Below are 144,179 nucleotides of genomic sequence, written 5' to 3' on the forward strand. Positions count from 1 at the left end.
GTGATTGGTGGATTTTGATTGCTGAAAACAGAAAGTTAGGGTGCATGGATGAGTTTGTTGAAAGATGTATTTTGAGTGGCGAAGAAAAAATCATTAAATGGAAGAATGCACTGGATATGCAGGTGCACTGAGAGTTCAGAGTTCAATTGCAACATTGTTGTGTGAACTTGCAAACACCAGAGGTCTTGCAAGAGGTGGTTGCTATGCAAAAAAGCAGAGAGGGCAGAGGGGGGGAAGGGTTTTGATTTGAAAAAAAGTGAGGGAAGAGTTTTGATTGGGTGACATGAGAGATATGTGTGAAGAATTACAGCATTTCTGTGCTTTTGATAGCTGCAGACTCTGGAGTGCATACCTTTTGCTCTGCTGAAGACAAATTGGTGTGTTTCTGAGACTGTTTTGAAACTCAAAGTATTTGCTAAGGTGAGAAAAGATTTCTTTAATTTAGATAGAAAATAGTGTGCTTTAAGGAGAAAATTATGAAGAAAGTTGTGTTTTTCAAATGTTGCTTTGTCTCAAGTGTTTTACAAATAGATTTTGTTTCTTTGAGAAATTGTAATTGGAGAAAATGTGAAGTATTAGTACTGACAGGGTTTTTATGTGCATAGGAGCTGTGGAGTGTTTTCAAATTATGATTTGTAAATCGTTTTTGAGGAAAATGAATGGTTTTAATACTTATGACAAGGACATAATGGTGTATGCTTCTTTATAAGGCAATTGAGTGTCTCTGATGTTATTTTTCCCATTTTAATGTAAGACGTTTCCCTGTGGAGCAAATTGCTTGTAAATATGCTCCCACCTGTGCATGGCAAATTTAGATTTTGAATGTTTGCGTTACATAGGCATGTTAAAGGTGACCGAAACATGATGCAAAGGCAATCAAAAAACGCTTTCATGTGTCTTAAGGACATTTTAAGTCATTTCCCCATGTGGAGTGTTTTTAAATTATGACTTGAAAATCGTTTTTGGGGAAAATTAATGCTTTTAAAATTTATGACAAGGACATAATGGTGTATGCTTCTTTATAAGGCATTTCAGTGTCTCTGATGTTATTTTTGCAATATTAAATTAAAAGACCTTTCTCCGTGGAGCAAATTCCTTGTAAATATGCTCCCACATGTGCATGGTAAATTTAGATTTTGACTGTTTGAGTTACTTAGCCATGTTAAAAGTGACCCAAAAAAGTTGCAAAGGCTTTAAAAAAACATTTTCATGTGTCTTGAGGACATTTTAAGTCATTTCCCCGTGGGCAGTGTTTTCAAATTATGAGTTGAAAATCGTTTTTGAGGTAAAGGAATGTTTTCAAAATTTATGTGAGCCATATGCCCCCAAATTTCTTTTTCAGGGGTGCAGCAGGGTGTTCTTGAGACACCCCTGCACCCTCGAAAAAATTCGTAATTTGCGATGAGCTAATTGCTAATCGCAAATTGCACGTTCATTCCTATGGGCCTCCTGCTCCATGGAAATGAATGGGTAATTTGTAATTAGCAAATAGCTCATCGCAAACTAGGAATGGTAAAGAATCGCTATTTATTCCTTAAAGTTCGCTATTTAGGAAATGTAAAAAACTTTGATGATACATATGGCGGTTCATCTCTAACAAGATAAGAAGCTTAGGGATAGATTTATGATGACTGGCGTATCATCAGGGATGTGCCAGTCATCCAATCGCGGGCCGTGGAGGGAGTTACGGTGGGGCAGGGAGGCGGGGAGGGGGAGGGGCAGGGTGGAGGGACCTAAAAACTGGCATATGGATAATTGCAGGTAAGTACACAATTTAATTATTCAAACGAAATTCGTAGCGCGCACAGCATCCCATTTTGCGATGCAGTGCGCGCTACGAAATTCGTTTGAATAATTAAATTGTGTACTTACCTGCAATTATCCATATGCCAGTTTTTAGGTCCCTCCACCCTGCCCCTCCCCCTTCCCGCCTCCCTGCCCCACCGTAACTTCCTCCACGGCCCGCGGCTGCAGTCATCCTGTGCCGCTGTTCCGCCACCCATGGTGTGCTGCATTTACAATGCGGCGCATCATGGGGTAAAAACAGCATAGATGCGTGACGCATCTGTGCCGTAAAGGTGGCGCATTGCTGGAGTTGTATCGCAAGTGTGATGAAGCTCCAGCAAGGCTCAGGGGTGCCCCTGTCGCAGGGTTTCTGTTCTCACACAGAACTGTGCACAGAGGATTGGAACCTCGGCGAATTAGGGTGCCCCAAAACTCACCTTAGTACCGAAAAACCCCTTAGCAAGCTAGCTACAGTGTCACATTGGATATAACAAACTCTCAATGTTTAGACAATCCAGAATATGAACTTACAGTACCTCAGGATACGTGGAACTCATGAACACTCGGTCGTTATATATTCATTACAAACCAGAACATGGAGTTAAGAAGAACACATGTGTATTTGAAATGTTTATTTACTAATGCCGTCTTCTCAGGCGTAGTATCTTAGATAATACAAGTACACATCTTCGTCGCCATTGTAATAATGTGAGAACGTACGTCTTTAAATGTTTTTTAGTTATCTTTATTCCGGAGCGCCGGGGCTAAGCTGTTGCTCAACGGTCGGCGCCAAGCAAACAATATGGCCGCCTTCCGCTTTCTGTTTCCCCAAATCCTGTTCCTGTGCAGGAACACTAGAACGCTACCACAATTATCAGTAGCAAAATTACCAGCATAGTTACTAGTACATAAAAAGCGAATGGTGACAGTATGTTAACATGCTGTAAATGAATAAGAGTTAGCAACACTTATATCTCACCCTGCCTAATACACATATTATATTATTTGCTAAGAAGGTCTCTTTGGGTTAGTTTAGGGCGTGCCTATACTTTAGTGTCCTAGATTTGAAGGAATCACATCAGCATACACCAGCTCTCTCTTCATGTGAACCGCATCAAGTGTTGTGTATGTGTGTGTTCGGCAAAGCAATATAAAACCCGCCTCATGCCCAGAATTGGCAGAAGCTGCACTTATGTTATGACTATGAAGTCGTGGAGATCAGACCTCATAACAATTCTGTATCGTGTTGTTCTTGAAACTTCAGCACTCGCTGTACAGATATAGTTTAAGAAGCAAAGCAGATAGTAGAGCAATAACATATTATTGTCATGTAAACCATGATGAACTACTAGGTTGAAAGCTAAAGCAACAACTAAGTGTCGTGTGCAGAAGTTGCAAAAAAGGAAAAATGGCGTTTAAACCGGTAATGAGCCCATGTTAACTTAACACGGTGTAAAGATATCCAGGATCTACATGACACCCCTCCATGATCCGGAAACGAACAAAATAAGGTAATAGAAGTGCCATCTCATGAGAGCAGATTGCAACTTTATATGTGCACGGTCCGCAAGGTAAAACATTAAAAACTAGCAAAATTTAATGCTAAGAAAAAATAAAACAGTCAACTAGTTTATCGAGGCTTAAGCCAATAGGCAAGCTAAATAATAAAAACTTGACAAATAAGTCAATGAATTGTTAATGAAATGCTAGTACTCAGCATATCAAACATGAAAAAGGTCTATGACATAATTGTGTATGCAAAATAAGCTGCAACAGCCTCCAATAGGAAGTCACCGTCTTCATCCGAAAAGAGTTCAGCCATCCAATTTAAAAGCGGAAAAGAACATACGTGCTCTCCCAGCACCGGATCCTCTATCACCATCAGAGGACAGCTCGGTGGGTTTTCAAGAAAGCTCTGTTCCAAGAAAGACTGTGTTGCCGCCAGTAAATTCCAGGGACCAATTAGTCCATGCATCAATGCCACAGCCATAATCCTTTCGCCAGGACAAACCAACTCGTGAGCAATGATAGGACTCATCAGCTGATTAAAGTCGACGTCAGGAGAAACCGGTCCGCAGAGACACAAATCAATGGCCCAATCGAAATCACAGGTCAGGCAGTGAAATACAGGCTGGACACAGGTGAAGTAGGAGAATCGAAAAGATAATCCATATGCCGTGCTTAATATCGCCAACGGCATTGTGCCATAATATTCAAGCATGCGATTGCGGAACAGCGTTAGCAGCTGCAGGGCGGGACCTTGCACAGGATGGACATCCATATTTAAAAATGTAAAAAAGCACAAGAGCGTCCGGTGCTAATGCAAGTAAAACTGGGAATCCACCAAACAAAGTGGAAAAAATAGAATGAAAGAAAGCAGGGATGACTCCTAAGATTTTCTCAAATGAAGTCACGAGACCACTGCTAACAACTTTAAAAAAATGCGCCAGGGCCTTTGTGGAGGACGCGTTAAAGATAGTCTGAACCATCTCGCTGAAATGCAAAGGCGAATCAGTATTTAAAAGGGCCTGCACCTCTGTACGGGTGTTCGCTATGTGAAGTACGAAAGTTTCACGGGCCGAACTCAAGGCCACCTCTCTTTGAGACAAAAGAGCCCTTATTCTTGCCATGCCGTTGAAATCTGCTCCCAAGGTTGGTATTTGTGGCCAGATTGAAAATTCCCTATGTTCATGTGTGGGAGGAAATAGAACATTTCTGCAGCAAATAACCCGTTCACTTACTGTTACGATAAAAGGAATACTTTTAATTAACCCAGAACAATCTTCATTATTGAGCATCAAATAACTACCATTTTCCAACAACTTGAACGTGGGGATGATAGCAGGAACTGGCGTGCCTTGCAACACGCAAGCCATATTTGGTCGGTCTTTGTTGCATGAACCGTGTAACTGTATGTGCGTACACATTAGTGAATGATCTGGCGTCTCAGTGCATTCCTCTCCATTCAGATAAACTTCTTGATCATCTTTGAAACATCTGTATGTGTATGGAAGCGACCAGATCTCATGAAGAAAACCACTACCTAAAGGTTCATAACGACCTATTGGTATATATTTCATACAATTTGAAAACTTATATAAAGCAAAAGGCAGCGTTATTAAACCGTGGATAAGGCACGTTGCCAAAGCAGCCAACCTTTTGGATTTATACTGGAAATGTTAAAGGAAGAATTACGGAGTAGGGCCTGTAAATCACTAATGGACAACCGAGTAAAATGACTCCAACCATCATATTCCTCTAACTCCGGGATAGTAGGGGTGTTTAATTTTTTTGAAGTAGCCAATCCAAAGCATTTGGTCTGGGAAATTGTTTCATTCACAAACAACATATGATTTGGGATGAGACATGCACGGTGCAAAGCCTCAGTGCCTTGTACCTGCCAGGTTCGTGAACCCCAAACTGATGTAGATCCTGGATATCTTTACACTGTGTTAAGTTAGCATGGGCTAATTACCGGTTTAAACGCCATTTTTCCTTTTTTGCAACTTCTGCACACGACACTTAGTTGTTGCTTTAGCTTTCAGTCTACCTGCGTCAAGATCTATGCCTGCTTCAAGCAGGTGCAGGGTTTTGACGCAGCTTTGTCCTATCTGATTGTAAATGCGGCACACCATGGGTGGCAGAGCAGCGGGTCACGTTAACTGGTGCATCCCTGGGGATGTGCTAGTTAACATAAATCTGCCCCTTTTATTATTAATTATGTGCAGGGGACACAGAGTCAGTGAGGTTTATCCAAGGTTAAGAAGAGATGAGTCCTGTTCACTGAAAAATTGGACATAGGCTTCACCTCCTGACAGCCGCGGGCCGTGGAGGGAGTTACGGTGGGGCAGGGAGGCGGGGAGGGGGAGGGGCAGGGTGGAGGGACCTAAAAACTGGCATATGGATAATTGCAGGTAAGTACACAATTTAATTATTCAAACGAAATTCGTAGCGCGCACAGCATCGCATTTTGCGATGCAGTGTGCGCTACGAAATTCGTTTGAATAATTAAATTGTGTACTTATCTGCAATTATCCATATGCCAGTTTTTAGGTCCCTCCACCCTGCCCCTCCCCCTTCCCGCCTCCCTGCCCCACCTTAACTTCCTCCACAGCCCGCGGCTGCCTCCTCAGCATCGCTGGACATGGTTAAATAATAGCTGCAAAATGTTACTCTTGTTAAACAATTTTACTATTATAATCTCTGAGATTTGTCTCTTACTCTGCAACATCTCATTGTTGTTATCTTTCTTTAAAGATAAAGACAACATCAACATGAGCGACAATCAGCAATTAATTGATTTCGACCTCATCATTGAACTCGTAATTGAAACATCAGTGGATGTTGATCCTTTGGATGATTTAAATCCTGAGGATGAAGAAGAACGTGATGAGGATGCAGATTTGTCAGAATTGTATGACATAGGATGGGAAGCTGACGTGCTTGAGCCTATGGAACTATAAACATTTATTTTATAAATTTATAATAAATAAAAAGTAAAAATGTAAACCGTTTAATTTAAAAATAAAGACACCTTCAAAAACAGGTTATGTGTAGTGTCTTCAATAAAATATTAAAATATGCTCATAAAATTAGATCAGATTCACATATAAAACAGCACAGGTAAAATGAATATAAATTCCATTTCTTTTCTGCTATTTCTGTATTCTAAATTTGCCATGCACAAAAAAATCTTCTATGTAAAAATGTTAAGTAATGTGTTAAGTTTTTGATGACTGTTATTGATTTACTGTTGGGTAATAGTGGTTAATAACATTTTTTATTATATTTTACCACAGATTGAACTGCAGATAATTTCAAGATTTCAGCATGCCAACCAAAGAAAGAGTGAGAAAGGCTGCAAAACGTCAAAGACAGCAGCTGAATGAAAAAAAGCAGCAGTCCTCTAACAAAAAGATTTGTCAAGTCACCAAGAAAGCACCGTGTAAGAGTACAAAAACATTCATAAGAAATATCTGTGGTAAAAAAAATATTACTACAGAAAATGTTTCAGTCCAGAAAAGGAGAAGCAATTCAAACGGAAAGGAAAGGCCAATGAAAAATGTTACTGCTAGAGTAAGAGATAACTCTATGCATGAAAGTAGAAGGAAACAACAGTTTAGGGACATTTGTAAACGAATGTTCCGCAACAGGATAATTGGCAATTTGTTAAAAAATATTAAGAAAGGTCAACAGAAAGTGGTTTTTTATAAGAGAAAAAAAATAGTTGAGAAAGTTATTGATCAGGCATTTGAAATTAAACGTAAGTTATTTATTTTGACAATCAATAGAATTAGGAAGCTAAACAAGGCAATTTATGATTTCAAAAGAAATAGTAGATGGAAGAGAATAGTTAATCGTAGTAATTTTTGTGAAGTTTTTTCTGGAGAATGGATGCATAGTTCAAGCTCTGAGGCATTTTTTAATGAGGAGAGTTATTTCCAGGATAATGATTTGGTGCATGCAGTTGACACCAGTGGTCGAGCTTATGAAGTGAAAGATGGTTGTCCAGTTGAAAAAGAAAAACTTGTGACAACAGAGATAGAAGAGGTGTTAGGTAATGAGGTTTTAGGGAGGCGTCCTAAGGGTCCTGTGTACACCTGGAAGTGTAGTAGTATTTGCAGTGTACGACAGGATTCCATCAATTTGCTTTGTGATTTTATACGGTCATTTAATAAGAAAAGTTTGAAGCAGAAAATGAAGTTGTTGCAAGAATTAGATCCTTGCAGAGTGAGAGAAGTGATAGGTTTGCATGGTCATTCACTGGCTTGTCTTTCCAGGAGAGTATGCCAGAGTGTTTTTCATCATTTCAGGATGCTAGCAGTGCATCATAATAAAGTGAGGAAATTAGTTAGAATGTTGTATTATGCTAAGAGTCCAGCAATTATGCTTAAACAATTATGCGCTGCTCTTTTGCATGGTTCTGAAATAGATGTGAAGAATATATGTGAAGAAATTGAGTTTTGTAACTTTGGAAGTAAAGAGGAGAATGTTGAAATTGACCAAGAAGAAGAGAGTAATGTGGAAGATAGTGTACAGGTTTCCAGTACAGATAATTTCCAGAGGGAAATTGCGACGTTTGAGGTGAAATGAAGTGAGAGGCCAAATTTCAGTTGTGTGTGTTGTCGACGCACTTATTATAAGAATCAGACTAAGTTAGTGGATTTATATGCAAAAAGTGAAAGGGAAAATAATAGTGAATGGAAGGATTTTACAACATACTTGATGGTAGAAAATTGTTTTGATTTGGGATTGGATCAACGTGTGTGTACTTATTGTTGTAACAAATTAAATCAAAACCAGATGCCTGCTAGAGCAGTTCATAATAATCTGGAATTGGTTGAGATTCCTTCTGAATTGAAGGATTTAAATACTTATGAATCTATTTTGATTCAAAGTATCCATCCCTTTCAGGCTATTGTAAGAATGGAGCCAAAGACAGGGAAATTGCCTCCATCAGATTTACAGAGAGGATTAAAGGGAAGAGTTGTTTATTTGCCTCTAGATTTCAAGAAAAACATTAACACAATTGGAGTAGAAAAAGTGGAAGAGGAACCTCTGGTTATCTTAGTTAATGGGTTCCGACAAAGAATAAGAAAATATGGCAAGATTTAGTAGATGTTAGGAAAGTCAAAAGGGCAACATTGTATTTGAAAAAAAATAATAAATACTATAAAAATGTATATGTTGCAGAAGAGGAAGTAAGTGAGGAAGAGGATAGCGATTTGTGTGGTGGTCAAATTGAGAAAGTAGAACCCTGTACTAGTGAAGAAATATATGAACATTATAGTGTTCATCCTTTGCATTCCAAGGAAGTCATGGGGAATGCTATTGAGTTGTTTCAAATGAAACAAGCCAAAGGGAGTCCCATTAGTGTTTGGGAGGAAAGTTTGGAAGCTCGGTGTTTCCCACAGCTTTTTCCAACAGGTCAGGGAGGAAGATATGATGAGCGACCTCATCAAATTCCTGCTTCTGAATACCGGACTTTGCGATTGTATGCAGGAGATGCTAGGTTTCGACAATGCATTCCTTATTTGTTTCATCTCCTGTTTGAAAGCGATCTGTCTGGACTGTCATATGCAGTGAACCACATCTTGAAAAGTGGTATACACATGCAAAACATCTCGGCAAGTGACTTTATGGATAAAGTCAATGTCCAAGATAGTATTTTGGATTCTCACCTGATTAATCTCATGGCGTGTCAGCGTGGTACTAATGAGTACTGGTACCGTCGTCATGGTGATTTAAAATGTATGCTGAGGAACTTAGGAACTCCCACATGGTTCCTCACTCTGAGCTGTGCTGAGTATGGCTGGGAAGACTTACTTGAATTTCTACGAGAGGCAAATGCTAACGTAGAAAACATCGAATTCAAGACACCCGGAGAACTGTGCTCTTTGGATCCAGTCAATGTATGTAGGTACTTTAATCATAGATTTGAAGGTATGATGTCTTTCATCATGAATAAGAAGAATCCACCTCTTGGAGAGGTGTTGGATTTCTTCTGGAGAAAGGAGTACCAAGCAAGAGGTGCTCCTCATATACATATGTTGCTGTGGATCAAGGATGCACCTAAATTTGGAATGGATCCAGAAGACTCAGTGATGAGTTTCATAGAACAGTATTCTACGTGTGCTGTTCCAAACGCAAAGGAGAAAAAAAGCCTAAGAGAAAAAGTTCTACGTTTCCAAAGCCATCGATGTGGAAAGTACTGTCGTCATAAATTCCGAAACAAAGACAAGTTCTACACCAAATGTCGTTTCGGCTTTCCACGACCGGTGATTTCTAAAGGAAGAGTGAACAGTTTGATGTCTTCGCTGCGACATAATGTGATGAAGAAATCACCTAAAAACACATACAATTTGAAGAGGAACGAAGAGTCTAAGTACATCAACGACTACAACCCGGTGATTTTGTCCATGTGGAATGCTAACATGGATATACAGTTTGTGGCTGATAACTGTATGGCTGTGGCTCGGTATGTGACATCTTACATCACCAAAAAAGAGAAGACAGAATTGAAGGATATGTGGGAGGACATTTCCCATGAAAAGAGCCTCAGCAAGAAGTTGTACAGTTTCAGTCTGAAGATGTTGTCGCATCGAGAAATCGGAGCTTACGAATGTTCTGACCGGTTGTCTTCAGCAAGTCTCTATGCCAAGTCCAGGAGTATCGTTTGGGCGAGTCTTGGTCTTGCTGCAACGCGTAATCGAGTTCTCAAACCTGTGCGGGAAATTGAGTATTTGGCGGAAAAGGAGCCAAACAGTACCGACATTTTGAAGAGCAACATGTTGGATACATATTATCCAAATCGAAGCAGTCACCTCGAGAATGTTTGTCTGTATGAGGTTCTGCAAAATTACATATTCAAGAGGAACATCAAAGAAGATACTGAGAAAGGAGTGTATGCTGTAATAGGAAGTGAGGGATGTCTGGTGAAGCAAAGAAAATGCCACTTGATAAACCATCGAAAATTGAGTGGCGAATCTCCTGATAAAAAGGAGTTTTTCTATTTAGCACTTTTGCAACTTTTTAAGCCTTGGCGTGCAGAAGAGGAACTGCTTGGAGATTTCCTCTGTTATGAAGACTCTTTCAATGCTGCCAAGGAGACCATAGAATGTCCTGCTTTTCCCAAATATGTAGAAATGTTGAATTTGGAAATTGAGCAGGAAGCAACGATTGCAGCGGAGATTGCCAGAGACAGTTCTCAGGACAGTCAGAGTTCTGCTTCATTGAGTCAGGATCCACTAGGAGGACCTGTTATCGAAAATGAAGCTGCCACTGCTATGAATGAAGTGGAAAGAGCAATGGCACATGCTCAGGAGGATGCGGTTAACTTAGAAGAGTTGGAAAGACAACTCAATGTTGAGAGGAGGAAAATATATGACGAAGTTACCATGCAAATTGATCATGGATTAAGTCATGACAAGAAAGAGTGCTCATGTACGTCGTTGAAGCCTGTTCGACTGTACGTGAGTGGAGAAGCGGGAACTGGAAAAAGTTTCCTTATTAAAGCAATTTCATGTTATTTGCAGGAAAGGACAGAGTCATCGATGTCTTGTGTTGTCACCGCTCCAACTGGACTGGCAGCACATAACATTAAAGGGATTACTTTACATCGTTTACTGATGCTGCCAGTGGAGCATGACAACAAATTACAATATCACAAGCTATCGGGAGATGCTTGTTTTGAAGTTTCAAGAGTCTTGAGGAAAATGAAACTTCTTATCATTGACGAAGTAAGCATGGTTTCCAATGTCATGCTTGCCTTTGTGCATTTGAGAATGCAAGAAGTTCTCAAAACAGAGTATGATGTGTTATTTGGTGGCAAACACATAATTGTTTTCGGAGATCTTCTGCAGCTGACACCAGTGAAAGGGCAACCTGTGTTCAAAATGCTCACGCATGAAGATACCAGGAAGTGCCTAGGGAGCATTGGCAACGTCAATATATGGTTAAACTTCAATTATGCTGAACTGCATGAAAATATGCGTCAGGCGAAGGATGAAGTTTACAAGACTATTCTACAAGATGTTAGAATTGGAAAAGTGACCGAGCATGGGAAAGAAGCTTTACATGCACGATTACTGACAAATTTATATCCAGACCAAGATGTTGTGCCTGAGAATATTTTTCAGAAAATTACTGAGAAGAAATCTGGAATATGTTTGATGCCAACTCTTGCAGAATGTGCCAAATTCAACAACAAAATGTTGCATTTAGAAAAGCAAGAGATTGTGAAACTGGAAGCTATTGACAGAGTAGAGCATATGGGATCAACAATTATTTTGTCTGAGAATCTGAAAACAAAATTGGATTCATTAGAGAAGAGTATATCTAAAACTGCAGGTTTTGAAAAGACTCTGAATGTGTGCTTGAACTGCCGTATAATTTTAAGAAGGAATTTACATGTTGAAAGAGGTCTGGTAAATGGATCAATGGGTAATGTTGTTGATTTTGTGAAATACAGAAATAGAGATGGAATTGAATTTTTAAAAATTAAATTTGATGGCAAGTACAGCTAATTGGTCGTTGTTCTGCTAGATTTTTGCTTGTAAAAGACTTATATGTTCGTCGTAAGCAGTTTCCTGTTTGCTTGGCATATGCGGTGACAATCCATAAATCGCAAGGTTTAAGTGTAGACAGTGCATTGGTGAATATTGGCAGTTCTGTGTTCAAGGAGGGTATGGCATATGTGGCATTGTCACGAGTTAGAACTTTATCGGGATTGTACTTGATTGAGTGTGATGTCACAAACATTTGTGCCGATCTAGATTGTGTTAAGGAATACAATAGGTTAAGAAGAGAGTATGCGCCACATTTGCCTCAGTATCCTTTGTTTGAGAAACGTGTGGTAGGCCGGAAACGAAGAAATGTGACCAATATTGGGGAGGTTGTAGCAAAAAGACGAAAAGTCGATGAACCTGAAATTATAAGCAGAAACAAAAAGGATTCTGTTGAAGATGTTGTTGGTTTTCAATTTGAAAACAGTTCTGGTGTCAACTGCTATGCTAATGTAGTGGTTAATGTTTTGTTTTCTCTAGAAAATGTAAAAGAAGAGATTGTGGTCAATTCTGATCAAAGATTTTGCAGTTTGTTAAATTCTGTGTTAGAGAAATGTAGCACTGATAGAACAAACATAGAAAGTGTGTCTGAAATTCGAAATCTGTTAGACAGATGTTCAGGCCAAACACAATTCTCTCAAAATAGTCAGCAAGATTGTCAGGAGGTTTTAATGTATATGCTTGATATATTGCATGATGAAGGTGTAGATGTAGATCACCTGTTTGGGCTTTCTTATCAATGGCAGCATGACTGCGAGAACTGTAGGGTATCAAGTACTACTAGTGTAGACTCAGAAAGATTTATATATTTAACTTTGCCAGACAGTAAATCAGTCTCTTTTAATAAGCTAGTAAAAGGAGCTGATCACAACATGGAGTGTAGCCAATGTAAATCTGAAATGATGTCCACATTATTTATACGAACATATGGCCAGTATGTCATTTTAATGTTCCAACGATGTAGGTCTGATGGAACAAAATTGACAACTTTAATTAAAAATGTTGTGGCTTCACAGTTGTCAATATCAGGAAGGACTTTTGTAACTGTAGCAATTATATATCATGACGGTCCTTCAATAACATCAGGACATTACACAGCTTATTTAAAGTCTAGAAATGGCTGGTCATTCTGCAATGATTCTGTTTTAATTTTCAAAAAAAAATTGCCGTATGACCTTAAAAACTCTTACCTGGTGTTTTTAAAACCAAAATTTTAGGGAAAGAATCTCGGGATGTGGTCTGAGGAATTTCAAGAAGTTCTAATGGCTCCTACACGATTTGGCCTTGAGGATAAGTGTAGTACAGAGACATAACTTCTTACCATAACACTGGACGTCATGGAGAAATACGTGCACTTTGAATGAGTTCAGAAAAACTGTTTCTTTTTATAAGCTAATTGAAGCAGCCAATCAAAACATGGAGTAGAGGGAATGTAAGTCTGCAATGCTGTCTACTGTTTTACATTGCTTTGTGATTAAAAGTGATGTAGAGAATTAAATAATTGTAGTAGTCATAAAGGTAGTGTAAGTCTGCTTCATAGTAAGCAGTATCAGTGTCATAGGAAATGTAGAACATGAGTGAGCAAGAAGGGGAAGATATTACTAGTCCAGGATTGTGAAAATGATCTTGAACATTTTAATTGTGAAAGTTGCGGAAATACAACATGACGGGATTGGCTTACAAGAATTCTAAGAGTTATAAATGGCTCAGACACGATTTGGCCTTGTGGAAACGTGTGGTAGAGAGCGAGAAGTCATTTATTGTATGTAACATGTTTTTGAAAACAATGGAGGTTTTCTTTCAGAAAGTGGCGGGTTGAAAGTAATAACAGCACAACAGAGTGTAAGCTGTTCATAGGACATCCTTCGCCGTCATGGAAAGTAAGTTAACTTTAAGGAGTTCTGAATTCTGATTTGTTATGTTGTATGGGTTTTTTAAACACAATCATTTTGATTGTGTTTTTTTTTCCCCGCTGTTATATGATGAATACCTTCAAGTCACTGTTTTTTGTGAAATTTGATACATTCTGAGAACAGCTAAAATAAACCATTTAATATGTATAATTAATTCTGTTCTGTTTGCATTTATGATGTACATGTAGAACTGTGTAGGAGGCATGGAGAAGGTGAGGCTTCTGTAAGTGTCAAAGTTGTTGCATACAGTGCTCATATTCTACGTAGTCTTTCATATGATAGACTACATTTCCACAATGAGATACCTAAGCAAAGGAAACACAGGTGATATGATTGTGGAATGAGGAAAAAAAATTGCACGTTTTTCAATTATATTACCTGTGTTTCTTAACATTACACATCACATTGTGTAGATGAGGTTTAGGCCTGTTCCTGGAGACAGAGGAGGTCTAACATTTGTCCAAGAGTGCAGTCGACATGACACACTTGGTTGGTAGGCCTGCACATGTATTTTCTTCTCTGTATTCTTCAATAAGTGTAAATTTGATCTGCAACCCTGAGTAGGCCTCACCTTAAACAAACCTCTGGATAGGCCACACCTTATTGTCATCCTGATTCAATTATTTAACATGTTAGGGACAGATTTATGATAGGTGTATGACTCTTTTGCGCCACTGTGCGTCACTTTTGTGACGCAGTCGCGGTTGAAAAGATTTGGTATGAGGTGACAAAATTATAAAATGATGAATCTAGGCTGATGTGTCATGCTGTAAAAAAACAATGCCACATGAAACCAATGCAGCAGTCATGCAAAAGATGCACAATGTTGCAAGATAGGACTCACTTCATCTGCATCAAGATACTATTAGTTTAAAATGTATATTTTTAGGACTGTGTAGGGGCATGGAGAAGCAGAGGCTTCTGTAAGTGTCAAAGTTCTTGAAAAACTATTTGTCCTTCAATCTTTTCCCTTGTTTTTTCTAATTTATTAAAAACATGTTTTAATATTTTTCAAATGTTTGTTCTCTCTTTCAAAGATTTTTTAGTATAAATAGAACAAATGAGTAACTTAACGACAATTATAAGGTAAATGTTTTGTACTCTTTTTGTTATATTTCTATCACATTTAACTTCTATTAGTTCCACTGCTTTATTTCTTTAAGAATCACTTTCCTACATTTGCTACTTCGCTCATTCCTTTGTCTATTACTTAATTACTCTACTCCTTCACTATTTTTCTTAGTCCCTCTCTTCTCATACTTCTTCACTCTTGGTCACTCACTCTGTCTCTATTACTTTCACTGTTTCTGACTGATCTAAAAATTTTTTTTAAAAAAGAACAGTAAGTATAAGGGAAGGAAACAGACAGTTATGTTAAAAGAAAGACTGCTATAGGGAGTAAACTAGGGATACTGTTACCCGCAATCCTCTGCTGATGATGTCACTGACCATGTCATGAATGATGTAATATGTGACATCATCAGCAGTGGATTATGGGTAATAGTATCTCTAGTTTACTCCCTTATAGCTGTCTTTCTTTTAACATAACTGTCTGTTTCCTTCCCTTATACTTACTGTTCTTTTTTTTTTTTTTTTTAAATTTTTGGTTCGCTCCCGGTTCGCGTACCGGTTCGCGAACTGGGAAGCGAACTAAGAGAAATAGAGGTTGGCAGAGTTCCAAATATTCTACCAATTTTTTAATAACGGGGAGGTAGTTCTGAAAAGAACTTTTTTTTTATTGTTTTTGTTGTTTTATATTTTTTTTATTTTTTTCGGAACATTTTTTTACTTTTTTTGAATTTTTCTGAACGGTTTTATATTTTTTTTGTTTTTTTTGGGGGGGGGGAAACGAAAACGATTCATTGTAAAGGGCTCAACAGGAGCAACAAAAAAAAAAGAATTTATTGTTTGCGGCGTTTTGGACAAATTGGAAGATGATAGTCAATAGCTCTGTTGATCAGAGTGATGCTACTTTCTCTGTAGCAAGTGAATCCATTGCAAAGTACGCAGACTTGTTTTACTTCCCCAAATCTCAGTTGTATATTTGGCACCATCTCCCTGCCCTCTGGTCCCGTCACTTCGGGTACAACAGATCTTCTGGCCATAATAGGGGGATTATCTAGTTCGTTACGAAACTGTGCAGCACTGTAGTTGTTACGATGCCACCTAGTCATATGGCGATGCATTGTGTAGTTTCCGTAACTGTATTTCTTCTCGGTCCCTCTGGACAGTCTATCTCGACATATAAGGCAAGTTACGTATCTTGCATTTACTTTTTTCTCGCCTTTGGGAAATTTAAAAAATTGCCAAATGAAGTTTTCTTTCCGGTGAGACCTCCTGGGCTCCTCAGGCAAAAACTGCCTCTCTTCCTGCTCTTCCTCCTCTTCCTCTTCTTCCTCTTCTTGCTGAATTATAACTTCAGCAGGTGGTCCTCTCTTCCTTGGATGTGGTGGAGGTGGTGGGGAAGCACCAGCTGAAGCTACTAAAGAAGCCATTGCTCACTGCTAACAAAGGGTCTTTCTCTCACAAAGATGAAAGTCAGAGTGAGGAAAGAAGGAGGGGTTTTCATCATTTGGGAAAAACAATAGTTCTCAACCAATGAAAAGTGTTAATTTTATATTACATGACCTAGTGTTACATCATTAGGAAACCAAAAGTGAAATGAACCAATGAAAAGTGTTATTACCAAGTCACATGACCTGCTGTGTTTACGTTACGCGCTTTGCGCCGCCTCCCGGTTTGCTTCTGGGAACCTGCGCTTCGCGCCTCGCTTCGCGTACCAGTTCGCTAACGTAGCACGTCATATGACGTATCACGCGACAACGTGAAACGTCATGCGGACGCGAGGCGTCACGATGTTTTCTAACGCGGCAGTTGCGTTAAAGGAACGTTTACCGGTTTGCGGACTATTTCGCGGCATCACGGTCAGCTAACGGGAAGCTTCCCGATTCGCGAAGCGGGAGGGAAGAAAAAAAAATATTTGAAAAAAAAATTATTAATAAACATATAAAATATATTTTGGGATTTAAAGAAGAATACATTTTACAGCTACAGATATTAGCTTTTAAAAAACCAATGAAATTCACTGAAAAAACCATAGGTTATAGACCATATATAGTTAGGAATTAGCATTTACAAAACCTTGAAAATTCACTGAAAAAACCATAGGTTATAGACCATATATAGTTAGGAATTAGCATTTAAAAAACCTTATTTTACTCACACAAAACCATTGAAATTCCATATATAGTTAGTTGCACTAACTATATATCGCGCACCCGCAATCCACTGCTGATGATGTCACATATTACATCATTCATGACATGGTCAGTGACATCACTGATGACATCACTGATGACATATCAAATGACATCACTGATGACATCACTGATGACATCTCATTTGACATCATTCTTGTGCTAATACGATAAACCTCTTCAGACTCTAATAAAACCTTAGATACACTCAGTGTATACAGACACTCACACACTGTTACTCATCCATGGAGTTACTCACACACCTAGTCAGTCATGCAAAGAATCAATCACACCTCTATTTCCTCAACTATACAGTTATACACACCTTACTTATTCAAACATATACTAACACATATTTACTCTCTTATACAATCCCTGATACAAGTTCACAATGATCCATACAGCCACTCACACATTCAGTGGCTCTCATGCACAGTTATTTATATATGTCAACTCTCACATGTACTGTGTTTTACATATGTACTTACTATGACATGTAGCATTGACATATCCATTCACTCATCAATACACTCATGCACACAGTCAACCGCCCATGTAGCTGTTTCCACATGTACTCTTGAACTCATACACCTAGTGAATCAACTGCTCACACATCTATGCACAGAGTCACACACCTCCCAGCCACCCCCACACAAACTCAATCTCCCATACAAATACTTGGGCAACCAATCAATAACATATGTAGCCTCTCGTATAGCTAATGATCCACACATGCAGCAGTTTACATCACAACAGACACACTGAAGCAAACATTCAGACAGTTTAGTCACTAACCCATGCATTTAGTACGACACATTTATTCACTCACTCATACAGTCAGTCACGCACCTACTAAATCCTTCATCGAGACACTTATACATCCACTCATTCTTCAATATATCTAACATATTTAAACTTTACAGAAACACACAGTCACTGGATGATGTCATCAGTGATGTCATCACTGATGTCATCAGTGATGTCACTGACCATGTCATGAATGATGTAATATGTGACATCATCAGCAGTGGATTGCGGGTGCGCGATATATAGTTAGTGCAACTAACTATATATGGAATTTCAATGGTTTTGTGTGAGTAAAATAAGGTTTTTTAAATGCTAATTCCTAACTATATATGGTCTATAACCTATGGTTTTTTCAGTGAATATATATATATATATGCAGGAAGGTTCCTCTCGGATGTGAAAGGAATGGAGAGACACAAAGGGGTACTGTGGGAGGGATCCTTTATTTTTGCGAGCTCATTCATGACGCGTTTCGGCAGATTGCCTTTATCAAATGCTGTCTCTCACCCCCTAACCGCAAGCAGTCCAAACAAGTACCTCCAGTCGCTTCTTTTCTTGTAGTCCTCCTGATTGGTCGGTCCACGTCACCTGCAGACCAGTAGTTCGTGTAGAGAACCACGTGTCCCATCTTGCACTGCCATCGCATGATATGAAGATGTAGCGTCCGGCAACAGTGTACTCCGTGTAAATCAGGTAAATGCAGAAGCGCTGTGTCGGTCTGCTGCAATCCGGGCATTTAAAACAAGGCCTTCCTCCCGTGTCCCCATGACGCCTCAACCACACATATCCGCTCGTAGAGGGGGCCTGGGAAACTCCATCCATATATATATATATATATATATATATATAGGATTTCATGTTTTTTAAATGCACAGAGTCACTTAACTTAAACAGAATATTAGCATTGAACGTTTGCAGTTAATGGTGTTACTGGCATTTACCCTGGAAACCACTTAATGAAAAATATGCTGCCACAATGAGTATTTTACTACACATGCATGCTGGGAATTGTATTTTTTTACTCTTAGTATGTATTGGGCCCGCATTTAAAATTGCCTGGTTGCTTGCAATTAGCAACTCGCCTCACCTGTGATCAAGGCTCAGCATGAGTCGAAATGCATTAGGAGCAAAGAGGATCATACTTTGAGATGCATGTTGTTACTGCATGACTTGGAAATAAACATCAACATCCAGAAATAGGGCTTTGGCATCTTTTTTCGTTTTGTATATAAACGAAGTTGCCCCCAGAAGAAATGCACTTGCAGCCGGTTTCTGTCCAAATGAAAGCAGTTTATTGGATTCATTTTCACCCAGCAATACTATGCCTGAAGTGTTTTGGGCCAACACCCTTCATCAAAGGTACTCTGTGAAGAAAATGACAAAATTACTGACAGAAAATATCCCCTTTTTTATTTCCATTAACTTAGGTGAGTACAAGAGGCAAGTGCCGAGATTTCTGGGATCTGTAGCACATAGTTTTTTTTACCAATGTGGGCTGTCATCACCACAAAAAACAAAGTTTATAACTTAGATGAAGTCCTCCAACATAAACAACTTTCTTTCACTCAGAGTCCCTCTGTACCACACAGTGTCTGCCCCAATAAGCAGACTGTAGCCGTGCATCTAGTTCCTGCGGTTGTGCATTTCGCCATCGGGGTGGCCACATTAATGTTAAAAAATGAAGTTGCCCACAGAAGAAAGGCATTCGCAGCCAGTTTCTTTCCATACGAAAGCAGTTTATTGAATTTGTTTCATCCAAAAATTCCATGCCTGACGCGTTTTGGGCCAACACCATTAATCAAAGGCACTCTGTGATGAAAATGACAAAATTACTGATGGAAAACATCCCCTCTTTTATTTCCATTAACTCAGGTGAGTGCAAGAGACAAGTGCCAATATTTCTGGGATCCGTAGTACATAATTTTTTTACCCATGTGTATATATAAATATATATATTCCCTGAAAAAAACATAGGTTTTAGGGATGTTATAGTTAAAAATGAGCATTTAAAAAACCTTTGAAATTCACTGGAAAAAACTACAGGTTTCAGGGCTGTTGCAGTTAGAAATTAGCATTTAAAAAAGCTTTTAAATTCACTGAAAATACCGTAAGTTTCTGGGAGGTTATAGTTAGAAATTAGCTTTAAAAAACCTTAGAAATTCACTGAAAAACCCCCCATTTCAGGGAGGTAACAGTTAGTTTCATTTCACTCATACAAAATCAGAGAAATTCGGCCGTTATATGTAGTTGAGCTAACTATAACTCGCGCCCCGCAATTTACTGCTGATGATGTCACATATTACATCACTCATGACATGGTCAGTGACATCACTGATCACATCTCAAATGACTTCACTGATGACATCACTCATGAAATCATCCAGAGACTGGGTGATGTTAAAAATTTGAAGAATGTTATATATACATACGCAAAGGTGTATTGAAGAATGAGTGGGTGTATGAGTGTCTGAATGGATGATTTAGTGGGTGTGTGACTGACTGCATAAGTGAGGGAAAACACGTGTCGAAGTGAATGCTTGGGTGATCAACTCCAGTCCCCGTGGATAGTAGGGAAGGTGTTGGAGAGAAAATTAAACTATTTCCTATCCAACCGCGCCCCCCAACGCAAGTCGTTATAACGACTTGCGTTGTAATACCTGCGTTGTAAAGGTAGTGCATGGTAAAAGTTGCGTTGTAAACGCCGTTCCCCATATGTGTGAGTAACTATGTGTGAAAGGTAGGACATGTGTAGAAAGAGGAAGAAAGGTGCAAAAGAAGCAAGTGGAATGCTGAAAGAGGCAACAGAAGTCGAGAAAGAGAAAGAATGGTACAGAAAGTAGCAAGAGATATGCAGAGAGAACCAACAGAGGTGCCGAAATAGGCCTTGTTGTAAAGTCCTCCTGTGCCTTGAGCACCCCCCAACTTTTTGCTTACTTGTACTGGTGGTAACTGACTGACCCTGGGCACTGCCTAACCAGGCCCGGAGCTATGTTGAAAGACACTTAGAATACATTGAAAACACCTACATACATTAGGGTACAGTATGGGTTGGGGTACCCCTGTGATTGACATGACCTCCCCTGTAAGGCCCTAGTACATGATAGGGCAGGGGAATTAAAACTACCTCTAAGTCCCTAGCATATAATAGGGCATGGCAGTTTAGAGGCCAGTAGCCCATTATGCACTTGTATGTGTACACTGCTGAGCCTGAGGTCAGTTTAAAAGTAGACTGTGTTTGTAGAAAGAGGCTAGAGAGGTGCAGACAGAGGCAGGAATGGTGCACAAAGCGGCAACAGGGGTACAGAAAGAGGTAAGAGGGGTGAAGAAAGAACAAAGAGATGTGCAGAAAGAGGCAAGAGAGGTGCAGAAAGATGGAAGAGATGTACAGAAAAAGGGAGGAAGGGTACAGAAAGAAGCAAGAAAGTTGCAGAAACAGGCAAAAGGGGTGCAGAAGGAGGGAAGAGGTGAGCAGAAAGAACCAACAGAGGTACAGAAAGAGGCAAGAGGAGCACAGAAAGAAGCAATACAAGGGCAGACAGAAGCAACAGAGGTGCCGAAAGAGGCAAGAGAGGCATACAAACTGGCAAGCAAGCAACAGGGGTACAGAAACATATACGAGGGATACATACATTTGCAAGCCAGGTACAGAAAGAAGCAAGAGCAGTGCAGAAAGAAGCAAGAGAGGTGGAGAAATCAGGAAGAGGGATGCAGAGAGAGGCAAGAGAGATGCAGAAATTTGCAAAAGAGTTGCAGAAAAAAGCAAGAGCAGTGCAGAAATAACCAACAGAGGTGCAAAAAGAGGCAAGAGGGGTGCAGAAAGAGGTAGGAGAGGTGCACATAGAGGCAAGAGGGGTACAGAAAGAGGTAGGATGGTTACAGGAAGGGTGCAGAAAAAAAGGAAGAGAAGTGCAGAAAGAAGCAACAGAGGTGATGAAAGGGGCAAGGAGTGTACATAAAGATGCAAGAGAAGTACAGAAAGAAGCAACAGATATATACATTTTTGTTTTTTGTATTTCTCAGGAACTACTGAATGGATTTACACCATTTAAAAAAGGTCACTTTCTGAAACAAGAGCTACCTTTTTGCCAAATTTGGTGTCATTCTGTTTCCCAGGCCGGGCTGTATCAGTGTTTAAAGTTCCTATGGAAATTAACATTGGGAAAACGCGTTTTGGGACACCCCTTTTTTAATGGCCCACTTGATGAATCACCCCAAAACTTTCGGGACAGGAGCTGACCTGAGTGAACCATTAGTTCAGAAAATTTTGCAAATATTCGTCAAACGGCGCCAATAAAATGGGCATAAGAAAAAAAGCTTTTTGAATAGAAACTAGGTGCTAATTATAACCACCTACTGGTGACCACCAGTAGGTTATATATATATATATTTCTCACTCCTTCGCAGAAACGAAAGTAATGGGCGCACTCGCGCTGATTGTCCACAATTTGATTTATTGATTATATTTCAGCATGAAAACAAACAAACGATCAACGCGTTTCAGTGCTCCTGGCACCTTGCTCACGATCACTTTTCTCACATTTTTTTATGGTATTTAAACCAACCAATAATATCGGATGTTACCTCACATCCTGTTTTTCTCTAGGCATTGTGGTATTTGTGGTTTTTATTAAAAGGAGTCTTTTTAGTGGAGTTAAACCGTTCAATTTTGCATGTGGGAAACTCAGTGACCCTTCATTGATTCATTGTGTCTTGAACATCTGTCGGGTTTCTATGTGACATAATAATTATTGTCTATTTCCATCCCTCTAGTGGGATTTGTCATTTTTAAGTCAATTTCTTGGGGCCCCAGTTGTTCATCTTTACACCTTCATGTTTATTTTCTTATTACATTTTCCATCCCTCCAGTGGGATTTGTCACTTAGAGTCCATTTGCTAAGCCATTTGTTTTCTTAGTGGTTTTGTTTTTGAACACAGTTTTACACTTCACAAGCTCATTTTGATCTGTTACAAGAGATGAATATACAACTCCTCCGACTGATTCAGGCCGTGTGGATTTAGGGTTCTAAAGTTTAGGATGTGGCGAGATTCTTTTTTGCGCATGATTTTCTCACGGTCTCCTCCACGTATGTTCTTGGGTATCGTTTCTATACCAAAAAATTTCAATTTCAGCCAGTCTCCATTGTGTTTTTGCTCCATATGTTTAGCCACCGTATTCGCTCTGTCTTTATGTATTGTGGCTCTGACGTGTTCCATTATTCGTTTTTTCAGTTCCCCTTTGGTGCTCCCCACATACATCAGGGGACAAGGACATACAATGCCATAGATTGTGAATTCTGTCGTGCATGAGATCAGTTGTCGTATTTGCCATTTTTTGTTGTTAGGTAATGGTATCTCCTTAATTGGTTTTGCAATTTGACACATTTTACAGTTGTAACATTTTAGGTAGATACCTTCCAAGAAGCGGTAATACAGGACCTATATAAAATTAAAGGATCCAATTATCAAGACAACTTGACCCGGGAAGAACGAAAAGCATTAGAAAACCTTTGCAATGATGATCAAATAGAAATAAAAATGGCCGATAAGGGCGCAAATATCGTGATCTGGGACAAAAGCTCATATATCATTGAAGCACACCGTCAATTGAAAGACACCAAATATTACGAAAGATTAAAAACCAATCCAACTCAGGAAATCAAACTAAAACTAGATGAGAAATTGAGACAACGGAAACTAAATAATCGCATTGACAGTGATGAAGAAAAATATCTAACAACCAATCATCCAACATGTTGTAACAGCACCACTATCAGCACTGTGCACTTGTCACGCACGTCTCCTCTTTTGTCTCCAAATGCACTCCTCCGCATTCCTCTCACTCTCTTTTTTACCTAAGAATTCACACTTGAGTAGTCATCTGCTGCCGTATATTATATTCAAAAATACCTTTTTTTAAAGGCACCATTCTTAACCTCACTGCATATTAAGGCACCAATGTTATAATACCATGCAGCGCAAAGTGCTCCTATAAGGAGAACTTCTACAGATGTTCATGAATTTCAGAGTGCCCTCATATTACATGCGATATCACGTGCCTAACACTGTGCACTGAAACTGTCGCCAGCATCGCGTGGCCAATTTGGCCTGAATTTTCTCAGATATGTGTGACAGCTCGGCACGTCATTTACACAATGTACAATGTTAAGCAACATGACCAATTTTTGTCTAAACAATAATGTTTTTTTATTTGATAAAACATTGTACCAACAAATGCGGGGTGTTGCAATCTGGGCCAGCTTTCCCCCAGCTATGCTTGTTTGCATATGGGGTGGTGGGAAGAATTGGTCCTTAATGCAACACACAAGCACTAAATGGACAAAAATGTCAAACAGTTCCTGAGATTTATTAATGATGTATTTATTGTGTGGGATGGGTCAACAACAGAAGCAAACAATTTTGTATTGATATCAACAACAACAATATCAACTTAAGCTTCACGTCAACTATCAGCAGCAAAGCAATTCTTTTTCTTTATGTAGAAGTCTTTGTGAATGAAAACAAACTGAAAACTAGATTATTCAGAAAAGAAACAGCAGAAAAATTCGGTCCTACACTCAACCAGTTTCCACCCATGACATCTTGTTAACAGTATCCCCTGTAGGGAAATGCTGCGAATTACACGAATATGCAACAACCCCATTAATCTACAAAAGGGACAACTGCAGAGCAAAAAAGGATTCTTAGCAAGGGGGTAAAAAAGTAGGACCATAGATGCAGCTATCAGTAAAACCCAGGGTCTAGACAGAAATGCCCTTCTAAAACCAAAACAAACAGATACTGAGAAACAAAAAGAAATAGTGCAATTGAGGCTAATCCTAGCTTACAACTTACAAAACAAATCCATCAAGAGGATTATACAGTGGAACTGGCTGGTAGTGTTGAGTGACCGGGTTATAGATGGAAGCTTAACAAAGACCCTGGGGAAAAGCTACAGGAGAGTGCCATCTATGAGCGGAAGTTTGGTCAAAATCAGTCCGGAGGTTTCAGAACAACATAATAAGCTAACACAAAGGAAGGGCTTCGCGAAATGTAAAAATTGCAAGGCCTTTCAGTACGGTACTAACAAAGAACATATAAAACACCGTTCAGTGATAGAGAAATAGAAATCTCACATTCTCTATACTGCACTACTGATCACGCCATTTATATTTTAGAATGCTCTAGCAATCTTAAATATGTAGGGAGTACCAAATTCCTGGCTAACAAGCGAATTCTACTACACATCTGTGCCATTGCAAATCATGACCCAACCTATCCTGTGGCCAGACATTTGCAAGAAGTACACAACAGTGACCTCTAACACCTCTCATATTTCTATGTGTACGCGTTTGTTGCTGCTATGGTATTTAATATTTATTAATACTTTTTTATTTGTATTTATTGGATTGTTAAATATGAATGGATAAAATGCCAAATGGTCAGAATCAAGCATATACTGATTACCAAATTAACGCACAAAATGTTATAAAAGAAAATTGCCAAATGTAAACAACATGGTTATATATGTTTGCCATTATGAGTATGTTTTCAGTGTCTATAAGGTGGGAACCTTAACTTTCACCAGCATGCACTGTCACTTTAAAAGGGGTAAAATGCCGGAAAGCGTTGTCATGTGATCAAGGTCCAGGAGGACCGAAACGCGTCATGGGCAACAGAAAATAAACTAAAAATGTACTATAGATTAAGCACTGAACCTTGGTTCATGCCTGCTTACTGCAACGAGAATGGTGAACATCATTTAGCAGCGTACTTGAATATTAAGGCTGGAAAGGCTTCTGCCTGTCTAGCACGACCCCCACTGATGAAGAGGGGACGACTACAGGAAGCTATTACCTCCAAGCAACATGCCAGAAGTAATTGTGTTTAGTTTCTCTGCAAGGATTCCAGTCGTCGGCACCCCCCGGCCACGGAAACTGACTGCCTGCAGCAAGCTCCTCGGGTGTGGTGTTGGAGGACGCATCAGACAGACTGAACGCCAAAGGTAGGAAGCAAAAGGCATTGAGGGGAGAGTGGTGTGCAAGTGGTGACGGGGAGAATACATTAGTAGCAATCTGCCCATTTAGACGCCTGTTATTCAACAACAAAAAGGATCAAGATGTCGGCGGACACACTTTGGGACTGGGAGGCAGCAGCCCCGAAAATGTTTAGCAACATACCTCCAAGCAGCATAATTGCACAAGAAAGGGACACCATGATAAATCCAGTTAATAGCAACATCATAGACAAAAAAGCGCTAGAAAATGTGATGCACGCACAAATCCCTGCAGCGCTACCTTGACGTAGGGAGAATCCCGAGAGGCTTGAGGATCCTAATAGCCCCCAGTTATGACCAACGAAAACCCAACATGATGTGTGATAGGGCGCAATGTAATCTAGAGTCATCCAGGAGGTTGGTGGAAATTCTTGTCAAGTATGCAGAAACAGACTGGGTGGCGCTCCAAGAACAAATTTACAAACTCACTGAGGAGATTACCCAACTAAACATAGGGGAGGAAGAAAATAAACTAAGAGAAGAAATGTTAATACAGTTAAGAAAAGAAGAAGACAAGATCAAAGAACGCAAGGCGTTCAAGTTTCACCGAGACAGGGTGGACTACGTGACGGGTGCATTATTACGTTCTCGAAAAAATATGATGGATTGAAATCAAACAAAGCCAAAACACATAATGAGCCAGGAACCAGTGCCTCCACTAGCAAAGACAGACATGCATACACATCAAACTTGGATCTAAGTTCCAATGTGGAAAGCAAAATAGAATCAGAGGGACAACAAATAGCCTCAAGGAGAGTGTTGCCAAACCAAAGCACAGCAGAAGAAACTAATTATTTAGTCGAGGAATGGCGGGAGACCCTCCGCCTGAGGACTCAACAGAACGCCAGAGAAAGAGGCATAACCACAGGTGGAGGGAGAGGAGAAAATCGAACAGAAAAGCCAAACAACAAAAAGTTGAAAGGGAGAGGCTGGTGGAATAGCAAATAAATTACAGCGACACAACAGGCAAAACGGTAATCAACCTCACTAGTATTAATCTCAGTAAAGCAGAAGAACAAATCTTAGCTCTAGGCCTTTCATTTTGTCCAGAGACAAATTTTAACTACACGAACACTAGGATGGACATTTACTGATTCATAAGAAAATTGAAGTTAGCAAAACATCATGCTCTACTAAAAGACAAACAAAAAGATAAAGAGAAAGAAATGGAGGAAGCTAAAAGTCCCATTGAAAACTCACAAGAGATAACAGGCAGTGGGGAGACGACTCTGCTGAAAATGCTAATGGAACTCCAGATGGAAGCAACAAATACATGCACTGTGGAGAACACTGACAGTATGGTTTACACCTCCCCAAACAACAATGAGGCAACACAAGAAGCAAATGTGCCAACATAAGAAGCAAATGTTGCTAGAAAAGCAACACTTTTCAAAAGAAAATCCACATTTAATCCAAAATTGCCCAGAGATAGTATAGACATCTTTAATGAACAAGTAATTTATGAAATCAAGAAACTTAATTTCAAGATGCAACATACCAAGCGCAAACTGAACCAAAAAGACTGGCAATACAAACAGCTGATTACTAAAATGCAAAAAAAAAAAACATAATTGCGAGAAACGCTGAAAAGGAGGCAACATTTACTTGTGAGATAGAAAGAATTATATTGGAGGAGGCATTGCTTCAGCTAAACAATAGAGCATGTTACAAGATCAGCAACAAATCGGCACTCAAATCAATATATGATGAATTTTAGGGAAAACCTCTAGCTTGGAAGAGCGCTGGAATCCTGACAATGGAGGAATATAAATTCATACGGAAAGAAAACCCTGTAATTTCTAATATATATTTAATCCCAAAAATACATAAAGATGCGAGGAATCCACCAGGCCGACCAATCATCCCGGCACAGAACAGTCTACTTGAGAACACAAGCCAATACGTGACTATTTTTTACTTGTACTTGTTCAATCTCTGCCCACTTATATTAAAGATACAAGTGACTTCTTAGCAAAGCTTCAAAACGTTGAATGGAAGGAGAACTATCAACTAATGGCCCTGGATGTAGTGTCCCTTTATACCAGTATTAATCATAGAGATGGTATAAGGGCACTAGAACATGATTTGGGCAGAGGAAAATCAAGATTGAACGCAAACTGTACAAAGTTAAGCAACATGAGCAATTTTTGTCTAAACAATAATGTTTTTTATTTTATAAAACATTGTACCTACAAATGCGGGTGTTGCAATGGGGGCAAGCTTCTCCCCCAGCTACGCTTGTTTGCATAGTGGGTGGTGGGAGGAGCTGGTCCTTTGTGCAACACACAAGCACTATATGGACAAAAATATCAAACTGTTCCTGAGATTTATTGATGATGTATTTATTGTGTGGGATGAGTCAACAACGGAAGCAAACAATTATGTAAGGGATATCAACCACAACAATATCAACTTAAGCTTCACGTCAACTATAAGCAGCAGAGCCATTCATTTTTTGATGTAGAAGTCTTTGTGAATGAAAACATACTGGAAACTTGATTATTCAGAAAAGAAACAGCAGGAAATTCGGTCCTACACTCAACCAATTTCCACCCACAACATCTCTTGCAATCCTAAATATGTAGGAAGTACCAAAATCCCTGCTAACAAGAGAATTCTACAACACATCCTGGCCCTTACAAATCATGACCCAACCTGTGGCCAGAAGTACACAACAGTGACCTCCAACACCTCTCATACTACCTCATAGATTCAATACCAAAAAATAGAAGAGGAGGTGATAGAGAGGGTGAATTACGGAGGTTAGAAACAAAGTACATTTTAAATCTCGATAGCAAGACCCCGGGTGGATTGAATACCACAGAAGATTCATAAACATGCATATAATTGATTTCTTACAAATATGATTGCAATACTGATTGTCTCAAAATATCTATGTAATTTTGGTTTTAATGCTGGATGCAACTTAACCACATATTCAGCTGCAACTGCAACAATTTATGGATAAAGATTGGAGGGATTCAAATATATAAAAAAAATTATACAATCAAACAATGAGAGGCTGCCACCTGACCTTAACCATAAATATAATGGTTTTTTATCTTTCAAATTACTTTTTGCACATTTAGTTGTATTTCTTATAACAAGTTTAGGTCACCAAATGGTCCAAATCCCTAAATTCAAGTATGTGGATCAAATTTGCATTAGCACTTTATCTTATCAGGGGACAGCCTTGGACAGGATACAATCTATAGTGACAAACCAAATTGAGCAAATAAAATAAATAACCACATTATGCAAGGATTTCAGAATCAATTTTACATGAAGGGAATAATAATATTTTATATCATGTTTTAACAAACAAATTGTTTGAGCATTTTAAAAATATTTTTATGAACTTTGGTTTAAAAATACTAATCATTGATTCGTATTTCCATGTGTACACGTTTGTTGCTGCTATGGTATTTAATATTTATTTATATATATTTATTTGTTTTTATTGGATTGTTAAATATGAATGGATAAAATGCCAAATGGTTAGAATCGAGCAGCTACTGATTACCAAATTAGGGCACAAAATGTTACACAAGAAAATTGCCAAACGTAAAACAACATGGGTATATATGTTTGCCATTTTAAGTATGTTTTCAGTGTCTATGTGGCGGGAACCGTAACTTTCACCAACATGCACTGTCACTTTAACAGGGGTAAAATGCCAGAACACGTTCACAAAGTCCAGGACGACTGAAACGCGTCATGGAAGACCGAAAATAAACTAAAGATAAACTAAAGGTTAAGCACGGAACCGTGGTCCGTACCTGCTTACTGTACCGAGATTGGTAAATATCATTTAGCAGCATACATGAATATACATATATATATATATATATCAAGCTCCATGGGGGTTGTCCAACAATGAGCCTCACTCCTATATATATATATATATATATATATATATATATATATATTACCTACTGGCGATAGCCAGTAGGTATATATAGTTAGGATTTTTTTCCTATGGGATTTTTGAAAATTCTATGTCGAATAACTTTGGCGTTTGAGGACAGAATTGGCTGAAATTTTCAGGAAAATGGAACATTTTGTTTCTGAGCAGCCCCTGAAAATTTGGGGGGGTTTCATCAAGGGGGGGCCGAGAAAAAAGGGGGGTCCCAAAACGTGTTTTTCCCATGCAATTTTCCATAGGGCGGTTGGCCTCACTTTTAGCCTGAACGGCTGAATGGATTTACACCAAACTTGGCAAAATTGTAGGGACTGGTAGCCCGATGTGCCTTTGCTATGTCTCAAGATATAGGCTCCAGTGGTTTTTACGAAAATTAACTTTGAAAAATATATATTGGGCTACATTGGGCTATATATATGTTGGAGCCCAAATGTAGCCCAATGTAGCCCAATGTAGCCCAATGTAGCCCAATGTAGCCCAAAGATGGCCACCAGAGACAAAAAAAAACAAATGTAGCCCAAATATCAGCCAGATGTAGCCCAACTATAGCCCAATGACAGAATGTCCCAGAGTGTTCTAAAGAACAACTAGAGTGCTAACAGTCCTACTTATTACAAAGGTATGGCACACCTGAAGCCATCTTGATTGGAATAAAGTGGTAACTCTTAAAACATTTAATTTAAAAAGGAACCAAATGAGGGGGTTCATTTTGCCATAGAAAGTATGATTAGCGAATATATGACGAAATCCAGCATACCATCAGTCCGCAAAAAAAATCCCGCATGTACTATTAGGTCGCAAATTAAAATAACGAAAACTTTTAGAACGAATATGCCTTTAGCATACACTAAACAACTAAACTACCCTAAACCCTTATACACTACCCCCAGCATGACCCTACACTACACAAACAGTACAACACTACCCTAAACCCTAAAACACTACCCCCAGCATGACCCTACACTACGCAAACACTACAACACTACCCTAAACCCTAAAACACTACCCCCAGCATGACCCTACACTACGCAAACACTACAACACTACCCAAAACCCTAAAACACTACACCCCAGCATGACCCTACACTACGCAAACACTACAACACTACCCTAAACCCTAAAACACTACCCCCAGCATGACCCTACACTACGCAAACACTACAACACAACCCTAAACCCTAAAACACTACCCCCAGCATGACCCTACACTACGCAAACACTACAACACAACCCTAAACCCTAAAACACTACCCCCAGCATGACCCTACAATACGCAAACACTACAACACTACCCTAAACCCTAAAACACTACCCCCAGCATGACCCTACACTACGCAAACACTACAACACTACCCAAAACCCTGAAACACTACACCCCAGCATGACCCTACACTACGCAAACACTACAACACTACCCTAAACCCTAAAACACTACCCCCAGCATGACCCTACACTACGCAAACACTACAACACTACCCAAAACCCTAAAACACTACACCCCAGCATGACCCTACACTACGCAAACACTACAACACTACCCTAAACCCTAAAACACTACCCCCAGCATGACCCTACACTACGCAAACACTACAACACTACCCTAAACCCTAAAACACTACCCCCAGCATGACCCTACACTACGCAAACACTACAACACTACCCTAAACCCTAAAACACTACCCCCCAGCATGACCCTACACTACGCAAACACTACAACACTACCCAAAACCCTAAAACACTACCCCCAGCATGACCCTACACTACGCAAACACTACAACACTACCCAAAACCCTAAAACACTACCCCCAGCATGACCCTACACTACGCAAACACTACAACACTACCCAAAACCCTAAAACACTACACCCCAGCATGACCCTACACTACGCAAACACTACAACACTACCCAAAACCCTAAAACACTACACCCCAGCATGACCCTACACTACGCAAACACTACAACACTACCCAAAACCCTAAAACACTACCCCCAGCATGACCCTACACTACGCAAACACTACAACACTACCCAAAACCCTAAAACACTACCCCCGCATGACCCTACACTACGCAAACACTACAACACTACCCTAAACCCTAAAATACTACACCCCAGCATGACCCTACACTACGCAAACACTACAACACTACCCAAAACCCTAAAACACTACCCCCAGCATGACCCTACACTACGCAAACACTACAACACTATCCTAAACCCTAAAACACTACGCCCAGCATGACCCTACACTACGCAAACACTACAACACTACCCTAAACCCTAAAACACTAGCCCCAGCATGACCCTACACTACGCAAACACTACAACACAACTCTAAACCCTAAAACACTACCCCCAGCATGACCCTACACTACGCAAACACTACAACACTACCCTAAACCCTAAAACACTACCCCCAGCATGACCCTACACTACGCAAACACTACAACACAACCCTAAACCCTAAAACACTACCCCCAGCATGACCCTACACTAAACAACCACCACAACTCTACACTACACTAACACAACACTACACTACACAACACTACACTACACTACACAATCACTAACCCACGGAAAAATTAACACAAACCCACTTACCTCTCTCGTCATCGTGGTTTTCACAACGCAAATGCATTTACCATACATGCCTTTAAAACGTAATTCTTTGTAAAGGCATGCGCGATAAATGCACATGCGTTTTGAAAAAATGCGGGATAATGGTATGCGAGGTCAATGACCTTGCGGGATAATGGTATGCGGACTGAAAGTCTGCGGGATAAAAAATGCGGGAAAATGGCTGCAAACCATGATTAGCAGCAGACTTCCCTGGTGAGCACTAGCTTTACTACAGTGATCTAATGAGCAACTAGAGTGCTAACATTCAGAATTTATGGCAAATGTGTAACACATCTGAATGCCTTCTTGATAGAACCAAAGTAAACAAGCATTGAAAATGCAATAGATCTCGCCCTCGTTTAAGTTAAAGCCATTCTGTTTGTAATGAGGTGGCTTTTTAGCTTTGCTTTTATTAGTGTTTTTACAACTTTCATGTAAATAACATGCATATGTATGCATATATGTATATGTATGCATGCATTTATATTTATATAGATATGCAGATTATATATGTTTATATATGTATATTACCTACTGGCGATAGCCAGTGGGTATGTATAATTAGGATTTTTTCTCTATGGGATTTCTGAAAATTCTATGTCTAATAAATTTGGCGTTTGTGGACGGAATTGGCTGAAATTTTCAGGAAAATGGCACATTTCGTTTCTGAGCAGCCCCTGAAAATTTGGGGGGGTTTCGTCAAGGGGGGGCCGAGAAAAAAGGGGGGTCCCAAAACGCATTTTTCCCATTCATTTTTCCATAGGGCGGTTGGACTCACTTTTAGCTCGAACGGCTGAATAGATTTACATGAAACTTGGCAAAATTGTAGATATGGTTTGCCCGACGTGCCTTTGCTATGTCTCAATATATGTGCTCCAGTGGATTTTGAGAAATTAACGTTTAAAAAAATATATATATCTGTGACAGCACTCCGGTTAGCGCCCCGGTTCGCGTACCTGACGCGTAACGGAACTTCCCGAAGCGAAGCTGATTGGCTCTCCGGTGTCTGTCAACATTCTAAACAGTCCGGAGCGGCCGCCATCTTGTCTCTCGGTACGATCGAGAGACAAGATGTGGTGAAAAACGAAGGGGGAAATGAAGGAAAGGGGGCAAGGTAGACCACTCCTGACCCCCTAGGATTGATGAGGGGGATATTAAAGTGCCCCGCGGGGCAAAAAATAAAAAATAAAAATTTTTTTGCGATTTTACGCCGTAGAGGCGCGTCCCGGTACGCGAACCGGGCAGCTCACCGGGCAGCTCACCGGGCAGCTAACCGGGCAGCTAACCGGCAGCGTAGCTGTCAACATTGTAAACAGTCCGGAGCGGCCGCCATCTTGTCTCTCGGTAGGTTCGAGAGACAAGATGTGGTGAAAAAAGAAGGGGGAAATGAAGGAAAGGGGGCAAGGTAAACCCCTCCTGACCCCCTAGGATTGATGAGGGGGATATTAAAGTCCCCCGCGATTTTTCGCGGTAGAGGCGCTTCCCGGTACGCGAACCGGGCAGCTAACCGGCAGCGTAACGGGAGTCCGCCATCTTGTGTTTTTGGAGCGTCCGGTTCGCGTACCGGGTAGCGTCCCGGTAAGCGTAACAAGGGGAAAACCAAGAGAAACAGTAAAAAAAAAATTAAGGGAATAGATTTCCAGCAAACTTGGCAAAATTGTAGGGACTGTTTGTTTGATGAGCCTTTGCAAGGCCTCAAGATATGTGCACGTGTGGATTTTGTCTAATTAAGGTTAAAAAAAATATATATATCTGTAAGCGTGCTCCGGCACGCTTACGTTACGTGTTTTGTTTGCGCTGCAGAGCCGATACGTCACGGTTATGCGACGCGTCATGGATGAGTGGCAGTGGCAGTGTGTGAGTGTCTGCATAGGTGTATGAGTGCATATGATAGTGTTGTAATAATGAGTGACTGTATGTATGAGTGATTGTATGGGTGAATGAGTGAATGTGTGTGTAGACGTAGGAATCAGTGAGTGCGTATGTAGTAACTGGTATTGGTGTGTCATGATGTCATCAGTGATGTCATTTGAGATGTCATCAGTGATGTCATCAGTGATGTCATTTGAGATGTCATCAGTGATGTCATCAGTGATGTCACTGACCATGTCATGAATTATGTAATATGTGACATCATCAGCAGTGGATTGCGGGTGCGCGATATATAGTTAGTGCAACTAACTATATATGGAATTTCATTGGTTTTATGTCAATAAAATGTCCAGCTAACTATATATGGTCTCTAACCTATGGTTTTTTCAGTGAATTTTCAAGGTTTTGTAAATGCAAATTCCTAACTATATATGGTCTATAACCTATGGTTTTTTCAGTGAATACATATATATATATATATATATATATATATATATATATATATATATATATATATATATATTCAGGCTCCAGATACCTTTGAAATTCACTTAAAAAACCATAGTTTCAGACCAGTTATAGTTAGCTGGACATTTTACTCAGTGATGTCACTGACCTTGTCATGAAGGATGTAATATGTGACATCATCATCAGTGGATTGCGGGCACGCGAGTTATAGTGAGTACAACTAACTATAACGGGGGAATTTCAATGGTTTTGTATGAGTAATATGTCCAGCTAAGTATAACTGGTGTGAAACCTATGGTTTTTTCAGTGAATTTCAAAGGTTTTTTTAAATGCTAATTCCTAACTATAACGTGTGTGAAACCTATGGTTTTTTCAGTGAATTTGCAAGGTTTTTTAAATGCTAATTCCTAACTATAACGTGTGTGAAACCTATGTTTTTTTCAGTGAATTTGCAAGGTTTTTTAAATGCTAATTCCTAACTATAACGTGTGTGAAACCTATGGTTTTTGTAAGTGAATTTCAAAGGTTTTGTAAATGATAATTATTAAATGTATTAATTGTTACTTTTTTATACCGATTTACTACATTATTTTAAACTATTCATTTTTAGATATTAAATTTTTTAAATTACATTACATATTTTTAATATAAATTGAAAAAAAGTTTTAAAAAATATTTAAATTGTGATATATATTTTTTTAATTTATATTTTTTTAATTTATATATATTTTATATAGCAGGCAACGATATTCTATGGAAGGAAATTCAAGTTACTGCTAAGTACAGTTAAATTTACTTTTCAGGAATAGTAGTGAGCTAGATTGGAGAATTAATTCCTCTTCAATCCTGAGGTCCCCTGTGAGCCAACTAGCCCACCAGGTACCTCCAGTATGCCAGGCAGCTGTGTTGTAGAGAAGTGTTCAAAGGGCATACCCCCTTTTTACAACACTCTGCATCACAGCTCCGTGGCGCTTACTGAAGATGCCTGTTGGACTAGTTGCCCCCTAGGGGACCTCTGGATTGAACAGGAATTAATTCCCCAACTTAAAATGCGCCTCAGGGCATGTTTGCACTCACATCACCTCAAGCCCCACCCCCTACTTTCACCACTGTGCTAACGCGCCCTGTAGAGTGTTCTAAGTATGGGGATTTAGTCCCCTTACATACTTGGGGTCCCTGAGGGCTAACTAGCCCACCGGGAACCTCCAGTATACGCCAGGAGGCTTTGTTGCGGAGAGGTGTCATGAGGCCACGCCCCTTTTTTCACCTCTCTGCAACGCAGCCCCCAGATGCATTTGCATCGGGGGAACTAATTCCCCTTGCACACTGGGGGTCCCTGGGGGCCAACTAGCCCACCAGGAATCTCCAGTATGCGCCAGGGGGCTGCATTGCAGAGAGGTGTAATGAGGCCATGCCCCTTTTTACACCTCTCTGCAAAGCAGCCCCCGGGCGCGTTTGCAGAGGGGGAACTAATTGCCCTTGCATACTGGGGGTCCATGGGGGCCAACTAGCCCACCAGGAACCTCCAGTATACGCCAGGGGAATGCATTGCAGAGAGGTGTAATGAGGACACATCCTTTTTACACCACTCTCATCGCAGCCCCCTGGCGCGTTTGAGGAGGGGGAACCAATTCCTCTTGGAACCTCCAATAGGCGCCAGGGGGCTGCATTGCTTTGCCCCAGGGGTGGCGGTCCCCGGGGCAGTGTGGGGGGGCTGGGCCCCCTCCACATCTCTCTTTCACTATGCCCCCGGGATTTTTGAAAAAAAATTTGGGGCCTTGGAGGTCCGTGTGGGACCCCCTGAGCAGGCCTAGGGGGTCAGGGTGTTTCTACACTGCTCCCTTTTTGCGTTCTACATGTTTGTTTTTCTGCTTTCTTGTGCCTTGGTCTACCGAGCACAAGATGGCTGCCAACACTCTGGTATGGAGTGTTGAAAGACAATGAGCATGCAGCTCGTGCTCAGAAAGGTACGCGAACCGTATGCGTACCGTACGAGTACCCCACGATTTTTTGGGCCTTGGGGGTCCTTGTGGGACCCCCGGATCAGGCCTAGGGGGTCAGGGTGCTTCTACCCTGCCTTCTTTTTGAGTTCTAAATGTTTGTTTTTCTGCTTTGTTGTTCTCAGTCTACAGAGGCACAAGATGGCTGCCAACAATTTCTGGTTAGGAGTGTTGACAGACAGTTGACAGCCAATGAGCACGCAGCTCGTGCTCGGCAAGGTACGCGCACCGTACATGTACCGTACGCGTACAGTTTGTGCGCCTAGTTATATATATATATTTTTTTTAATTTTCTCAGGAACTACTGGAGGGATTTACACCATTTAAGCAAAAGCGTGATCTGCGAATCAGACTCTACCATTTTGCCAAATTTCTTGTAGTTCCATTCAGCAGTTCGGGCTGTAGCCGTGTCTAATCGTCCTATGGAAAATAACATGGGGAAAACACGTTTTGGGACCCCCTTTTTTCTCAGCCCCCACTTGACGAATCCCCCCAAAACTTTCGAGGAAGGAGTGGAGCGGAGCGGAGCGGAGCGGGCCATCTTCTTCGAGAAATTCTCAAAGATTCATCAACCGGCGCCAAAGTTAAAACAAACAAAGTTAAGCGTAAGCCAAGAATTGGATTTTTTAGTGGAGGAGAGACTGAAAACGCTGCGTCCACGGCAGCAAAAGAGGCCAGAAGAAAGCACAGGAACAAAAGAAGACGCGATATGCACAAAAGGTGGAAAGCAAAATACAAAAAAGAAAACATTCTGGGAAAAGAAACGGCGATAATGGACAATAGCATCATTAATTTAACCAATGTGGAGCTATCTAAAGCGGAAGAACAGCTTTTGGCCCTGGGGTTAAATTTTTGTCCTGGCGAGGTTTTTAACTATGCTAGAACTCGCATAAATGTGTACTGTTATATTAGAAAGCTGAAACTTAAAAGATTCTTTGCGCTAAAATCTGACAAAGAGTTACCAACAAGTGGGGAAGGGGAGGAAGAGGATATCCCATCCCTTTTAGTTACAGATGCGTCCAACTTACTTATTATGCATGATTTTAATAATGAAATTGAGTTACAAACAGAAAGTGATGCAATAGATATATCAACTCAAGAAAGATTGCGTAAAATTGATTATGTACAGAAGGGGGCTGGGATCAGCCCTTTTAAAACCAAATCTTGTTTTGTGCCCCTCATGCCAAAAGACGCTGTTGACACATATCATGATATGATCATTACTGACTTGAAAAAACCTAACCATAGAGTCAAAAAGAGTAAACAACAGCGTAGTGTATTCTTCAAAAAGCTTGCATACGACAAGTTGATCAAAAAATTGGGGGATAACTGTGAGATCATTATAAAAAAAATCAGATAAGTGAGGCAACCTTGTGTTGTGGCCCAAAAAGGAATATATTGCAGAAGTCAATAGACGGCTCAGTGATGAAGTCTGCTATAAAAAATCTACGATAAAAGAATATGCGAAAGCAAGAAAAGCCCTACAAAAACTATTGGCCCAATGGAGACAAGAGGGTCTTATTTCTAGTGAAGAAAACACTTTTTTGTATAAAGAGTTCCCTGTGTTACCCATTCTATATCTCATTCCAAAAATTCATAAGGGAACAATACCAGTCCCAGGAAGGCCAATTATTTCGCCCATTGATAGCGCAGGAGAGAATATAGGTCAATATATTGACTATTTTTTTATAAAACGTTGTCAAATCTCTCCCTAGTTTTATTAAAGATACGGGTAATTTGCTGGTGAAAATGAATGAGGTAGTATGGACAGACGATCTATATTTAATAACGCTTGATATAGAAGCTCTGTATACAAGCATAGATCATAGACAGGGACTCGAGGCCGGCAGACCCATCGAATACTATGGACACATTAAAGTAATTGTTGAGATCATCAAGTGGTGTCTCAACAATAATTTATTTCTATTCAATAATGTGCTGTACAAACAAATAAGAGGAGTAGCCATGGGCGCCTGTTTCTCCCCCAGCTATGCATGTTTACATGTAGGCTGGTGGGAGGATCAGGTCCTCAGGTGTGAGAGACATGTGGCTACATATTTTAGATACATAGATGATGTGTTTATATTGTGGCGAGGTAACATATCTGAAGCAGAACAATTCATATCAAATATTAACAATAATTTGATGAATTTAACCTTCACCTCACATATTCATAAAACGCAGATCGAATTTCTGGACGTGAGGCTTCATGTCATAGATGGTACGCTTGAAAGCACACTTTTTAGAAAGCCTACGGCGGGGAACATCACGTTACACGCTAATAGTTCCCACCCTAGGCATCTTATAGCAAGCATACCATATGGTGAGATGTTAAGATTAAAACATATCTGTAGCAATGAAGATGATTTTCTCAAGTGCCAGGAAGACATGCGGAAAAGGTTGAACATGAGAGGGTATAATGAAAAGATTATTGAAGAAGCGGTTAAGAAAGCTAATGAACGCCCTAGAAAAACCCTTTTTAAAACTGATGACAGAACAGAGAGGACAAAGGATGTTAATCAAAATGACAATCCCAGACTCATTACCACCTTTTCCCGACAAGAAAGAAAAATCAGAAATATTGTCCAAAAACATTGGTCCATAGTTTTAACGGAAAGTATTTTGCAAGATTGGCTGGCTCCTTCACCCATCATAACCTTTAGGAAAGGTAGATCGATGGGTATAGACTTGGATAAGAATTCTCCTGAGACCAGAAAAGCGGCTGCATGGTTGCAGCCAACTAAAGTTTCAGGAAATGCACAACATGTTGAGCTTGCAAATTTGGCTGCAATAAAACATCTTACAGTACCCCCTTTGATGTAGCTCCTGTCCCAATTAAAGGCAGTTACAACTGCAAAACTGAGTATGCTGGTTATGTTCTGACGTGCACCTGTGGCTTTAACTACGTTGGGAGTACTAAGCTGCAGGTGCACGTCAGAATATTACAGCATATAAGAGCCATCCTACACAATGATTCAGCGTACCCTGTGGCATGCCATTTATTTAAATGGCATGACAAGGATATCAACTGCCTCTCTTATTATGTAATTAGTGCCGTACCCAAACTAAAAAGAGGTGACAATAGAGAACGGCAGTTAAGACAACTAGAAACTAAGTTTTTCCTTGAACTTGATAGCAAGTGGCTCAACAATACTGAAGATATGTACAATTTCTTGTAGATACGCCAATCAGATGAAAACAGGATGCAGTTGTAAAGAACGTGTGTTACTTAAAGATGTACTCATAAATAATGAATTTTTCCCATTTGTAATATATTTTTCTATGACCAGTTGTATATATTGTTGATGATTTTAGCAGACTTTTATTTTACCATTTTTTAACATTTAACAGGGTTCAAGGGGGCTTAATCCCCAACTTAAAAAGCACCACAGTGTGCGCTTGCACACTTGTCACATCAAGCCCCGCCCCCTGCTTTCACCATTGTGCAAACGTGCAAACGTGCCTGTGGTGCATTTTAAGTTGGGAGATTAAGTCTCCTTGAATCCTGAGGGTCCCTGGGGTCCAATTAGCCCACCAGGTATTTCCAGTTCGTGCCTCAGAGCTGCGTTGCAGAGAAGTGTAAAAAGGGGTGTGGCCCAGGACCACATCTTAGCAACACAGCCCTGTGGCACTTACTGGAGGTACCTCATGGGCTAATTGGCCCCCAGGGACCATCAGGATTCAAGGGGAGATAATCCCCCAACTTACAATGTGCCAGAGGGCCCGTTTGCACAATGGTGAAGGGAGGAGGCGGGACCTGATGTGACAAGTGTACAAACGCACCGAGGCGTGTTTGAAGTTGGGGGATGAAGTCCCCTTGAATCCTGAGGGTCCCTGGGGGCCAACTAGCCCACCAGGTAACTCCAGTAAGCGCCACAGGCGTGTGTTGCAGAGAGGTGGTCAGAGGCCACACCCCTTTTTACACCTCTCTGCAACACAACTCTGTGTGGCTTACTGGAGGTACCTGGTGGGCTAGTTCCCTCAGGATTCAAGGGGACTTAATCCCCAACTTAAGCACTTGACTGAAATGTTCCTAGGGAATCAGTTGGCACTTCTTCAGGACCTATAAGTTAAATATTATAATAATTAAGTACACAATATGGATGGACAAAACATTGAAAGGCAGGTAAAATATATTTTCTGAATATAACCTGCACTGTAGCCTAGTAGTCCTGTACCGGGCTAAATTCAACCTGTGGAAAAAGACATGACAATGATCCAAGGTTAAGACGTTTAAAGCACAAGACGGTAAGTAGTGAATAAAGCTGGTGGGAAAAAAACGGTGAATAAAGATTTAAAACAGTTAGATATCTACAATGGAATAGGTAGCACGTGTTGGCGCCTAAGGAAGAACATGCACAATACGTACGATCATGGGTAGCCACAGACATTGGGCCCGATTCACAGAACTAATTAAAGACAAAATCCTAAACTTACTACCATTTTGGTATTCACAGAAGGCACTTACTCATTTTGGTATTCACAGAATGCACTTACTCATTTCGGTATTCACAGAAGTTAGGTGTCCTAACTTTAGGACTATTAAATGCCTTCTGTGAATACCGAAAGTCTTAAAATTGGTTTTTTTCTCAGTTTAGTAGTAGTAAAGTTAGGACTCCTTACTATAGAACTCCTAAATGCCTTCTGTGTACACCGAAAGTCTTACAATTAGTATTTTTCTCAATTTAGTAGTAGTAAAGTTAGGACTCCTAACTTTAGGACTCCTAAATGCCTTCTGTGAATACCGAAAGTATTTAAATTAGGATTTTTCTCAGTTTAGTAGTAGTAAAGTTGAGAAAAATCCAAATTTTAAGACTTTTGGTATTCACAGAAGGCATTTAGGAGTCCAAAAGTTAGGAGTCCTAACGTTACTACTACTAAATTGAGAAAAATCCTAATTTTAAGACTATGAGTATTCACAGCAGGCATTTTGGAGTTCTAAAGTAAGGAGTCCTAACTTTACTACTATTAAACTGAGAAAAAAAACCATTTTAAGATTTTCGGTATTCACAGAAGGCATTTAGGAGTCCAAAAGTTAGGAGTCCTAACTTTACTACTGCCAAATTGAGAAAAATCCTAATTTTAAGACTTTCGGTATTCACAGAAGGCATTTAGGAGTCCTAAAGTTAGGAGTCCTAACTTTACTACTACTAAATTGAGAAAAATCCTAACTTTAAGACATTCGGTATTCACGGAAGGCATTTAAGAGTCCTAAAGTTAGGACTCCTAACTTCTGTGAATACCGAAATGAGTAAGTGCATTCTGTGAATACCAAAATGAGTAAGTGCCTTCTGCGAATACCAAAATGGTAGTAAGTTTAGGATTTTGTCTTAAGTTAGTTCTGTGAATCGGGCCCGCTGTGAGCAGTCTAGAATGGGAGATCACCGTGGGTGAGGGGTGTGTTGCTGCGTGCGAGTAGTACTAGATGAGGAGAAAAGCTGGAACGTTAGTTATTCCAGTAGCACCCAGCTACTTTATCACGCTATAATGAGCTCAATTTTATTCATGGCCAGAGAGGAATAAGCTTGACTAAGTATCAGTCGCTCTTGCACACAAACACACAGCATTTTCATGGTAGGGCGTATATATTATGACAAGAAGGTCCCAGAACACTCTACTGATTACGGAAATGTTATCGTGGTGTGCACACATCAGGGTAGGAAATGTGCTTGGTAATTGAAATAGTCACAGGCATGCTGGCGCACTGACCCAGAACCCATAATGCCGATTTTTTGAGTGAAATCACGTACTTAGTTAGAGAAAAACATACTTATTGGCTCACTGTGTCAGGAAGCCGTTTTATAGGTTACGCTGATAGTAAGGAAAACATACATGTGAACACTCGCGCTATTGAAAAAACGGACTGGGCGTTACTATTTACGAGCGCGAAGCTCACTGTGGTGGTGCTTTTACTTCCCTAAATATGTGGCGTGATCGTGACTCTTGGGCCAGGTGGGGTATACTAAGTGCCCGTTAGCCACATCACTCAATATGATTGTGAGTGCCCTTACCCGCGGTGACTGGAACTACAGCCTGACGGGGGTTAACCAAGAGCACAATGTTGCTCCGTTTACCTTTAAACAAAGAAACATTAGAGTCTCATTATCTAGAGGTCAAGGAGCTGAGTGCTCTAGGCAGATCACTTACTGTAGAGACAGCTATCGCTTACTTTCAGGCTCGCAGCAACTCGCCGGCCTGGCCCACCCGTGCTCCAGGTCCCTGTACAGAACACTTCCGGGGTGGTACTATTTCAACCCGGTATCGCAGAAGAGGCGCGCGGAGGCTAGACTGACAACCTCCGTCGCCATCTTGGGAATGGGACAAACTACAACTTTATTGAGAGTGTTAGGCGGCCATACATTAGAAAGGGAGTTGCGCTGTGAATAAGATCTGGGGGAAATTGGGCAAAAGTATGGGAGTGATGATATGGCTGTGCCCTTTATGGAAAATGTGATATGTAAAAACCGATGATGTAATTAAAATGAGTGTATCATTATATAAGTGCCGTTAGGACATCAAAAAGATTGTAAGTAAACTGCACCCTGGGATTTGGCCAGGTCCAATGTGCATTTCAACAATATGATACAAGCGTCCGAGATAAAATAATTAAAATAAGAAAAGACAGTAGGTGGCTGCTACTGTTCAAAGGACATAAATCCTGCAGTTGTAAAATGATGGATGTAATTCAGGGGCTGGAGGGACTAAAACTGCCCTATTTCATGGCGTCGACTAATTCAGAGAAGCCCATGGAATGTCATCATTGAGACCGCGTGTGTGAGCAGATAAATTGAAAACCCAGCATTGTTCTTTCCTAAATAAGGAGTCTCTGGTCATGTTTTTATTATGTTCCAAGATTGTCCATTGAATGTCATTGGACGTGTGAGATGCTTCCACAAAATGTGTATACAGTTTTGTCGTGGTTTTTCCACATCTGATTTTGCTGCGGTGTTCTGTGATCCTAGTTTTTATTGCGCGGGTGGTCATACCAACGTATTGACGTTGGCATGGGCATGTTAGCAAGTATATGCAGTTGGCTGTATTGCAATTGGAGTGTGTCTTCTGTGTCCAAACCCAGGAGTCAGTGAGGGAGATGCTTTTAGTGGCTTTTGTAAATGGGCAAACTGCACATTGTCCACAGGGGTAGTGGCCTGAAACTGAGGCACAAAGTGTTTATCTGAGCGCTAGACATTTTGGGTCTTCGGGGTCATTTTGAAAAAGCGGTCCTGAAGGACCTTTCCTTGACACGCCCCAAAAACAGCTACCAAAACATCTTCAAAAAAGAAAGAAAAGCACTCAAAACCCTATCAGATGACCCCTCTATCACCATAAAAGAGGCTGACAAAGGGGGTGCAATTGTCATCATGTCCACTGCTGATTACAACAGAGAGTGTCTGAGACAACTTAACAATAGCCAGTACTATACGCCAATCACGGTGGACCCCACAAAACGCCTCACCACAAAAATATCCTTAATGGTCACAGCTGCTCTAAACCAAAGTTGGATTTCTAAAAATGAAGCTGACTTTCTCCTGCAAAAGAATCCAAAACTTCCCTATTTCTACTGCCTGCCGAAAATACACAAGGGGGTTCGGCCGCCCCCAGGGAGACCAATCGTCTTAGGGATAGGTTCTATTCTTGAACCGTTATCCAAATTTTGTGACCATTTCTTTCAACCGTTGGTCCAGGACATCCCCTCATTTCTCCAGGACACAAGAGATGTCCTCAACCTGATCGAACTTGCCAATGAACAGGGCCTCCATCCAGATGTACTTCTTACACTGGATGTTGAGGCATTGTACACAAACATCCCACAACTCAACACCCTAGAGGTGGTAGAATCTATCCTGCGTAGCGGCACTTGGACTGCACAAACACCTATTAGCTTCATAATGGAGTGTGCACATATTGCCCTCACTGAAAACTTTTTTCAATACGACAAACACCTTTTCCATCAAAAGCAGGGTACCTCGATGGGGAGTACCTTCACCCCTAGCCTGACATGCCTTTACATGTCAGCTTTTGAGGGGGAACACATCCTCACTTACAATAACCCCTACGGCACCAACATCCTACTATGGCGACTTTACATTGACGACATCCTGATTTTCTGGAAAGCCCAACTGACACCATTGCACTCTTCCAAGTATGGATCAACGGCCTGAATCCATTTCTGAACCTCACGATACATAGTTCAACGAGCGAAGTCCCTTTCCTAGACCTTATGATCACAAGGCACCCCAAAAAACTAACAACAAGAACATACAAAAAACCCACTGACAGTCACTGCCCCCTACTTTATCACAGTTTCCATCCAAAAGCCCTCAAAGAGAACCTTCCCTACGGGCAATTTCTTATGCTGTGGCGAAATTGCACTGAACTACAGGACTTCAAAAACTAAGCCCTAGAACTCAGTACTAGTCTAACCAACCGACAATACCCGCCCAGACAGGTCAATCAGGCCCACAAAAGAGCACTTAATACTCACAGATTGGCGCTCTTAGAAAGACAAGAAAAACCCTCTGATGAAACCCTCACCTGTGTGACAACGTTCACCCAAGAATCCAATCTGATCAAAAAAGCAATTAACAAAAATTGGAATATTCTCCAAGTGGGAGAGAAATCCTTCCAAAAACCCAGATTCGCTTTCAACAGAACATCTAATATCAAGGATATAGTCGTAAACACACGACCCAAAATGTCTAGCGCGCAGATAAACACTTTGCTGGGCTTGCCTCCAGTTTCAGGCCACTACCCCAGTGGACAATGTGCAGTTTGCCCATTTACAAAAGCCACTAAAAGCATCTCCGTCACTGACTCCTGGGTTTGGACACAAAAGACACACTCCAATTGCAATACAGCCAACTGCATATACTTGCTAACATGCCCATGCCAACGTCAATACGTTGGTATGACCACCCACATGATAAAAACCAGGATCACGGAACACCGCAGCAACATATGATGTGGAAAAACCACGACAAAACTGTATACACATTTTGTGGAAGCATCTCACACGTCCAATGACATTCCATGGACAATCTTGGAACGTAATAAAAACATGACCAGAGACTCCTTATTTAGGAAAGAACAACGCTGGGTTTTCAATTTATCTGCTGACACATGCGGTTTCAATGATGACATTCCATGGGCTTCTCTGAATTAGTCGACGCCATGAGATAGGGCAGTTCTAGTCTCTCCAGCCCCTGAATTACATCCATCATTTTACAACTGCAGGATTTATGTCATTTGAACAGTAGCAGCCACCTACTGTCTTTTCCTATTTTAATTATTTTATCTCGGACGCTTGTATCATATTGTTGAAACACACATTGGACCTGGCCAAATGCCAGGGTGCAGTTTACTTACAATCTTTTTGATGTCCTAACGGCACTTATATAACGATACACTCATTTTAATTACATCATCGGTTTTTACACATCACATTTTCCATAAAGGGCACAGCCATATCATCACTCCCATACTTTTGCCTACTTTCCCCCAGATCTTATTCACAGCGCAACTCCCTTACTAATGTATGGCCGCCTAACACTCTCAATAAAGTTCTAGTTTGTCCCATTCCCAAGATGGCGATGGAGGTTGTCAGTCTAGCCTCCGAGCTCCTCTTCTGCGATACCGGGTTGAAATAGTACCACCCCGGAAGTGTTCTGTACAAGGACCTGGAGCACGGATAGGCCAGCCGGCGAGTTGCTGCGAGCCTGAAAGTAAGCAATAGCTGTCTCTACAGTAAGTGATCCCCCTAGAGCACTCGGCTCCTTGACCTCTAGATAATGAGACTCTCATTTTTCTTTGTTTAAAGGTAAACGGAGCAACATCGTGCTCTTGCACAATGGTGCCCCTGCATACTCCATCCGACGGCTTCAACTGGTGCAGAACCAAGCCGCCCGCCTGGTACATGGCTTACCCAAATCATACAACACCACTCCCCTTTTAAGATCCCTTCACTGGCTCCCTATTAGAGAAAGGGCCTTTTTTAAGATGGGATGCATGACGTTTCAGGCCCTTGCGGGAACAGCTCCCTTCTTTATTAGGTCTAAAATCGTACCCTATATCCCTAGTAGACAATTGCGTTCTTCTTCTCTGTCCCTTTTGGTGGTGCCCAGGTTTAAAAAGAGCAGAATGGGAGGTTCTAAGTTCTCCACTCTGGCTCCGCAATTTTGGAACTCTCTACCTCTCCAAATGAGATCAACACCATCTTACCTGGAGTTCCGCCGCACGCTAAAAACCCATTTGTTCTCGCAGGCTTTTAAAATCTAAATCCTTCCCTTTCACTCAGGAATCATTCTTTCTCCTCAATAGCGCCATGAGACCGCCTGGTGTACGTGCGCTCAATAAAAACTTTTAAATTCAAAATTTGAATTGCTTAACCCCCATCAGGCTGTAGTTCCAGTCACCGCGGGTAAGTGCACTCGCAATCATTTTGAGTGATGTGGCTAACGGGCACATAGTATATCCCACCTGGCCCAAGAGTCATGATCACGCCACATATTTAGGGGAAGTAAAAGCACCACCACAGTGAGCTTAGCGCTCGTAAATAGTGACGCTCAGTCAGTTTTTTCAATAGCGCGAGTGTTCACATGTATGTTTTCCTTACTATCAGCGTAACCTATAAAAAGGCTTCCTGACACAGTGAGCCAATGAGTACGTTTTTCACTAACTAAGTACGTGTTTTCACTCCAAAAATCGGCATTATGGGTTCTGGGTCAGTGCGCCAGCATGCCTGTGACTATTTTAATTACCAAGCACACTTCCTACCCTGATGTGTGCACACCACGATAACATTTCCGTAATCAGTAGAGTGTTCTAGGACCTTCTTGTCATAATATATACGCCCTACCATGAAAATGCAGGTTGTTTGTGTGCAAGAACGACTGATACTTATTCAAGCTTATTTCTCTCTGGCCATGATTACAATTTGACTCATTATAGCTTGATAAAGTAGCTGGGTGCTGCTGGAATACCTAACATTCCAGCTTTTCTCCTCATCTAGTACTACTCGCACGCAGCAACGCACCCCTCACCCACGGTGATCTCCCATTCTAGACTGCTCACAATGTAACTGGCTACCCATGATCGTACGTATTGTGCATGTTCTTCCTTAGGCGCCAACAAGTGCTACCCATTCCATTGTAGATATCTAACTGTTTTAAATATGTATGCACCTTTTTTTCCCACCAGCTTTATTCACCACTTACAGTCTTGTGCTTTAAACGTCTTAACCTTGGAACATTGTCATGTCTTTTTCCACAGGTTGAATTTAGCCCGGTACAGGACTACTAGGCTACAGTGCAGGGTATATCCAGAAAATGTATTTTACCTGCCTTTCAATGTTTTGTCCATCCATGTTGTGCACTTAATTATTATAATATTTAACTTATAGGTCCTGAAGAAGTGCCAACCGATTCCCTAGGAACATTGGGCACGAAGCATGTCAACCCTACACCAGTGATAGCCCTGTCAGATCATTGCAATCCACTAGGGCTTCCTATATATTTTTAACCAGGCAGGTTCTACCTAATCAATTAAAATAGATTGCACCTAGGACTGACCCTGACCTTTTTAGACCACTTCTCTACATGCACTATCTCCCACTCTGGCCCCTTACCCTCACGCACCAAACGGCTTCTACAAAAAAAGATCTCCGATAAAGTGCCCCAGAAACGGTGAGCCCGTCGAGCATTGCACCGCCGGCCCGACGAGGAGCAAGGCCCAATGATGAAGCATGACACCTCTCGGGGTGTGTGAGGGCAACAAGACAAAAGAATTGTCTTTCCCATCCCTTCCCTAGGAACTGCTCTCCCTTGCTGTATATGTTCCTCTTGGAGTCATGATTGCAGGACCTGTTTAAACATTGGCTCCTGGTCCCACCCTCTTCTCCTTCCAGTCTTCCAAGTCATGCCACTCCAGCACTCTAGGCCCCGGTTCTGCGTGGCACCACAGGCAACAGACCCCACTCTGGCCCACTACTGTCAGCAGACCCGCCTGAGCAATGGAGCACACCTCAGCTGAGGTGCTGAGTCATGGCTTCGTCTCAGCTGTCCAGGGCGCTCAGGGTCCACAGCAGCACACCTTCCCAATCGATGATGCACACCAGGTCCAACGGTTTGCTTCCGACCACACCCGGCCAGCCACAGTGATGCGGGCTGCAGCCAGTCCGGTGAACATCGCAGGACTCAGGAACTGGCTCGCTTGTCTTCCTCAGGGTATGTTGAGTCAGACTGGTGTCAAATCAAGATTTTCAGGGTGGTCTCAGGCTGGAATATTGAAGGATATTTAATAGGCAGAAGAGCTCTCTCAGAGCATGTTCACCATGATGGGCTACTTGGCTCCGCCTCCCGATTTATTTATTTGATGTAATCCCATTCAGCAGTTGTTGAGAAATTTAAGGAAATCCAAATTGTATATTATTATCATTAATAGATAGGGTGCAGTCACATCGCACTACTCAAACAACCAGGTCTACAACATTTTCCAAAAGAAAGATAAATACTGCATCCTCTCAGAGTTATGAACAGAAACAATTGCCTATGCCTCCGAGCTAATTAGAGTACACACTGATTTATGTACAAGTAAACCACAGTTTATTAGTTTACCCAAAAACAGTTTATGTTTTCAATTGTTGCTCAATTTACAAAAAAAGGGGGATATTCAGAAAAGACAGAAATAAGGCCACTATCGACCTCAAGTCTTAGCCATATACGATTTCAGAAAAACAGTTTATGCATATATACAGTGAAAAAACATGTATTAGACATTATACAACAAGGAAACTTTTTTCCAACATGTATTGAACATTATAACAAAAAACGGGGGGTACTTTTACCATAAGAAAATATCACCATAAATACATTTACAAAGCATGGACCACAAGACCTTACACATTTGAAAATGATTTAGCCAACCATTATGAATGGGAAGGAAAAAGAATGTTTACAACCAATTCAACTACCATGACCTGAACAAGAGACAATCAATTAAATATCAGGAACATTGCCCATTTCTGCATCACTAACATTGGCCAACTGGCCATTGAACGTGAAAAAAAGGGGGGTGCCGACGCGTTTCGAATCCTGATAAAAGACTTGCAGGATTCTCGTCAGGGCAGTGTGAATCTAGTCCATGGGAACTGTTTGAAAGGAAGAACAAAACAGGATGTTTACTAAAAAGTGGGTCCTCAAGCCACTACTCTCAGAACAATGCGAGTGACGGAATACTGCGTACCTTGTATAATTCCTGCCCACAGTTACTCCTGTGTTATATGGGAATGTCGTCTATGTTGTAGGGTTTACGCTGCAACAGAGTAAAAAGTAAGTCAAGTCCAGCGGGGTGGAGGGGGACCCTACCCACGCGTTGTGATTGGACTGAAATTGGTTACCTGCGTTCTACGTGGGTCTTTGCCAACCTGTGCGGTGTTCTAAAACACTGGGAATTCTGCTTCATTTAGTTTCTGAAAGTAAGTAGACAAGGCGGGATTTAATCAACTGCTCAGTCGGTGGCACACTTGTGCAACACTAGTGGTCATCTCAACAAGTGATCGACTTACTTGGACACCGATCCGCGGTGACCGCAGGGGGGGGTTCTGACTCCTAACCCGGATGTTGCCAGCCTGTGCGGTATCTTTAAACGTTTAGAATTCAGCTCATTAGATTTCCTAAAACAAGTGGACAAAGCGCGTTTTAGTTAGCTTCTAATGCGGTGACACTCTGGTACACCGCTGGTAGTCAATTCCACAAAAGCTTCACTTACTTGGACACCGGTCCGCGGTGGCCGCAAAAAGGGGATTCTGACTCTGGGGCCGAGTTTTTCACACAGTAAGGCGTTTAGTTAATCTGTGGAAGTAAGAAAGCAAGGACAGATTAGCGCGTTAATGCGCTGTCATGTATGCTTTCAATCTGCACTGGTAGCAGTTCCAAATCCCGGGGGGGTCCAATCTTACCTCAAAAATTTCATAGACCTCCGCAAAAACTGCTTACTCCAGACCGGCAAACACAGGGATGTGAATGTCCCTGGCAGTCACCGGTTTGGATCATGTGATTCATGAACGGCCAATCAGAATTGAAAATCAGGTTGAAGTGCTTTCTGGGACCTGTAGTTTAAAAAAACAAGGCAAGTGTTTTTAAGAAAAATTATGATGCATTCTGGTGCATGGAGTTTTTGGAAAAACGGGGAGGATGTTTAAGCCCTGTTTATTTCACTCAAACTGTTCAGACCCTTGTTGACGCTATCAAACTTGAGGATTAAATATGCCTCCTTGCGCAACAGCATTGCGTCTACATCTTGGAAGTGTTTGGGGTCAATCCATGCCAATGTGGTCCATTTAAAGTCCTTCTCAGAATGGCCATTGCTGATGAAATGTTCCACCATAGGGGCGGTCAAGACTTTTTTCTTAAGGCGGGATCGGTGCTGGGTGATCCGGACATTAATAGGCTGGTTTGTTTTGCCTATATATACTCTGTTGCAAGGGCAAACCACCGCATAGACGACATTGCGAGTTTTGCAATTCGTGAAGCATTCATGCTTCCATCTGATGCCATTATTCGTGAACGTGTCACCTTCCAGCGTAACCGTAATACAATTCTGCATTACACTAGTTCGCATCCTCAATCATTAAAAAACAATCTGCCCTATGGGCAATTATTGAGGATCAGGCGAAATTGTACTAATTTATGCGATTTTGACTGCCACGCCGCAAGATTCTGCAGTGAGATGGCAGAGAGAGGATACCCAAAGAAACTGTTGAAACACTCAAGAAACAGGGCCAAATTCACTCCAAGAGAGACATTATTCAAAAAGAAAGAAAAGAAAGATTTGGAACAATTGGTTTGCGTTACAACATTTGGCCAACACACGAACCAATTTAAGAATATAATTCGGAAGAATTGGCATCTACTCGAGACTTTGGAGCACCCCCTCTCTAAACCCATCTTCGCCATGCGTAAGAACAGAAGCATAGGGCAACAATTGATCAAAGCGGACAGTCACATCCCAGCACCCAAGAGTGACCTTGTCACACAGTGGAAGCTGAAACCAATATGCGGGCACCACAAATGTGGCAACTGTGTGTCGTGTTCCAGTACGCTGGAAGGTGACACGTTCACGAATAATGGCATCAGATGGAAGCATGAATGCTTCACGAATTGCAAAACTCGCAATGTCGTCTATGCGGTGGTTTGCCCTTGCAACAGAGTATATATAGGCAAAACAAACCAGCCTATTAATGTCCGGATCACCCAGTACCGATCCCGCCTTAAGAAAAAAGTCTTGACCGCCCCTATGGTGGAACATTTCATCAGCAATGGCCATTCTGAGAATGACTTTAAATGGACCACATTGGCATGGATTGACCCCAAACACTTCCAAGATGTAGACGCAATGCTGTTGCGCAAGGAGGTATATTTAATCCTCAAGTTTGATAGCGTCAACAAGGGTCTGAACAGTTTGAGTGAAATAAACAGGGCTTAAACATCCTCCTTGTTTTTCCAAAAACTCCATGCACCAGAATGCATCATAATTTTTCTTAAAAACACTTGCCTTGTTTTTTTAAACTACAGGTCCCAGAAAGCACTTCAACCTGATTTTTAATTCTGATTGGCCGTTCATGAATCACATGATCCAAACCGGTGACTGCCAGGGACATTCACATCCCTGTGTTTGCCGGTCTGGAGTAAGCAGTTTTTGCGGAGGTCTATGAAATTTTTGAGGTAAGATTGGACCCCCCGGGATTTGGAACTGCTACCAGTGCAGATTGAAAGCATACATGACAGCGCATTAACGCGCTAATCTGTCCTTGCTTTCTTACTTCCACAGATTAACTAAACGCCTTACTGTGTGAAAAACTCGGCCCCAGAGTCAGAATCCCCTTTTTGCGGCCACCGCGGACCGGTGTCCAAGTAAGTGAAGCTTTTGTGGAATTGACTACCAGCGGTGTACCAGAGTGTCACCGCATTAGAAGCTAACTAAAACGCGCTTTGTCCACTTGTTTTAGGAAATCTAATGAGCTGAATTCTAAACGTTTAAAGATACCGCACAGGCTGGCAACATCCGGGTTAGGAGTCAGAACCCCCCCCTGCGGTCACCGCGGATCGGTGTCCAAGTAAGTCGATCACTTGTTGAGATGACCACTAGTGTTGCACAAGTGTGCCACCGACTGAGCAGTTGATTAAATCCCGCCTTGTCTACTTACTTTCAGAAACGAAATGAAGCAGAATTCCCAGTGTTTTAGAACACCGCACAGGTTGGCAAAGACCCACGTAGAACGCAGGTAACCAATTTCAGTCCAATCACGACGCGTGGGTAGGGTCCCCCTCCACCCCGCTGGACTTGACTTACTTTTTACTCTGTTGCAGCGTAAACCCTACAACATAGACGACATTCCCATATAACACAGGAGTAACTGTGGGCAGGAATTATACAAGGTACGCAGTATTCCGTCACTCGCATTGTTCTGAGAGTAGTGGCTTGAGGACCCACTTTTTAGTAAACATCCTGTTTTGTTCTTCCTTTCAAACAGTTCCCATGGACTAGATTCACACTGCCCTGACGAGAATCCTGCAAGTCTTTTATCAGGATTCGAAACGCGTCGGCACCCCCCTTTTTTTCACGTTCAATGGCCAGTTGGCCAATGTTAGTGATGCAGAAATGGGCAATGTTCCTGATATTTAATTGATTGTCTCTTGTTCAGGTCATGGTAGTTGAATAGGTTGTAAACATTCTTTTTCCTTCCCATTCATAATGGTTGGCTAAATCATTTTCAAATGTGTAAGGTCTTGTGGTCCATGCTTTGTAAATGTATTTATGGTGATATTTTCTTATGGTAAAAGTACCCCCCGTTTTTTGTTATAATGTTCAATACATGTTGGTAAAAAGTTTCCTTGTTGTATAATGTCTAATACATGTTTTTTCACTGTATATATGCATAAACTGTTTTTCTGAAATCGTATATGGCTAAGACTTGAGGTCGATAGTGGCCTTATTTCTGTCTTTTCTGAATATCCCCCTTTTTTTGTAAATTGAGCAACAATTGAAAACATAAACTGTTTTTGGGTAAACTAATAAACTGTGGTTTACTTGTACATAAATCAGTGTGTACTCTAATTAGCTCGGAGGCATAGGCAATTGTTTCTGTTCATATTAGTGTGGCCCTGCCTACCCTCCTTCCCCTTTGGGCCCAGCCACCCTTGTTTTTTCCTCTCAGAGTTGGCATGAGGCTGTTCCAAAACTTAAGGCCCATATAGGCGAAATAACAACCTTCAAAACGAGTCCGTTTACCTCTTGTGCCAGTTCATAAAGAAAGATCACTAGAGTGCAAAGATTGAATCGAAAGATAAGATTTTGCTAGTCCATGTTGGTAGCAAGGGTCAGCTCCTGATCTAGCATGGGGCATAAAGCAGAGAGTTTCAAATTGAATACGATTCTCCACCTTATTTCAATGCAATGCCTTCAGGAGAGAAGAAACTCTCTTTTCTGGGAGTCTGTAAAGTAGTCTGGCTGCTGAGTTTTGAACCACTTGCAGCCTTTTTAGAGAGGATCTATCAGCTCCCAGATAAAGGACATTGCTGTAGTCCAATCTGGATAAAATAAGGGCCAGAATGTTCTTTGAGCAGAGAAAGGAAGAATCCAAAGGAAATCTTCTCAACCATTTCAAAACCCCAGAGCAAGTGGAAGCTGGAGGTGGGCATTTAACTCTGCTCCGTGGACAGAGTTTTCGGAATTTTGCATGTCCGTGCTGAGCTTGGAGCCGAGCAAAAAAAACTTTTCCACCACTGCCCACCATTACATATTACACTTTCATCACTTCAACAAATGGCAGGCTGAAAGCCACTCTTGTTTGTGTGTGCACTGCTTCCTTGTCACTTGTCTGGAGTCACGCCCGTGCAAAAGAGAAGGGGTGGAGGCCGAACCTGCTTGTATAACATGCTGCTAGACATATAGCAGGTAACTTTCTGTGTCAGCTCAAAAAAGGTTCAAAGAAAGCACATTTCTCATGATAGCAGTTATTGAATGCGCGCCAATATATTGATTCACTGACCAAGAGCATAACCAAAGTTGTTTCTTCTTTTTTTTACTCGTGCCACCTCCAGTGGCTATCAATAGGGTAATGGGAGTGTGACAGGTGTTAAAGAAGGCAGCCCGTGCATGCAGCTGTCAGTGTGGGACTGCATGCATGAGTGTGAAGACCATCTTTTACATTTAAGAGAGAGGGGTGGGCTCATGCCTGTCCTTCTCCTACACTGCTTTCCTTGTGGAATGAGGTATGCCCAGGAGAGAGAGAGAGAGAGAGAGAGCGAGAGAGAAATAGAGAGAGAGAGAGACTGTTTTAAGCTCCATGAGACGTCCAGCGCTCCATCACCCCAAGCTCCTGGAGCTTCCATGTGCAACAAAAGGGGGTGGTGATGGACGGAGCATCTGAACCAATCAAACACTCACACCCAGTCAACAGATCTAGGTTTAATCCATCACCGTTCTTTAGCCCACTCTGCCACCCCAGTTCAGACATGGCCATATGCAAATCAGTCTGAACCTGTGCCTCATGGGAACAGTCCAGCCCGAACTGCCAAGCCATGCCTTCCCTGGACCGGAAACAAGCTACCGAGGACCGATTTCTGGCATTTCAGCCGCCTTCAGCCCGCCTTGTTTGAATCCAGTGGCAAAGTGAGCAAGGGACTCATGTCTGAGCATACCCTGCCAACTTATGGCGAACAAAGTGGTACAAAAGGGGGTGGTGATGGACGGAGCATCTGAACCAATCAAACACTCACACCCAGTCAACAGATCTGGGTTTAATCCATCACCGTTCTTTAGCCCACTCTTCCACCCCAGTTCAGACATGGCCATATGCAAATCAGTCTGACCCTGTGCCTCATGGGAACAGTACGGCCCGAAATGCCAAGCCATGCCTTCTCTGGACCAGAAACAAGCTTCCGAGGACCAGTTTCTGTAATTTCAGCCGTCTTCAGCCCGGCTTGCTTGAATCCAGTGGCAAAGTGAGCAAGGGACTCACGTCTGAGCATACCCTGCCAACTTATGGCGAACAAAGTGGAACAAAAGGGGGTGGTGATGGGCGGAGCATCTGAACCAATCAAACACTCACACCCAGTCAACTGATCTGGGTTTAATCCATCACCGTTCTTTAGCCCACTCTGCCACCCCAGTTCAGACATGGCCATATGCAAATCAGTCTGACCCTGTGCCTCATGGGAACAGTCCAGCCCGAACTGCCAAGCCATGCCTTCCCTGGACCGGAAACAAGCTTCAGTGGACCGGTTTCATTTGATCTATATCACAAAAAACTGCGCAAATGTACTCAACAAGTCATAGACAAAGGATAACAATACATTTGATAATTTTGTGAACAAAAGTAGTTGGTAATTTTGTGAGCAAAAAACAGCGATGTGTTTCGGATGATAAAGTAGATCCACCTCCTTCTTCAGGCTTGCTACACATCTATTTCAACACTGCACATCTATATAAATATATATACAAAAAATATTTCATTTATTATTCAATAACGACAGTGTGCATTGTACATAATTATTTACACATATTTTTAAAGGGGTTTTCAATAGATTTATGGACTTGGTTTGGCTAGTAAACACTATACCACATTTTGAATTTACTGGTGTTGTTAATATGGGACCCAACTCTAAAAGCTACAGATTCATTCTAAACACACACTCCATCATTGATTTTTCTAGTCGGTTGTCAAACTTATATAAGCCAAACCACCCAACTCATTGTTAGTTAATACTAATGAGTTGTAGTATCTTGATCAAAACCATTATTATTTAAGGGCCTTAGTCTGGAGCTAAGCAACCTCCTTGATTTATAAGGACACCTACGGTGTCACGATTGGGAGCAGGGTGATTTGTGTGTATGAATGACTCGCGGTGTTATGGGCCCACTGACGAGTAAAGTGTGATAGCTCCTAGGAAATATAGTGATGGTTTGGAGGTTTGATTTGGAACCGCGCTGGATCAATGGCTAACCGAATGGGATCCTCCTTAGCTGATGTTGATATCATAAGGCACTGCTGAGGCTGTCCATGCCCCTCTAGTTTAAATGAGAGTTAAATATCGTCTACCTTTTAAACAAAAAATAGCGACCACTTCTTCACACTGAATTTTAAAAAGTAAAGAGAGGAGCTAACTTGCAGGAGTTGAAAGTTCTTGAGGTGAATAAAAGGTAGTGGGGGAAGTTCTGCAATGCGCATGATAGTGTTTAAGTTCATTTGTGTACTTAAGTTTGTCTCATTCATCTTATTGAGACCTTCAAGCTCTCTCTAAGCCCTAACATATAGTTTTCTCCACACAAAGTACCTCAGTGAACCAGGGAGTGGGACGATGAGTCCAAACAGAACAGACCAGTTTAGAGGGCAGAGAATTCTGCAGCCCAGCATCAATTATAGTGTGATCATTCAAAGCCACTTGGGCTAAGTTAGGCTTTGTATTCCAAAGTTGGTTATTAAGGGCTGGGATATCTAGTCTTCACCAGGGTCTAGATCTGTCCAGTGATCTGTCTTTCTCTCTACAAACAGCCAATCTAGTTGAACCAGTAAACGGCATGGCATGGTGATCTGACCAGAGTAGGGGCACTGTGGTAGTGGTAGCATAAATTAGCAGATTTTAAAATAAGGGGTCTAAAATTTCAGATAGACCTGTGAACCAACTGCCTGCATAAGCAGGTGGACTATATATTAAAACACCAAATGGAGTGCATTTAAAAGTCAGTTCCAACGAGAAGGAGACCGCTTCACAAGCAGTAACAGACAAATCCTGAACTTTGCATTTATATATATTCTTAAAAATGGGTGGCAATACACTTACCTATTTTATTTGGTTTTGCCATTCTCATATTGGAATAGCCTTGGAGGAGGGCCGCTATAGCATTCAGCATGGAGGTCTTATGAAGCCAAGCTTCAGAGAGAAATATGGCATTAGGCATATGTTCCACCACAAAATTGAAAAAAATTACTGATGCTCGGGAAGAGAGTGCACAAGGTTGCGAAAGAAAAACGTACTGCTCTCTTCAGAATGTAGAGCAGGCTTCTCTATATTCCCCTGCAAATGTTTTGAGGAACCACACCGTGTTGTGCAGCCCACCTGAGTAATTTGAGGATTTAATGAAAAGTAGCAACAGGTGCATGGTAAAGAACTCCTAAAAAAATCAAGCGTGGATCAACAGTCCTCTGGGCACTTGGGTTGAAGAGCTTTTGTTGCATAGCAGAAAGCATCATTAAATTAGGACCAAAAGGGGCAGGGTCCCTGGCTCCTGGGCTCCTGGGCTCCTTCAGATGCAAAAAATCAATTGGGGAAGTGTAGAGGAGATGATAGAATCACCCTCCTGAACTAGACTTGTAAACAATAGGATTCTATCAATGTGAGTGGTGACTAATTTTAAGTGATATTCTCTAAACTTGTGAAAAACTACAATGTGAAAATTAGGCCACTCTGCGGGTGGCAGAATGAGGGCACTGTGTGTTTTTAAAATACCCCTCACACACTATGAATCCCATATTGTCAATCTCCCATCATTGGGGTCTTCCCGTCCCTCTACGGGGCGGGGAATGCTTCAACCTACGAGTGACGCGGGAGCACTTATATTTTTGGACAATAGGCTATGTGATGTGATAAGGATAGTGATATGTGTTAGGGAGTGTAGGGACTCTGTGTACGTGAATAGTGGTGTAAAAAAGGGTAAAAATTCCCTGGCTAGTCGAAAAAATTAATTTTAATGGCTTCGCAAGCTGGGAACATTAAAAAGGGTTTAGTAAGTAGAATTACAAGTGTAATCTACTTTGTCGACATGACATGTTTCATAGGCAGACCCCTCCTGCCTACTCATCAGGACCTCTGTTGATCCCTACAAAAATGCTCAATTCTAAACTAAATGTAAAATGCCTATGGTCCTAAAACTTAACAGCAAAAATCGGCTGCTAGGTTTTGCCTCTGGGCTTGAGTTGGCCCTTAGTGAGGCGTTATTATGAAAAATTGTCATGACTAAATGACCTAGTATGGTCTCTGTGGAAAGACAAAAGGGAGAAAAAAGGGTACATGGTTGTAGAATTGCAATTTGTCAAGCATAATTCATACATGGCTCATTTTTGCATTAGTCACAATATGACTTTGTATCCCAAAGTATTCTCAACATTAATTCTGTATATGACCTGATGAACTGTCTTTCGCCATCGTGGCCAAAGGGTATGAACCCTTGGAAAACTTCAACACAGAGCGTGATAAACACTTCAAACACAAACACATATTCACAATCCAACACGACCCATCTGGTGGTGGGTATTTAGACAAGCAAGAGTGTGGGCCTTGCAGTTCCAGGACAAGTGTCTAATCAAGAAAAGCGTCTCACTAGCAGCATGACATCAAGAATCATACTAAGTGGGTCATTTATCACACATGCCGGTTGATGTATTATTCGTAAATAAAAGATGGCTTAGTGCCTCCCAGGCATCAGCCTAATAAGCTCCCAAATGCGCCGTAGTCAAACATGCTGGTTGAAATAATGATCGTAAAGACGAACAAAAACAGATGATGGCAAATTCCTCCAAATGTGCAAGCATGCTACAATTGATACATACATTTGAAGCATGGTGATAGGACCTCATGAGCCTGCGTCTCAGGGTGATTAGTTGACTGGTTACTAAGGAGGAAAGTTTTAACATAGTCACTCACGCTGTTTTTGGGTGGCAGAATCTCACCATCAGAGACGCACCCCTCCGCTATCACAAGACCAAGTTTTTAAAGACCCATGGTCAGGGTCTCACTTACGTGACCGCATGCCTAATCTGGCTTCATTCCATACCCTTCAGCAGCTCCGTGGATGTGACCGGAGTCCTGCCTAGTCATGATTGCCTTTGAAAAAAGACTAGAGAGCTGACCCAAAATGGCGGCGTCCATCGGGACACTGCTGGTCTATAGTCTGTCATCTATTTTTTCTTCTCTTGATCGTGTTTTTTAGGAAAATTTGCGCAGTACTTTCTAAATACATCTCATTCGTGCCGCAACATCTTAAATTAATTTAGAAGCGATTATTGTTTTTATTTTTGAATTAGTCTGCCAGGAGGCTCACTGAATGTAATAGGCGGGCTCGAACTTTCTTAAATGTGAAAGGAGTTATATTGAATGCATGATCCATATTCCCAGGGTGGTCAGAGTCTACGCACCGTCTTTGAGAAATGGGGAGCTATTCATGGGTCCTTCCGCAAGACATGTTGCCCTATGTTCATCAGTATTATCATGAGTCTCACATTAGTTCCTGTTCCTATTGTTTTTTTTAAACTATAAAAAAAAAATATATATATATAATAATAATAATTAAAAAAAAAGCCTCATAGCTTAAGATCTCAGGGTATCATCGTTCTCGTGTCATCATGATTACTGTTGCTGTGGCATGAACTGGGGTGGATATATGGCGCAATCATTAATGTGGTGGATGGCCGACATCAGAGTTGGCCCCATGGAATATCATCATTAAGGCCGCAGTTGTTAGTGTCCAAGCGGAACACCCACCTTTGTTCTTTCTCCAAGAGCATATGTTCCCTGGATACCTGCTCTATCACTGTCCATGAGATATCATCAGGCCTGTGACCTTTTTCCAGAAAGTGAGCGGTCAGTTTAGTACTAGCTCTTTGGCTTTGGCATTTGATTGTGCTCTTGTGTTCCCCTATCCTGGTCTTGATTGCCCTGCTCGTCATCCCCACATATTCGAGGCGGCAGGGGCACGTGATGAGGTACACTACGGTGCAACTGTTGCACGTTGTGAAGTTTCGCTGTTCCCAGGTAGATCCATTTCTAAAGACCAGGTTGTTGGTCTTCTTGGTCAGGCAACATACTTTACATTGACCACATGGATGGTGGCCTTTCACAAAGTTAGTGTCCCGTCCTTGGTTATTGTTGTTGGTCTTTGGTCTAGTGTGTACAAGGATGTCCCGTATGCTCCTCCCCCTCCTGTGGGAGAACATAGGTTTAGGTAACTGGAGTCCCCCACTGTTTAGAATACTCCAATGTTTGTTGATGACTTTCGAAACCCTGTCTGAGCAGGTATTGAATGTGGTAATGCATATGGGTCTCTGTTCCTCTTCTTTGAGTGTCTTTTCTTCCAGGAGGCTCTCCCTGCAATTATTCCGTGCCCTCTTACATGCCTGATTTATTATCCTTTCTGGATACTGGCGGGCTGCTAGTTTCTTCTTCAGATCCTTTGATTGGACCTTGAAACTCGCAATTTCCGTGCAATTCCGTCTTAGACGGAGGAATTGTCCGTAGGGTAAGTTATCTCGGAGATGTTTGGGGTGGAAACTCTGGTACAAGAGGAGGCAGTTCCTGGCTGTACTTTTGAATTATGTTGTCGTCATTAGCCTTCCATCTCTTGGGAAGATGTTCAGGTCAAGGAACACCAGACTGGTTCTGGAGATCGTGCTGGTGAACTTTAGAAATTCGTCTTGGTAGTTCAACCACGTCAGGAATTGTTTTGATGTATCCTCATCCCCATCCCAAATGATCAGAATATCGTCAATGTATCTCTTCCAGACTTTTATCCTTTGTCTGAATGGGTTGTTGCGGTTTAGGATCCTCCTGGTTTCCAAATTGTGTACATAAAGTCCAGCTATGCTGGGAGCAAATGTGCTCCCCATGCTGGTCCCATGTTTTTGTAAGTACAGCGTCCCGTCATATTCGAAAAAATTCTCCTTCAAGGCGAGGGAGCAGCACTCCATCACGATGTTCCTTGGTGTCTGGTATTCCCAGTCGTCATCAAATAGCATGTCTTCAATGATACTGAGCGTCTCATTGTGGGGGAGACTCGTATAGAGACTCTCCACATCACAACTGATCATTAGTTGGCAATTTGGATCAAAGGGGAGGTCTTCCAGCAAATTCAGTACATCCTTAGTGTCCCTGAGGTATGTACTAGTGGGTTGTACCCTCGGGCGTAAGAAAGCATCTGAAAATTTGGAGATCGGTTCCAACATTGAACCGATGCCAGATACAATCGGTCGTCCTGGAGGGTTATCCAGTCGTTTGTGTATCTTGGGTAACGTATACAGGTATGGTGTCCTTGGGTTTTTTTGACACAGGAAATCGCCTTCCTTCTTTGTTATCCAGCTGTGAGCCAGTGCTTCTTCCACCATGGTGTTGATTTTTACTTGGATCCTCTCGGTTGGATCGGTCCTGAGTATTTCATAATTTCTTTGGTCCTGAAGCAATCTCACGCATTCTTTGTTGTATTGTAATTTGCTCTGTATGACCGTCGCTCCCCCTTTGTCCGCTGGTTTTATTATCAAGTTGGGGTTGTTGCTCAGTTCATGTAATGCTTCTCGTTCATCCTTAGTGATGTTTTGGAAAACCTTCTTTTCCTTTGGGTCCATATCCTTGATGTCTTTCATAACCGCCTTCTCAAAAGTAAGGAGTTCCACAGGCAGGGTGCTATCCAAAGGTGTGAAATTGGACTTGGGTGGGAGACCTGTATCTCCCAAATCCGTTATTTTTTCTTTGTCCTTGAAGAAAACCTGTATCTTCAAACATCGTATGAACTCTTGGATTTCCTTGCAGAGAAGGAATTTGTCCATGTTGGCGGTAGGGACATACCCCAGGCCTTTTTCCAGGGCAATCAAGACCAGGATAGGGGAACACAAGAGCACAATCAGATGCCAAAAAGCTAGTACTAAACTGACCGCTCACTTTCTGGAAAAAGGTCACAGGCCTGATGATATCTCATGGACAGTGATAGAGCAGGTATCCAGGGAACATATGCTCTTGTAGAAAGAACAAAGGTGGGTGTTCCGCTTGGACACTAACAACTGCGGCCTTAATGATGATATTCCATGGGGCCAACTCTGATGTCGGCCATCCACCACATTAATGATTGCGCCATATATCCACCCCAGTTCATGCCACAGCAACAGTAATCATGATGACACGAGAACGATGATACCCTGAGATCTCAAGCTATGAGGCTATCCGTATTATAGTTTCTAAAAACCAATAGGAACAAGGACTAATGTGAGACTCATGATAATACTGATGAACATAGGGCAACATGTCTTGCGGAAGGACCCATGAATAGCTCCCCATTTCTCAAAGACGGTGCATAGACTCTGACCACCCTGAGAATATGTATCATGCATTCAATATAACTCCTTTCACATTTAAGAAAGTTCGAGCCCGCCTATTACATTCAGTGAGCCTCCTGGCAGACTAATTAAAAAATAAAAACAATAATCGCTTCTAAATTAATTTAAGATGTTCCGGCACGAATGAGATGTATTTAGAAAGTACTGCGCAAATTTTCCTAAAAAACATGATCAAGAGAAGAAAAAATAGATGACAGACTATAGACCAGCAGTGTCCCGATGGACGCCGCCATTTTGGGTCAGCTCTCTAGTCTTTTTTCAGCGGCAATCATGACTAGGCTTTTTTTCCGGCATAAGAACACAAGCCGAGGCTGGACTCCGGTCACATCCACGGAGCTGCTGAAGGGTATGGAATGAAGCCAGATTAGGCATGCGGTCACGTAAGTGAGACCCTGACCATGGGTCTTTAAAAACTTGGTCTTAAGATAGCGGAGGGGTGCGTCTCTGATGGTGAGATTCTGCCGCCCAAAAACAGCGTGAGTGACTATGTTAAAACTTTCCTCCTTAGTAACCAGTCAACTAATCACCCTGAGACGCAGGCTCATGAGGTCCTATCACCACGCTTCAAATGTATGTATCAATTGTAGCATGCTTGCACATTTGGAGGCATTTGCCATCATCTGTTTTTGTTCGTCTTTACGATCATTATTTCAACCAGCATGTTTGACTACGGTGCATTTGGGAGCTTATTAGGCTGATGCCTGGGAGGCACTAAGCCATCTTTTATTTACGAATAATACATCAACCGGCATGTGTGATAAATGACCCACTTATTAGTATGATTTTTGATGTCATGCTGCTAGTGAGACGCTTTTCTTGATGAGACACTTGTCCTGGAACTGCAAGGCCCGCACTCTTGCTTGTCTAAAAACCCACCACCAGATGGGTCGTGTTGGATTGTGAATATGTGTTTGTGTTTGAAGTGTGTATCACGCTCTGTGTTGAAGTTTTCCAAGGGTTCATACCCTTTGGCCACGATGGCGAAAGACAGTTCATCAGGTCATATACAGAATTAATGTTGAGAATACTTTGGGATACAAAGTCATATTGTGACTAATGCAAAAATGAGCCATGTATGAATTATGCTTGACAAATTGCAATTCTACAACCATGTACCCTTTTTTCTCCCTTTTGTCTTTCCACAGAGACCATACTAGGTCATTTTTTCATGACAATTTTTCATGATAACGCCTCACCAAGGGCCAACTCAAGCCCAGAGGCAAAACCTAGCAGCCGATTTTTGCTGTTAAGTTTTAGGACCATAGGCATTTTACATTTAGTTTAGAATTGAGCATTTTTGTAGGGATCAACAGAGGTCCTGATGAGTAGGCAGGAGGGGTCTGCCTATGAAACATGTCATGTCGACAAAGTAGACTACACTTGTGATTCTACTTACTAACCCCTTTTTAATGTTCCCAGCTTGCGAAGCCATTAAAATTAATTTTTTCGACTAGCCAGGGAATTTCTACCCTTTTTTACACCACTATTCTTGTAAACAGGTCCCTACACTCCCTAACACATATCACTATCCTTATCACATCACATAGCCTATTGTCAAAATATATAAGTGCTCCCGCGTCACTCGTAGGTTGAAGCACGCCCCGCCCCGCAGAGGGACGGGAAGACCCCAATGATGGGAGAATGACACTATGGGATTCCTAGTGTGTGAGGGGTATTTTAAAAACACACAGTGCCCTCATTCTGCCACCCGCAGAGAGGCCTAATTTTCACATTGTAGTTTTTCACAAGTTTAGAGAATATCACTTAAAATTAGTCACCACTCACATTGATAGACTCCGATTGTTTACAAGTCTAGTTCCGGAGGGTGATTCTATCATCTCCTCTACACTTCCTCAATTGATTTTTTGAAATTACAGTCAGCGTGCAGCTGCGGAAGTCAAACTACCAACTTCTCCACAGAGAGATATAACACCTCCACTTACCTTTACACATTTACCACCACTGAAGTTCCATACGACAAGTGAAATACGAGTTGAAACATGTCTAATCTAGGACTTGCCTTTACCGAGGATGAAATTTCAAACCTCATGTCATCACTAGGCACTTTTGAGGGGCTTAACACGGCGTTGCCTAGTACGAGTAACAGTGACTGGGATGAACTGGAGGAACTGAGGAGAACCCAGATAAAGACTGCGCTCCATGGCCTACTCATGTCTGAGTATCTAAGAGTCAAAACAGCACCACCAGGCTTTGGTGGTCCATAACGAACCGTTCATTTTCCTTGAGGACAAAACTTTCAGAATCGACTGGTCCCAGATCTCGTGGCGATGCACCCGGGACTGGATTGTATTAATTATAAAAACAGCCAGCAGACTAGCATCTGATTTAAAAATTGAAATTCAAGTCATAGAGGTTCGACTGAAGAGCTACGAGTCCTCTGCTGCCCTCAAAAACACCTGGATGAATTGAATAAAACACTTAATGATTTCGAAACATCCTTGAAATTGAACAAGTACGAGAAATTCAAGAAGGATACTTCCAGATGGACACAAGAGAAGGTCTATCCCTACATCAAGGATGATCACCGTCCCACTAGAACCAACACCACTGATGATGACTCCTCAGACAGTGGCTCCACCGGCTCAAACTCAAGTAGAGGAAGAGGACGAGGATACCAAGGCACTCGCCAGAACTACCGACGATCACACTACCAGGAGGTAAGAGGTTGGAACAACCATCCGCCGCCAATGATGTACCCACACCAGCAATACGGGCCCCCACCATTTCAACACCCACAAGGACCATACCCACCATGGTCTTACCAACAACAAGACTATGGCTAATACAATCAGAATCCTTTTTTAGGGGTGCACCATGGAGGCAACCGGGGGCGCAACCAGAGGGGAACGACCGTACACTGGACCGAAGGAGAAGAAGATCCTCCGAGAGTGTCAACAAGGAGCATGACAGGGGCGTCCAAGAACAAGAAGTTAGTCTCATTGTAAACCTGACCGACTCGACCCTGACAGAAGCTCAGATGCGAGTTTTGGAAAAAGGCCTGGGGTATGTCCCTACCGCCAACATGGACAAATTCCTTCTCTGCAAGGAAATCCAAGAATTCATACGACGGTTGAAGATACAGGTTTTCTTCAAGGACAAAGAAAAAATAACGGATTTGGGAGACACAGGTCTCCGACCCAAGTCCAATGTCACACCTTTGGATAGCACCCTACCTGTGGAATTCCTTACTTTTGAGAAGGCGGTTTTGAAAGACATCAAGGATATGGACACAAAGGAAAAGAAGGTTTTCCAAAACATCACTAAGGATGAACGAGAAGCATTACATGAACTGAGCAACAACCCCGACTTGATAATAAAACCAGCGGACAAAGGGGGAGCGACCGTCATACAGAGCAAATTACAATACAACAAAGAATGCGTGAGATTGCTTCAGGACCAAAGAAATTATGAAATACTCAGGACCGATCCAACCGAGAGGATCCAAGTAAAAATCAACACCATGGTGGAAGAAGCACTGGCTCACAGCTGGATAACAAAGAAGGAAGGCGATTTCCTGTGTCAAAAAAACCCAAGGACACCAAACCTGTATACGTTACCCAAAATACACAAACGACTGGATAAGCCTCCAGGACGACCGATTGTATCTGGCATCGGTTCAGTGTTGGAGCCGATCTCCAAATTTGCAGATGCTTTCTTACGCCCTTTGGTACAACGCACTAGTACATACCTCAGGGATACTAAGGTTGTACTGAATTTGCTGGAAGACCTCCCCTTTGATCCAAATTGCCAACTAATGCTCAGTTGTGATGTGGAGAGTCTCTACACGAGTCTCCCCCACAATGAGACGCTCAGTATCATTGAAGACGTGCTATTTGATGACGACTGGGAATACCAGACACCAAGGAACATCGTGATGGAGTGCTGCTCCCTCGCCTTGAAGGAGAATTTTTTCGAATATGACGGGACTCTGTACTTACAAAAACATGGGACCAGCATGGGGAGCACATTTGCTCCCAGCATAGCTGGTCTTTACGTACACAATTTGGAAACCAGGAGGATCCTAAACCCCAACAACCCATTCAGACAAAGGATAAAAGTCTGGAAGAGATACATCGACGATATTCTGATCATTTTGGATGTGGTTGAGGATACATCAAAACAATTCCTGACGTGGTTGAACTACCAAGACGAATTTCTCAAGTTCACCAGCACGATCTCCAGAACCAGTCTGGTGTTCCTTGACCTGAACATCTTCCCAAGAGATGGAAGGCTAATGACGACAACACATTTCAAAAGTACAGCCAGGAACTGCCTCCTCTTGTACCAGAGTTTCCACCCCAAACATCTCCGAGATAACTTACCCTACGGACAATTCCTCCGTCTAAGACGGAATTGCACGGAAATTGCGAGTTTCAAGGTCCAATCAAAGGATCTGTAGAAGACACTAGCAGCCCCCCAGTATCCAGAAAGGATAATAGATCAGGAATGTAAGAGGGCACGGAATAATTGCAGGGAGAGCCTCCTGGAAGAAAAGACACTCAAAGAAGAGGAACAGAGACCCATATGCATTACCACATTCAATACCTGCTCAGACAGGGTTTCGAAAGTCATCAACAAACATTGGAGTATTCTAAACAGTGGGGGACTCCAGTTACCTAAACCTATGTTCTCCCACAGGAGGGGGAGGAGCATACGGGACATCCTTGTACACACTAGACTAAAGACCAACAACAATAACCAAGGACGGGACACTAACTTTGTGAAAGGCCACCATCCATGTGGTCAATGTAAAGTATGTTGCCTGACCAAGAAGACCAACAACCTGGTCTTTAGAAATGGATCTACCTGGGAACAGCGAAACTTCACAACGTGCAACAGTTGCAACGTAGTGTACCTCATCACGTGTCCCTGCCGCCTCGAATATGTGGGGATGACGAGCAGGGCAATCAAGACCAGGATAGGGGAACACAAGAGAACAATCAGATGCCAAAGAGCTAGTACTAAACTGACCGCTCACTTTCTGGAAAAAGGTCACAGGCCTGATGATATCTCATGCACAGTGATAGAGCAGGTATCCAGGGAACATATGCTCTTGGAGAAAGAACAAAGGTGGGTGTTCCGCTTGGACACTAACAACTGCGGCCTTAATGATGATATTCCATGGGGCCAACTCTGATGTCGGCCATCCACCACATTAATGATTGCGCCATATATCCACCCCAGTTCATGCCACAGCAACAGTAATCATGATGACACAAGAACGATGATACCCTGAGATCTCAAGCTATGAGGCTATCGGTATTATAGTTTCAAAAAAACAATAGGAACAAGGACTAATGTGAGACTCATGATAATACTGATGAACATAGGGCAACATGTCTTGCGGAAGGACCCATGAATAGCTCCCCATTTCTCAAAGACGGTGCATAGACTCTGACCACCCTGGGAATATGGATCATGCATTCAATATAACTCCTTTCACATTTAAGAAAGTACGAGCCCACCTATTACATTCAGTGAGTCTCCTGGCAGACTAATTCAAAAATAAATACAATAATCGCTTCTAAATTAATTTAAGATGTTGCGGCACGAATGAGATATATTTAGAAAGTACTGCGCACATTTTCCTAAAAAACACAATCAAGAGAAGAAAAAACAGATGACAGACTATAGACCAGCAGTGTCCCGATGGACGCCGCCATTTTGGGTCAGCTCTCTAGTCTTTTTTCAGAGGCAATCATGACTAGGCTTTTTTTCCGGCATAAGAACACAAGCCGAGGCAGGACTCCGGTCACATCCACGGAGCTGCTGAAGGGTATGGAATGAAGCCAGATTAGGCATGCGGTCACGTAAGTGAGACCCTGACCATGGGTCTTTAAAAACTTGGTCTTGTGATAGCGGAGGGGTGCGTCTCTGATGGTGAGATTCTGCCACCCAAAAACAGCGTGAGTGACTATGTTAAAACTTTCCTCCTTAGTAACCAGTCAACTAATCACCCTGAGACGCAGGCTCATAAGGTCCTATCACCACGCTTCAAATGTATGTATCAATTGTAGCATGCTTGCACATTTGGAGGCATTTGCCATCATCTGTTTTTGTTCGTCTTTACGATCATTATTTCAACCAGCATGTTTGACTACGGCGCATTTGGGAGCTTATTAGGCTGATGCCTGGGAGGCACTAAGCCATCTTTTATTTACGAATAATACATCAACCGGCATATGTGATAAATGACCCACTTATTAGTATGATTTTTGATGTCATGCTGCTAGTGAGACGCTTTTCTTGATTAGACACTTGTCCTGGAACTGCTAGGCCCACACTCTTGCGTGTCTAAAAACCCACCACCAGATGGGTCGTGTTGGATTGTGAATATGTGTTTGTGTTTGAAGTGTGTATCACGCTCTGTGTTGAAGTTTTCCAAGGGTTCATACCCTTTGGCCACGATGGCGAAAGACAGTTCATCAGGTCATATACAGAATTAATGTTGAGAATACTTTGGGATACAAAGTCATATTGTGACTAATGCAAAAATGAGCCATGTATGAATTATGCTTGACAAATTGCAATTCTACAACCATGTACCCTTTTTTCTCCCTTTTGTCTTTCCACAGAGACCATACTAGGTCATTTTTTCATGACAATTTCTCATGATAACGCCTCACTAAGGGCCAACTCAAGCCCAGAGGCAAAACCTAGCAGCCGATTTTTGCTGTTAAGTTTTAGGACCATAGGCATTTTACATTTAGTTTAGAATTGAGCATTTTTGTAGGGATTAACAGAGGTCCTGATGAGTAGGCAGGAGGGGTCTGCCTATGAAACATGTCATGTCGACAAAGTAGACTACACTTGTGATTATACTTACTAACCCCTTTTTAATGTTCCCAGCTTGCGAAGCCATTAAAATTAATTTTTTCGACTAGCCAGGGAATTTTTACCCTTTTTTACACCACTATTCACGTAAACAGGTCCCTACACTCCCTAACACATATCACTATCCTTATCACATCACATAGCCTATTGTCAAAAAATATAAGTGCTCCCACGTCACTCGTAGGTTGAAGCACGCCCCGCCCCGTAGAGGGACGGGAAGACCCCAATGATGGGAGAATGACACTATGGGATTCATAGTGTGTGAGGGGTATTTTAAAAACACACAGTGCCCTCATTCTGCCACCCGCAGAGAGGCCTAATTTTCACATTGTAGTTTTTCACAAGTTTAGAGAATATCACTTAAAATTAGTCACCACTCACATTGATAGAATCCTATTGTTTACAAGTCTCCTTCAGATGCAGACAGGCATGCCTTTTGCATGCCCATGGCGTATCTGCACTGTGGTCATCCAGTTATAGCAGAGTGAGAAAGGTAACTAACCCGAAGAAGGAGGCCAGAAAAACAAAGAGATAACGAGCAAGGTCACTTAAACATATGTGCTTGCCTGAATGCCAGCCAGTCAGATGCCAAAAATGTAAGGAAATCAAAGGAAATCTCGACAAGATTTAAGTAAGCACACAAAAGATTTTTTTTAAAAGCAAACAATGAATTAAGAGGCTCCAATCTATTTTAGCAACACAATTAAGAAACAGCACCAAACAAGTTGAATTCAAAGTTCCCAGTCCCCCTGTCTATTTTATCAGCACAGTGAAAATTAGCAGACAGTACCCATGCAAGTAAATCACCAATAAGTTGAGTTGAGGAGCCTCGGACAGACACACTACCTGCCCACTGCGCCTCAGCTTTTTTGTCTTCCTGTTATAGGGGATAGAGAAAAGTGAATAGCTCGCTAGCCGAGCAGTGTCTCACACCCAAAGATGGTGGTCAAAAAAACAAGGAGATTACGAACAAGGCCACTTAAACATGTGTGCCTGCTTAAATGCCAGCCAGCCAGATGTCTAAAACTGTGAGCAAAACAAAGGAACCCTCGACGAGATTTAAGTCAGCAAACAAAAGTTTTCAAAAAAAAAGGAAAAATGAATTAAAAAGCCCAAATTCCACGCTTATTTTAGCAGCACAGTTAAAAACAGCACACGGTAACTAAGCATGTAAATCACCAAGGAGTCAAGTAGGGGTTTGTTAGCAAAGACACCCCACCTGTCCGCGGTGCCTCTGCGCTATGGTCATCATGGTATAGAAGATAAAAAAAAAGTGACTAGCCAGCTAAAAGAGCAGTCTCTTGCAAGCTTAAGATGGCAGCCAAAAAACTAAGAGATTATGAACAAGGCCTCCACTTAAACATGTGTGCGTCTCGAATGCTAGCCAGCGGATGCCAAAAATGTAAGTAAAACCCTGGAATCCTAGAGAAGATTTAAGACTGCAAAAAAATGAATTAAAAAGCCCCGATTCCCCCGTCTATTTTAGCCTCACAATTATGAAATAACACCAAACAAGCTGAATTTAAAGGCCCTGCTTCCCCATCTATTTTAGCACCACAGTTAAAAATAGCACACAGCAACCAAGCATGTAAAAATACCCATGATTTGAGTAAGGGTCTCTTAGTCTGCGGACCTCAGAGACCAAACTTACAAGATCGCCATTGCCGGCGAGGTGCTAGGCCACGCCCACTTCGAGGCCACGCCCCCCGCCCTCACCGGTACAAAAACATTGAATACGAGTGTTTTTCTCAGAACCTAGCAATCTCCTGAGGCGGAAAGCCGGGAGCATCACGATCTGTTCTTAAATATTTCTGTGTCACGAATAACTTGTTTTTTAATCAATCACGTTGTTACCTGGCATTTTAAAACTTCATTGCTGCACTTCCAGCGCACCGCCCAGCGGATCCAATCGCTGTCTGCGGACCTCAGAGACCAAACTTACAAGATCGCCATTGCCGGCGAGGTGCGAGGCCACGCCCACTTCGAGGCCACGCCCCCGCCCTCACCGGTACAAAAACATTGAATACGAGTGTTTTTCTCAGAACCTAGCAATCTCCTGAGGCGGAAAGCCGGGAGCATCACGATCTGTTCTTAAATATTTCTGTGTCACGAACAACTTGTTTTTTAATCAATCACGTTGTTACCTGGCATTTTAAAACTTCATTGCTGCACTCCCAGCGCACCGCACAGCGGATCCAATCGCTGTCTGCGGACCTCAGAGACCAAACTTACAAGATCGCCATTGCCGGCGAGGTGCGAGGCCACGCCCACTTCGAGGCCACGCCCCCCGCCCTCACCGGTACAAAAACATTGAATACGAGTGTTTTTCTCAGAACCTAGCAATCTCCTGAGGCGGAAAGCCGGGAGCATCACGATCTGTTCTTAAATATTTCTGTGTCACGAATAACTTGTTTTTTAATCAATCACGTTGTTACCTGGCATTTTAAAACTTCATTGCTGCACTCCCAGCGCACCGCACAGCGGATCCAATCGCTGTCTGCGGACCTCAGAGACCAAACTTACAAGATCGCCATTGCCGGCGAGGTGTGAGGCCACGCCCACTTCGAGGCCACGCCCCCCGCCCTCACCGGTACAAAAACATTGAATACGAGTGTTTTTCTCAGAACCTAGCAATCTCCTGAGGCGGAAAGCCGGGAGCATCACGATCTGTTCTTAAATATTTCTGTGTCACGAATAACTTGTTTTTTAATCAATCACGTTGTCACCTGGCATTTTAAAACTTCATTGCTGCACTCCCAGCGCACCGCACAGCGGATCCAATCGCTGTCTGCGGACCTCAGAGACCAAACTTACAAGATCGCCATTGCCGGCGAGGTGCGAGGCCATGCCCACTTCGAGGCCACGCCCCCCGCCCTCACCGGTACAAAAACATTGAATACGAGTGTTTTTCTCAGAACCTAGCAATCTGCTGAGGCGGAAAGCCGGGAGCATCACGATCTGTTCTTAAATATTTCTGTGTCACGAATAACTTGTTTTTTAATCAATCACGTTGTTACCTGGCATTTTAAAACTTCATTGCTGCACTCCCAGCGCACCGCACAGCGGATCCAATCGCTGTCTGGGGACCTCAGGGACCAAACTTAGAAGATCGCCATTGCCGGCGAGGTGCGAGGCCACGCCCACTTCGAGGCCACGCCCCCCGCCCTCACCGGTACAAAAACATTGAATACGAGTGTTTTTCTCAGAACCTAGCAATCTCCTGAGGCGGAAAGCCGGGAGCATCACGATCTGTTCTAAAATATTTCTGTGTCACGAATAACTTGTTTTTTAATCAATCACGTTGTTACCTGGCATTTTAAAACTTCATTGCTGCACTCCCAGCGCACCGCACAGTGGATCCAATCGCTGTCTGCGGACCTCAGAGACCAAACTTACAAGATCGCCATTGCCGGCGAGGTGCGAGGCCACGCCCACTTCGAGGCCACGCCCCCCGCCCTCACCGGTACAAAAACATTGAATACGAGTGTTTTTCTCAGAACCTAGCAATCTCCTGAGGCGGAAAGCCGGGAGCATCACGATCTGTTCTTAAATATTTCTGTGTCGCGAATAACTTGTTTTTTAATCAATCACGTTGTTACCTGGCATTTTAAAACTTCATTGCTGCACTCCCAGCGCACCGCACAGCGGATCCAATCGCTGTTTGCGGACCTCAGAGACCAAACTTACAAGATCGCCATTGCCGGCGAGGTGCGAGGCCACGCCCACTTCGAGGCCACGCCCCCCGCCCTCACCGGTACAAAAACATTGAATACGAGTGTTTTTCTCAGAACCTAGCAATCTCCTGAGGCGGAAAGCCGGGAGCATCACGATCTGTTCTTAAATATTTCTGTGTCACGAATAACTTGTTTTTTAATCAATCACGTTGTTACCTGGCATTTTAAAACTTCATTGCTGCACTCCCAGCGCACCGCACAGCGGATCCAATCGCTGTCTGCGGACCTCAGAGACCAAACTTACAAGATCGCCATTGCCGGCGAGGTGCGAGGCCACGCCCTCTTCGAGGCCACGCCCCCCGCCCTTAGTTACCTCTAGAAAAGATGTGCATCCACCGTACGCGCAGCGGACGGGCGCAGCGGGCGCGCCGTTTGCGCGCCGAAGGCGCGCCTAAGGCAAGCCCGTCTGCGCCCATCCGCGCCTGGCCCGTGCCTAGGGCCAGCCCCCCTGCCTGTCCGGCTGTCCGGCTGTCTCTGGCCTCACGTGCTGGACCAAATCCCAGCTTCTTCTCCTAAAACCCACAACTTGCCCCTCCACTACACGATGTAACCCCGATCACTTGGAGGATGCCTCTTTTTACTGCCCTCAATGTAATTTTACGCTCCCGCCTTGGAGCCTTCGCCCCTCTCTCTGCCCTAGCCTGCCCCACCCCCTGACGCTGAAAGCAGGTCTGATTAACTGCCGTTCTCTGCCCCGCCATGCCAACGAGATATGGGCGTCAATTATCTCCGACGCCTGGGATATCCTGTTCCTTACCGAGTTTTGGCTCACTGATTCCTCCACTCCCGATATCCATCTTGCTACTCCGCCAGGCTACATCTTAAAGGGCATTAACCGTGCAGGGGGTAAACTAAGAGGTGGTCTTGCCATCATCCTAAAATCCCACCTCAAGCTGTCTATTACCAAACTGACGAACATCGGGATGATTGAAGCTATGTACTTCACCATCTCGGATACCGCGGCAGTTATATTGGCGGGTACATTAGTCTACAACCCTCCTACCGCCTCTACTCTCTCATTAACTGCGCTGACCCACCTGTTGGCGGATCTCTCCCTCAAACACCAACATTTTATGGCGCTAGGAGACTTCAACCTCCACGTGGACAATCCTCTCTGCTCGAAAGCTAACAACCTGCTAGAAACAATGCAGAGTCTGAACTTACTTCAGTTAGTCAAAGGCCCCACACACACAGCTGGGCATACCCTTGATCTAATCTTTACTAACTTCTCAAATATCATAGTCCTTCCTTCCCTCCCTCTCACATGGTCTGACCATCATCTTGTCCCTTTTAACCTCGTGCTAAACTCGAAACCCGCCCCTACGATCCTCAGAAAAGAGTTAGGGAGAAAATGGCATAAAGTCACCTGTGCCACTTTTGACCCCTTATTCCACTTTCAACCGGACCCCCTCTCCAGTGACATTGATGGAAATGTCTCCAGACTCAATTCTGCATTGCTCCATGCCATCGACTCCATCGCCCCCCTCAAATCCATTTCTTCCGCTAGAACCCGCCCCTCTGCCCCTTGGTTCTCCACTACCCTTCGCGAGGAAAAAAGCAGATGCAAACTACTTGAACGCAAGTGGCGGCATAACTACGACCCTGAAGCCAAAGTTATCTACAAAACCGCTCTGAAAAAATTTTTTAAACAAAAAAAAGCCACTATGAGAGACTACTTCTCACTACAAATTTCCTACGCTAAAAACTCCTCAAAAATCCTTTTTAATATTGTCAAGGAATTCATAAATCCTCCCGCTAGGGCCACGCAGAACACATCCAGCCAGGCACTATGCGATGGACTCTCGGACTATTTCCTTGATAAAATTGACAAAATATGTACCTCATTCCCTACTGAGGCATCCTCCATGATCCCCCACGTGAGGGGCCCGGAATCTGCCTCCCTGCAGTCCTATAATGAGCTGACTCTTGACACCGCACTCCGGCTATTCACCCAATGCAGATCTGGCTCCCCTTCCGACCTAATCCCTGCCAAAATCATGGGTGACCTAGCCCCCTCACTGGCCAACTCCTTCCTCTCCATCTGGAATGCCTCCCTCCATCATGGCATCTTCCCAACCACATGGAAGGAAGCACTGCTGGTCCCCATTCTGAAAAAGCCCGATGCCGATCCTACTAAATTTCCTAACTATCGCCCCATTTCCCTCCTTCCCAAACCCGCAAAAATCCTGGAAAAAGCCGTGCAGCTGCAACTAACAGAGTATCTGAAGGACAACTCTCTGCTACACGACTCCCAGTCCGGATTTAGAGCGGGTTTCAGCACTGAGACCGCTCTTCTGGAAGTAGCTGAGACTATCCGTGAGTGTGTGGATAGGGGCGAGGAGGCCATGTTGGTCCTCCTCGACCTATCCGCCGCTTTTGATACGGTCTCCCACAAAATCCTACTAAACCGTCTCCAGCAGGTCGGAATCGGTGGCTCCGCTCTCGCCTGGATTGAATCCTTCCTCACTGGCAGAAATCAGAGGGTGATGCTTAGGCCTTTTAAATCAGAGGGTAAACCCCTGCTGTGTGGTGTTCCGCAAGGTTCTGCCCTCAGCCCTCTGTTTTTCAACGTCTATCTCGCCCCCTTGGCCGCTGTGGTGGAATCTTGTGGAGTCAGAGTGGTATCTTACGCTGATGATACTCAGTTGATATTCTCCTTTAGAGACCACTCGGACTCCACTTTTGCCAACTTCCGACAATGTCTGGACAACATCTGTGGCTGGATGACCAACAATCACCTAAGACTGAATGCTGATAAAACAGAAGTCCTGTTTTTTAACCAGAAAAGTCCTATCTCCCCCACCCTGTGGTGGCCCACAGCACTTGACCCTGCGCCCACCCCTGTCCACTCAGCACGTAACCTGGGCTATCAGTTCGACGACTCACTTTCATGCAAAGCACAAGTCAACAAGGTCACTTCTGCCTGCTTCGCGAAGCTACGCATGATTAAAAAGATCCTTCCCTACCTCCCATTAGACGCTCGCCGAACAATCACTCAGGCCCTCACCTGGACTACGCCAACAGCTTATACGCCGGCGCCCCTCAATATCTGATCGATCGGCTTCAGATCGTTCAGAATGCTGCGGCTAGACTGATCGGAAATATCCCCTACCATCAGTCTGTTGCCGCCTATCGTAAAGAGCTCCACTGGCTTCCCATTGCAAGCCGCATTCAATTTAAGATCCTCACCCTCGCCTTCCGAGCTATCAATGACCTTGGACCTAGCTACCTGAAAAAGCGAGTGTCAATATCCCAATCCACAAGATCACTAAGATCTAACAACTTACGCCTTCTGATTTCACCTCGCTTTCGACATTCCAGAATGGGCGGCAGAGGGTTCAGCGTACTCACTGCTAAACTTTGGAACTGCCTCCCAACCGACCTTAGGTTCTGCCCATCTGAATCCATCTTCTGTGCTAAACTAAAAACCTGGCTGTTCGCTAGATTATGATTCCTGGCTTATAACCAGCTCATTCCGCCCCTCCTCCTTTGAGGTCTGGTTCTAGCGCCGGGACACCCCTTCGGGGGTAGCTCCGCGCTGTATAAGCTACATAAATAAATAAATAAAATAAATAGCAAAGATACCTTACCTGTCCGTATGATCACAGCTAATTTGCAATGATTTCACAATTAACTGTGAGGTATCCATTCAGCCACTTACATTTATTTTTAGAGAGGTATATAGGTAATAAAACAGACAGTCATATACTCGCACATTTACTTAAACATCTCATGACACTAGTATAGGTGGACTCCTACACTCACTCAGATATGTAGACAAGTAGTGACACAACATCATCATCCATCCAGGAAAATAGTCCTTTAAATATAGACCAGGCATACTAATGACATACCTGTCTGTGCATTGCATATAATAGCTATTTCTCAAGTCTCAAACCCACGTTTTACTACACATAATGTGCCTCTGAGATAGGCTGTAGGTATCCCATAAAGCACTGTGCTTTGTGCTTAAAAGATAAGAGATGCCTTTTGAGTTCAATACGTTAGTCATAAACTTGCAGGCCCCTATACCTAGTACTACATAGAGTATGCCTCCCATAATGCAATTGATATAAATGTTTTCAAAAGCATAAAAGATCCAGCTCACCCAGTCAGACAGCTAGAGATGGACTTACACTTTCAGTCGCATACTCAGAAAGCTCTTATGTATCCAGTAGCATCAAAGGCAGTTGCAGATATACATACCCCTCTACTCCCTAGCACAGGCACTAAAGTATTTGTTTGGGCACTCTTATACACACTTTCAGAGAGTCACAGAGGTATTAAAAAAGAAAGTCACATACAGGCACATTTGCTTAAACATTCCATGGCACTGCTACACGTGTGCTCCTACATGCACTCAGGTATGTAGGCAAGTAGTGAAACAACCTTGTCATCCATCCAGAGAAATAGCCCTGTAAACAAGGATAAGGTCCAGAAGTGCAAAGCCTATCTGTACACTCTCACTGCCAGCTTACCTTAGCATGTAAAAGCTGTTTGGCAAGTCTTATATCCATGTTTCAGTACACATGACTCTCCTCTGAGATGTGATTAAGCTATACTGTTTTAGGTTTAAACTTATAATAACTAATAAAACCCCACAGAACGAGAAATAGGCCACACCAGTTTATACATATAAACAATGCAAAAAAAACCCTGCACAACCACAAACTAAATGTCATTCATAGAAAGGAAAAGGAGAGTGAAAGACCAATACAGTGTAACTTTGTTATACATGATAGCATCAAGAAAGATGGGGCTTACATTATTCTGCTTGTGTTTTGTTGTTTAGGGATAACACTAAAATATTGTTTCTTCTTCCTTTTGCTTTCAGTTTTGTGGTGTTTGGTCTAAAGATGCAAGGTTTAGAAGCATGTTTTAGGTCTTGTTTAATTATTTTATAATCTGTAGAGAATCAGGAAATATCAAAATCATATTTGATATTTTGGCTATTTTTGATTCTCTGAATTAAATGACTGGTTTAAAAAAATATTTCCGAATATGTACCATGACATTTACCCACAGAGAATGGGTACAACCCCATGATATATCAGTCCCCTCTTCTAGTGAGCCAGTATTGATAGCAGGTGAATTGCTAAACATCCCAGGCTTGAAACATTCAATGTAAGGTGTAGTTACAGGTATATGTGAAAGGAGTGCTGTCACAAAGCATCTGGGATAGTGGTGAAAATATGACACCAGACCTTTGGAAAACATGGCAAGCAGTGTCACATGAAATGCTGCTGCAAAAATATCTTACCAAGTTCAACAAAGAATGGAGTGATATTGTATTTGCAGTGATTCGGCTACATATATGTGATGGCCTGTCAAAATCGATACCTGAGCTAAAGTGCTTCCCTGTAAGAGATCTTTGCCACTTGATGGTATTCTAAAAGCATCTTGATAATCTTCAGAGTTAATGAACAAAGCAAATGACTTTGTAGTCCATTTTGGGGCACTTTTTTGTTAAGCGTGGGAACTAAAATACTAATAATTCTCATTTTGTTTATTTGTGTGACATCAAAGCAAAAGTCATTCCAACTGTGTCATTTAGCCTGTGGTACTCAGACCTTGAGACCCGAGTGCAATATTATCCATGTGGAAACCGTTTATAGAATTTGTGCTGAGTGATGATGCCAAAAGCAAGAAATGTGAGGATCTTTGGTTGTATATTGATAGTGATGTGAAAAAAGTACACTCTAGTGTATTCTTAAAATTTTACAGGAATTCATGACTGCTGTAGTAGACATAATCAAAAAACTAGAGTCTGAAAACACCCTTGTCTTCCAAGTTGGTGTAAATGTGAAACATCTCCTTGAGAGTATGCTGGGCGGCGCTTTTAGTGACTTTTGCCCTGCAACATGTTCCATGTTAGAGGGCTTGCCACTTGGTAAGCAAAGAAATGTAGAGGAGCAATTCAGGAAATATTATTTTACAATGTATGAGAAATGGTACGCAATGATGCATAGAAATGTCCCTTCCTCAACCATGGCATTTCAAGTCAATGAAGCCTCATTGTGGTATTCGGCAGAAGTTTTAGATCCCTTCCATAAAGGGGAATTTTCTCTGGACTTTCAAAAGTACTGCTTAATTTTTGACTGCTTCAATAACTCTGAGGGTTAATGCACCCAGTGCAATAGATATGTTGCAAACCTGTTCCAGAAAACCGCAAACTTCAGGTGCACCAGTATTGGAATGGAAAACTATGTCAGTGGCTAGAGTTACCAAATTGTGTCCTGGCTGCTTTGGCGTTGCCCATCTTAAGTACCAATGTTGGGAGGGCCTTTCCACAGATAAATGTTTACGTGGGAAAGAAAGAGCTAGCGCGCAGGACCAAAAACTCACTGACGAAGTATTGGAGGATACACTACAATAAGATTGATTTATAAAAATATATTTGGCTCTGATATACTCTGCATGCATACTGTCTAATACCATGCACTATCAGTGCGTAAAGCATGCAAAACATTCCATAAACGCTGGAGAAACACAGTTTCTGATGTTTTTAATGGTGCACAAATGTGTAACCACTGAGAACCATTGTTGTTTAAGGTATTGAAATTACTGGAAAACACTGAAAAAACCCCAACAGAATTGACCAAAAATAGAAACTGAAAACAGGAAAGCCTAGATATCCTGTAAATATGCCATAAAGAAAGGTGCTTTGTGCTTAAAAGATTGAGAGATGGCCTTTTGAGTTTTAGAAACTTACTCATGCACTTGCAGACCCCTGTGCCAAACACTATGTAGAGCATACCATCCATAATGGAACTGGCATACATACTTCTAAAACATAGAGCGTCTTTCTTACCTACCAACTATTGTAGAGGGTACCTGGGCATTATTAGATCAGGACTGTTACTGCAGAGTGTATTGTTAGCTATATTATAATTGCACAGCTATTTATGTTGGTAGTTATATATATATAAACTATGTAATTAGATAGTACATACCGAAAAGCTAAATGTACGTGTTTTCTTTCCCCTTCACAGTCATCAATTTCAACTTAACTAAAAATTGTTACAATGCCTTTAAAAATGAGACAAGAAAGAAATAGAAGCAAATAAACTATCTCCTCACAACCAAGAACAAGCATTTGCAATGCAATAGGTCTTGCATTCATGCAAGTTTGAGCTATTGGCATTGTAAATGACAATGCCATTAATTTATGTTTTGGGTGTTAAAACAAAAATGAAAGGCATTGTAATTTACAATAATAATAGCTTAAGCTCTCGCAAATGTGAAACCTTTTGTATTGAAATAAAATGCCTTCTCGACCGCATTGTTAGATTGTAAATATCAGCGGAAGAGACCCACCTGCGATGTCTTCAAAATAGTGATAAATACTGAAGTGAAAAAGATGTGTAAGTGTTGTAAATTACACGGACACAAAGTGTGAAGTGGGAGTTACATATGATCTGAGCCATAAACACTAGAAAAGTGCTCCAATATCTTTCGCTCTGTGATTACACTGTTGCGGCTCAGGAGGAAGAGCGGGAGGGGGGCTATTTCCTGCCCTCCATGTGATTTGAGGGTGCAGTGTGGCATTGCGTAATGTCCTTGCCTTCTTTAGATTAGTAAAACACTCCAGCTGTTGTAGGACCCTGGCTTAACCTCCTGGTGTGGGGTGGGCTGTGCTTCATGGCAGGCTTGGAGGGAGGGAGGGATGGTCTTGGATGCAGCTCCTGCATCGTACATTTCCCCTGCTAATACTAGTGAGCGAGAGGCACCGAGGTGTTGGTATTGGTGGTGGTATTGGTATTGGTGGTAGCGGTATTGGTGGTGGAGGTGGAATTGGTGGTGGTGGTATTTGTGGCAGTATTGGTATTGGTGGTGGTGGTATTGGCATTGGTGGTGGTATTGGGGGTGGTGGTACTGGCATTGGTGGTGGTGGTGGTATTGGTGGCGGAATTGGTATTGATGGTGGTGGTATTGGTGGTGGTGGTATTGGTGGTGGTATTGCTCTTGGTGGTGGTGGTATTGGTGGTGGTGGTGGTGGTGGTCTTGGTGGTGGTATTGATATTGATGGTGGTATTGGTGGTGGTGGTTTTGTTATTGGTGGTGGTACTTGTTGTAAAGGTGGTATTGGTGGTGGTAATGGTGGTGATATTGGTGGTTGTGGTATTGGTGGTAGTCGTGGGTGTATTGGTGGTATTGGTGGTGGTGGTGGTGTTATTAATGGTGGTGGTGGTGGTGGTTATGGTAGTGGTGTTGGTGGTGGTATTGGTGGTGGTGGTATTGGTTGTGGTGATATTGGTGGTGGTATTGGTATTGATGGTGGTATTGGTGGTGGTGGTATTGTTATTGGTGGTGGTACCTGTTGTAAAGGTGGTTTTGGTGGTGATATTGGTGGTGGTGGTATTCATGGTGGTATTGGTGGTAGTGTTGGTGGTATTGGTGGTATTGGTATTGGTGGTGGTGGTAGGGGTGTTGTGGTGGTATTGGTGGTGGTGGTATTGGTGGTGGTGGTTGTAGTGTTTTTGATGGTGGTATTGGAATTGTTGGTGGTTTTGGCAGTGGTATTGGTATTGGTGGTGGTATTGGTATTGGTGGTGTTATTGGTATTGGTGGGGGTAGTATTGGTATAGGCAGTGATATTGGTGGTGGTATTGGTATTGGCAGTGGTATTGGCATTGGTGGTGGTATTGGATTGGTGGTGGTGGTGGTGGTATTGGTGGGGGTTGTAGTGGTGTTGATGGTGGTGGTATTGGTGGTGGCATTGGTGGTGGTGGTGGTATTGGTGGTGGTGCTGTTGGTGGTGGTATTGGTGGTCGTATCGGTGGTGATATTGATGGTGGTATTGGTATTGGTGGTGGTGGTATTGTTATTGGTGATGGTATTGGTGGTGGTGATATTGGTATTGGTGGTGGTATTGGAGTTGGTGATGGTATTGGTGGTGGTGATCTTGGTGGTTTTGGTATTGGTGGTGGTGGTATTGGTGGTGGTGGTGGTGGTGGTATTGGTGGTGTTATTGGTGGTAGTGGTATTGGTGGTGGTATTGGTGGTGGTGGTGGTATTGGTAGTGGAGGTGGTAGTATTGGTGGTGGTATTGGTGGTGCTGTTGGTATTGGTGGCAGTGGTATTGGTGGTGGTGGTATTCCATTGGTGTGATGGTATTGATGGTGGTAGTGGTTTTATTGGGGGGGTTGTATTGGTTAACGTGGTGGTATTGGTGGTGGTTGTATTGGTGGTGGTTGTATTGGTGGTGGTGGTGGTGGTATTGGAGGTGGTGGTAGTGGTTTTATTGGTGGGGTGGTATTGGTGGTGATGGTATTGGTGGTGGTACTGGTGATGGTGGAATTGGTTGTACTGGTGGAGATATTGGTGATAGTGGTATTGGTGGTGGTATTGCTGGTGGTGGTGTTGTTGGTGGTGGTATTGACAGTTTTGGTATTTGTGCTGGTGGTGGTATTGGTGGTGGTAGTGGTATTAGTGTTGGTATTGGTGGTAGTGGTATTGGTGGTGGTGATATTGGTGGTGGTAGTAGTGGCTGTGGTATTTGTATTGGTATTGGTATTGGTGGTGATGGTATTGGATTGGTGGTGGTGGTATTGGTGGTGATGGTATTGTTTTTGTTGGTGGTGGTATTGGTGGCAGTGGTATTGGTGTTGTGGTATTGTATTGGTGTGATGCTATTGGTGGTGGTATTGGTGGAGGTGGTTGTATTAGTTGGGGTGGTACTGGTGGTGGTAGTGATATTGGTGGTGGTGGTATTGGTGGTGGTGGTGGTAGTATTTGTGGTGCTAGTATTGGTGGTGGTGCTATTGGTGGTGGCACTGATGGTGGTGGTATTGGTGGTGGTGGTATTGGTGGTGGTGGTGGCAGTGGGATCGGTGGTGATGGTATTGGTGGTAGTGGTGGAGGTGGTATTGTTGGTGGTAATGGTGGTGGTGGAATTGGTGGTGCTTTTGGTGGTGGTGGTACTGGAAGTGGTGGTGTTGATGGTGGTGGCATTGGTGGTGGTATTGTTGTTGTTGTTGTTAGTAAAACAGGCTTTTGAAAACAACCCGTCAGGTGGCTTTAGTACAGATGACATGTAACACAAATGTGCTGTTGTTAGCTTCAACCCTTTAGCACACAATTATGTACTACCTGGAACTCACATGACTTAATTTGCTAATCCTTTTTAAATCCATTTTATTTGATGGCGCTGAAACAGACACAAGATAATGCTGGGTTAAAGTGATAGAAAGTGGTGGTCGAAAGCGGGCGGGTGTTACAGGGGCAGCCGTGATGCTTAAAAATCACAAGCGGTTTCAGCTAAACCCTTTGTTGTTTTGGGAGCAGGCCGTACACCCCTCGCCTCAGGTGGTTCGCTGCTGCCAACCCTCTGTTCCTTCCCTCTGCTTGTTCATCCCTCATGCGTTTCATACTGTCTACCCTGCGCACCAACGCCCACACTAACCCTAACATTCTTCAATGGGTCTCCCCGACCTCCCCTACCCCCAGTGACTCTTCAGTACCAGGATGCAGCGGCGCGACGAGGTCGAGCTGTTGACCTTCCACCTCATAGGGGCTCTTTCCTTCGCCATTGACGATGCCCCTCTCCTCGGTCAACATCCTCAGTTCACTAAGTTTATCCTCAATGAACTCTAGTTTCTCCAATAGCGGTTTGAGGGCCCTGTCTATTAACCTCTGTAATTTTGCCCACATATCACAATCAGTACCCATTTCTCTCGGCTCCGCTTCGCTGCTAAACTCCCCAAATTGGAGCAAATCAGCGCTACTCTTATTATTGGTCTCGACCCTCTGCGGTATAGACTTGACGGGAGGGGGGGCAATTATTCTTTTGTTCACATTTAGATTTAGTGCCAGTAAATCCCCCCCCCTTGTACATTTCATTGAAGGCCAAGCAACTCAGGAGGGTGACGACCTTTGTGACAGACCCCTGCCATCTCCAGACTCACGCTGGATTCATATCCGAGGTAAGCGGTCCCACCAACATTGCCGATACTACATTCCAACTCCCAGTGACTGAGCCTAACCACACCCCTTTTCAATTGAATTTTCAGTCATCACCCTTCTAGACACCACTTTTTCGATGCCGGAATTGCTACTCCTTCAAACATGGTAAGTGTTTCCTTGATCTCACTTATCATCAATGACGTCTACAGTTAGACGCAACTATCGATTTCCCAGTGCCTTTTATTCCAGTCCCATCTTCTACTTCTTTTGTGACACAAAGGCTTTGCCTTGGACACAACTCAGTAAACATTTGCCTGCTTAACCGGAATTTAGTTTTTTCAGACATCATGGGTCTCTTTCACCAATTAACAAGGTTTAATTCTTTAATTCCACACTGCCCAGTCCGTTTGGTCTCCACTCTACCAACAAACCTTCACTACTTATGGCCCGTGCCAAATTGGGCTTGCGCAGTTGCCTACATTTGATTTGGCCATCAAGACTACTACAGCTAACTCGTTAAACAAGTCGGTCCAACCATGACCATTACCCTTAGCCTTTCCTAGCTCATACACACCTTTTATTCCCTCACATATTTGTTGTGAGTTTACAAGAAACTGAGCGCTGCCCTCTGATACTGTTCTAATTGAAAATCACCTATACCAATTCCCTGATACATTTATTGCAGCAACCTACATTCTGGACATTTTCTCTTTCCACTACAGGTACCTTGCCATTTACATTAATTTGGTCATCGCTCGCCCTACACCGATAATTTCTGTATTCTTATTCTATCCCTTCCCATTCTTTTTGTACAGCACTAACTGAATTTTCTGTAACCTGGTCCTGATGATGACCTGAGTTATGTGCAGGTTGAAATGCCGTAATCCACTATGTGCATTATTGGGCATTTTATGGTTCCTTGAATTAGTTGATTATGTTATGTACTCTCAATATTTTGTTTTGTAACCAATCTTCACATTATATTTCTTGCACCGTTTTTGCTGTTCTTTACACTCTTTCACATGTCACTTTTGCCACTCACCTTTTACACAAGCACTGATGTGCACAGGAATGTTTGGGTTACACCCACATGCAATGTAAATAGTGCTGATATACTAATTGTATTCAATATTCTTTCAATATAGAAGGCTCTATACAATTTATACAAACTAGTGTTGTCTCCCTGTTTCCTTTCAGTTGTGACTGATGTTTTGCACTTTACATACTTGCCTACAAATATTACCTGTAGAGACGTTGTTGATTGTTAGATATTAACTACCCAGGTCTCAACTGGGTTTATGGGTTATCTCCTCTGGTTTTTCCAGAAGATGATAATAGCATGGAAAGATTGTGTTTCTTGACTTAGACAATAACTTGAATTATCAACGGAAGAACATTCACAGGTCACATAGAAAAATGTTTCTAATTCTGCACCACAGACTGCAGATGTTGCAAAGTCATCCTGTGTGCTCTGTGCACCTCCGTTTTTTTGCTGACTGGTACTGGTGGTAACTGACTCTGACTGTTCCCGGGCTCCGTCTAATCAGGTCCACGCCAGTGCTATTTTGTAAACACTGAAAAAACATGCATGAATTAGGGTACACCTACAATTGTTGTGGAGTGCCCTATAGGTTTCCAGTAGATAATAGGGCAGGGGAATTAAAACTACTTTTAAGTCCTTAGTATATAATAGGGCATGGCAGTTTAGAGGTCAGCAGACTTTGCTGCGCTTGCATGTGTGCACTGCCGAGAACCTGCGGTTATTTTAAAAGCAGCCGTGTGTCGCAACATTACTTTTAAATGTAAATTATTCCCAAACTTGGCGATGGTGGTAGGGGCACTTAAAAAGTGATCATCCAGATTATTTGTACACATTAGTCACCCCTAGGGTCTCCCCTAGGTGTCTCAGGGGTGGGGGTCAAGTAATTATAAGCAAGGTTATGCAAGATGATTTATATGCCCTGGGGTTAGAGAACTTACACATTTCACTTCCCTCATTGGAGTAAAGTCCCTCCCAAAATCAACGTTGGTGCTATGAGCACTGTGGAGTGAAGATCTACCCTAACTTTGAATATTCAGCACCCGCAAATTCTCCCCTTGGAGTTCCAGGGTTTGGAGGTCATGTAGCTATGAGCATTGCCTTTTTAAAAGATGTTTTATATGCTCTGGTGATGGGAAAAATGCACATTTCATTTCCCCAATTGTAGATACTTAACCCCATAGGATAACATCACAAAAGTTCATGAATACATAAATATTGTTAGGAATTTAATACAGATATCTTTCAAGGACTTAGGAGAATGGCATTGATAAATCCAGCAATATTCCATTGCTGAATGTATCCTAAATTATACAGAAAAAAGTAATAAGACATTCTTGTCTGTAAGCCAAAAGTCAGCTTTCCTGCAGTCTGATTGGTCAGAGTTAACAGGATTAGCCAGGCATGTTTCATCAAGTGATAAGTGGCTCACCCAGGGAGAGGCCATCTGCTGGAGAAAGCTCTGCGACATAGGAATGCAAGAGTAGGGGGAGAGGCAGTAAACCATGAAGCTTCAAAGGAGGAATAGAACAGACATGGAATGCCATGACCATCTACCCCATCCCCTGTGCAGATGGTAAGTGCAGGAGAGCTATGGAAATACACCAAACTGGAGGTTGGGTTGGGTTGGCTAGTTCTTGCTCCTCTGCTGCAATTTCAGCCATACTTAATTTTGGAGAAATAGTGCTTTCTGGGAGAATAATATGCCAAACTTTGGAGGAAGTGGTCATGCTCTGTGGTGTTGCCTTACACCTTATTTCATAGAAGTTGCTTCCTGCTTGACCCCAGACAACACTAAATAAATATGTGAGAGGAGCAGAGCATCTCACATCTGCTGCTTTAAAATAATAGAAGACAAAGGATTGCCATGCTGTAAACTTGATTTACACCACCGGGTCCAGAATTGTGACTGGCTTTGCCTGCTGCACAATCTGGAACTATAGCCCTGTGGAAGCAACTTGCTTCAAAAGCTTTAAAGAGTGGACTACTTTCAAACTACAGGTTAACAGAGCTCACCTGGACCATCACCACCAAGAATCCCCAGCCTGGACTGCGCCCAGTGGATTTGTAAAGGTTTTGTCCAGGTACGTTGTGGGAATTGGGGTCCCAAACTTTCAAGGGCAGTATTGGTGGATTGTGTTTTGGACACTTTGGACTATCCAGAGGAACTTCAGGATGAAGTTCAAAAAGTTTGGAGAATTTTGGAGCAATTTTTGAAAAAGCTCCATAAAGTGACCGACTCACCCGCAATACCCAAGCAGGCCACCTTCAACCACAACCTGGACTCTAGGTTTGTCCCACTGAAGAGCTCCAGAGATTCCAGAGAATGCCTAGGAGCTCCCAGAAAGTCAATCCGGTGAACCCTCACAGAATCTGGCTTGGTAAAGAGCAGCAAGGACTCTCAGAAGAAAAAGCTCCAGAAAAATGTCTAAATCCAAAGGTAAAACTTTGACTGAGGCCTACCACGTGGGGTATCTGAGCAGGGTTGCATTGCAGTCACCCTGAAACTTTGATTTTGATGTGGCCAAGGGCGACCAGATGTCCCAGAGTGGCGCTGTAGGATTTTAGGCACCATAAAGAGGTAATTCTTTTAAAAATGACATCTCTGACTCCCTACATTGGAGTTAGGTTGTTTATTTTAAAGATAACAATCTTCTCTATATTTATAAATTGGTGTGGGATTTATATTGTGTGTATCAATTATTTACTGAATAGGTGTTTTTAAATGCTTTCCATACCTGTCTCCTAAGTTAAGTATGCCAGCTCGCAGCCAAGCCACCAAGGGTTGAGCATGGGAATAATTTACAGAGACTTACACTCAACCCTAGACCATGTTAGTGGCCTTGTTGTCATTGGTAGATGTATATTTGCCACTACTAATAACCCACTTCCCGATTCCTGAGAGCTATCCTAAAATATCAGTTTAGTTCAATACTCTTTATTTTGGTAAAATACCATAAAAGAGAGAAACAATTATAAAACAATAATAAACACATTGAATATTACAAAAAGAAAAAAGTCAATATAATCCTCAAATTAAATATGAATAACAAATAATCTATATATATAAAAACGAATGTATGTCTGTCTTTCTGTCTGTCTGTCTGTTTGTCCTTTATGCATTACTAAACCATAAATCCGATCGCCATGAAGCTTTGGGAAGTTGTTGAGTACACTCCCACGATGGTTTCTGGCATAAATTTGTTTTAAATATCGGCTCCCCAGGGCCCTCATAATCTTTCGAATACTGATGTACGCACCAGACGAAAAAACAACAAATCGTGTATCCACAAGCACTCGAATAAATAAATAGAATTAAAACAGCATTCATCCGATCGCCAGGAAACTTTGGTAAGTTGTTAAGTACACTCCCGCGAAGGTTTCTGGTATAAAAATGTTTTAAATATCGGACACCCAGGTCCCTCATAATCTTTCGAATACTGATGTACGCACCAGACAGAAAAACAAAAAATCGTGTATCCACAAGCAGTTGACTAAATAAATAGAATGAAAACGACACTTTGAAATGCTTTCCATATTAAAATGAATAAGTTTCAATAAAAATGACACAATGTAAATTGAATGTTATCATAAGGAGTTTCCTTGAATTTCCTTTCTACAGAGATCGCAGCAACGCGCGACTGGTAAGCTAGTTAAAAATAAAATGTTCAAGTTCTTAATAAATATACTAAGAGCGTTAAAATCGTTCATATCAAAGATTATTGAGCAGAGCAATGGACTTTATATTTCCTTCTAGCATACCACATAATCAATAAAAATATAGAGAGAGCAAATACCATCGAAGCGTGAAGCAGTTTGCATAGTTCTACATGCCTCCAAGTGTCTAGTAACTCCTAAACATCTACATACAGGAATATTTTACCTAGCCCTTCTAAAACTTGGGCAAAAAGACAGCATATGAGCTACTGTTCCCTATCATGTCCATAGGTTGGACATCCCATTGCAGCCTAATCTTTTGACTTTGCCCATCCTGAAGTGAAGGTGCATAGTGGCAAAGTGCCATATCGGAAGTGCATGTAGAGTTTTCTTATCAGGATCGGCTAAATGTCTTCTAGAAAAGGTTCTGTACTATAAATATCCTTTATCATTAAAATGGAGACTCTTAGATTGCCCAATGACAAAAAAGTTGAAAGCTTATTCAGCCTATATGATCTAAAGTGAAATTGTAATTCCTTGGCTGAGATAGTGTAACTGCAGGTCCCCAGATCTTCCCACATATTGGGTAGACCCATTTCAATGAATGTATCTCTAAAATATTTTATCCACAAAAGATTAACCGCAGCAAGGTATCTCAGCACTTCCTCAAGGTCTTTACAATAACGTGTTAATTCGGGGGTAACCCACAATCTTCTCCAGAATATTAAAGGTCTAACTAACCACTACTTCATGTGTAATTGGTCTGAGGTTGGCATTCAGTCTTAAAGGAATCAAAGGAGTACTGACTGGCATATTTAACACCAGCATCAAAAACTTGTTTTACACCAATTCTAAGATATTCAGATGTTTATGTCGCCATAGCTCAGTCCCTTATAAGGCCACCTCCAGTGCCTGACAGGAATAGAGCTGGACAAACGCGAGTGTGGTTCAAAATGAAGCTCCTGATATATCTTTAGCAGCCCTTCAAGTTTAAGTTCAAGTTCGGGCATTTGTATAGCGCACTACTCACCCAGAGGGTCTCAAGGCGCTAGGGGAAGGGTTCATTATTTGTCGAATAGCCAGGTTTTAAGTTCTTTTCTGAAGGAGATGTGGTTCTGGGTAAGGCGGAGGTGAGTGGGGAGTGAGTTCCAGGTCTTGGCAGCCAGGAAGGAGAAGGATCTGCCACCCATGGTGGATTTTCGGATGCGCGGGACTGCGGCGAGGGCTAGATTGGACGATCTTAGTTGGCGGGTGGGTTTGTAGAAGGACAGTCGAGTGTTGAGGCATTCGGGTCCTAGATTGTAGAGGGCCTTGTGTGCGTGGGTGAGAAGGCGGAAAGTAATTCTTTTGTTGACGGGAAGCCAGTGGAGGTCTTTTAGATGTCCGGTGATGTGATCTTGGCGAGGGATGTCTAATATGAGTCTCGCTGACGCGTTTTGGATGCGTTAGAGTTTTTTCTGTAATTTAGCTGTGATTCCGGCGTATAGTGTGTTACCATAGTCCAGTCGACTCGTGACCAGTGCGTGGGTGACAGTCTTTCTTGTCTCGAGGGGGATCCAGCGGAAGATCTTTTTGAGAATGCGAAGTACGTTGAAGCAGGAGGACGAGACTGCGTTGACTTGTCTGGACATCGAGAGAGAGGAGTCTAGGATGAAGCCAAGGTTACGTGCATGGTCTGTGGGTGAGGGTGCTGTGCCCAGAGCGGAAGGCCACCAAGAGTCGTCCCAGGCTGAGGGGGAAGATCCTAGGATGAGCACCTCCGTTTTGTCTGAGTTGAGTTTTAGGCGGCTGTGTTTCATCCATACGGCTACTTCTTTCATGCCTTCGTGAAGGTTGGTTTTGGCGGTGTTGGGGTCTTTGGTGAGGGAAAGGATTAACTGGGTGTCGTCGGCGTAAGAGATGATGTTGAGGTTGTGTTGACGCGCGATGAAGGCCAGAGGACTCATGTAGACGTTGAAGAGGGTGGGACTGAGTGAGGATCCTTGAGGTACGCCACAGATGACTTCAGTGGCCTCTGAGCAGAGTGGGGGAAGTCGGACTCTTTGAGTTCTCCCAGCGAGGAATGAGATGATCCAGTCCAAGGCTTTTCCTTGTATGCCGACGTTGCTGAGGCGATGTATAAGGGTGCTGTGGCAGACTGTGTCGAAAGCGGCAGATAGGTCGAGTAGGATGAGGGCCACTGTTTCTCCGTTGTCCAGGAGTGTTCGGATATCGTCTGTTGCTGCGATGAGGGCGGTTTCGGTGCTGTGTTTGGCTCGAAACCCGGATTGAGATGGGTCAAGGGAGTTGTTGGATTCAAGGAAGGCGGCGAGCTGGCTGTTGACGGCTTTCTCAATGACTTTGGCCGGGAATGGGAGGAGGGATATGGGTCGGTAGTTTTTGAGTTCTGAGGGGTCTGCTGTGGGCTTCTTCAGAAGGGCACTGAGTTTGGCGTGTTTCCAGCTTTCTGGAAAGGTGGCAGAGTTGAACGAGCAGTTGATGACATCACGGAGATGAGGTGCGATGATGGAGTCAGCTTTGTTGAAGATGTGGTGGGGGCAGGGGTCGGTTGGCGAGCCAGAGTGGATTGAGTTCATTAGGCGAATGGTGTCTTCAGTGGTGATTGGGTTCCAGGCGCTAAGGTTGTTAGTTGGTGGAGTAGGATCTGAGGGGGGTGGGGAGGGCTGATCGCTGGGAGTATTCTCGAAGCTGTTGTGGATGTCGGCAATTTTGTTGTAGAAGAAGGAGGATAACGCGTCGCAGAGGTCTTGGGAGGAAGTAATGACGTTAGATGCAGCGGTGGGGTTTGTGAATTCCTTGATGATGTTGAAGAGTTCCTTGCTGTTGTGAGTGTTGTTGTCGAGGCGATCCTTGAATGCTGATTTCTTGGCGGATCGAATCAGATGGTGGTGTTTGCGGGTGGCTGTCTTGAGGGTGGCCATGTTGTCGGAGGTTGGGTTTTTTCTCCATGTCTTCTCCAGGGTGCGGCATAGCTTCTTGGACTTTTTAAGGTCATCATTGAACCAGGGAGCCTTTTTGCTGGCTGATTTCATCTGGTGCTTTTTCAGGGGTGCTAATTCGTCAGCGCTGAGGGTAATCCATTGCCTGAGATTGGTGGCCGCTTGGTTTGGGTCCAATGAGAGGGTGGGAGGGTTTTGGTTGAGTGATGTGAGGAGTTGGTCGGAGGTGATTTTGTTCCAGTATCTCCGAGGAATAGGTAGTGGGCGGTTGAGGGTCAGGGTGGTTTTGTAGGTGAAATGAACACAGCTGTGATCCATCCAGTGGAGAGCTGTGGTGCGATCGAAGGAGATGTGCTTGCTGGAGGTGAAGATAGGGTCGAGTGTGTGTCCGGCTGTGTGGGTGGGGGTGTCAACAAGTTGTTTGAGTCCGAGATTGGCCATGTTGTCCAGAAGGGTGGTGGTGTTGGTGTCGTGTTTGTTTTCAAGGTGGTAGTTGAGGTCTCCTAAAAGAATGTAGTTCTCGGAGGCGAGGGCGTGTGGGCTGATGAAGTCCGTGATGTCATCGCTGAATAGAGTGCGGGTACCTGGAGGCCTGTAGATGAGGGTGCCTCTAAGTGTGGTCCTGGGGTCGGTGTGGATCTGAAAGTGGAGATGTTCGGCGGTTGTAAGATTGTCGTCGGAGCTGGTCGTGATTTTGATGGTGTTCCTGTGGACGATGGCGATGCCTCCTCCTGTTTGATTGGTGCGGTCTTTTCGGATAATCTTGTAAGCGTCCGGTATGGCTATGGCGATGTCGGGTGCTGATGATGTGTTCATCCATGTTTCAGTAAGGAAGGCAATGTCAGGTGACGCAGTGTCGAGTAGGTCCCAGAGTTCTGTTGCGTGTCTGTGGATCGAGCGGGTGTTAAGCAGGATGCACTTCAGGCGGTTAGAGTCGGGGCTGTGTGTGGAGGAAGTGGGTTTGGTCAGGGTTCTGAGGCAGTTGAATTTGCAGGAGAGGCAGGCGAATGGGCCGTAAGTACGTCCTGGGGTAGCTTCGCAGCATAGTGGTGTACGTCCTGGGTTGAGGGCGAGGAGAGTAGCGGCATCATATGTGAATCTAGTGGGTTGGGTGCGGCGGGGAACAGGGGGTCTGGCGCTGGGCGCGGTCCAGGCGCAGACGGGCGTAGACGGGCTTACCTTTGGCGCGCATGGGGCGCACCGCTGCGCGTGAACGCTGCGCGCAATAGCATCTGTCATAAATGGATAGTGGTGGGGGAGGGGCGAGGCAGGGTCAGCTGGGAAGGCGGGAGCGGGGTGGATACCAGGGCAGGGCGACACAACAACAACAACAACAAAATGGCCGGCGGCCTTACACGGAGCAAGCAGATGCCCTTCTATCAGCAGAAATAAATGGTTAAGCACAAACACACAGCGCAATACGGCAATAGTAATACAATGCAAGGCAGCAATACAAATAGTCAATTTCTCTCTGAGCAAGCAGCGGAGATGCGCTACGATACCAATCAGTGAGGCGAGGCAGGTCAGGGAGCAGCGTGGGGGAGCGACCGCGTCTGCAGAGAGCAGGACGGTCACAGCGCGATATAGTCAGAGCTGCGCAGGTAGTATTAGTGGGAGGGAGGGTCAGCTGGGAAGGCGGGAGTGGGGTGGATACTAGGACAGGGAGACACAACAACAACAACAACAAAATGGCCGGCGGCCTTACACGGAGCAAGCAGATGCCCTTCTATCAGCAGAAATAAATGGTTAAGCACAAACACACAGCGCAATACGGCAATAGTAATACAATGCAAGGCAGCAATACAAATAGTCAATTTCTCTCTGAGCAAGCAGCGGAGATGCGCTACGATACCAATCAGTGAGGCGAGGCAGGTCAGGGAGCAGCGTGGGGGAGCGACCGCGTCTGCAGAGAGCAGGACGGTCACAGCGCGATATAGTCAGAGCTGCGCAGGTAGTATTAGTGGGAGGGAGGGTCAGCTGGGAAGGCGGGAGCGGGGTGGATACCAGGGCAGGGCGACACAACAACAACAACAAAATGGCCGGCGGCCTTACACGGAGCAAGCAGATGCCCTTCTATCAGCAGAAATAAATGGTTAAGCACAAACACACAGCGCAATACGGCAATAGTAATACAATGCAAGGCAGCAATACAAATAGTCAATTTCTCTCTGAGCAAGCAGCGGAGATGCGCTACGATACCAATCAGTGAGGCGAGGCAGGTCAGGGAGCAGCGTGGGGGAGCGACCGCGTCTGCAGAGAGCAGGACGGTCACCGTTATACCTGTTGCTCTAATATAACCCTTCATTTAGAGATATGGTGAACCCACTCCATCGTTCCACCTATTGTGACATCCAAGTATTCAAACAAATGCACTTTTTGTAAGGGTACCCCATTAAGCGTAGGATTTGATCAAGTTGAGTAACATAGATTGAAAACCATGTACTAGGTCTTAGCCACATATATTTACAGCCCATATCTGAACAGAACCTACTAAACTGGCCTAGTAGTTTCTGGATCCCTATTGGCTATTTAGCCAAAAAAAGAGTATCATCTGCAAATGTGAGGGCAGGAACCCTCATGTTTGCTAGTTTGGGGGCATCGTTATCACATTTATTAAGGTAACTAACCAGGCCATTGAGGAAGGCCTAATAAAGAGGAAGGCCTAATAAAGAGGTTCGGGCCATCACACAACACTGTCACTTGACTGAGTTTGCCACTTCAGACCTGGGCAAAGTTTGACTGTTGCAGACTCTTTATATTTCTACATAGATAATCTGGAATGCCCATCTCTACTAGGACCTTCCATAAAGTTGTCCTCTGCACTAAATCGAAGGCCGCTCTGTGGTCCACAAATCCAGCATAGAGTATGCCACAACTAATTGTAACAGTCTTCAAGTATAATAACTGGAACTTAAAAATGTGATCAATAGTCGACATATAAGAAAAGAAAGCCCGCCTGGAAATGACAGAGGATTTTATGCACATCTAACCATTGCTGAAGCTGGAAAAGAATGACCCTGCTGGACATTTTCTGATTGGTATATATTAGGCTTATTGGGCTACAATTCACAGAGTCTAAAGGAGAACTCTTTGTGTACACTCAAATGATTTCTGCTCCAGCCCAGGAACGTGGAACCCTTAAGCACTTAAGAAAAGCATTAAATATCAATGTGAGGTTTGGGCCCCATATTTTTACTTCTGCCAGAAATAAGTTGGCCGGGATTTCATCTAAACCTGGGGCTTTGTGAGAAACCACTTTCATGATGGCACCTTCAACTTCTTCACAGATGATGAGAGGGTAATCATCAAGATTGTTAAGTTTGTTACATTAGTAACTGTAGGAACATGGGCGTTCACAAGTTGGGGTCCACTACCTTGATGGGTTGAGTATAAAATCAAAAATTGGGAAATACAGACCTCTGCTGCTATGTTGTTATCAATTTTGGCAAGTCCTTTTACATTACCTTTGGAAACCAGGTTCCAAAAGGTTGTGGGTTTTGTTTCCCTTGTTGCTGTCAGGAGCAACTCCATTCACGACGGTCCCCTCTTTTTTGCAAGTTTTATATTAAATTGTAACACGCTCTCCTTTTTTTGTATATCCCTTCAATCCTTGTTTTTATGGCAGTTATCAAGGCTTTTTTGGCCTCCCTACATTGCTGTTTATACCAGGTAGGTACTTCCATTGTTTTACCCAGATATCCCTCTTCTATTTAAAAGACCTTTTTGAGATCCTCAAAAAAAGATTGAGGTCTATTTACCCTATTACATTTAAAGAATTTGCCTAGTTTAAATATAGGTCAAGGGAGAGGATGTAGCCTTGATGCTAGAGCGGTCGACCTCGGACTTGGGGAACTGGGTTTGAGTCTCGGCAACAACGGTTAACATCCTGTGATTCTGGGCAAATCCCTTAATCTCCCTGTGCCTAGCAAAAATGAATATGTTCAGCAGTAACAAAACTGGTGCTATGTAGAGCGATCTGATACCCAATGTCTCGGGTCTAGTTCGCACTACATAAAAAAACTCTACATAATGGTTACAATAAGCTACCAGACCCCCTTTGACTAAGCTAAATATGTGCCTCATGGGTTCCTCTGAACGAACACCGTCTTCCACAGTATCCTTTGCTTGTTATTTGATAACAATTTTCAAAGACAGTGGTCCCTAGAGAGTTACCAAATTTGAAGCACATAATAAACATATGCTAAATAGACTATATGTTCTTTGTCCAGCCGACCATAATTTTAATGATTAGATAAGTGCATAGAAGGAGATTCATGTACAATTTTAAGTGGGACACAACCTGCGTCAAACTCACAAACATAGACAGACAACAAGAATTGAGGAGGGTTTTTTCAGGCAAGGGGAGCGCGTCTGCATATCATACAATTTAACAGACTTGAATCGCATGAGAGTACCATTGCACAATGTAATCCACAATGTTTTAAATGCATTTGGTATATAGAGTGTCGATGATATTTCAATCCCTAGGGTAAAATCATGGGATCATCTTCAGGACATTATAGATTTACAAACCTGCATACGAGCAATTCTAGACATTTGAATTATTCATGTCTTGGTACATTTAAACACTTTGTTTGACACATGTTCAAAGTAGAAGGGCATAAAGGAGGGAAAAATTAAGGAGAAAAATTAGGAAAGGGCATTAATTACTGTGGGCAACGACAGACCATACAAATAAATGATACTAGTGTGGTGACAAGAGCTAATTAGTTGGGTGTTTAAGGCCGTTTATGAGTAGCTGACTTGTAGAAAGGCTAATAGTAGATAAAGAAAAGGAGGATAAATAATTATGAATTAAGTAGAAGACAAGTGACGCTCAATACGTGGAATCGGAAGAAAGGAATAGTTGTGCCAGTTAGTTTAGGCCGTGAAGTATAACGCATGTGAGACTAGATATTGCGAGCCGGTAGGCGGCGCAAGCTAGGGTTCTTTACCAGAATCATAGCACGAGGTTTGCGGCACACGTTGAGGTAGCTATCCGTGATTTAGTATCAGGCGCCCTCAGTAGGTAGCTGACGAGCTATTGGTGATGCACCTGCGCGCCCGAGAGGCAATGAAGCCTGTTAGTGTTGTTTGGCAGCCTTCAAAGCCACCCCAAACTGATCTCTACTGATGAAGGATATTATCCAGAAACACGAGTCGTGTCTCGTGTCTAGAGATACCTTATACCAAGTACCTACTTGCACCAACCTTGGTGAAATACTTAGGAACTTTGTCCTGAATCATACGAACTGCATGTACCAGAATGCAAAGGGGTGATCCGGCTGAGAGGGTAGTAGTGTGCTCCCTTGCTGTTTCCTGTTAAAGCACTCCCGTGAGCCTCCGTAGCTGACGAGCTATTGGTGATGCACCTGCGCACCCAACAGGCAACAAAGCCTGTTAGTGTTGTTTGGCAACCTTCAAAGCCACCCCAAACTGATCTCTACTGATGAAGGATATTATCCAGAAACACGAGTCGTGTCTCGTGTCTAGAGATACCTTATACCAAGTACCTACTTGCACCAACCTTGGTGAAATACTTACAAACTTTGTCCTGAATCATACTGCATGAACTGCATGTACCAGAATGCAAAGGGGCGATCCGGCGGGGAGGGTAGTAGTGTGCTCCCTCGCTGTTTCCCGCCCTCAGTAGGTGTCCTGTAATCAAGGAGGTACGTGTGAAACTACTGCGTAAGAGTCACTAGATGATGGATTGGACGGAGGTGGAGGGAGCAATCCTTACCAAGGTATTAGTGTCTGTTCTGAATGGCCGGACCCGCAGGATATTTGGGGGGCAAATCTAAAAGGAAGGGACAGGAGTCAATTGTATCCTTAAATATTGCTATGGCAGGGTGATAACGGGTACCTACATCAAGCTCACCGGGGTTAACAATGCACAGCGTGGCAGGTAGGGATGACCGTCACGAAGAAGGAGGACCTGTAAGGAGAATTAACCATTAGCGCAGGGGACCTTACAGGAGCTTATGGGAATTGTCGTCAGCGTTCAGCGCAACTACACACTTACCGAGAAAGTTCTCGGATAGAGTCCATACTGCGCGTTCCCGGCGGGTGAATCAAAGCTCGACGTGCAGTGAAGTGAAGTGGCAATACGAATTAAATTAATAAGGGCGGCGGTCACGTGATCATGGTCATGTGGTTGGCCAGAAAAACTAATTGAGTAAAGAGGGAGACATGAGGGCCATCTTAGGCTGGTGTGGTAATAGAATTAAAATCATGGAAATAATAGAGGTACAGATTTGTAGACTTAAACAATAGAATTTACCAACAATAGAACTTTTTTTTAAAACAGCATCTTCAAGGGCAATTATTTACAAGAGTCAATATATAAATGGAGGGCAGAAGCAGTTACATTGCGTGGCAAGCACATTTTTACAGAAGAGAAGTCCAGTCCTTTGATAGCTGGCATCCACAATCTAGTGGGTTAGATATGGTAATCAAAACTTCATTTCTGGCTAACCTCAGTGAGAGGTCTAGTGCATTGTGATCACTGTCTATTCTTCTATTGACAGTCTTGTCCGAAATGCAAGGCCATATTCTAACATCCACCGGGAAGTAATCTATTAAACTCAGACTAGATGCTCAGTTGAAGGTGGATTTCCCATCCTTGTCTGAGTTTGTCCTCCCATTACATGCTCGTATAACCTGATTCACTGTTAGTGTATTCATTTAAATTGCTAGGGGAGACCATGTTTTAATGGGTCAAAGATTAAGATTAGGAATAGCCTAGAGGCTGTCTTCTTCTGAGAGGAAAGCACAGCAAGAAACATCTAGTGGCTCAAACTGGCACTTAAAGTCATTACCAACCATTTAAACAACATATGTGGTTAGGTTTGCCACATGGGAAGCAAGGAGGCTTAATAGGGGGGATTCCAGTTTACTGTTTGAGGGTCGGAAATAAAAGTTATATATACTAATGGGAAGACCGGAAGGGAATTTGATGGTAACACACAATATGTCTTTCGATATCTCCTCTATACTAGGCACCAAACAGCCTGCATGCGTACCCACCCTGGTAAACAAACCTCCTGATGGTCTGTCCCAGGCCTCTGCTACAGCTACAATACCTAAAGAGACATACCCCGGCCAGTCTATGGGAGAACAATGGCAAGTTTCCTGAAATAGACATATGTCATACTGATCAATAAATGATTCCCATTCTGGGTTACCAAGTTTAGAGCCAATTCCCGCCACATTCCATGATACTAACCCTCAAGGTAGGTTTCCTCCCAATTATCTGACTAACTGCAGGTTCTCCTCTGTTAACTAGTATAGCATCTAATGTATTACAAAGTTGAGGAATTCCACTCTTTTTATATTCAATCATTTTTGATCTAGAGTGGGTGAGATTACATGATGTTGCAAAAAGAAGAAAAAGCCTGACTTTCAAATTCTGAATTACTATCTAAGTTATCAGACAGTTGATTCCCAAATGGCACAATTTGGTGATCTTTTCCTTGGTGTTCAGTTCCTTCCCCCCAAAAGGAAAAATGACCCCCGTATTGAATCGGGGAAAATGTAATCTGTCCCTTCATCTTCCATCAACCCACTTGGTCAAGGGGCCCAAACCTCTTACAAACAGGAACATCGAATGTATCATGGGTTTGGAGCCGGCAAAAGTCTTGCAATGTGTCACTTGGGATGCTGATCTTTATATTCCTGTCAATGGGTTTATAGAAGTATCCCAAAGGGAAGAGAGTTATTCTGGAGGGCCCCTTATTCCCTGGACATCTGTGAATCTGGGGTTGTAGCAAGTTCCAAACCACTTCTGGGTCTCTAACGTTCATATTAATACAGTCTCCTTCTGTGTCTTTCATCCCCTTCCCTATCTAACTTACTCTACTAGTAAAGAGGATACTGTCAGCCAATGCCATTGGAAAATTCTTGTGCAGCCCCAACCAATTTATGCACTTGTTTTTAAGTTCAGGGAATGTTTCCCTGATTTTCGCAAGTAGACCACTTGCAAGTTCTTCCACCCAGCTGGGGTTGAATGGTTTCTCATTTCCATCCCAATTCCCTTCATCAATATGCTGGTTTGGATGCTCTCTTTTACCTGGCAGGGTGATCTGGGTATCTTTAAGCTAGGACTCAAGCACCTTGAATAATCTGCCTACGAACGCCTAGCCGCTCACTACTATCTGTGTACTTGTTACTTCCTTATCCATTGTGCATTTTACAAGTAAAAATTTTGAATTCCTGTGGCTTTCCTGATGAAGGCATCCCACACGCCAAAACGCGCATAGGCTTTAAGAAGACCCATTATTTAGCCACCGGATTTAAAAGTTTATTCCTTGGATGCACAGTGTATTTTCTTCAAGCCTTTATTTGAAAGTTTGTCATTATCATTCTTTCATTGCTTTTTGCAAACACACTAATGTTTGTCTATTGTAATCTCTGCTAGTTGTGTAAGTCGAGATGTTATAGGTAATGGTCGTGCACTGCGTCGATTAATCCTAATATTTAGATTTAGACTCTAAATATTAGGATTAATCGACGCAGTGCACGACCATTACCTATAACGTATATTCAGTACCTATTCATAAGTCGGAGCACGCGATACAGAACCATACAGTACAAAGAGATCACACACCTCACAGAAATTAGAGTGGAAACGTTCGCATTTGCGGAAGAAGCATGTTCATGAATGTATTCCTTGATACATGAAGAAACCACGGAATATGCAACCACCAAAACCAAAGAGCAACACATCAAATAACTACTGTACCTGACAAGAAAGGAAATAAACCAACGCCTACATGCGAGCACCATGATCAGATACCATAAAGCCCAGCGGATTCCGAGAGGCCTCAGAATATCCCTTAAACCATCACTTTGCAAAAACCCAAAACAATTCACAGACAAATGGTACGCCATTTTAAACAAGTGCAGCTTGGACCTCATACTCTTAATAATAGAGGAACTCTCAAAAATATTGGAAGAACTCAGAACGGATATAGATAAAAACCAAACAGGAACTGGAAAAACTAATCACACCTGAGGAAATGTCTACAATCTTGGAGGACATCAACAACCAATTAGTAAAACACACACAGGAGGTCAATGATAGAAAAGTTTGAAAGTACAGAAGAGATACTATTTACTATAAATTGGAAGAGGTATATACATGGGCAGTCATATATGCGAGAAAGAGGCAGAACAAAACATACACGTCTCAGACGGATACATCATCTACAGAGAGTGACACGTCAACTACCCACAAACCATGATCGGCCAGTAATCAAAAGTCACAGGAAACAGCCAGTACATCTTCCAATGTGCCTTTTTTAGAAAGAGGCCACAAAGAAAGGGGAGACCCAGGAGGGGACAAGGAAAAAGAACAAGACAGGGGACCCCCTTAGACGAGGACTGTAACGGCCAAGAAAGACAAAACGAAGAAACAACTGAACTAGTAACCGTGGAAGACAATCTAGTTCTAAATATCTCCAAATGTTCACTGAATGAAATACAGCTTGAAACTCTTCAGAAAGGCACATCATATGTGCCCACTGCCCATACAAATACGCTAGAAATGGAAGTCAGCTTGTTCAAGCTATCAAGGAAGATAAGATTAAGACATTTCTTTGACAACGTTATAACAGATACACGCCAAGAGGAAGAGGATCAATTAAAGGGATTAAGATCGAGGAGCACATACATGGCTCCAATGATTTACAAGACCATAGAACTATTTGAGCAATTATGTAAACAAGACATCAACAAATTGAACACACAAAAAGAAGCAAACATTCAAATATTAAAAAGAAAGAACACGGAGTATTAAAATCCATGAACAGCAACGATCAAGTGGTGTACCATAAAGCAGACAAAGGGGGAGCCCTAGTAATACTGGATAAATCCTACTATGAAACAGTAGTAGAAAACCATCTGGAGGATGACAACATTTACATGCAATTGGATTTTAACCCCACCCAGGAGATCAAGAGAACCTTACAGACAATACTACAAGCGGCTACGGACAGAGGAGTAATAAAAGAAAAAGTCAAACAAATCCTCACCCAAGAAAACCCAGTGAGCCCTAGTTTTTATATGGTACCCAAAGTACACAAAAACGTACATACCCCACCATGCCGACCGATAGTGTCGACCAGAAGAAGTATCCATGAGCCAATCGGGAAATTTCTTGATAAATATTTACAACCTAGTGTCACCGAACCAAATCCTACATTAAAGATAACACAGACTTTCTCAACAAATTATCCACTGTCCAAATAACAGAGAGTCAAAACATCATCATGGCAACCATCGACGTGAAAGCGCTATACACATCCATACCACACAAACAAGGTATAGAAGCAGTGGAAAAGGCGTTACTATCTAGTGAGTATAGAGAAGACATGAAAATATTTCTAATGGAACTACTAGAATTCACCCTGATGCACAGGTACTTTACATATAACAACAAATGGTACCTACAAAAAAGCGGAACATCAATGGGCAACTGTGCAGCTCCAAAATATGCCAATATACATATATGAGTATATTTGAGGAGACACATACCTTGGAGAAAGAAGCTTGGAAATCCCACATCCAACTATATGTCTGCTTCATAGACGACATATTTGTAATTTGGGAAGGTTCAAAAGAATCACTACAAAATCAGATAGCACAACTCAATCTGGTGGATGAAAGGATTCAATTCACATGGGAAATCCAGGAAGAAACTATCCACTTCCTGGATGTGGAGATCATGAAAAAACCAACAAGATTCGCAACGAATATTTTCAGAAAACCTACAGACAGGAATAACATCCTTAGATATGAGAGTTATCATCCTCCATCACTAAAGGAACCTTTACCTTACTCCCAACTACTAAGGGTGAAACGAGTAGTCTCGGAACCCGAACAACTTAACATTCAAAAACAGCTAATGATATCCTGTTTTAAACACAGAGCATACCCAGATAAAACCCTACAGCAAGCATTAAGTAGATCACAAAAAAAGTTGAGAGAAGATCTTCTCAAAACACGGCTTCAAAGACCAGAAAACCGCATAACCAGTGTCAGCAAATATTCCAACATGAGTATTCACTTCAAGAGAATAATCAAAAGACACTGGGTCTTACTCAGAGCTGAACCTGACTTCAAGAACATATTTACTAAGGAACCCTTATTCGCATACACCAGATCGAAAAACATTGGAGAAATGTTGAAACAATCAACAGCAAGCCAAACGCTGAGGAAATACACTGGCACTCAACCATCCCAGAACTGCAGTAACTGCAATAACATCATGAGGGGTAAAAACATCATACACCCCACTAGATGAACCAAAATCAACCTCAAAGTCAGTGCTACGTGCGACACCACGAATATAATCTATATGTTAAAATGCCCATTCGGCAAAGCCTATGTGGGTCAAACAGAGAGAAAATTAAAAACCAGGTTAAACGAACACAAGAGTAACATAAGGACAAAAATGATGAAATCCACAATCGCTACTCATTTTATTGAAGCACAACACCAGATCAGCCAACTAAGAGCATGCATATTAGAAACTGTGGAGAAGAGAGAAGGCACGGACAATAAGAAAACTCTTCTAAAAAGAGAGAATCACTGGATTTACTACCTCAACACAATGAAACCAAATGGACTGAACGACAGAACTGAATTTTTATGTTATCTATAATTAATGTCCAATTGAACTTTTTTTACTAGTAGACTGATCATGCTACTGATGTATGGCCACCACATACAGAAGAACACACAGCATATTAGTCACCAACATTTGCACCCCGAACAATACACAAACACTTCCAACACGAGGCGAGGTTATAACAAACAAGCAGGGTCGGCCCCGGTCAGCATCTGAAACGGGAGACCGCCTGGTAACACCAGGCTCTACCTTTTAAAATAATGTATTTTTTTCACATTCTCAATAGTTCAACTCCCTTACGCAGTGTCAATCAATCAGTGAAAGTCCACCCTAGCGTTTAGTCACACACAGCGTTATTGAACAGTTTAACGCTCACTTAACTAACTGCTACTATTCAACACGTTTTTTTATATTTGAACACTTTATTAACAACACACATAGTGAACAGGTGTAGGACCTATCGTTTTAAAAGAGATGACAGTGTCATAACGTACACACGTACCGACGCTGGAGAGAACAGCGCGCGAGCACTGGTCATAGAGTGAGTAGAGAGTCCAACACGCCATTCACGGTAAGATACAAACTCGGCGTTTGACATTAATACGCGGTGAAAGTAGCTATTAAGGAGTTATGGAACACATTTGAGATACACTACGGGAACTAGTGAGAAAGGGCACCGGAAGGATCATCTATTGATATAAAGCACCGCATAAGAAGCACGCGTAAAGCGTGTAAATTAACCCACACTAACAGTAGACGCCTAGCGATATAAAGACCTTCTGATGAAGAAACACCATAGGCTGAATCACGCCAGTTATTAGGAAACCCAAGGCAGCCTACAGCAATAGCCCCAAGAAAGCAACACAGTTAGCAAACGAAAGCCATCACAGAAATAACGTGGCAACGTCCAAACAATAGACAATGCGTAACAGCACACCGGGGGGGTGGAGGCATATTGTAAAGGTTTCCACAAACACTTGAACATACGTTATTTGCTTTACAGTTTTATCCTCTGATGAAGGCGCACACACGCCGAAATGCATTGGGAATAAAATGGATGTAGTGCAAGCTATACTACATGGAATGAATAATGATGCATTAAGAAATACAAAAGTGAATCATTTGTTGTGAAACGAACATCTGATATGAATAAAAAGTAACACTTGAATACAAAAAACAAAGGAGCAAAGAATCATTTGTGTATATTTGATGTTTAGCTGGTAGCTCAGCAAATCATCTAGTGCCGGGGGAGACAGACCAAGAATCCTTGGGGCTGCTACCTACAGCAATAAGTCAAGATGTTGTCATATGTCTGCACTTGGAAACTGTTGAAATGTGTATTAGGATGTATTTAAAGAATTTTGTATTAAATAAATGAACTTTTGATGACTTCATGTGTACACGAGTCCCTAATATCATGTCTGTGTTTTACTGGTTCTGAAAGATGCTATGGAAATATAGTTCCCTAGGGTTTTTTCCTCAATTGCATTATTTCCCTGCCCTGGGAATTTACATTAGTAGCAGGGGGTCCTTGTTTTTCGACTTCAACAGGTAGGTCAAAACAGTTAAAATCAGTATACATCTCCACACGAATAACATAAAATTTCGGCACTGGTTGATAACAGCCATGTGATCCAACTCTAAAGATGGATTGGGTAAAAACGCATAGTCCCCACAGCAGTGTTCCAAAGTCATGTACAGACCAAGACTCAGTGGTGAAATGTGTGAGTCAAGAAACAATAAGGGAGGGAGGGGGAAGGGAACATCAGGCGACATTCACAATAAGCAATAGAGTGTGCTAGGTGGTCACAGTTCCCCTCCATTCTGTCTTCTCAGGATTCCTCAGAGAGCACCTGTAACTCATGCAGGAGCTCGTCCAGCTCCAATGCAATGGGAACTTTGCGCCAACCTCTAACCTCCTATCTACGGAGTGCCACCGATTTAGGCTTACTACATTTTAGAGTGCATACAAACCAATAAGGAAAACCAGGAAGGTGGGCATCTTTCCACTTCATGGAGATAGCTCTTCTAGCTATGAGTAGTGCCAGATCTATAAATCGGTTAGCAGCGATTCCTGCCTGTTTATGTCTATATAGCCCCAGTAAACCCACTTCTATTTTGCATAAGTTGTCCTCCCCTTGGTGATGGTCAAGGAATTCCACAGCAATTGCCCTTCTGAGCACATCCAAAACATGTGCGCCATTTTAGCACTGTTGGTAGCCCTCTCAATGTGAACTAACATTGCAGAAGGAAACTTGCATATAAAACACACTCTGACCGCCCCTCCCCCCAAGCGCACTGCTGCTCAGGATGCAATAACCCAGCAGTGCATGTCAGTCTCAGCTACCAACAACATTGCAGCACCCAGCTGCTCCTTGACAACAATTAGCTCATGATACGTTGTTTTGGGGTCACGGTGGCCCTGTGCTGGATGGCGGGTGCTCCTCCGCTGGGTGAGTGTCCTTTGCTAGTTTATTTCTGTGTTGCCTTCCATGCTTTTTCATGTTTTTTCCGTTCATCCTTGAGACTGGGAGCCTGGGTTCTTGGGGACCATTGGGTAGCGGTGGCCACTGTTCTTCAGTGCCAGGATGCCCTTCTGGGTGTCTGTGCTCGTCAGGTTTCCTGATTGTGTGCCCTATTACATGCACTGCTTGACGCGGAGTTGGGTCCATCTGGACTGGTGCTCACTTCGGTGGCACATATTCTAAATTGGATCTCTTCAGTCCTGGTCGGTCCTGGTTGATGTGGCCTTCGAGGGTCCGGGGGTTGTGGGCGGCTGCATGTCTGGTTGGGCCGGACCTCTATTTGCACCTGTTCTTCCATCGGGCTGCTTCTGTGGCCTCCGGGTGGACTTTGGCTTCTGCTCTTGTTCTTGGAGTCTGTTTTTTCTTGCATTGGGCTGCAGCGGTGGCGTCCCCTCCTCCTCCTGCTCCATGACGCAGCGGGAGTCCATTGCACCCTCCTCCTGGTCATTTTTCTGATCACTTCTTGGGGGTTGGGGCTCAGTTGCCCCTGATGGGTCGCTCCAGTTATCGGTTGTTGGGCTCCCGGGTCGGTCCCACGTGCTGTGGCTCTGTGGTTGAGCTCCTCCCTTGGGTGGCTGTCCCCCTTTATCTGGGTTTGTATGGCCCCCGACTGTTCATGTCTGGTTTCTCTGCCCTGGTATGATTCTTCCGTAGGGTTGGTTTTGGGCTCCTTGGGCTAGGTGAATGGCGGTGCTCGCCCGATCTGCCCCTTTGGGGTCCTCCTCATCTAGTTGGTCCCAGTGCTCTGTGGGGTTTCCCGACTTTGCCTGTTCCCATGGGTGTCCCTTCTCTTGCCCTGGTGGCTCCCTTCAATACCTGTCTACCGGTACGTCTGGTGGTCTTTGTCTTCTGGTCTCCCCTTCCTGGGTGTTGGCGGCTTTTTCCGCCTGTGGGGCGTGCATGGGTACCCTGCCCATGCTGGGTCGGTTGGTACGCTTTTTTGGCAGTTTTGTCGTCTGCCTTCTGTTGACCGGTTCTTGGCTTGTTTGGGGTTTGCCCCTGCCCCGCAGGGGCTTCTTGTTGCTCTCCTGGGCGATTTAGTCATTGCCTCATTCTCCAAGGGGGTTTGCCCCTTTGTTTTATTGGCAGGGTGGTGCTGTCCTTTCCTCGGTCACTTTCTTCCATTCCTGTGCTGGCTTTTTTTTCTGCCTTCTTTTCCGGGCTTTGCTCTTCCTCTGGTCCCTTTAATTTTGTGGGTTCTGGGCTTGCTGTCCTGGCCAGGACTTTTTTCCTGTTGGTGGGGCTGGCCTGGGTGCTTCTTGATTGGTTTCAGCTCCTATGGATGGTGGCCATGGGTGCTTTGGCTCGGGGTTCCGTGTTGTGCCTCTGTGGGCGCTGGTGCACTCGGTTCTTGGGGGTGCTGGTTCTCCCAGCTCTCTTCCCCGGTCGGGGCCCGGTGCTCCTTGTGCGGTTTGGTGTCCTAGAGCCTGCGGGCTCGGGGTTGCTCCCTGGGGGTGTTGCCTTTTCACGGGCTCGTTCCACCTGGCTCTTCTGTCTTTCTCACTTTTGGTGTGTTGCTGCCTGTGGCCTTGCCTCTGTGGTAACTCTGGTTCCTGTCGGATCTCCGTTATTTGGCTGGGTCGGTCCTAGTTGCTCGCCTCGGCGGCTCTTTGTCCCATGTGGAATGTTGCAGGAGTCCCTTGCGCTGAGCTGTCTTGCTCGCTCATTCTGCTTTCCCCTTACTTCCAGGTTCATTATGCTTTCTTGTGCATGAGGTCACCTGGTGGGCGTTTGCCTCCCTGTTTGGGGCTTTGCCTTGGTCCTGGTTCTTTTTCTGCTCTTCGGACTCCGTGAGCGGCCTTGTGGGCTTTTTGCTTTTTGCTGTTGGTTGCCCTTAGTGGACGCGTTGCTTTGTTTTAGTTTCCTGTGGTCTGTTTTGCCTTGCACCTGACTGAGCTCTGTCGTTGCTGTCGTGCTCCTCTCCCGGGGATCCACTGGGCGACTGTGGTCCGTGTCCCGCCTGTCTCTCCTTGATGGTGGGGTTTGGGTGACCTTCATTTTTGTGGGTGGGGTGCTGGTTTCCTTTCTACACCTCTGCCCTTTCTGGCGGCTCTTGCCGGTCTGCGTTGGTTCCTTCTGGTTCCTCTGCTTTGGCCCTCAATCGCCATCTGGCCTGGTGGGTTTTGTTTTCTTCTCACCGGTCATTGCTTTGGGGGTGGTTCAACTCTATCGCTGTTGGTGGTCCACCGTGCGGTGTGGATGGGCACCGTCGGACTGTGTCTCTTGCTGCTGTGGCTTTTTTTGTTGCATCACTGTGGTGGGGTCGCCCTCTGTTTCTTCAGTACTCTGTTTAGGGTTTTGCTCTCCTCTCGCTTTTGGCAGTCCATTGGGCGGTCTTGGTGTGTTTGGATCGGCTGGCTGATTTCTGTTCTGGAGCCTGTTTGCTGTTGCATTTGGCTCTGTGCGGTCTGGTGCTGTGCCTTTTTCTGCCCTCCTTCGATCTTGGTTGGGCGGATTTCTGGAGGCGCTTCGTGTCTCGGGGGTTTGAGTTTTCGGCCCTCCCCTTGCCTTTCTATCCTGGGCTGGTTCTTCCTGCAAGTGGTTGCCTCTCTTGGGTTGTTCTCCACTCGTCTGGTCTGTTGGGTTTGCCCTCTTCCTTGGGTGTCCCATTCTGGTCTGTTGGTTTCTTGTAAGTTTCCATTAAACCGCTTGGCTTTGGTATGTGCTCACTTTGTTAGTCATGTGGCGAGGAAAACTTACGAGGAGGTAATGACCCGGTTACTTACCGGTAATCTTCATTACTCCGTGTATAGTCTTCCTCGCCACATGAGTTCTCATCCCTCTCTCCCTCTCTGGCTCTCGGCTTTATGTCGTGCTTGGTAGTTTCAGACTGATTTGTTGGGCAGGCCCGCCTCTTATAGAGGTCAGGTGGTAATGGGTCCGCCATATTGGGAAGGGATGGGAGGCATGGGATGCTGAGTGCAAGCCTGTAGGAAATGGGGTGTTGGACCCGGGCCTTATGGCTGGTTCATCCCTGAACTTTTTGCTTTTGATGGCGTCCATGATTTCTGGCTTGGCGCACTTTTTTCCCTGGGTCCCAGAGCAAAGTGCGTGCGTGGAGTAAGGTTGGCCTGCCCTCCCATAGGAATGCATGGGGAATGTGTGTGTCCCTGGTAGTTCCTGATGGGTGGGGAGTGCAGGCTCGAGTTTGGTATGTGTGAACTCGTGAGAATGAATGCTGCGCAATGGTATGTGCGGCTTGTATGTGTCTAGTAGGGAAGTGCTACTTCTGGACATTGATGTGTGTGTGCAGTGAGGGTGCTGGAGCGTGATTGGCTGGAGCTGGCTGGCATGCCAGGCTCCAGGAAGTCTGGATGGGTCTGCCCGGTGGTGAGTGTGAGATTAGCATGAGTGATGTGTGGAAGGAGTGTACCTGTGTCCTGGATGGGCTGGGTTTTTCCCCACACAATGCTGGCTCCGCCCCACTGTGGTGTGTCTCACGACCCTAGCCCTGCCACTGAATAGAGAGGGTGGTTGAGCCCATCAAGGGTGCTCACAAACCAGCTGCGACTGGTTCTGCCCCACCCTGCACCTACAGACAAAGGATTTTCTGTATAAAAATGGGGCTGTGTCCCCACATAAGTTGTTCTTTTCCTGATCCTAATTGAGGGGGGCTGCTGCTGCTGGGGCCAGGAGGAACCGCCACTTGGACTGCCTCCCTGCCTGGAGGGCCAGTGAGCTGGCCCCTGGCCCAGCCTTGCCCCCCCTGCCTGCCTAGGAGGACTCTTGCTGGGCTTGTTGGCCCCTAGCGCCTGGGAGCGCTTTGTCTGGGCCTCTAGCGCTTGAGAGCGCGTTATTTCCCTCCTAGCGCTGAGAGCGCTTTAATTTTATCTCTAGCGCTGCGGAGCGCTTTGCCTGCCTAGCGAGTGCCCACCTTGCCTATTTGTGATTAATTTGTCCTCTGGCAGGTGCTCACCCTGCCAGGGACCCTGCCGCTATTTTTGATCTCACCTCGAGGGAGCCCACCCCTCGGTGAATTCATTCCCCACCTACGGAGCCGGAGACGGGCCGCCGCGCTGCCCGCGATGACCCGGAAGCTGCAGGGGCGACCCGGAAGTCCCGCCCCCGCAGCACAAGGACGAGAGTAGGGTGGTGGAAGGTGCAGGCGGGGCTCCGTTGCCAGGAGGAGAGCCCCGCCGCCCACGAGAAGAGAGCCGCCCGCCGCACGAGCAAGAAGACCGGCGAGAGCACAGAGGAGCGGGAGCTCTCTGCTCTCCATCCCGCAACTGAGCCGGTGAGTGAAAGCCGGCTGGGGGGTGGTAGAGTGAGGCCACGCACCCCGCCGGTGCAATCTCCACAGAGCGGCCCCACTGAGCAGCTGAGAAGGCAGGCAGGGCTCCGGTGTTGAGGGAGATCCCTGCGCTGCCTGAAGAGAGACGCGGCTGTGTTTCCCGCCCCCGCCCGACACCGGTGAGTGGAGCCGGGGGCATTGGCAGTTTCTGAGTCCCCCGAGCGGGACTCCAACTTCATTGGGGGCATTCTTGGATTTAGGGTCCCCAGAGGCTCTGGGGGCATTTTAGGCCACAGCGAGTCCCCCGTGAGGGACTCCAACGAGTGCCAGTTGTCCTTCGAGCCCTGAGAGGGGCTCACGGCGCCACAGTGGGTTGGCGAGCCAGAGAGGCTCAAGGCGCCCTAAGTGTTCCTGGGTCCCCCGAGAGGGACCCCACTGCCCAGTAAGGCGGCAGTCTTGTTTGTGGAGCCCCGAGAGGCTCCAGGCCATTATTTGGATATTTTGAGCCCAGAGAGGCTCTTGTGCCCAGTCGTTTTGAGAGCCCTGAGAGGCTCTTCACGTGTTCCTAGGTCCCCCGTGGGGGACCCCACTGCCCAGTGAGGCAGCAGTCTTGTTGGAGAGCCTGAGAGAGGCTCTGGGGCACTTTCATTGTTTTAGAGCGCTGAAGCTCTATGGTGCCAGCATAATTGTTTTGCAAGCCTAGAGAGGCTCAGGGGCACAGTTGTTCTGGAGAGTAGAGCCTGCGAGGCTCACAGGTGGTTCTTGAGCCCACGAGGCTCCAACGTTGCCCTAACTTAACCTGCACCAGTTGCCCAGCACTTTGTGGGCAACTGCCACGTTTAGGCCCCCTGACTGTGGGACACAGGGCGTCCTAGCCCTAGAGAGGACAGTTGGCCTAGGGACTGCCACAGGTTGTGGCTCATGTGGGTTTTGCGCAATTGCTTGTGCTTGCACCTCTGAATGTGTTTTTATGCGTCACGTGCCTTGTTTCTACACCGCTGAATGTGTTTTGATACATCATGTGTTTTATTTCCCTACACCGCTGAATGTTAATGCATCATGTGCAATGTGCCTATGCTTATACCCCTAAATGATGGTGATTCTTAGGTGGTTGTTTTTCTCCTAGTACAGGTGTTGCTAGTGAGGTTTTGGTTCCCTGCGCAATATTCCTAAGGTGGTTAGGGTTGTGTAGGAGGTACTTACCCTATACCAGTAATTACTGGTTGTGTGCTAATTTGTGCTACATTTGCTAACTTGTTCTAAAAGTGTTCTATGTGCTAATTACTATTCCTAAAAAGTGATGATTCCTGACAGTGGTCCATGTGGCCCTGTCTTGTACATATCCCTTGTAAATTCTGCCCGTGCCTGTTGGCACAGTGTAACAATATGTGTGTTTTATCTAATGTATGATTATTATAATACAAAGGCTATTTTTATATAACCTTGTGTGGAGTTTCCTTTGTTGTGGGCTTTGGGAGTTGTTGCTGGGTGCCCGCGCAAACACTTAACCTACATAGCCTCCAAGTTTAGCCTGGCTGCTCGCGTCACGTTACCTAGAGGGTGAGCAGGGGTTATCTTGGTGTGTGACTCCCTTGCCCTGACTTGGGAATGGTGGTCTCTGACTGACTTTGGCGACAGCCCTGGCCAGCCAGGGATCCCGTTTCCAACATTGGTGGCAGCGGCGGGATCCGGATTTGTGTTTGCGTTGTACCGCAGTGTCAACAGGCCACACTACAAAGCTCTGCATTTTAGATAATTACATGTTGGGGATTATTGTCCTTTGAAGTTCTAGTATTTCTTTTCCAAAGAGGGTCTAGTACATTTTTCCCCTGCCCTGCTCCCAGAGTTTGGTACCTGTGTCACGTGTGGTCAGGTTGAGAAATCAGGGGTGGTAAAAACTGCCTTACCGGCCTGAGGGGCGGCGTGTGTGGATGAATGGTGTGTTGCCTGGACAGATGAGTGTGAGTTCTCTTTGGTAGGGAGCTTGCTGAAATACTTTGAACTGTGTACTCGTGCTTCAGCTCTGACAGTTAAGTCCCCTGTGTTGCCCGTGTCTGTGAGCATCCTGTCAAGATGGAATCTCCTTTTAACCTCTGTGGCCTGTTTAAGTACAGTGTGCATGAGTTGGTACGGTTTTGTGAGGAGAGAGACATCCCAGTGAGTGAGTCAGACACCCTGTCCTAGCTTAGGGATAACCTGATCCTATGGCAGAAGGATGACTGGGAACGTGAGCACAGTGAGAGAGAGAGGGCCCGGGCCGCACGCTGTTAGAATTGGGGGTCTCCGGTTGGCGCAAGTAGGTACTTGTGACAAGCAGGGACCCTCTCCTCTAAGTCAGGGCAAAGGATGACCCTTCAGAATTACCCTTGCTCACCCTCTAGGTGCGTGGCGTGAGCAGCCAAGGCGATTCTCCAGGCGTTAGTCAGTTAAGCATTTGTAGACACACACACAGTAAAATATACCAATCCCCCCACAAATGGACACCAGGCTGTGAGTATATAAAAATACGCTTCTTTATGTAAAATATATATATCTCTTAGGTCAGACTTATCACAAGATCAAATAACGGTTCTGTATGCCCACAGGTTGTAAATAGGCAAGCTCTCTTTTAGTTATAGTTCAAAAATGCACTGTTCTTCTCTTAAGTTGTATTCCACAATGTTCTCTTGATTCTTTGTTTGTTTCTGCACTCGGGTGCGCTTTAGACGGGTGAAATCCCGACGCCCTGCCAAGTCTCACGCTTCCCGCGTGAGACGCGATCGGCCCGGCCGGGTCTCTGACAGCTGATGGCCCTCCTGGTCTGCGGGACCCCCTCGGGGGGGAAACACCGACCTCAGAGCTGTCCAGGTGGAGGGGAGGCCCACGGACCCAGCGCAGCCCCAGTCACTCGGTCAGGGGCTCTGGTTGCAGCCTCGTCTCCCCGACAGCTAAAGGATTCCAGCGGGAGGGGCTGGAGCGCTCTTCTCAGCGCGGAGCTGCAGGCAGGCACACAGAGCGGCGCGAGTCAGCGGAACAGGGGCGGCTCGCACCGCGGGTGATATTCACAATTCCTGGGCCCTTGCAGGCAGGCTGGCAACCCTAAAATCAAGGGTAGAAACAAACGTTGCGGGCCCCGAGCCCGTTGACGGTCTCGGTGGCGGCTTTCCTCCGGGGACAAAGGCGAGGTGCCCAGCGGCTCAGGCAGAGCGGGGCTGGCACCCGAGGCGTCCGTCCAGGTCGGAGGTCTGTCCCCTGGGTCTGTTTGCGTCCGGTGGGGATTTCTGGCGGGAGGGTGAGGCACAGCAGCGGGCCCTCTTAGGCGGTCAACACAGCGATCTCCTCAGCGGGGGGAGAGCGGCTCAACGGAGCGGAGCTCTTCCTCGGCGGGGACGAGGAGACACAGTCGGTCACGGCCTCAGGGAGGGGCTGGGGGGCACCACAGCAGTGAGCCTTCCAGGCGGTCAACACAGCGATCTCCTCAGCGGGGGGAGAGCGGCTCAACGGAGCGGAGCTCTTCCTCGGCGGGGACGAGGAGACGCAGTCGGTCACGGCCTCAGAGAGGGGCTGGGGGGCACCAAAGTCACAGCTCCGGCAGTAGTAGATATCCCGGTTAATTACCGGCAGACGAGCAGAGGCAGGTTGAGCCAGATGGTCCTGTGGCTCAGGTCAGGGGGCAAGCTCAGTCAAGCCCTTGGAGAATGTTTAAGCACAAAGCAGCAAAGTCTTTTCTCATCAAGTCTTTTCCTCTCCTTTCTCAGCAAGGCAAGCAGCAGGCCAGTTCTCCCAGCGTCTCTTCTCCTTCTAGTCGGGCAGAGGTCCTTCGTGGTGAAACAGGATTCTGATTTACAAGGAGCAGGGCTCCTACTTTTATACACAGTTTCTTTTGTTCTCACTGGCCAGGGGGGCCTCTGCATAACTGCTTCAGTCTCTGAGTACTTGTTGTGGGTACTTATGACTTCTGTATTCAGTGTGAGGGCAGGCACATCAGCCGCTCCCCAGGGAGGCGGAGCCGGCATTGAGAGGGCAGGAGTGGCCTGAGTACTTTGTTGACAAGCTTCGGTCCTTCCTGGGCCAGGTGCAGGCTGAGTCATCAGTCGCTCCCCAGGAGGGCGGAGCCAGCATTGTGGAGGCAGAGCACAGCCTGATGCATCATTCAGGGGAAACTCCCACCACCCATTAAGGGGTCCTCCTGCTAATCACTACCTGTCAACTCCCAGCCCTGTCACTCACACACACCAGACAGTCAGATCCACATCCAAGCAGAGGCGGGCTGAAATGGTTAGGCAAGCAAATGCTAACTTTCTAAAAGTAGCATTTGCAAACACAGGATATTAAAATAAACTTTACTAAAAGAAGTATTTTATTATTCTGAGTTCAGGCATACTAAACATGAATTTCTACCATGTTCCCTGAGCCTGCTGGGATTATAGAGTGTAATAATTCCAGCAGCCCATCTGGCCTAGAAGGGAACTGGTAGCCTTACAATAGTGAAAAACGAATTTGGCAGTAATTCACTATTAGAACATGCCACACACATCAGGGCATGTTCTACCTTACACTTACAATGCACCCTGCCCTCAGGCCTACCATAGGGGTGACTAATATGAAGTTAAGGGAAGGTTTAGGGGCTGGCAAGTGTGTGCACTTGCCCAGCCAGGGTGACAGTACCAGACTGCACGCAGGTTCTGCAATGGCAGACCCTAGACACATTTTAAGGCTGCTTCTGTGGGTGGCGCAACCAGCGCTGCAGGCCCACTAGCAGTATTGGCATTCACAAGCCCTGGCACTCCTGGTGCACTTTACTGGGGACTGACAGTAAATCCAATGAACCAATCAGGTATATCAATCACATGTACACTTTACAGTAGGGAGCACTTGCACTGCGGCACGGGTTGGCCGTGGCGCAGTGCCCTGAGTAGCGGACACCAGCAAAAACATCTGAGGCACAACAGCAAAAAGTGGAAGGGAAACTCACGCCAAGGTGCCAGGTCTAACACGTGTCCCCTCCAGCTGAAATGTGGGGGGAACTACCCTTCCCCAGGGAGTTCCACATCACTAAGGCGGAAAAACCTGGACAGACCGTCAGCGTTGGCGTGATCTGTGCCAGGGCGGTGTTCCACCGTAAAGTCCATACCCTGTAGGGAGATGGACCACCTCAACAGTTTTGGGTTCTCACCCCTCATCTGCATCAACCATCTGAGGGGCCTGTGGTCTGTCTGAACCCGGAAGTGAGACCCAAACAAGTAGGGTCTTAGCTTCTTCAGTGCCCAGACCACAGCAAATGCTTCACGCTCTATTGCACTCCACCTACTTTCCCGTGGCAGTAACCTCCTACTGATGAAGGCTACAGGGTGGTCCCAGCCCTCCTCAGTCATCTGTGAGAGAACAGCCCCTACACCATGCTCTGAAGCGTCTGTTTGCACTATGAATTCCTTGGAGAAATCAGGAGCCAGGAGCACGGGTGCCGTGCACATGGCAGTCTTCAGGGTGTCAAAAGCCTTCTGACAGGTGTCAGTCCAAATCACATTCCTGGGCTGCTTCTTAGAAGTCAGCTCTGTCAAGGGGGTCACAATAGTGCCATAGCCCTTGACAAACCTCCTGTAATACCCAGTGAGCCCCAGGAAGGCTCTCACTGCAGTCTGGGTCTTGGGGGGTTCCCAAGCCAGGATGGTCTCAATTTTGGGTTGCAAGGGTGCCACCTTGCCACTCCCCACTTGGTGTCCCAAGTACACCACGGAACCCTGCCCAATCTGGCACTTGCTCGCCTTGATTGTGAGGCCTGCCTTGCGCAGGGCCATCAACACTTCCCAGAGGTGCCGCAGGTGTTCTGGCCAGGTGCCACTGAACACTGCGATGTCATCCAGGTAGGCGGCACTGAACTCATCCAGCCCAACCAACACCTGGTTGACCAACCTCTGAAAGGTGGCAGGGGCATTCTTCATCCCAAATGGCATAACCCGGAACTGGAAATGCCCATCTGGTGTGGAGAATGCGGACCTCTCCTTTGCCCCATCGGTCAAGGCGATCTGCCAGTACCCAGACGTTAAATCAAACGTGCTGAGGAACCGGGCAGCCCCTAGCCGATCAATGAGCTCGTCCGCTCTGGGGATAGGGTGCGCGTCAGTCTTGGTGACTGAATTGAGTCCTCTGTAGTCCACACAGAACCGGAGTTCAGGTGTGGCTCCCGGCGCAGCAGCCTTTGGGACCAAGACCACGGGGCTGGACCAAGGACTGCTGGAAGACTCAACCACCCTAAGAGCAAGCATCTTGGAGACCTCCTCCTTGATGCAGGCCCGGACCCTGTCAGTTACCCTGTAAGCCTTATGCTTCACAGGTAAGCTGTCTCCTGTGTCCACATCATGGACGCACCAGTCTGTGACACTAGGAACCAGGGAGAACAGGTCTGGAAACTGCCCCAGCAACTGGCGGCAGTCTTCCTGTTGCTCAGGGGTCAGGGTGGGTGAGAGGTTAACTCCATCCACTGACCCATCTTTCTCACAGGCCACTAAGAGGTCAGGAAGAGGCTCAGACTCCTCTTCCATTCCATCATCAGTGGCCAACAGCATGCCCACTTCGGACCTTTTCAAGTGGGGCTTGAGGCGGTTGACATGTAAGACCCTTAAAGGATTCCTGGGCGTCTTCATGTCCACCAAGTATGTCACTGAGCTCTTGCGCTCCACAACCTCAAATGGGCCTGTCCACTTATCCTGAAGTGCACAGGGTTCCACTGGGGCCAAGACATACACCTCTTGTCCAGGCTGAAGCTCTACCAGAGTGGCATTCTGGTCGTACCACCGCTTCATCTCCTCCTGGCTAGCTTCCAGATTTGCCTCAGCAAGTTGTCTGAAGCGCCTGGTTTGGTTTCTGAAGGCCAGCATGTAGCTATATACATTCTGGGGAGGTTTCCTGGGAGATTGCTCCCAGCCTTCCTTTACCAAACTCAGTGGTCCTCTCACGGGGTGACCATACAGCAGCTCAAAGGGGCTGAACCCTAGAGACTTCTGTGGCACCTCGCGGTATGCAAAGAGCAGGCATGGTAAGAGGACGTCCCACTTACGCCTCATTGGACCTTCCAGGCCCATGATCATGCCCTTTAGGGTTCAGTTGAATCTTTCAACCAACCCATTTCCTTGGGGATGGTAAGGTGTGGTGAACTTGTAGGTCACACCACACTCTTGCCAAAGGGACTTCATATACTTGGATATGAAGTTGGTCCCTCTGTCGCTCACCACCTCTAGAGGGAACCCCACTCTGGAGAAAATTCCCATTAGTGCACGCCCCACCACGGGGGCCGTCACTGTCCTCAGAGGGATGGCTTCAGGGTACCGGGTGGCATGATCCACCAAGACCAGGATGAACCTGTTGCCCATGGCTGTCTTGGGGTCCAGAGGCCCAACAATGTCAATACCCACTCGTTGGAATGGAGTACTGACTACAGGGAATGGTTGGAGTGGAGCCTTGTTCTTCCCTCCACTCTTCCCACTTGCCTGGCAAGTTGGACAGGTCCTACAATGAGCATCTGAGCTCTTGTGCATTTGGGGCCAGTAAAAGTGGGTGACAAGCCTGTCATAGGTCTTGTCCATCCCCAAATGTCCTGCTAACGGCACATCATGAGCCAGTCCCAGTAGGAAGGCTCTGAACTTCTGGGGTACCACCAGCACACGGGCTGACCCAGGTTCAGCAGTCTTAGGCTCGGAATACAGGAGGTCATTCTCCCAGTACACATAATGTGTTTTGGCCTGAACACCATTGGCCTGGTCTGCAGCCTGCTGCCGCATACCCACGAGAGAAGGGCATTCTTTCTGCTCCTTGCAGAATTCCTCCCTGGAGGGGCCTCCTTCTTGCTGCCAATGGGTCAGCTCAGGCAGGTCCCCCAGTTCAGCAATCTGTTCCCCTGTAGGCTCCAGGGCATCCCCCTCAAGGTCTGCTTCCTCCTGGACCGTGGGAACAGGAGGGGCCGGTTTCCCGCGCCCCCTGCGCCTTCTCCCTAAGGCCGGTTCCTGGGCCTCTCCTTCAGGTCCCAGGACTTCTTGATCACCCCTACTGGCTGCCATTGACCGGGTGGTCACGCACGCCCAGTCAGGTAGACCCACCATCTTCAGGTGAGTCGTTTTCTCCACCTTTTCCCAAGGGGAGTCCTCCAAGTCATTCCCTAGCAAACAGTCAACAGGCATGGCGTTCCTCACACAGACCTGCAGAGTACCAGAGACCCCCCCCCACTCGAAGGGAACTTGAGCCATCGGACACTGACTCTCTGAATTATCAGCATTGATAACCCTACAGTAGGCATGGGGTACAACCTGCTCTTGAGACACCAGGTGATGCCTCACTGCAGTCACACTGGCTCCTGTGTCTCTAAGAGCCTCAGCTTTCTTACCATTGATGGTAACCACCTGCCCATATTTTTTAGTGTTAGAGGGCAGGTAGTTGGTAGGGACCATCTCACTGTCTCCTAGTGAGACTAGGGTCATCTGAACAGGATCTCCACCCCCCGGGACCATCACTTCTTCTCCTAAGTGAACACTGGTCACTTGTCGGGGCGGAGCACCAGTGGGTGCTGGTTTTCCAAACAGGCGACACTTGGGGTCACTGGCTATGTGCCCCGGGTCACCACATTTGTAACAATTGAAGGGCCCCTTTGGAACAGGTCTACCTGTCGGGGCCCCATTCTGCTTTGGGGGTGGGGGAGGCTGAGAACCCTTCTGCTGGTTCCCTTGGGGATTACTTTGGGGGCCTTTAGGGAACCCTTTCTGTTTACCCCTGTCCCCCCCACTCTTCTGCTGGGGACCCTGCCCACCCTTGGCGGAGTCTCCCACTGGACCCTTGTGGACCCTGGTGCTGAGCCAGCGGTCCGCCTCCTCAGCAAGCTTCCTCGGGTTGGACAGCTTGCTATCAATCAGGTGCTGGCGTAACTCAGGAAAACAGTTATCAGACAAGTGCTCCCATGCAATTAAATCAAAGAGACTTTGAAAATCATTCACCTTGTTACCCTTCACCCAACCATCCAGGGCTCTGCAAAAAAAATTCACATACTCCACATACGTAGTCCCAGGACGCTTTGCACACCCCCTGAACCTCTGTCTATATAATTCAGGGGTAAGCCCATACCTGGTCATTAAGGCCTCTTTCATGTGGGGATAAGAAATCTGTTCTGCAGTGGGCAAATCTAGCAGGGTGTCCCGCCCTTCGCTAAGGAACCTTCCCCACAACCCCGCTCCCCAATCTTTCTCAGGGACCCGGTGGGAGGACATGGCTACCTCATATGCCCTAAACCACTGTCCTATGTCATCCCCCCTAAAGAATTCTTTAACTATATCTTTGGGGATGTACACCTTGGACTCTACCTGCACCGGCGTTGTGCTGCCACCAGAAGGAGCTGTTCCCAAACCTCTTTGATCCAACTCCTTCATTCTCAGGTCATGGTCCAGCTGGCGTTGCTGTGCCTCCATGGCCAATCTTTGCTTGTCCATTTCCAGTTTTTGTTTTTCCATTTCCATTTGCCCAGCTAATCTTGCCATCTCCATTGCATGTGCCCTGTCTGCGGCCCTGTCTGCCAGCTCCTCTGGTGACAGGCCTCTGGGGGGCTCTCCAGCGCCATCTGGTGGAATGATATCCACCGGGGTCTGTGGATCTCTTGACTCCCTCCAAGCTCTCAGCGCCGTCACGAGTTGGGTCTTGTTGCTCAATCCACCTTTGGCAATTCTGCATTTTGTGCAGAGATCTTTCAGCTGGTCATTGGTTAAGCTCCTCAAGGCTCCCTCTCTCCAATCTATGTCATCTGCTCCAGAGAAGGTAGAGAGCGCTCTTCCGGCAGGAAGTGAGCCAGGCATGGCTTCAGTAATGGCAGATGTCTCAACAAAATTAGCAAAAAGGAACTGGAAACCTGTGGCTGCGTTATAGATCTGCTCTCCCTATGTGGTGATCAGTAATTCACTGTATGTAAACTACAAATGCAAATTCGCAAATCCTCACCGCTGCGACCAATGTTAGAATTGGGGGTCTCCGGTTGGCGCAAGTAGGTACTTGTGACAAGCAGGGACCCTCTCCTCTAAGTCAGGGCAAAGGATGACCCTTCAGAATTACCCTTGCTCACCCTCTAGGTGCGTGGCGTGAGCAGCCAAGGCGATTCTCCAGGCGTTAGTCAGTTAAGCATTTGTAGACACACACACAGTAAAATATACCAATCCCCCCACAAATGAACACCAGGCTGTGAGTATATAAAAATACGCTTCTTTATGTAAAATATATATATCTCTTAGGTCAGACTTATCACAAGATCAAATAACGGTTCTGTATGCCCACAGGTTGTAAATAGGCAAGCTCTCTTTTAGTTATAGTTCAAAAATGACCTGTTCTTCTCTTAAGTTGTATTCCACAATGTTCTCTTGATTCTTTGTTTGTTTCTGCACTCGGGTGCGCTTTAGACGGGTGAAATCCCGACGCCCTGCCAAGTCTCACGCTTCCCGCGTGAGACGCGATCGGCCCGGCCGGGTCTCTGACAGCTGATGGCCCTCCTGGTCTGCGGGACCCCCTCGGGGGGGAAACACCGACCTCAGAGCTGTCCAGGTGGAGGGGAGGCCCACGGACCCAGCGCAGCCCCAGTCACTCGGTCAGGGGCTCTGGTTGCAGCCTCGTCTCCCCGACAGCTAAAGGATTCCAGCGGGAGGGGCTGGAGCGCTCTTCTCAGCGCGGAGCTGCAGGCAGGCACACAGAGCGGCGCGAGTCAGCGGAACAGGGGCGGCTCGCACCGCGGGTGATATTCACAATTCCTGGGCCCTTGCAGGCAGGCTGGCAACCCTAAAATCAAGGGTAGAAACAAACGTTGCGGGCCCCGAGCCCGTTGACGGTCTCGGTGGCGGCTTTCCTCCGGGGACAAAGGCGAGGTGCCCAGCGGCTCAGGCAGAGCGGGGCTGGCACCCGAGGCGTCCGTCCAGGTCGGAGGTCTGTCCCCTGGGTCTGTTTGCGTCCGGTGGGGATTTCTGGCGGGAGGGTGAGGCACAGCAGCGGGCCCTCTTAGGCGGTCAACACAGCGATCTCCTCAGCGGGGGGAGAGCGGCTCAACGGAGCGGAGCTCTTCCTCGGCGGGGACGAGGAGACACAGTCGGTCACGGCCTCAGGGAGGGGCTGGGGGGCACCACAGCAGTGAGCCTTCCAGGCGGTCAACACAGCGATCTCCTCAGCGGGGGGAGAGCGGCTCAACGGAGCGGAGCTCTTCCTCGGCGGGGACGAGGAGACACAGTCGGTCACGGCCTCAGAGAGGGGCTGGGGGGCACCAAAGTCACAGCTCCGGCAGTAGTAGATATCCCGGTTAATTACCGGCAGACGAGCAGAGGCAGGTTGAGCCAGATGGTCCTGTGGCTCAGGTCAGGGGGCAAGCTCAGTCAAGCCCTTGGAGAATGTTTAAGCACAAAGCAGCAAAGTCTTTTCTCATCAAGTCTTTTCCTCTCCTTTCTCAGCAAGGCAAGCAGCAGGCCAGTTCTCCCAGCGTCTCTTCTCCTTCTAGTCGGGCAGAGGTCCTTCGTGGTGAAACAGGATTCTGATTTACAAGGAGCAGGGCTCCTACTTTTATACACAGTTTCTTTTGTTCTCACTGGCCAGGGGGGCCTCTGCATAACTGCTTCAGTCTCTGAGTACTTGTTGTGGGTACTTATGACTTCTGTATTCAGTGTGAGGGCAGGCACATCAGCCGCTCCCCAGGGAGGCGGAGCCGGCATTGAGAGGGCAGGAGTGGCCTGAGTACTTTGTTGACAAGCTTCGGTCCTTCCTGGGCCAGGTGCAGGCTGAGTCATCAGTCGCTCCCCAGGAGGGCGGAGCCAGCATTGTGGAGGCAGAGCACAGCCTGATGCATCATTCAGGGGAAACTCCCACCACCCATTAAGGGGTCCTCCTGCTAATCACTACCTGTCAACTCCCAGCCCTGTCACTCACACACACCAGACAGTCAGATCCACATCCAAGCAGAGGCGGGCTGAAATGGTTAGGCAAGCAAATGCTAACTTTCTAAAAGTAGCATTTGCAAACACAGGATATTAAAATAAACTTTACTAAAAGAAGTATTTTATTATTCTGAGTTCAGGCATACTAAACATGAATTTCTACCATGTTCCCTGAGCCTGCTGGGATTATAGAGTGTAATAATTCCAGCAGCCCATCTGGCCTAGAAGGGAACTGGTAGCCTTACAATAGTGAAAAACGAATTTGGCAGTAATTCACTATTAGAACATGCCACACACATCAGGGCATGTTCTACCTTACACTTACAATGCACCCTGCCCTCAGGCCTACCATAGGGGTGACTAATATGAAGTTAAGGGAAGGTTTAGGGGCTGGCAAGTGTGTGCACTTGCCCAGCCAGGGTGACAGTACCAGACTGCACGCAGGTTCTGCAATGGCAGACCCTAGACACATTTTAAGGCTGCTTCTGTGGGTGGCGCAACCAGCGCTGCAGGCCCACTAGCAGTATTGGCATTCACAAGCCCTGGCACTCCTGGTGCACTTTACTGGGGACTGACAGTAAATCCAATGAACCAATCAGGTATATCAATCACATGTACACTTTACAGTAGGGAGCACTTGCACTGCGGCACGGGTTGGCCGTGGCGCAGTGCCCTGAGTAGCGGACACCAGCAAAAACATCTGAGGCACAACAGCAAAAAGTGGAAGGGAAACTCACGCCAAGGTGCCAGGTCTAACACACGCCATGAGGGTGGTGGGTCTGAGGGGAGCCCTGAAGAGTCTGAAGAGGAGAGTGAGGATGACAGTGAATGGGCATCAACAGATGGTGAGGACCCCATAGATAGGGAGTCCCTTGCTGGGTCCAGTGTCAGATGTAGCACCCCATCCCTTTCCCTATCCCCAGATGAGTGGTTGGATAGGAGGGAAGAGAGGGAGCACCAGCTGGCTCTGGAGAAGCTCAGGTTAGAGCATGCCAGAGAGATAGCGCAGCTAGGTGTGCAGAAGATGATTGCAGAGGCTGAGAGGGCCTTGGCCAGGGAGAAGATAGCCCTAGAGGGTAGGTTATCCCCTGACCGCAGTCCTAGTTTTCTGGATTCCCCAGGGAGGGTTGGATCCAGTGGTGGCAGCAATAGAGAGTTTGGTGCGGGAAGTGCCATGCCTCGTTTCCAAAGAGTGGTACCTTGTTCCCGAGAGGACAGGTACAGATTGAAGTTCAGGGGCAGTAGGAGACTGCCTCACCAGGATTGGGCGGATTATGTGGATGATTGCCATGATGCCCTGCTTGATTGGCTAGAGGTTCATGGGGAACCTGATTTTGAGGGTCTGCTCAACCTGGTTATCAGAGAGCAGCTGTTCAATTGTTTTGTGCCAGAGTTGCGCAAACACCTGTCAAGAGGTGACTATGTTAGTCCTTGGAAGCTTGCAGAGGAAGCAGACCGCTGGGAAGGTGCCGGAGGTTCTGACAAGTCATGGGTGAGTGAACCCGAGAGTAGTGGGTCAGGTATCTTCCAGACCAGTGTGGTGGAAGAGGCTCAGAGTAGCCCAGCTAGGTCCCAGTGTAGCGAGAGGGGTGTAGGGGCTCACGTCTTGTCTCAGTGGAGTAAGAGTGAGCGGGGGACTGAGTGTTCCCAGGTGCCCGAAACCCAGTCTCAGAACCTGGATGGTTTCTTGAGGGAACACCAGGTTGGGGGCCTAGGCTGTCCTGTTAGGCCCCTTGAGGGGGATCTCCTAGTGTCTAGAGAACCTGGAGTATCTTTAAATAGTGTTCCAGTGGTTCTGGTGTCCGGCAGTGCCGCTCCCGTTGGGGAGGCACAGAAGTCCAAAGTGAGGAGTGAATGGGGGATGTGTCCCCCAGTGGGAGAACCAGTGGGTCAGGGACTACCCAGTTGGGTGAAGTTCCCGGTTAGTGACCATGGTGACACCACTTCTGTTCTGGGGGATCTTCCCGCACTGTCAGGTGGACAGGGGACGGGAGATCTGCGCCAGACAGACAGTCACATAGCACATGAGTCATGTGTTAGCCTCAGGGGGATGGTGAGTGAGTCCCCATAAGTCCTGGAGTGCCAGGCAATTATCCCACCTATCGGTTTAGACCGAAGGTTGGGAGGCCAGGTTCAGGATCGGCCTGACCTGAAGGGTGGGACGTCTGTAACTAGAGTCCTAGCCAGTACTTCTTCAAGGGGTACCTCTCCAGTTGGGAGGGTGCGGAACTCTGGAAGGGGGTGCAGAGGGTGGGAGAGCCCGCCTCTGACCCCGGTGCAACCTGAGGGGTTAAACCCTGGGTTGGAATGGCGTTCTAAGGGTGCCCCTCGCAGGAGGTGGAGGAACCCTAGAAGAAGAGGTAGGGGGAGGAGAGCCTACCCTGAGACTCCGGGTCCGCCTGAGGGTGTAGACCCTAGGCTGGAGAACCAGTGGCAGTCTAGCCCTGTCTTGCAAACAGGAAGAGTGGAGAGTGGCTACTATGTGCCAGGGGTTACTACCCCCCACTCTGTGAATAGGCAAGGACCAGTGGCACCTGGGTGGCCCATGGCCTGGTCCTGGCCGCGGACAGCTTGGGAGTACCAGTGGGGTAGCCCAGTTGTTCCAGATGGTGGTTTGAGAAGGAATCCCAGGGGTTCACAGTGGCGTGGAACAGGACGGTGTCCCGGCAGTGGCGGGCCCGTGTCCGTGTTCTTTCGCCCAGAGCAGGGAAGCCCATCACGGTGGTGATCGGTCTACCCTGCGTTTTGGCTGGAAGGGGGTTGTGTTGGACCTGGGCCTTATGGCTGGTTCACCCCTGAACTTTTTGCTTTTGATGGCGTCCATGATTTCTGGCTTGGCGCACTTTTTTCCCTGGGTCCCAGAGCAAAGTGCGTGCGTGGAGTAAGGTTGGCCTGCCCTCCCATAGGAATGCATGGGGAATGTGTGTGTCCCTGGTAGTTCCTGATGCGTGGGGAGTGCAGGTTCGAGTTTGGTATGTGTGAACTCGTGAGAATGAATGCTGCGCAATGGTATGTGCGGCTTGTATGTGTCTAGTAGGGAAGTGCTACTTCTGGACATTGATGTGTGTGTGCAGTGAGGGTGCTGGAGCGTGATTGGCTGGAGCTGGCTGGCATGCCAGGCTCCAGGAAGTCTGGATGGGTCTGCCCGGTGGTGAGTGTGAGATTAGCATGAGTGATGTGTGGAAGGAGTGTACCTGTGTCCTGGATGGGCTGGGTTTTCCCCCACACAATGCTGGCTCCGCCCCCCTGTGGTGTGTCTAACGACCCTAGCCCTGCCACTGAATAGAGAGGGTGGTTGAGCCCATCAAGGGTGCTCACAAACCAGATGCGACTGGTTCTGCCCCCACCCTGCACCTACAGACAAAGGATTTTCTGTATAAAAATGGGGCTGTGTCCCCACAGAAGTTGTTCTTTTCCTGATCCTAATTGAGGGGGGCTGCTGCTGCTGGGGCCAGGAGGAACCGCCACTTGGACTGCCTCCCTGCCTGGAGGGCCAGTGAGCTGGCCCCTGGCCCAGCCTTGCCCCCCCTGCCTGCCTAGGAGGACTCTTGCTGGGCTTGTTGGCCCCTAGCGCCTGGGAGCGCTTTGTCTGGGCCTCTAGCGCTTGAGAGCGCGTTATTTCCCTCCTAGCGCTGAGAGCGCTTTAATTTTATCTCCAGCGCTGCGGAACGCTTTGCCTGCCTAGCGAGTGCCCACCTCGCCTATTTGTGATTAATTTGTCCTCTGGCAGGTGCTCACCCTGCCAGGGACCCTACCGCTATTTTTGATCTCACCTCGAGGGAGCCCACCCCTCGGTGAATTCATTTCCCACCTACGGAGCCGGAGATGGGCCGCCGCGCTGCCCGCGACAACCCGGAAGCTGCAGGGGTGACCCGGAAGTCCCGCCCCCGCAGCACATGGACGAGAGTAGGGTGGTGGAAGGTGCAGGCCGTTGCCAGGAGGAGAGCCCCGCCGCCCACGAGAAGAGAGCCGCCCGCCGCACGAGCAAGAAGACCGGCGAGAGCACAGAGGAGTGGGAGCTCTCTTCTCTCCATCCCACAACTGAGCGGGTGAGTGAAAGCCGGCTGGGGGGTGGTAGAGTGAGGCCACGCACCCCGCCGGTGCAATCTCCACAGAGCGGCCCCACTGAGCAGCTGAGAAGGCAGGCAGGGCTCCGGTGTTGAGGGAGAGCCCCGCGCTGCCTGAAGAGAGAAGCCGGCCGTGTTTCCCGCCCCCGCCCGACACCGGTGAGTGGAGCCGGGGGCATTGGCAGTTTCTGAGTCCCCCGAGCGGGACTCCAACTTCATTGGGGGAATTCTTGGATTTAGGGTCCCCAGAGGCTCTGGGGGCATTTTAGGCCACAGCGAGTCCCCCGTGAGGGACTCCAACGAGTGCCAGTTGTCCTTCGAGCCCTGAGAGGGGCTCACGGCGCCACAGTGGGTTGGCGAGCCAGAGAGTCTCAAGGCGCCCTAAGTGTTCCTGGGTCCCCCGAGAGGGACCCCACTGCCCAGTAAGGTGGCAGTCTTGTTTGTGGAGCCCCGAGAGGCTCCAGGCCATTATTTGGATATTTTGAGCCCAGAGAGGCTCTTGTGCCCAGTCGTTTTGAGAGCCCTGAGAGGCTCTTGACGTGTTCCTAGGTCCCCCGTGGGGGACCCCACTGCCCAGTGAGGCAGCAGTCTTGTTGGAGAGCCTGAGAGAGGCTCTGGGGCACTTTCATTGTTTTAGAGCGCTGAAGCTCTACGGTGCCAGCATCATTGTTTTGCAAGCCTAGAGAGGCTCAGGGGCACAGTTGTTCTGGAGAGTAGAGCCTGCGAGGCTCACAGGTGGTTCTTGAGCCCACGAGGCTCCAACGTTGCCCTAACTTAACCTGCACCAGTTGCCCAGCACTTTGTGGGCAACTGCCACGTTTAGGCCCCCTGACTGTGGGACACAGGGCGTCCTAGCCCTAGAGAGGACAGTTGGCCTAGGGACTGCCACAGGTTGTGGCTCATGTGGGTTTTGCGCAATTGCTTGTGCTTGCACCTCTGAATGTGTTTTTATGCGTCATGTGCCTTGTTTCTACACCGCTGAATGTGTTTTGATACATCATGTGTTTTATTTCCCTACACCGCTGAATGTTAATGCATCATGTGTAATGTGCCTATGCTTATACCCCTAAATGATGGTGATTCTTAGGTGGTTGTTTTTCTCCTAGTACAGGTGTTGCTAGTGAGGTTTTGGTTCCCTGCGCAATATTCCTAAGGTGGTTAGGGTTGTGTAGGAGGTACTTACCCTATACCAGTAATTACTGGTTGTGTGCTAATTTGTGCTACATTTGCTAACTTGTTCTAAAAGTGTTCTATGTGCTAATTACTATTCCTAAAAAGTGATGATTCCTGACAGTGGTCCATGTGGCCCTGTCTTGTACATATCCCTTGTAAATTCTGCCCGTGCCTGTTGGCACAGTGTAACAATATGTGTGTTTTATCTAATGTATGTTTATTATAATACAAAGGCTATTTTTATATAACCTTGTGTGGAGTTTCCTTTGTGGTGGGCTTTGGGAGTTGTTGCTGGGTGCGCGCGCAAACACTTAACCTACATAGCCTCCAAGTTTAGCCTGGCTGCTCGCGTCACGTTACCTAGAGGGTGAGCAGGGGTTATCTTGGTGTGTGACTCCTTTGCCCTGACATGGGAATGGTGATCTCTGACTGACTTTGGCGACAGCCCTGGCCAGCCAGGGATCCCGTTTCCAACATGGGGCTTCAGTAGCTTTTCAATTACAGCCACACATACTCATCAGCCAGGACAGCGAGCACAACGGGTCCCCGAGTGTGCATGTCGAATTGGACGGGTACCTTTCTCCAGCCAATCTGACATGCACACTAGAGGTCTGCTCTTATTCTCCCCACCTACACATCAGTGAGCCGGGGGAGACTCAATGGCACAGCACATAGTATCAGTATGAGCATTGAAGTTGCCTGCCCTAGCCAATCCAGATGCCGGTGTAACAGCTGGAGCAGCGTCTACATTGGCTTAGAAGCGCAGTGTTTTGGTTACTTGGCACGACCTCTGTGTCTGTGTTGTGCACAGGTGATGTGGGAGGATACTCTCTCTCTCTCTTTCCACAAGAAATCCTTGGGCAAACCCCAGCCAAACCAAAGGTGTCAGAACCGGTGCCGGCACCTAAAAGGAAAGCTCCAGTACTAGTCCAGTGGTAGAAATACCTCAGGTGTCCAAATTGACCTTTCAAGGATGGGGGTAAGTGAGGCCAGCCTCTGAGACACTGGGTGGGAGCAGCGTAAGGGCACTGGCGAAGAATGGATAACTGCAAAAACTCAAAGAAGAAGGAGCAATTTGGGGTTTGGACATGACACAGAATTGTCATCTGTATGGTAAAATACAGAATATTGCCTAGGTATAATATAGGAATTCTAGTAAACAAAAGGATGCCACGAATGACCACAATCCCAGGTAACCAAAACTACATAACCCCGTACTGCGTGCTTCGTTTTAAGAATTATGCATTTTTCTGTATGAATTTTCACCGGTTTCCAAAATCATCTGCGCACCTTTATCTTATTGAAATCGTGCTACTTCACGCTTCTGTTTAAAAATCTTCGTGCAGCTTCAATTCATTTGGCCCGACTGTTACACCGGAACTGGCAGAATGTCCCAGCATTCTGTGGCAGTCCACACTGTGACTTCATACTGCAGACATTCCAAATATACATATATGCTATGGAAATGTTTTGATTTTATTGTACAGGCTAAAATTGATGCCTCAGAAAGGAACTTTGCCCATTAACAGCAAGAACAAAGCTAAACCATATTCAGAAGCTGTGTGCATGTGATGCTGGCTACTGTTCAAACCTGCAAAGGAAAGGTGGTTCAATTAATTTGAAACACATGCATATTTGCTTTAAAGAAGCAGATTAAAATGACTACCGAAAGAACTAATGAGAAGCATTAGGTAAGCAGCCAGTGGCGTAGCAAGAAGTGGTGAGGAAGGGCGGTCCACCCCGGGCGGCACAGGTTTTGTGGACAGTGACCGCTACCCCCGCTCTTACCTGTGGCCAATGCAGGGCAGCAAACACAGGATTTGCCAGCACTCCAACTTTCCCCTCGCTCTTAAAAGCGGGGACTGCTACGGACGTCAAAAGGTCTAGTTACGCCACTGTAGGTATGCCTTATTCTTGGATTCCTGTTGCATTCACGAGGAGAAATCTACATTTGAAATGTGTGAAACCTTACACCGAGCACTCTCCCACACTCACAGGCACAGATAGGAGTGCAGTTGTTCTGGAACAGTTTTCCAGTGTTGCATCAATGGAGTCATAGGAGTTGTGAACAAGCATCACACAAACAAGGACAGCAGTTGTATTCAGTGGAGTGTGGTAAAGGTAATATGTAGCTGATGGTGCATTTTGGAGCCCACTGTTTTAAATATATTACTAAAGCATCATGCGTAGCACACCATCATTTACAGATGGCACATTTTCCATTGAGGTGGTTTCTGGATTTGCACAAGCAACGTTTTGCTGATGGGACTATGCCGCACACAAATGATAATGTCTGGTAATGGGGATTTAGTGAATGTTCCATTTGTACATCACCAAGTAAACTGTCTTGATTTGTTCTGATCCAATTGGAGTCTGTGCTTTCTTCACATTTCAGAATTACAGAGATGTGTTTCATTTGTGCTTTCCTAACTGCTTGTGTATTCTCGGATGTTTCTACAGTTAATTTAAAGATATTAGAATTTTGTTCTGTGCCAAAAAAATAACATCCTACAGCCTTTCCTTTTTGGTGCCCAACAAGTACGGCATAGTTCACTTTACAAAATTCTCTCACTGTGCAATCAATGAAAAGAAAATACCAATCTCCCTTTTAAAACAATAGGCCGCAATTTCTCAATAGACCGAGTCTCACATTTGACCCCTTTGAACGCACAGAAAATGTGACAGGATAAATGCAGAATTTGAAGGCATCTTTACTGCTCAGTTATCTTCTAAACTCCTGCATAATTATTTTGGGCGTGTTGCAGCACCCCCTCAGCCCTACTTCCAGCAAGTGACTCTGCCGAAGCGCTAAGATTCAATAGAGTAGGCAGAAAATGAACTAAAGCTCCACTTTACACCGCATCATGAATGACAGTCAAAGGAGTAAAAAGGGGTGAGCCAGTATTCAGTCGCCTGCAGCGGTGAGGGAATTCTGAAACCATTGGTACTAAATAGTATGTTTTTCACCCACATTCTAAGTGAATTTGGTCTTCCACACATCATTCACCATTCTTCCTACCCTCTATCCACTTTTACTCACTTCATGCACCTATCAATCCTTCTCTACATCCATCCAATGATACTTCTTAAATCCATTCATTTCTCAATCCATCCACCCATCTCTCCAACATTCTCTTCTCCTGCCTTCCCTTCATCCCCCCTTCTTCCCAAACTTACTTCCATCCATCTTTCTCCTGATCAATACTCCCTATCCATCCATCTCTCCAACGTACTCTCCTTCCATCCTTTGCTCCATATTTCTCTCCCTTCCTTCTGTTTGTGTTCTCCTGTTGCATTTGCTCCCCTAATCCATAGCTTCATCATGCCATTCTCTCACAGTGCTGTCTATGATGGTCTTCCATCAAAGTCACTGAAGCCATAAACAACATTTGAAAGGTTTTGATTTTACACACAATTCCCAGAGGCACCATGCCCACTAAAGCTGCACAAGTGTTGAAAGGGGAGTTATGCCTGCCTGCCAAGGTTAATGAGCCCCAACTAGGTCCTGTCTGGAAACAACTAAATAGATAACTCCTTCATACAGGAGGTTCTTATATATTGTAAAGGACAAACCTGTGAAATAATCACTTAACCAGAGATAGAAAAAAACATAGGCCTCAAAGGATCGGTTTTCTCCTCTGGCCTGGGCAAAACAGCTGAAATCCTGTCAAGTGATGAAGGCACAGGTATCTACCCCCCTCCCTCTGATGTGGGTCTTCAGCAATTTGATTGTCGCTAAAGTAATATTGTTTGCAAAGCTGCATTTGATAGCACCTCTTGGGGGTTACTGATTTTGGATGTGATTAAGTGTTTGTGTGATTGATTTAAAGAGCTGTCCTACTTTCAGCTCTGTTGGGAGTTTGTCCCATACTAAGCACCTGGGGGCTTATTATCAAGACAGGCTATAAAATTATCACTGTTTTAGCGGCAGAAAACTGCCGCTAAAACGACGATAATGGGCTTGATAATATGCTCAATGAATTCCAATTGAAGTCCATGTTAGATGTTCTTCACATCTAACATGGGCTTCTATTGGAATTCCATAGAGCATATTATCAAGCCCATTATTGCATTTTGAACAGGCGCCCCCCAGGAACTAGGGGAGGGGCGCCCTTAGTTGCGCCGCGGGACTGAGCCTCCTCCGGGAGCCAGAGAAGGAGTTGGGGCTGGCAGGATAATGAAGGGCTGGCTGCAAGGGAAACAAAACTTGTAGGAAACAAAACTTACCAGAGGTATTTCAGGCTGTGATCCAGGGGTTTCGTTCTCTTTGTCCCCTCGGACCACAGCCTGGCTGCAGGCGCGTCGTCGACCACCCACCCACCCGGCAGAAGGGCAAGGCTTCACGAAGGCGGAGCGCTGACAGTTTACAACAAAGGGGGATGCACAACAATGGAGGTGCAGCCATTCGAGGGACCCCTGGAAGGGGTATATTCCATGAGTGCAGTGGATAGGCGGGGAGGAGGGACTGACCTGGCGGTAGTCCCGGACTCTACTGCCCTTACCCACCACGTATGGACTGAGTACAATCTTGAGGAGGATGCCTGTTTTTCAGGTACCTTGGAGGGCCAGTGGGGTATGCGGTGCCCTGGATGTCAAATAATGCAACTGTTGTCCGTAGTGCGTTGGGGCCTGACGGCGCAATGTGTGCAGCACAGAGGGAAATTGGCAGCCTAGACGGTCAAGTTCAAATGTATGGTCAAGTTCCTGTGTATGGCCGAGTTAAAAGTTAAAGGGTAAGCTCGAAATGTACGGCCAAGTTGTTCTAGTGTACGGCCGAGTTAAATGTAATGTCGTACCTAATTCTCTTACCGCTGTTGACATGTTGATGCAGATAAAGTGTGATGCTGTGAATTGTTCTTATATATCCAGGAAGGTTACTTTTCCTTGGTAATGGTCTATGATGATTCACTTGGATTGATGTGAATAAAAAGTCTACGCCGTGGAGAACATATCATGATTCCGAGAGTTTTCGGGCGTAGCGGGCAGAAAGGTGAAGGAATTTGGGGAGGAGGGAATGTCACGATGTGCGCACACTATAGCTGCAGTTTTCTGCCGCTAAAACTGCAATAATGTTATCGCCTGTCTTGATAATATGCCCCATAGCTCTAAAAAACAAGAACGGAACCAGCTCATCTGATTAGTACATTTGTATGCATCCCTTGACTGGACAGAAAGCACAGTATAGGCTTTAAGTTTTCCAGAATATTTAAAGAACCAGTAAAATAGTTCAGCTGGATTAGGCAGTGGTTGTGGAATTACTGAAAGGAAGATGGGCCAAAGGTCCCCGTCTCACTGTCAATAACACTACAAATTTCCTCTACCAGTCTTTGCCTATCTGTTCCTCTCAGCTACAGGCTTCTAATCTGTCTTAGCCTCTGTCTATCCGTCTGAGAATTACAAAATGGTGATGGATTCTTGAATTGATCTCAGCCACAGTTCATTACTCTTAGCGGCATTTCTGTTCATTAGTTGTTTGCTCACTGTGTTACTATAGATACTGATCAACCATATGCACATCAATCTAGCACTATCTGCACATAGCCATGGTACAGAATTGACCTCCATTTCGCCCTTATTATGTACTCAGATAAAGTATTTTCACTGCTGTGATAAGCCATAATGTACACCTGGGAACGTAGAGATGCCCATTACTATGCCACTATGGTTCCTATGCACCCATATGTCAGCAGTGTATTGCTATGCAGCAAGTCTGGTGTACCACATGCAGGAAAAACAAGTGCTGACAAAGTCAATAAGTGGGTCTAAATTGTTAACCCACAGCAAGAGCAGGCAGAGGGCATTATACTTTGTGGGAGGATGGTGCCTGGAGAAGGCAGCCATGTGTGTGGCTTTGTTTTGTAATAATCAAATAGAGCTGCACGCATGTACCCTATGTGCTCCTTCAGCAGTGCTAATTAGCAGGCTTCTAAAACTCCGGAACCCTTGTTCTTTCCCTATATGCAGGTGGAAATGTGTACAATAGGCCTGACTAAAGACTAGAAGTAAAATGAACTCTGCGGTGATAAGCTGTGTAACTCAATATACTTGCGCTTGCAGCCAATGCTCATTCAAAATCAAAATTCACCCTGGCCACAGTAGTTTGTGACGTCATTCTCCCTGTACTAAGTTTTCCATAGTTCTCCCGGACTTCGTGAAAATACAACTAGGATTTAGATTTCTAATTATATTATCAGCTGGGCCCATACATGGGCTCTTAGAGCCTTCAAAGCCAGAATCTTCTGTTATGAAGCTCTGTGGTTATACTGAATAAGCAACAACCTACATCATTATCATATGAAATCTCTTTATTGACTAAACTTTTACAATTGCTTTATTAACTTTCTGGCGTTCTCAAATATGCTTTGGAAATGCATCATATGCCCACTCTTTTTCAGAAATTTTCTCTGGAGGCAAACCCCCCGAAACGCCCTTTTAACCCGCTCGCCACTGGGGACAGGAATCATCTCAAACTTTTAAGACACACCTCTTTAAAATGTCACCAGCCGCTACTGAAAACAGTTTAAAATTGTGATAGCTTTTTGACACATGGCCTAATTTTATGGGAAGAAGAGAACATTATCAGGTTAACAGCTTAAAACTGTAAACTGTCTATGACATCACACCCTTATCACATTTTCTAAAACGAGGTTTATTTCTGCAGTTCGATCTCAAGATCGTTTGTGCTTTCGTACCAGGTCCTGCAGAGTTAAACACATCTACAATAAATATTCTTCTCACTTCTGCATTTCAAATCACTTGCCATTCTACATGCATATCAGTGGAAACAGGTATATTTAAGTAAGAAATAAATCCAATTAATTGCAGTCTCATTACCATAACACATTATATTTACTAATGGCAATTGGCAAGAAGCGCAATTAATTTAAACACTTTAAATTTTCGAGGTGGAAAATTTGAAGGAAAATTGCTAATTACATCTGTGTCACTTTTTTCCATTTCATTAGGACGCCTTGTGTAAATAAACTTGTAATCAACACATATGTGTGAACTCATCAAAAAAGGTAAGATTGAAACTTCTGTTCCCACTGTCGACATTAGCAAACACCTCCTTAACACCTGCACACATTCTCTAATTACAACCATTCCCACACATTCATTTGTCAATGTTAAATGCATTCTAAAGCTTTGAAACCAAATAATTTAATATGGTGTGTTTGAAATATGTTGACCTGTTTGTCCAACGCAGGCGAGCCATTAACCGGACACAATTTACATTTCACCCTCTTAATGCCTAGTGCTACAATCTTGGCATGTGAAGCAGGATTATGGCAAAGGGATCCAGGAACCTTAGTTGGGGGGTTGTGATACCATTAGTCTTTTGATGATAGCCAATGCAGTCTTCTTGTGGGACTTGTTGCTCTGCCTAAAATGTTTGAGGGTTGGGATAGCCTCTATCACAGTTGGCATCAATATATGTTTGTCAACTGTATTCCTTCTCCCACAGGGCATAGTATCCCTGTTCCTGCTCTGAGCTCTACACTGCTGAGGAAAGCTTACAATTATGATACTGTCAAAATGAATAGAGTCCATAGCTCACTTGTCAAAACAAAACATTTAACAAATACTTCATCATAGGAAAGGTTCAAGGTATCTTGCACTGTGCCCGAAGTATTCCAGAAGAGGACCCAACCTAGCCCGGAGCATCCAATCAACTAGGTCTCAAACAATCCGATGACAAAAGTTCAGATCACTGAAACAAAGTTAGAGGAACCTTGGTAGACAAGGCCTATTGGTTTAGAACACTATCAGCCCATGTGAGCTATTTGAACCTTCCTAATCTTCATATACAACTGTACAACTTAATTATTTAAATAAGATTTGAATCTAGGACCATGTTATGTTGTGCTCAGACAATATCAAATCCACTGGAATAAAATTGCAGACAATCCATAAGTATGATTCAGTTACACCAGACTCATCAGTCAGGTGTGGCTTGGTTCCAGTATCTCAGTGAGCATGGGACACACGTCTGTTCCTAGGTTTTTTGTGCTCTGATTCAGAGAGGACCTGGCCTGGCAATTTGGACAGGGTCTAGGCTAATTTGCCTACGGCTATGTCCAAACTGAGGTGACATAGCAGGCAAATTAACGATGTACTGGGGTGCAGTCAGTGTAATTACCAGTTGCTAAGATTAATTCAAACATTCAATCCATAAGGCTTATGAATACTTTAATGTGTTACCCCTAAGTGGTCAATCAATCAAAAAAGGTAAATAATTGAACTAACAGTGTGGCGAGGACTGACCCATAGCCCTGAAGAAATTGCTGGAAGTGTGAATGGCAATGAAACATGTTGGCCTTCCATGAAACTTGATTGTTTGCGACAGTGGTCTTGTTTTTTAATTGAGCAGACGCACAACAGTGATTAAAGTATTGGTTTTTCCAGTGGTCGTTTAGCTCGTTTTTAGTTTGGAGAAGCAAATGTCAGTGGTAATTTTGCTTCTCTAAATAAGGGGTCAGAATAGGACTGCATGTGGAGATCTTTCCAAGCGTGGGTTTTTACCTTTTTCACACACCTAAATATTTTTGACACTTTTTTTTCACAATATTTGTTTATGGTTCGGAGTTGCCAATGATGAGAACCGAAGCACACTGGTGAGAACCAATCAGTAGCTCCCTTGGTGGTGTTTCCGTGAGGCGCCTTCTAACCTTTGCACATTTTTTTCATTTCTTCACGTGAAATGCACGTTAGTGGTTTATAATGGGGAATGACACTGAGCAACTTTTTTATATGTTAAAGTATGGACAGGAGCCCCCAGAAATGGACAGCATTGTGAGTAGCTGTAGTTAAATATTTTAGCCAAGATATGGCTTGGGGTATGCACACAAGGAGTGTTCCATATTAGATCAGGTTTTTTTTATTATTGAATGTTATGAGAGGAGGGCGACCTGATCTCTATCCCGCTAGAGCTCCTTTGTTGTGTATTGTATTGCCCCTAAGTGCTCAGATGTGGGTCCTGTGCACACTGTGTTACTTGAACCAAGTTATACCTGGCTAATGAGCCATAATTAGGACAAACCCGGTCCTGGATTGCTTGTGTTCCAGTTCAGGAAGGACCTGGCCTGTCAGTTGGGTCTGGACAGTTTTCATTGGAACAAAGCCAAGACTGATTTGCATATGGCTGGGTCCAAACTGAGGTGAGATGCAGGCGTGGCCGTCACAGGTAAGAGCAGATGGGGTGGTGGGGTGGGGTTGGATGGGGTGGGCGCTCTGGGTGGGAAGTCGACAGATGAGAGAATAGATAAAAAAACTTGTTAGAAAAAAATGACTTTGCTTGCATTCGCCGCATCGCCAACTCTGGATTTTACCTATACCGCCATCTGTCGACTCCCCCACCCCTCCTTGCCCCCGCCCTGCCCACTACTCTTACCTGTGCCGGCCATGCATTCTTGCAAATTAACAAAGGACTGGAACGAGGCCCGAGAAGTTACTAGTGGCTAAAATAATTCAAGCGTTCCATCCTTCACTTTTCACTTTAAAGGCTGTTGTTCTAAGTGTATGAATTTGTCATAACAGTATTTTCAGCCATTTCTTTCACGTCACACACTGAACCCTGCATGGTTACAGCTCCAGGACAACCAGAACTGCAGACATAGTTGAGATCCTCTTTTAAACCAGAGTAATTCACAATTAGCCATTCTGTCTTTAGTCACACCTTGATATGGCTGTGAGCTCAATTGTACAAGAGAGGTTTTACAATCCTTTCAGCCACTCTATTCAACCAACGATACACCCGCGGATTTCCTAAGATGGGTGTTCATGGCTATGCATGTCGTTTGTCAATATTCAGACCCTATTAAAACTAGTTGGCGTTTGAAATTGGTTTGGGAGGAACATGTGGCCATGCGAAGAGTAGGGCATACGAAAAAACAAAATCCAAATTGGTTGACACACATAGAAACATTATGCATATACCCATACGCATTAACAATCATCAACGACTTCACCTTAGAAAAATAGTTAAAGTTGCACAAAAGTGCCAAAAATGCTGAATTGCTTGATTGAATTACCTGGATCCAAAAGTAGGTATACCATCTTTCTAATCTTCAAATTAGCCATAAACACAATCGCCACATATGCATATGTTGGCAACACATGCTATCTTTACAAATGCTGCTATGCATGAGTACAGGTGTTGTAGTGACATTTGCATGTTTGTCCCAATGACTGTTACTACAGAGGAGCACCCCCGCACTTGTAAATGTGATAAGACAAGTTGTTCCGCAGGTGCGGACTTACCACCGACGTTACAGCATGCATTACTTTATTGTGTAGCAGTAGTTCGATGGTAAACCCCACCTACTTGTGTAGCATGGGCTTGACATGCATAGCAAGAATCTCTGGGTTTCTGGAATCTAAATGAGGGGGTTGTTTTACTGCTTTGAATTGCGCTGCTCATCAGTCTCCTTTACAACATATTTCGCGAACCAATGCTGTTTTAAGTGCCACTCGGTGTTTTCTTTCTAGATAACCATTAATGTATTAGCAATTTCTGCTTCGCAATATAGGGTGGTGAGATGGGGGTATTTGTTTCTGCTACTTAGTATTCACTCACCTTTCTATGCTCTAGGATTAAGACAAAGCAGAGGCCTCTTAGTAAAGGATTCGTTTTTCAGTATAAATTACCACAAGGGCCCGTTTCCCAGGTGCCTTCTAATGAGAAAAAGCAAGTATGACACATAAACCATATGTTCCGCGCTCTAGATTAGTGTATTTTTGGGTTAGTAAAAATGAGAATTGATATAATACAAGTTTTATGGAAAAACTGCCTAACGTGGGAGTAGGTGACAGAAAACAACATAAAGTGTCTGTGGCATTTCACAGGCACACAGTGTAGTAAGCTTTTGTATGCAATGTCTAACAGTAGCCTTAAACTAAAGCAGACTCACACATCCCTGAGCGGAACATACGGAAAGATATATATGAAGAGTTTTATCCGTATCATATATCTACAAATCTGACAATGGCCGAAATGGCTTCCATCAGTGTTTTCCTATTTTTACAATCTATCATCTCTTCAATCAACTTTCTTACAGCAGGGACATAAATCATAAACATTTTCGAACAATCTAGAAACAAAAATCAATTTTCTTGCTTTAGCTAGTAAATCTTATGGATTCCAGTGTGAGAAAGCTGACATGTTTCAAGCAGGAACTCTTTGCCATGCAAGGCAGGTCACTGAAACCAAATCTCTGCTGTCAGCTTAGCCATCCGAAAATCTGCCCAAGTGACAACATTCCCCAAGGACGCCATGTCCGTCAGAATGGACACAATAGCCCCTTCACAGGTATTATTTTTTAAATAAAGTGTTTTGACACTAAACTATTTATCTTCTAGAGAAGGAATATATTTGTTGCTTGGATAACATTGAATTGTACATGGTGTGACATTCGCAGTATTTCCTACTATTGAACTGAGTGACACGTTGAACACATTTATATATTACTGTCGTTTACTTACAAATTGGATTTACGAGTCACCCAAAAGCTGTTTGTGTACTTGCAATGGCAACCTTGTTTTGTTACCGGCATCTGCAATCCGCAACCAATTATCAGTGTGGCATTAGGGCGGTGCAACCTGTGCTGTCACTTCAGGTGCCAAACTCAGGGCGTGTAGTGAGGGGTGGGGGCCGGGGAGGCGGGGCTGAGGCGGTGGTGCTTCATTTTTAAAATATTTTACTGGGTTAAAGGCACCTGCCGCACAGATTTTTGTGACCCCACCAATTTTTGGGGAATTATAACAATGTCAAGATAATTATGCTGATTCATGTATTTGCTGGAGAGATCGTTGTTTTGTCTAGTGAACATTTTGACTCATCAATAGGTAGTACAGAGGGTTAATGTGCCAGATGCAAAGCACAACGTGTAACATGCTGATCCCAGCTTTGCATTTTATGTAGATAGCTCAGTAGGTACTGCTTTTGTCACATAGATCCTTTTTCACTTGCAAGTCATAAGTTTAAATTCGCCTTATACACTACAGTGAGCTACGAACTCCTATCGCAGAGCTGCAAGCACACTTTAAGGCATAGGTTTGGAAGTTTTTTTGCTAAATCTTTCATTTTTCTAACATTGTTAAAAAGCATTCATGTGAATGGAAATAAGTTGTTAATATTATTGCACACAACCCCAACAAATGTTGAGCATGAATTGTGAGCACTCCCTTAGGAATCTCCCAAAACTTCTCGAAGGTATAGGATTAGCAAATCTTCTTTATTGACATTTTAATTGACAAATCAATAAGATATAGTCAATTAAACTGGCTGGCGAAGAGAACGTGAGAGTTAGCTTAACATGTTTAGTGCAAAGTATATCTCCGTCTATGGAAGAAAGCGTGTTGTCTACACTCCACTTTCTGTGTCCTATTTTTAAATATGGATTGTGTAGCGTTCTAGTTTATGCACGTCACGGAGACGTGACGTGCGTCGGCCATGTTGGCGTGGATGCGCGCGCATCCTACTACGCGCCGAGAGTTACAGCGAGAGCAGCGCCGGCCGGCGCTCCTCGGATGTTAGATATTTAATAAGATAAATAAATACAATTACACCTAACCTGCTGGTTCCCTGTGGTCTATGAGTAACTTTACAGTGGCGACGAGGTCGGGAGGCAATCCTGGACAAATACAACAGAGGAGAAAAACGGACCCCCCCCACGTGGGCGACTTCAGAGGATATTACAGACCCTGACACGGTTATTGGGCTCATCCAGACCCGGGCAAGGTTCCCTGCGCAGCCCTGCAGTCGAGACTGTTCACCAGGACACGGTAGAAAGCGCAGGAGGTACGGCAGATCCGAGGAGCGTGGCAGAGCCACGAGCAACTATAGAGGCGGCAAATAGGCCAGAGCAGTGGCGCGAACACCCCATAGCTGCAAGGAGACGCCATACACCCTTGAATAACAACGCCAGGGCGGAACAGCACTGGCTACCAAAGGGGAAGAAGGGGGGGCCAACACCAAGAGTCCCCAGAGAGAATCGAGCACAGAGGTCAAGGACAGCACCCCAGGTAGCCCCCCCGGCAAAGACACCAATACAAAAGTCACCAGGGAGGTGAGAATGAGCGCACCGGCGGGGTATGCAATAGCCCCTGTGCAGTTTCTACTGAAACCTGGCGAACCACTCATGAAGTGGGAGGATTGGAAAGAATATATTGATAATTTCATAGGGGTCCTGGAGGATGAAAATGAAGAAAAATTCACCCCCCAAAGGAAGAAACGCATCCTGTTACTAAACCTGGGACCGGAGGGACTCAGGATATACAAGAGTCTGGTGCCCAAAAAGAGAGAGGACACGGATGACGATGTGTATGCCCATGCAGTGGAAGACCTAGATGAACGGTATCGCCCCACTATCTGTGTGTCAGCGGACAGGTTTAATTTTCAGCAGAGGAAACAACGGGCTGGAGAAACAATAGAAGAATACGTAGCGGCCTTGAGGAAGCTGGCGGCCCCGTGTAAATACGCACTGTGGGAAGACGAATTCATAAAGGATCAGATTGTGATGCACACTACGAGCACTAATGTTCAAGACAAGTTATGGGCAAGCGGCGACACCACACTCAAAGACGTAATGGTCATTGTAAAAAGGGCGGAACTCGCACGGAGGTGCGCTGACGCAACCAAGAAAGACGTAGCCACCCCAACCATGGTGAACAGGATACAAGAGGGAGACCACCGCAAAGACCAGAGAGGCAAGGACCCAGTGGCCAGAGGAACCAACAGATGGCAAGGGAAGCAAACAGGCAATGACGGCAAGAAATCGTGCTACAGATGCGGAAGTTGGTCCCACGACGCGCGTGATAGAAGATGTCCAGCGTTCCGAGCCAAGTGCCTACACTGTGGCATCTTAGGCCACTATGAGAAAGTGTGTAGGAAGAAGCAACCCAAGGGCATGGTGAAAAGTGTCGATCAGGGCGAAGAAGATCTGGAGGAGATTGCAGAGGAAGAGGTGGTCACCGTCTTATGCATATATGACCAGGTATTGAGCGTAGAAGGGAAGAAGTCAACTAAACCCGTCCTGGACATGTCAATGGGTGGAATCACCATCACTGTGGTGGCGGACACTGGATCTCCATTCACCATTGTCCAACGGGCAGTGTGGGAAGAAGCGTTCAGACCCAAGTTGGGCCCAGAGTTGGAGAAACTAGACATTCGGCCGGTCACCTACAATGGCGACCGTATTCCAATGGTGGGGTTCCGACGCTTGTTGTTTGAATTTAGGGGCCGATCAGCATGGTGCAAGCTGTACATTGCAGAGAGAGGACCCTCTGTCCTAGGATGGCTGGACCAGGGCGACCTGGGAATCAAGCTGGATCCAGGAGGAAAGGAGCAAATACTGCTCACCGAGCAAGAGGAATGGCCAGACCTGAACAAATGGAAGGAGAACTACCCAAAAGTGTTTGGAGGCACGGTGGGAAGGATGGAAAAATTCCAACACAAGATCGTGCTCAAGGAAGGAGCCATCCCGGTAGCTCACAAGGTGAGGAACGTACCAATTGCGGTAAGAGAGGCAGTCCAGATGGAACTCCAAGAATTGGAAAAGAAGGGAATAATAGAACCGATCACCTGCGCAGAATGGCTGGCGCCCTTAGTGGTCGTGATGAAGCCCAATGGGAAGGTCCGGCTCTGTGTGGACCTGAGAGAACTGAATAAAAATATCGTGGTAGAGAAATTTCCCCTCCCCAGAATCGAGGAAATGTTGGCCAAGACCAGAGGGGTAAGGTGGTACTCCACTATCGACTTGACCTCGGCCTCTCACCAAATAGCTCTTCATTTGGACAGCAAAAGCCTTACATCCTTCATCACCCCGTTTGGGTGCTACCAGTTCTGTCGTATGCCGTTTGGGCTGGCCTCGGCGGCTGCAGTATTCCAGAAAATGATGCACCAACTATTCAGAGACTGCAAGGACGTCCAGTATTTCCAGGACGACATCCTGGTGATGGGGCGCGACAGGCTGGACCACGATCAAAAGCTGGAGAAAGTGTTACAAACGCTGGAGAACACAGGCCTTACAGCGGAATGGACTAAGTGCCGGTTGGGCCTGCAATCGGTAACATACTTAGGCCACGAGATTGGACAACAGGGCGTCACACCCAAGGCGGAAAATGTAAAAGCCATCGCTGAAGCACCACCCCCCAAGAACAAAGAAGAGGTCAGGTCGTTCTTGGGGATGGCGGAGTACTACAGCAAGTTCGTGGTACACTTTGCTTCCAAGACCCACAACATGAGGCTGCTGACCAGGGAGAGCACTGCGTTCCAGTGGACACCGGAAGCCCAAGCTGAGTTTGAAACCATCAAAAAGGACATCACAGGAGCTGTACCTCTGAAAGGTTATGACCCACAAGGCACCACTGTGCTTACGACTGACGCCAGCGACAAGGGCCTGGGCGCCGTACTCATGCAAGATCGAGGAAGAGGAGAAATGGAGACAATCAGTTTTGCGTCCAGAGCATTGACGGATACAGAGAGCAAATACAGTGTGATTGAGAAGGAGATGCTGGCGGTGGTATGGGCCATGACGAGATTCAGGCAGTTTCTGTGGGGAACCCGATTTCTACTCAAAACAGATCACAAGCCGTTGGTAAAGGTACTAACATCGAGCGGACACGCCAGTGCCACACCCAGGATATCCAAAATGTCTCTAAAGTTACTCGAGTTTAGGTATGACGTGGAGTACATTCCGGGGAATCGGAACCGAGTAGCGGATTACCTGAGTAGAGCAGCCGCCATGGAGCCCGGAGAGGAGGACCCTGCAGACAGTGGGGAGTTGGTAGCTCTCATAGAAGACCAAGAGAAGTTAATCAGCCAACAAGAATGGGCAGAGGCATACGAGGAGGACACCGACCTGAAGGAAGTAAAGGTGCACATTGTACAAGGATGGCCAGACAAAAGAAATGTGAGGGCGGGCCTCAGACCATACTACGAGGTGCGGGAAGAACTGTCCGTCGGAGACAAGGGGGTATTCATCTACAGAGGAGACAAGGTGATCCCCCCAAGGAACCTCACCACAAAACTCTTGGACCTGCTACACGAGGGCCACCTAGGCATAGGGAAACTCAAAGCGAGAGCCAAAATAAACTATTGGTGGCCAGGCATGGATATAAGGGCTGAAAGGCATGTCAGGGAGTGCCCACAATGTCAAGGAGCAGACAAGACTCTAAAACCTTTGAGGCCAGCGCTAGGGAAGTTTGACCATCCCTTAAATCCGTGGGAAGAACTATCTGTAGGCATCTTGGGACCCGTCCTAGATGACCAGGGCACGCAGAAGTACGTGTGTGTACTCATGGATCGATATTCCAAGTGGCCAGAGTTAAAGGTGGACGAGTCCATGGACACAGATAACATCTTGAAGTTTCTGTCAGAAACCTTCACAAGGGAAGGAATCCCCAAATCCATCCTGAGTGACAATGGCCCCCAGTTCACGTCGGAGAGGTGGAACAAGTTCATGCAAAGGAATGGCATCACCATCAAACATACAGCCATCTACCATCCAGCGGGAAATGGCTTAGTGGAGCGATTTAACAGGGTAGTGATGGGAGCCATACAAGCCGCCATATCCAGCGAATAAAACTG

Source organism: Lissotriton helveticus, chromosome 1_1 (assembly GCF_964261635.1).
Source record: "Lissotriton helveticus chromosome 1_1, aLisHel1.1, whole genome shotgun sequence".
In the NCBI taxonomy this organism is placed as follows: domain Eukaryota; kingdom Metazoa; phylum Chordata; class Amphibia; order Caudata; family Salamandridae; genus Lissotriton; species Lissotriton helveticus.